General features: G+C 45.6%; 1 protein-coding gene across 2 annotated transcripts; it reads right to left on the bottom strand.

The window, feature by feature from the left end:
* Positions 1 to 27,975: 27,975 nt before the first annotated feature.
* On the bottom strand, positions 27,976 to 98,963 carry LOC144828579 (syntabulin-like). Of its 2 annotated transcripts, none has more exons than XM_078686871.1 (5): positions 98,520 to 98,963; positions 76,695 to 76,818; positions 65,689 to 65,895; positions 53,967 to 54,116; positions 27,976 to 29,942 (listed from the first exon to the last, which is right to left on the bottom strand). In XM_078686871.1, the coding sequence occupies exons 2-5, from the start codon at positions 76,754 to 76,756 to the stop codon at positions 28,784 to 28,786; spliced, it is 1,578 nt and encodes a 525-aa protein (XP_078542997.1). In that variant the 5' UTR covers positions 76,757 to 76,818; positions 98,520 to 98,963; the 3' UTR covers positions 27,976 to 28,783. The 2 variants fall into 2 exon arrangements, with proteins under 2 accessions (XP_078542997.1, XP_078542998.1); XM_078686872.1 differs by having other exon boundaries at positions 27,976 to 29,924; positions 98,520 to 98,962.
* Positions 98,964 to 144,179: the final 45,216 nt, after the last annotated feature.

Genomic DNA, 144,179 nt, shown 5'->3' with positions numbered 1-144,179 from the left:
GTTAGCGGCCGTCTCTGTTTCAAGGGCGCTATTTTACACGCGGCTCGCGTTAGCGGCCGTTTCTGTTGTTTGTGCTTGCTGGTGCTCACCTGGCTTGGGTTGGCCTGCTCCAGCGGCCGTTCCTGGGCATTCTCCGGTCCGTTTTTCGCCCTGCTCTAGCGGGCAAAGGCTTTTTTGAGGAGTTTGGTGTCCTGCATCCTTTAGGGGGCGATTTTGGCGGCTGGCTGGGCTTTTTATACTGGCCCAGTTTTTTTCTCCTCCCACAGGTGTTCGGGTCCTCGGCTATATCTGGGGTCCTTGTTGGGATGTTTTTTGTCCTTGTTTATGCCTTTTGGGAGTGTTGTTTGGACTTTTTGCTTCCGCAGTGGATTCGGTTGCTTCTTCTTCTGCGGTCCCTCTGGATGCCCTGCGCCTCCTTATTAATGAGGCTGTGGCTGCTGCTTTCCTGGCTAGGGACGCGGCTGGGCCTCCTCCCAAGGTGCCTCGTGTTTCTTTGGATGCGCAGGCTGATCCTGTGGAAGACTTTGGTCCTGATGAGGATGAGGGGGTCCGTGGTCGTTTTGTTCAGGGTGCTGAGCTCTCTGAACTGTTTGCCTATGTGAGGTCTCCTCCTGCGGATGCTGTTGTTGAGGATGACTTTTTTACGCAGTATGTCCAGCCTGCTCCGGATTCTTTGCCTTTGCATAGTGCAGTGCGCAATGTGCTGTCTCACGAGTGGAAGGAGGTGGACAAGTCTTCTTTTCCTCGTTTCCTGTCCAGACGTTACCCTCTTGAGGGTTTTGCTGAGGAGTTCCCTCAGGCTGTGAAAGTGGACAATTTGATGGCTGGCCTTTCCTCTCAGGGTTTGGTTGTTTCTGAGGACGCCCTTCCTGCGGACGCTGTGGATAAGCGTGTTGAAGGGGCGGTGAAGCGTTCCTATGCTGCTTGTAATTTCTCTGTCCGGGCGACTGCGTATTCCAACTATATGGTTCAGTCGCTCCTTAAGGACTTCCAGTCTCTGTCTGTTCTGCTGAATGACGGCGAGGATGCCACGTCTCTTCTGTCTTTGATGGAGTTGCAGGTGCGTTACCTGTCGGACATTGCCTTCGACAATTTGGGGGCGGCGGCCGCTGCTTCTGGTGCGTCCATTGCTGCCCGTCGTCATCTTTGGATGCGTTCCTGGAAGGCGGACTCTTCCCAGAAGTCGGTTCTCCTTAAGTTGCCTTTTGAGGGTTCAAAGGTGTTCGGTCCTCAGCTGGAGGGCATGGTCAAGCAGTCGGTGGAGAACCGCAAGCTGGTGGCCCCGGTCCGTCCTCCTTCTCGGGGAAGTGGATTTGGTTATCGTCGCGCTTTTGGGCCTCCTGCTCGTGGTGCTTCTCAGCCCTTTCGAGGCAGGGGTCGTGGCCGGGGGCCCCTGGAAGTGCCAAGCCCCGGGCCGCTGCCGGTGTTGCCGCCACCACTTCCTCCTCTTCTCAATGACTGTCTGCCTTTGCCCGATGGTGGTCGCCTCCAGTGCTTCTGCGCCCAGTGGTTGTCGGTCCCGGATGCCTGGGCGGTTCAGACTGTTTCGGAAGGTTGCCGAATCGAGTTTTCCTCTCCTCCGGGTTTTGTTCAGACTCCCCTGCCGCATCTTCCTCTGCGCAGGGATGCTTTGTTGGCAGGCGTGCGACTCCTGTTGGAGAAGAGGGCTATTGTGGAGGTTCCTCCTCTGGAGAGGGGCAAGGGTTGCTATTCTATCCTCTTTCTGGTCTCGAAGAAGGACACTTCGGATCTTCGTCCTGTTTTGGATCTGAAGCGGGTCAATCGATTCGTTGTCCATCGTCCGTTCAAGATGGTGACGCTCCAGTCCATCCTGCCTCTGGTCCTGCAGGGGGGTTTCCTGGCGTCCCTGGATCTCATGGATGCCTGTCTGCACGTTCCTGTACATCCGGAAGACCAGCGTTTTCTCCGATTTGCTGTGGGGTCCCTTCACTATCAGTTCCGGGTGCTCCCTTTCGGCCTTTCCTCGGCGCCCAGGGTGTTCACCAAGCTCTTGGCCCCTCTGGTGGGTATCCTTCATTCCAGGGGTCTTCTGGTTTTTCCATACCTGGATGACTGGTTGATTGTCTCTCCTTCTTTTTCACAGGCTCTGTCGGATGTGGACCAGGTGTGTCTTGTGCTGGGGTCCTTTGGGTTCCTTATCAACCACAGGAAGTCCTCCCTGGTGCCCTCCCAGTCCCTGAAGTTCCTGGGAGCTCTCTTCCGCATGGACTTGGACATGGTTTTTCTCTCGCAGGAGCGCCAGTTGACTTTGTTTCAGCACCTTTCCTGGCTTCTGTCCCAGTCCCGGGTGTCTGCCTGTCTCTGGCTGTGGAGTCAGGGGGAGATGGCTTCCACTCTGCATCTCCTTCCTTGGTCCAGGCTCCATCTGTACCCCCTGTTGCATCATGTCCTGTCGCACTGGGATCCTGCCTCCTTGGACTACGAGACTCTGATCCCTGTCACTCCGGGGATTCGGGCGGATCTCCAGTGGTGGTTGTCCCCGCTCTCTCTTTCCCGGGGGTTCGATCTCCTTCCTCCTCAGTCTTTGGTCGTTTTGTCCACAGATGCCAGTGCTCTGGGGTGGGGTGCCGTTCTGGGTGCCTCCACGGCACAAGGTCGGTGATCCAGCTTCGAGTCCCTCCAGTCGTCAAACTGGAAGGAGTTGAGGGTGGTTTGGTTGGCTCTTCTTTGGTTCGCTCCTCTCCTTCGGGGTCAGGCGGTCTCTGTGCAGACCGACAATCAGGTGGTTCGTGCTTATGTGAATCACCAGGGGGGCATGTCTCGTGCCCTGTTTCTCCTTTCCCGGAAGATCGGCCTGTGGGCCGAGTCGAATCTCTTGTCTCCGACGGCGGTCTATCTTCCGGGGAAGGAGAATGGGCCTGCGGACTCTTTGAGCCGGGTGTTCCCTTCCTCAGTGTCCATCTGTCTGTCCCCGGATCTGTTCGATCTGATTGTCCTCCGGTTCGGCCTTCCTTGGCTGGATCTTTTTGCCTCGGAGGAATCCGCCCTTCTTCCTCGGTTTTGCAGCATCGTCCCCTCTCCACTGGCGTGGGCCACCGATGCTTTCTCGATTCCTTGGTCGAGGGGTCTGCTGTTTGCCTTCCCTCCGTTTGCCTTAATTCCGAGGGTCCTCAGGAAGATTCGTTGGGATCGGGCGGAGGTTCTCCTGGTTGTTCCGGAGTGGTCTCGGCGGTCTTGGTACCCCCTTCTGCTGACCTTTTCTGTTCGCCCTCATTGGCGGTTTCCCCTGTGTCCCTCCCCTCTGAGGGTTCCTCTTCTCGGCCTTGCCTCCCTGCGTCGCCTCCGGCTGGGGGTTTGGCACTTGAGAGGTTGAGTTTGCTGGATTTGGGTTGCTCGTTGGAGGTTGCCCAGTGTCTTCAACTTTCCAGGCGTCCTTCCACCTTGCGTTCTTATGCCCGTCACTGGAAGGGTTTTTCCACTTGGTGTCTGGGGAAGGGTCTCTCTCCTCACTCCTGTGTGGCCGTGAAGGTGCTGGACTTCTTACGGGATGGTTTCGTCCTGGGGCTTGCGGTTTCTTCCCTGCGGGCGCAGTGGCCTGCCATTCTTGCCTTTCGGGGTTCCTCTGTCTCCCCGTTGGTGGCTCGCCTTCTGCGGAGTTTCTTGCTGCAGCGTCCTGTTTCCCATTCGCCTGTGCCTCCTTGGGATCTTCCCTTGGTTCTGCGGGCTTTGACGGGGCCTCCTTTCGAGCCGTTGGACTCCGTGGCCCTGAAGTTCCTTTCTGCAAAGGTTATTTTCCTGGTGGCCATTACTTCTGGGCGGAGGGTTGGTGAGATTGGTGCGCTGATGGCTTCTCCCCCCTTCTTGCGCTTCTGCGCTGCCAAGGTCATTCTCCGTCCGAGTCAGTTCTTTCTTCCTAAGGGGGTTTCTTCCTTTCACTGTCAGGAGGATATTGTTCTCCCGGTGTTTTTTCCGGTTCCTTATTCTCCTGAGGAGGTGCTCCTCCATTCGTTGGATGTGCTGAGGGCTCTCACCATCTACTTGGAGCGTACGGCTGGGTTTCGTAAAGTGGATTCCCTGTTCGTCACCTATGGCCTGTCTGGTATGGGGCTTCGCCCTTCTCTGTCCACCTTGTCTCGTTGGGTCAAGGGCGCTGTGGTTTCTGCTTACGATTCTGCCCACTGTCCCCTGCCTTCTTCTGTTCTGGGTCGGTCGACTCGGAGTGTTTCTTCCTCCTGGGCCATGTTCAAAGGGGCCTCGTTGAGGGACATTTGCAATGCTGCCACATGGGCTTCTCCCCACACTTTTGTTGCCCATAATCGTCTGGAGTTGGGGATGGTGGCCTCTGCTGCTTTTGGGGCTTCTGTCCTGTAAGCTGTACATGATTTGTGATCTGTACTTGTTTTTGTAGATTAAAATGGACCTGTTTCTTGCATTGTTCTGGTCTGTTTGTTTCTTACAATCACCATGTGCTTGGGTATGGGCTCACTTCATCAGGAATGGGACGGGGAGACAGGACGAGGGGGAATGCCCGGTTACTCACCGGTAATAACCATTACTCCGAGTCCTGGTCTCCCCGTCCCATTCCTGAGCCCTTCCCTCCCTCCCTCCCTCCCTGGTTTGGGGGTGTCTGTGGGCGATTGTATGTATTTCGTTCTGTTGTCTTTGGTATTTCAGGATGTTTCTTCCAGCACTTTCCCCTTTTGTAGTCACGTGATGGTGAAGTCATCCTAGGGGGAAGTGCCAACAGCTCAGCTAGGTAGGGGTTCTGTAGAGCAGACTAGCTGCTCACTTCATCAGGAATGGGACGGGGAGACCAGGACTCGGAGTAATGGTTATTATCGGTGAGTAACCGGGCATTCACACTTTGGATGCACATGAGGAATAGGAGCATGCCCGTTGTGCACATCCGCAGGAAAGGTACTTCAACAACATTTTCCTCATGTTCAGCAAACCACTGAATTCTCCACTGTCTGAACTGGCACACTCAGCAGAGCGTCCTCTCCACCAGGAAAGCACACCCTGCTAAGCCATCCTGTCCTGCTTCCACCTTGACGACCTCTCATCCCATCGATGCCGTTCTGGCTGCACCAATCCAGAATGGGACTAAATTGGATAATTCATCATGACTACACTCAGACCAGCACGTGCTTATGTATAATTGTTTAACTGGTTCTTCTCCATCTGTACATTTCCTTTTCAGATGTCTTAAGTTTCCAAGGCTCATTTGTTGTTTTTTTGCATCCTGTTGCTCCTATTAAAAAATCAGAACTAGATGCAAAAAAAGGAAACCTGGACGGGAGGAGCTACTCACCCATGGAACCTGGAAACTTGACAGAACTGTATACGTCTTTCCTTTAAAATGGGGCCCAATAATTTCGTTCTGGGCTATGCTCGAGACACACTCCGATTAATTTTTTTGACAGCATGAAAGTGTAAAGGGGAGAACATCAGCAATGCACAATGTATTTAATAGCATCACTTCTTGGTACATAATAACCAAGGACATCTGAGTAAGGTTAGTTATTGGATTACAAAGCCAATAATAACTGAAAATTGAGACATCTCAACATGAGGGTATAAAAATACAAAAGGAATTAGCATGAAGACACATCTACGTACCCAGTTCAAACAAGTATGTTATTCTTGAACTATTAGTTCAAGAAGTAAAATACAGATGATCAAGAAGCATGAGTCCAAATTTCCCTGCATCGAGGGGCGATGAATGAAGAGCATTAAATCTATTGCTAAAGTGACATCCCTAAATAAGCATTTCAAGTGAAGGAGGAAAGGTGTCAGTACATGGAGTCTTCGTAAGAAGGCTCTATACCATCAGATGGGTCAAGCAGAAGAAAGCCACTATTGCAAGTGAAAGAGCTTGCTCTGAGATGCTCCCTCTCTGAAGGAAAGAAATAAGTGTCTCCTTTACGTAATTCCAACAATCCGTTATCCACAGGTAGCTTCCCCATGATGCACAGCGTTCATGTATTCCACAATGGGTACAGTCATGAGCGTACTTTTCCACGGAATTCTCCATGTATATCCTTTGCAAAAATGTGCCCTTGATCCCCATGCCTTCTCCCCTGTGAAGCCAGTCTTGTTCTTTATCACATTCAAGCCATGTAACTGTAACGTCTTCTCTTCTTAGCCTAGCTGCCAAAACAAGGACATTACTTTTGTACAAGAATGCTTCTCCACCTGCAATGCAAACCGTGAGAAATAACAGCTTCTGTCATGTATTCCTATAGGTTCTGAATCGATCCCCTTATTCCTGACCCTATTCTAGTTAAGACAAACCGACAAGTTAACTAGCAGTCAGCCCATGAGGCAGAAAAACCCCCATGATGCAGATACCGTTATCTGACGCAGTCACACTACGGCACAGGACCGTGTTATCTGATTAGGTCATAACGCTTGCGATCTAATTAAACAAGCGATATTCCTCCAGCCCCTGATAAGGCATACGGAGTTCTCATAACAAATCAAACCTATGACAACCTGGAAAAACCGTGCGGCCATTGTTTTGATTTCACAGAGAACTTCAGTAAAAGAATGTGCTAATGAGCAAGTCGTATGACATCCTTATTGACGTATCTATGTCCATCCTTACGTCAATCTCGGCACCTTAAAGGTATAAATATTACCGATCTTGCCCTATGCAAACACACGCGTGGTGACGAGACGGAGCAGCCATACTTGCCGAAGCCCAGAGCAGAGCAGACCCCGCTGGCAGCAGCCCCGCCTTTCTGACGCGCTGAGAGAAGCTGCTTTCTCCTGCCGAGAGACCCAGCACCGGCGCTTCCGGGTAGCCCTCGCAGGCAGCCTGGAATATCAAGAGCAGAGAAAGAGATACCATTCCTCATTCATCCCAACTTCCAGGTACAGAACTGAATAACCCCTCGCAGAGAATTCTTAAGTTAGTCACTTGGCAAAAACAAACTTAACTTAAACTGTAACTTTCTATTCCCGCCCACGTATTAGACTTAGGTCAGGTACACGGGGTAGGCGTATCTAGAAACACCAGTTGAGTACGTTTAGTCAAATGTATATGTGTATGTAAATATATTTTATTCATTTTAAACATCATATGGCTTAGAAACCATATCAATGTTTTTACAGTATTACTTTATACTATTGCTTTTAATGTATGCACTTTACTTAACTATAAGTATTGCAATAATATCGATCCATTTCTCTTGTATGAGAAAAGAGACTGATCAATAAATAACACCTTTTTATTGAACACACCCGTCTCTTCCTTTTCTCTACATTCTGATGAGACTAAGAATGCACGTACTGACTGAGTAAAATAAATTGCCTTTTGTTCACACGACTCTCGAGATTTACTCTTGATTAGGGGAGAGCAAAGTTGTCATGTTCTATGGTTGTCAGAAACTAAATCCCTTCTTGTCTAATCAGGGAAGTTAAGTCCTCCTTGAACATTCGAGAAAGTTTCCAGTGAACTCTGAGCTACGCTGGCAAACCCAAAACTTAAGTCTAGTATCGACAGTAGTAGACCTAGTTAACGTCTGGCCTAGGCCTTTACTGCTGTAGGTATTATTCCAATGCGCAGAGCCTATTGGGATGATAGGAGCTACACTACATGGCGCCCAACGCGTTTGGAAAGGGCGATAAAACTAACGTAAGACATTTAGAGTAACTCAGTCGTGCTTTCTCACTCAGACCCCTTTTCCCCATAATACTCCAAAGACGTCTGGAGTGGGTGAAAGGTAAATATCCGCCAGACCTCACAGGAGGGAACTCCTATGTATGGTTCTTGGTATAGTCAACGTTGAAGAATACACTGTTCCAAAATATTGTGCATCTAATCTTTGTTTCCATAAGAAACCTGATCTGCAAACAAACATAATAACCTTCAGGACAGTAAAATGTCAGACAATGAAGAAGAAAGAGAGGCAGTTAGATTAGCAGCTGAACTCGCAGCGGCTGATGCTGCAGCACTAGATGCAGACCAGGATATAATACTCATCCCGGTCATCAAAAGGAGATCTATAACCCTGAAACTTATAGAAAATGGACTGACACCTAGAGGTGGCACAGTCATATTCGTAATTGAGGCACACGAATATCGGCAGACAGAGGTATACTATTCATGGATACATTTTCCAGCAGCAAATGCTGTAACAAAGTACTTCCACTATTACAAAATAGAGGAACCTCCTAATGAGTACACTCCTTTCGAGGAGGTGGAAGTACCACTCAAATTCCAAGAGCATTTGCTCTTATTTGATGGCGCCCTAAAACATAATAATCACATCACCAGGCTCGGTCCTTTAGGTAGACCAGGAGCAGCGTGGCCGGTCCTAGCCGGATACACACCACATCCAGACATCAATGGGATGTCTGTAGCAGAGCTGTTAACACAGCTAAAACAATTAATAAAAATTCATAGACAATTAGTACAGTATGTGATGCGGACTTCAACAATTCAGCCAGCGATTAAACTTCCACAGCTGACCCCTCACCAGGGGAATACAAATAAAATTACACCACAGAACATCCAGTCTTGCCTAGGTAAAGTACCGGCTAAACGGGAACAAATACCATTCTGGTTGGCACAGAAAATTACCCAAATAGAGGCGGTGTTTCCTGACACCACCCCGTTAGAAAAACACAGGATTCTGACTATCTGTCTTCCAATGGGAATCGCACCACACATTGAGGACTGTGACACTTGGGGTAAAGTCTTTGCTTCTATCTACACAAAAACGCACGGTGTTCCATCCATTTCGGTGATACCAGATGTGCTAAAACAAATTCAAGACGAATATGGTCCTGAATCTGCTTTAACTCTTGGTATGAAATTACTAAAAGACTTCAAGCAGGTCTCGGCTATATTATTAGCCAACATAAAGGGAGAAGCAGCAAACGTAGCGATCCGCCAGAGGTTAAAAGAAACAGATATAGCAGACCAACCAGCTGAAATTGCCAGAATCATAGAAAAATCCTATGAGGAACTAGGTAGAGATAGTTTAGGTGGAATACCAGTAAAACCGCAACTGACTGAAAGTCCAGAAAAAATATTTTTTAATAATAATTCACCAAAAAAGAACTAGGATGGAAACAAACAATCCAATCCTAAAGAAAAGAAATTCCAGTCCAGAGGAAGGTCTCCTATGCGAAGAGAAAAATCTCCGAACCAAAGACACAGGTCACCCCAGAGTGACCCCTCTGGGAAAAGATATAACCTTAGAAATAGGGATAATATAAAAAAACTTGATAGATATCAAGACATTGATACACGTCCCTCTCAATCTTTTCAGAATTCCTCGCAGAAATCGGAAAGAAGAGGACGATCAGAACAGAGAGAAGAGCACGCCAAGTCCAAAGACAAGGAACCTGCTCAGCTTAAAAAGAAATTACAATTTCCAAAAAAGAAGGTAGCCAGTATCAAGGTAGTTAACAATGCCGAGAATACTGAGGACACAACTGAAAAACGGGGAATGGGCTCAGACAATGCTAGACAGCGCAGCAGAAGTGAGCATAGCTCGCAAAGTCCTTATGAATCATCTGGAGACAGTGGACACGAATGAATATCTTCAAGTGGAAACTGCAGACACCAGGGTTAGCAAACCTCACAAGATATACGAAATAACATTACGTATAGAGGGAGATAAGACTAGAAAAATAAGGGGACTATTTTGGGATAACCTCTCCGAAGGCTATGACATCCTTCTAGCTGAAAAAGACTGGCCACCAGAGTTTGTTAGGGAGTGCCCTCATGGCGAAGAAATAATTATGCCTGCCTTCTCGAATCATATCCCGATTCATAAAAAATACACACTTGCCAGAAAATGGGCAGTGGCTTTAGCTCCTGCCTTATATAAAAATCATGTAGGATGGGATGAGGACTCCCCTCCTCACAAAATCCAGTTAAAATCACAACCTACTGCACAAAGGCAGTACCCAATTAAGCAAGAAGCTAAAAAACAGGTAAATGAAATACTAGATCAGTTAGATTACCAGGGGGTGATTGAAACTTGCACCTCACAAATGAACAACCCTTTGTTTCCGGTCTCCAAACCAGACAATTCATATCGTCTAGTTTTGGATTACCGACACCTTAACACATGTTGCAAAACTTTTGCAGTGCAAAACTCACACAGTGCTGCACTAATGAATAACATAGTGCGCAAAAAATACAAAGCAACATTAGACATCTCTAATGGATTCTTTTGTCAAAACATAGCACCAGAGAGCAGATATTTACCTGCATTCTCAATAAATGGCACGCAAAAACAATTCTGTCGGTTAGCCCAGGGGTACAAGAACAGCCCGGGGGTATTCTCAGCGAGAGTAACAGAATTACTACAAATATATGATGATGAAGCATTATCTTATGTCGATGACATTTACTTAACAGATGATGACTTGGATACTCACTTGAAGAGAGTGAACACCATAATACTTGGGTTCGCTGCAGAGGGTTACAAATTCAACTTTAAAAAATCCAGAATTGCCCATCTGACAGTCCTGTTCTTAGGATATGAGTTATCAAGTGAAGGCAAAAGCCTGGCTGACAATTTCCTAGAGAAATGTGCCGTAATCCAAGCTCCTAGAACACTAAAAAACCTACAGTCGATTCTAGGCTTCCTAAATTTCGGAAGAACATACATTGCAAATTACGCAGAAAGGGTCAAACCCCTTTATGATCTGATAAAACCAGATTTTAAAAGATCCAATTGGACTCAAATACACACAGAAATTTTGAGATCCTTACAAACAGACATGCTAATTAAAACAAAATTAGAAACACGTGATAACACACGCAATCTTGTGATTCGAGTCATCCCAGGGAGATGCGGATTCACATACCTGACCTCTAATGAGGGAGAAAAGGTACCAATTGCATTCAAATCACACTTGTACACTAAGGCTGAAATGAAATTCAGCCCTACGGAAAAAATTCTAACTGCAACACAGCTATAGCAAAAGAACGAGCCCTGGCACAAGGTTAACGAATAATAATCGTGACACCAATACCAGCCTTAGAGGCTGTAACAAAAGCAAGCATTCCGAATGCTAAAGCACTCCATCCAAGATGGATACAATGGGCTAACTCTCTTGCTGCAACAGACGTAGCATACGAATTTGATCCCAACTTAAAAACACAAGAATTTCTCCAATATGAATTTGAAGGTCCTCTGCCGACCGAAATTCTGCCTCTAGAACAATACGGCTGTATAATATATACAGACGGATCAGCACAACCCGCAGTAGGGGGTAAACAAGCTTACAGTGCTGCGTGCGCGATTGTCAAAGGTCGCTGGCACGAAGGAAAATTTAAACCAACCCTCACTAAAACACAATCTCTAGGAGATTGTACAGCTCAGCGAGCTGAACTACTGGCATTCAAGATGGCGCTTGAAAATACCGATCGAGAATTCCCCACACTCATAGTGTGTGATTCGTATTATTGCGTTCAGTCTTATAATGAATACTTGCAGATCTGGCTTCAGAATGGCTTCAAGGATGCGAAAGGTGGCACAATCAAGCATAAAATGCTCTGGGAACAAGTAGTTCTTTTGCAAAAAGAACTACCAAAGACTCACGTGATACACACACTGAGTCATCAACGTGATGGCGTTCACGTTGCAGGGAATTCATTGGCTGACGAGGCCGCGAAGGCAGCTGTGCAAACGGCTTCCGTAGCTGCCGTCACCCGGTCAAAAACAAAAATAGACAGCGAAATATTACAAGCTGTCAGCGCTTCAGAAAAGGATTCGATAGAACCACTCCCTAAAGGCTTTCCAGTAAAATACTCATACATAACTGATGCAAACAATGTTCCTTTTGCTCGAATCCCTGGAGTGGGGGATAGGGCAATTCCAAACATGGAACATAGGTTAGGACTAATAATAGCGGCACACGAAGGGCTTGCTTCTATACATGCTGGCGTCTCAGCCACAGTATCATTATTAAAACAGAGATACTGGTGGCCACAAATGAGAAGACAAACAAGGAACTATGTTCTAGGATGTGAAATATGTCAAAGAATGAAAGTATCAACGGTGAGACGTCCAGCTCAGACGCCCCTTCTAATCTCGGATAAACCATTAGCCTGTGTTTATCTACACCACTGCGGTCCCTTACAAAGGGATGGTAACTATAAATATATCTTGGTCGCAGTAGATTCATGCACGAGGTTCATATGGATGTGGCCCCAGCGAACGGCTGACGCCAGAACTGTTATAAAAGATTTGCGAGTCTTTATCGGCACATACGCAATTGGCATGCTGCATTCGGACAATGGTCCTGCTTTTAGCTCTAGAGCTTATAAGGAGGCCATGGTCGGAATGGGCGTGAATTTGCGGTACTCTTGTCCATTTCACCCTGAGGGGAACGGAATTGTTGAAAGAAAAAACCGTGACATAAAGCAATCTATAACGGCAAAGGTATTAGGTTCGGGAGCTGGGTGGGTCAAACATCTAATAAGTGTCCAACGTAGTCTAAATAACTTGCCAAGAAATTCTCTGAAGGGATTCAGTCCGTGCGAATTATTATTCGGAACTAGGATGATTATCTCTGACCTTGACAGTCAGACTTCAGTGGTGAAAGAAAAAAGCTTTGATATCAAAGACCGTTTGGCTATTTTGCAGGACTTAAACAAAACAAGAAAAGACCTGAGCAACATAAAGTTGAAACAACAGCCAACAACCACTGAAGAACCACCACCTGTCCCAGCAAGACCTGTCTGGATTCCAAAAGTCGGGGATCTAGTCAGAGAAAAGATCGCGGTAAAGAAGGAATGTGGGCCTTCTTACAGAAAAGCAGTTCCTATCTTGTCTGTCAACGGGACAAGATCAGTTGTACTACCGCCACTTGCTGGTAAAAAGGAGAACCGAGTTGTATCCATCGACCTGGTAAAACCACAACATGTGGCCGATAACAAACAGTAGGCCAAGTGGACTCCCAATAAGTAGCAGAACACCAAGGTTTGCTACCAGTACAGAGGTCCTAACAAAGAGGCTCATCACATTCGAAACGCCTACAGAAGAACAACAAGGACTATGCAACAATGCAATAGAACTCAGACCTCTGAAAACCCAAATAAAAACATTTAGCAGAGACACACCAATCTATAATGAAGTACCAAGTGAAAGTGCAAGAAACAGAAATCCTGAACCAATTGGGACAATTGACAGAACTGCATCCGGCTACTTCATAAACTTCGATGATTCCTCTGAAGGCTTCAGTGAATCAAAGACACAGCCATCATCAAAAACCTTTAAAGAAAAAGCTAAAGAACTTTTGAAACAACTGAAAGAAACATATCTGATTTCTCCATGGATTGAATTTTGGGTGGGTTTTGGTGCATTTATCCTCATACTTTGGCTCATCATGGTACTTACTTTGGGACGCTTCATTGAGGGAAAATATGCTAAAATGGACACAGCAAGTCAGAAAATCAACTTGATCCACAAACCACACACATCTTCACACATCGAGAAAAGAGAACTTTCTTCAGCCAACTTCACAGCCAATCCGATACCTGGTGGGGTAGCCTGGGACAACACTGACTATGAAATTTATGGTCCGGTCGAGATCCTGAAATATCCACACCAAATTAAGATCTCCTTGAGTGACTTTGTAAAACCAAACTCATTTGCTGATGATTGGGACTTCGAAAGCATTAATAATATGATGTCTGACTTAGTAATGTCTGCTAAATTTACCAAACATGATTATTTGCAGGGTTCTACCAATTATGATAGTATGTATTGCTATAACCACTATGGTAACCATTTTCTACATAAATCAGCACAACCTAGAAATGTTTTAAATTATAATCAATGGGAACATTGTGCAACACCTCCAAAAGGGAGCTCAAGAACCGTCTATGACAAATATTCATATTTTTCTGGTTTTAACACAAGTAATGCTGAAACATTTTATTTTAAATTGTCAAACAAAACAGGGACCAAGACCATGATAACCAACACAAAATTGATTTATTCAGACTCATTTTTTGAACAAATGAATACTTTTGGATTTGATTATTGGGACAAAAATGTTGAATTGAAAAGTGTTTGGGGTACAAAAGAATGGCAAGTACAGGGTATAGAAGCTTTGTTTAGAGCCTGCATGATCCCAGAACAAATGATATTTTTAAATGACACTGTTCAACAAACCACCTGTCTTGGCCTAGCCAAAATCAAAGATTTAAATAAACCGTCTATTCCAAAGCCAGCAATAACTCTTCTACAGATGAAGAGATAGACGTAAACCATATATTAAACCAAAACAGAACACATCCTGATTGGAAACAATGGTTGATCTGGCCAACTGATACTAATAACTGTCAAGACAGATTCCTGAACAAAACACAGGGGTTCAAAATGACCAGGCCAGACCCTAGATATCCTCAAAGACATCACCCAGGGATCATAACAACCTACAGTGTGGGCAAATTATGCCTTCAATGGCTACAAACTTCCACACTGACAAAAATTAAGCAACACCTAACTTTACTTACTGATGGTGCTGACTTGCGTGATTTCATAATGGGACCACGCAAACAGCGTCAAAAGCGTTTCATAGCAGACTCTGTATATGCAGCATACAATGAGGCCTGGAAGGTTACTCAAATTGAAACAGCAGAGAGAATTCGGGAAATTGACCGTATTAATTTGGAAAAATCACTTTCTGTAGTGGACAATGGGTTAATGACTCTGTCCTCCAGAATTTTTTCTTTGGACAGCATTGTGTCTTCAGCAATCGACATATTATCGCAAGACTTACTGTTATTACAACACGGTCAGTCACAATTGCGTTCTATTGTACAGCTTGGCTGGACGTTACAAAATCTGCGTTCAGGCTATGTGCCTTGGCGTTTAATCAACACAACGTCACTATTCCAAATCTTTAACCTTACTGATAGACAAATCAGTATGGCACAAAAGGGTGCTGATTATACAATCTTGAGCATTGAAAAACTCGAAAGATTACCAGTGATAATGTCAGAACGACCTGTCAGTGAATGGATAATACATGGGATAATAAATATTCCAATCTCAACCTTCAGGTTTCAATACGGCCAAAAATATATACAGGCTGGCATGTACGAGAAATTGGGAAAGGGGTACCTTAAAACAACTTGGAACCTGCCCTATTCACATGCATGTGTCAGTAATAAAGGACAGAAAGTGTTTCTTAGTGGCAACAATTGTGCGATGTCACTAAGTGGCACACTTCTGTGTAACGGAATTAGTTTGCATGGAGCCTGTGAAGGGAATTCATACAATCTTTCATGTCACCAGCAAGGCGCACCTGCAACAGAAATAGAACCATTCTTTCAAAGACTCTATAATGGGAGTTACATTCTTATTGTAGACCGCAGATGTTGTAGTCTTATGCCCGGGACTCCTTATCTAGTAACTACGACTGCGAAGGTCAAGTGCTGTGGACGCTCATTGTTCCCCAGCTCCTTTCCAGACAGGGAGGCAAGGGCATGGCCCGATTTGAAAATTACTTCTATTCGAATAGATACTTTAAGCAGAATGAAAACAGTGCTTCTTCAGACGCCTACCAGGCTCTCGTCATCAAAAGAAACGTATGATCTACAAGTCGCAAGGACGACTGCAGAGATACATACATTATTATCAACTAATTCCCCCGTACATTTCGCGGAAATCCTGAATGAAATCTTAAATATTTCTGATACCAATGGGGTCTCAAAGGTATTTAAGACAGTATTTTCGATGGCATTAACACCATTCAAAGCCATACTGGGTATTTTTCCAGATTTCGTCCATTCGATTTTTGGCGGACTTCCCCTGATCTTGGGACTAATTGCAGGAATCCTATTCTTAGTCCTTATTTTTCGTTATGGCAACCCATGTCACAGACCAAACTCTGGCGACAATGGAAGAAACAATCCTAGCCATTGGATACCGGGACCGGATAACAAAAATCCTGGGACTCTCCCGGCTTATAGACCTGAACATGACTTGGTTTCTATCATTTCGACCAATGTGGCAAAGATGTGTTTTACCTGTATTAAGGTGTCTGCTATGCGGAGAAGAATGCGTGTTAGACACTTGTCTGACGCTACAATCGGATGCGCCAATGGATGCAGAAACATTGTTGAGCCCGATCAAGGTTCAAGCTTTGTGCTGCCCTCAAAGGCTACCAATCCTGATGACGGCATTCGTGGAAGCTTCACCACTACGATTGACGGGTAGTGAAGTTCAAGATGAAAGCAGCATCGATCAGGTACGACCTTCTGTCAGCAATGCGAATCAGAATGTCAATGGAGACAATCATGCGCATGAATGCATGATTACACCTATTTCTGAGTTAGTGGAACTTTCCCAGGAAGCTGTTGACAGTTTTTTCGAAAGCCTAAATGATATGATGTTCTCACCCGAACAGAAATAGAGACTTTTGAGCAAGCTCGCACACGGCGTTCCCTGAATTCGGCCTTCAACTTTAAAAAATAAAGTCACATGAACTATTTTCACTCCAGTTCACGGACAGCAACTCTTTCAGAAGCCCCAAATTATTGTTTCGGTTTTTCGGGACACTTATCTTCTGCTTAAAGTAAGAAACTATTCCTAAAGAACTAAGATTTCTATTTTTAGATACTTTATAGACTTTAGCTGCCCGCTGGTATGTTCACAAATATTTTATTCTGTGATGGAATGGTCTCGAAACTTTTTTCTGTATTTAAGAAACCATTTCATGTGTAATTCTCATATACAAAATAAGCAATAATGTATACAAATGCGTGATTACTTTAGCATTATTCTACAGCTTGAGTGCATACAATATATATGTCTGCAATTTTTCTGTATATTTGAAAAATTTCGAAATGCATTTATGTATTTTGGGGTGGTAAGGTATACACACTACTCTATAGTATGTTGTACTATGTTATACTATGCCTAGATTAGTAAATATGACCATAGTTAGCGTGGAGTGGGTGTCATGTATTCCTATAGGTTCTGACTCGATCCCCCTATTCCTGACCCTATTCTAGTTAAGACAAACCGACAAGTTAACTAGCAGTCAGCCCATGAGGCAGAAAAACCCCCATGATGCAGATACCGTTATCTGACGCAGTCACACTACGGCACAGGAACGTGTTATCTGATTAGGTCATAACGCTTGCGATCTAATTAAACAAGCGATATTCCTCCAGCCCCTGATAAGGCATACGGAGTTCTCATAACAAATCAAACCTATGACAACCTGGAAAAACCGTGCGGCCATTGTTTTGATTTCACAGAGAACTTCAGTAAAAGAATCTGCTAACGAGCAAGTCGTATGACATCCTTATTGACGTATCTATGTCCATCCTTACGTCAATCTCGGCACCTTAAAGGTATAAATATTACCGATCTTGCCCTATGCAAACACACGCGTGGTGACGAGACGGAGCAGCCATACTTGCCGAAGCCCAGAGCAGAGCAGACCCCGCTGGCAGCAGCCCCGCCTTTCTGACGCGCTGAGAGAAGCTGCTTTCTCCTGCCGAGAGACCCAGCACCGGCGCTTCCGGGTAGCCCTCGCAGGCAGCCTGGAATATCGAGAGCAGAGAAAGAGATACCATTCCTCATTCATCCCAACTTCCAGGTACAGAACTGAATAACCCCTCGCAGAGAATTCTTAAGTTAGTCACTTGGCAAAAACAAACTTAACTTAAACTGTAACTTTCTATTCCCACCCACGTATTAGACTTAGGTCAGGTACACGGGGTAGGCGTATCTAGAAACACCAGTTGAGTACGTTTAGTCAAATGTATATGTGTATGTAAATATATTTTATTCATTTTAAACATCATATGGCTTAGAAACCATATCAATGTTTTTACAGTATTACTTTATACTATTGCTTTTAATGTATGCACTTTACTTAACTATAAGTATTGCAATAATATCGATCCATTTCTCTTGTATGAGAAAAGAGACTGATCAATAAATAACACCTTTTTATTGAACACGCCCGTCTCTTCCTTTTCTCTACATTCTGATGAGACTAAGAATGCACGTACTGACTGAGTAAAATAAATTGCCTTTTGTTCACATGACTCTCGAGATTTACTCTTGATTAGGGGAGAGCAAAGTTGTCATGTTCTATGGTTGTCAGAAACTAAATCCCTTCTGTCTAATCAGGGAAGTTAAGTCCTCCTTGAACATTCGAGAAAGTTTCTAGTGAACTCTGAGCTACGCTGGCAAACCCAAAACTTTAAGTCTAGTATCGACAGTAGTAGACCTAGTTAACGTCTGGCCTAGGCCTTTACTGCTGTAGGTATTATTCCAATGCGCAGAGCCTATTGGGATGATAGGAGCTATACTACACTTCGACAGTGCATATGAAATTCAGAACATGAATCCTAAAGCAAGAGTTTTCAGGGCCTACGGTTCCGGCTAACATAAGATCATCACTTAAGCATTACGAATTTCTCATAACTATGTTGCATTTCAACTAATACATTTACCCAATTATGAAAAGCATTATCATTAATAAACACATTTAGTACGAGTAGCTCAAGACTTCACAACACGAGTTCTTCATGTTTCAGTTTTCTGTTTGTTACATTCAATTCCTACGTTAATTCTCCATGCTACTTGTCAGTAACCTAAAATATGTCATGTTAAAACATTTCACAAGTCTAACACCTCACACACAATACAAGATTATATGCGGGTGAACTATATATGTGATTATGATGCACCCCTACGAGTGAAATGAGACTTCTGCTCCATCAGTTCCTCCCTCCTATGAGGTTGAGTCTTCACAAAAATCTCCAACAACCCGATCTAAACAGGTGTCGTAGCCAACCTTCTCTGCCTGAATTTCTCCATTTGCTTCAAATTCCCATAGTAACTGTCCTACCTATCCTTCTCTCTCTTGTAAGTTCTCCAACTGTATTGCACCAATTATATATCCCTTACCATCCCAACCAAGATTATAACACTCATTACTGGTTTCTGGATGTATCCAAAGATTCCACTTCCCAGATTTGCAAACCACTTTCCAACCACGCCAAATCCTTTACCAATCTTATCCCAAACACCTTCTGCTGCCACATCTTGCACTTCATGATGTATAGCAGTGATATTGCAAATATGTCCCTTCAGATCTTTACTTCTATCAGGGATATAAGTACAACAATGTTGGACCTTCTGCATCCGACAGACTCCTCCCTCCTTTGCAAGTAGCACATATTTGCAAGAGGGTTCTGCACCACCATCTCCCCATGAAAGAGTAGCAAAGACTGAGCCATGTTAACAGCTAACTTATCCACTATGGTAGACAGCCTTCTAATCTTGATATCATTAAACGCTACTCCCAAACTAAGTTTTATCTCTTCAAATATATCTGCAACTACCTCTCCAGCAGTAAGTCCACATTTTTCACTGCTGTTCGATCTTCCTTCAGCGCTCTACAAATCATCCACATGGTATATTTTCAGAAACTCAACTGCCAAATAACAAGTAGCATGCCATTTGCTTGGTAACAGAGCATACGCATTCTTCCCACACACAAAATATATGCTCCCAGTACCATTCAAACTGACTCTTGCAAAACGTTTTCCGAGGACCAGACCACGAATATATGATCACATACCATACACTCTGCCCCACAAATAGTGAATTTTAACTACTCTCAGCTTGTCGTATGCAAAGGCTACGTCGTAGTTGCCAATTCAGAGTTATAGGACCAAAACTTCCCTTAGTCTTATGAGCTAACTCCTCCTTGGTCCAATCAAAATCCTTGTCCATATTATTGATATTGTTAACTAATCCCCTATGGCTATCTTCTGCCTGGTCTATACATTTCTATTCTATATTGGTTAGCATGCATGTTAAGTTATGTTTATGAGTGTAAGCAGTGTCTAATGTTGCAATTGGTGCAAAATAATTTTCAATTTTTTCTATTCTCCTTTCGGCATCATACTTATTCAGATGTTTTTATACAGGTATTTCTGAAAGTGCCACGTCATAATTTGAGAAGTAGTACTCATAATGACCCTTTCCATAAAACATACTAAGGAGTAAACTACAACTTGTTCCGTTATTCAAGGGAAAGTGATGGTACATTATTCCCTCTTCTACTGATGCGGGTAATTGCATGCACACATAACAATCTCTAACTTCCATAGTGTCTACATATTCATACAACAATTTAGCATAAGCGTTTAGTGTATAATCTCCCTTGGACAGGTCAACATGAAGAAAGAGACTAGCTTGCTCTATTAAGCCTTTCTCAGATCCTAGAGTACATTCCTTTGAAGCGGCAGTAATAGGTGTGGATTTCCCGTGCAACCCCACCCCACCGCATGACTGTCGCTATCAGGTGAACCTAAAATTGATTCTATAATGACTACCGCTATTGCTGCATTCACCCCTACAAGGAATGCACCTACAATACATTTGTGCCTGTGATTCGAATTTCCAGACTCCATTTTAGAGTAGCTCGGATCACAGTTCAAACAGAGGAATAGCACACAAGTCTCTTTTCTCCTCCTCTCCACACATGACGTTTTTGAGCAACTTTTGAAATCTTGTAAACTTCCTCTCAACAGTCTCTGTTTTTACAATATTTAAACAGCTCAGAAGACCTCCCTAGCCCGCTTTCTTTTCTTCTTCTAGATAGAATCCCTAAATGTATTCTTCTTCCACTTGGGCCTAGGTTATTTTCTTTAACCAATTATTTACAGTTTAAAGTTCAACTCACAGGAATATCTCTGACAAGGCACCAGAGTCCTTCTGGATTTTCTCGCACTTTCTGTATTCTGCTCGGTCTCGCTTAGTTCGGACTCAGAAGATTCACTTATTGCTGCAAGTACTCTTTCAGATGCAAGTATCAGGTTCTTTCTTATCAGTCTCACAGGCAAGGTCTCACCTGCAGCATCTTTCTTCCTTAACTGCACACAACCACTTGTCACACCAGTATCTTCCACAGAGTCAAACTCTCTGTCACTTGGAACTGTACCATCTCCCTCAGAGTCTATACCAGGGTCTTGTATAGCTTGGCCCCCTCAGATTGACCTGGTGTGTATCCTGCCTCTTCAGGTATCTCTACAACTTGGATTGTCCCCTACTGTAACTTCTCAGCCATGGCTGGAAACTCTTTCGGGAGAGGAGCGGTTTCATCAGAGGGACCTAAAACTCATCGCATGTGAGAGGCATGGATATGATTCGGCACTCCACGGCAGTTGTAGTCACCAGTATTGCTTGGTGTGGGCCACGCCAAAGAGAATCAGGATAATTTTTTTCACACATACTTTCTGATGAGAACCCAATCTCCTGGGTTCAGGTTGCGTCAGAGATCCTTTGATGTCTGTGCAGATACTGCTTCAACCTGATGAGACACACAACAAACCACATCAGCCAATCCTTTACAGTAGTCAAGGGCCAAATCATCGGAGATGTTCAGTAGCGTGTTAGCAGGCCTGGCAGGTAAACGCATCGCTCTTCCCATGAGTATTTTGTGGGGGTGACAACCCAGTGCTCCTGTCAGGGATTCTGCACAGACTCAGTAACAGTAGTGGTAAAGCATCAGGCCACTTCAAAGATGTCAAAGCACACATTGTAGCCAACCTGGATTTCAAGGTACCATGCATTTGTGCCACCATTACGGGTGCCTCTGGCCTGTGGCTACAATGTAGTTTCTGATCCACATTCAGAGCTCTGCACAGTAATTTCTTGATTGTGGAAATGTGTGCCTCTATCTGACTCCAATGTAGTCGGAAATCCAAATCTATGAACGAGTTCCCTCAACAACAACTTATCTGCCATGAGACTACCACACCTCATAGTCGAGTAAGCCTAAACCCATCGAGAAAAGATGCACATGACAACCAGAAAGAATCTCAAACCATTACACACAGGCATCTCAACAAAATCCATTTGGGTCCGATTAAAGAGACTACCTCTTCCACCAATGTGGCTCAAGGCAACAACTGTCTTCTTCCCATCATTACTTTGTTGACATGTGACACACCAATGACACACAGCTTCTGCAATCACTCGAAACTTCGGATTGAACCAAATCTGCCTGAACAATCTCACCATTGCATCCCTTCCTATGTGAGCTGCTCCATGAATTAGCCTCGCCTTTGGATGTAACAAACAATCTGGTAATACTGCCCTGCCATCAGCTGAAACCCAAATGTCGTCCTTCCCTCTCAAACAGCCTGCTCTGATCCACCCTGGTTGTTTCTCCTGTGTAACCTCCATTTGCAAATGCCTCACTTCATCCCCTGTGTCAGCAACTGCTAGCTTCATATTAAGTTTGGTCCTCTCGTAACTCTCACTAGTATATTCTCTGTTGAAAACACATGCATGAAAAGCACAATAGTACGCAACTTCACCAGCATACCGATTTCCAGTAGTTACAAAATCATTCCCCTTTCCATGCGCTGCACACTTGACTGCCACTTCCCTTGGCAATTATAATGCTTCTAACAGTTGTCTCACAAAATCCCTGTTTCTTATAAGAGACCCAGATGACATTAGGAACCCTCTCTGTGACCATAACTGTTCAAAATCCTAAACCACACCAAAGCCATATTAGCTATTGGTATAGAAAGTCACTCCGATTTGATCAGACACGCAACATGCACCTGTCAAGTCAATGATTTCAGCCTCAGTGTACTCCTTGTAACCAAGCAGCTTCCACCACTCCAGAAACTGTTCAAACCGCAAATGCTGCTCTCAGATTTCCTTCATGGTCTCTTAAGCATGAACCATCAACAAAGATGACTTGATCAGGATCAGTTAATTGCTTATCAACAATGTCAGGTCTCGATTTCATGTAAAGCTCAGTGACATCCAGACAGTCGTGGTCTTCACATTCTTCCCCATCAGCACTTGGAATGAGTAACAAGGTAGCAGGATTTAACACCCAACACCGCTTCACGTTTACACTTTAAGCAGCAAGAAGCACCTGCTTATACCTCGTCAACCTGTTATTTGTCAAATGCTGAGTTTTGGTTCTAGTCATCAAAAGCACAACTGAGTGTGGTACATACACTGTAAGAGGATGGCCCATCACAATGCACTCACATCGTTCAATATTGACACCTGTTACAGCAATAAATTTGAGACATCCGGGCAACACTGAAGCTACAGGATCTAGAGTAGATGAGAAATAAGCCACTGGTCTACAGGCACCTCCAACTGTCTGTGTTAGTTCTGATAGGTCACAACCTTCCCTTTCATGACAGAATAGTGAAAACACTTTGTTGTAATCAGGCATTCCTAAAGCCGGAGAGTGACACAGGCACTCTCTCAAATCCAGGAATGCAAGTAGGCAATTGTTAACACAAGGTGCCGGATTACACACATCCTTGTGGGTCAGCGTATGCAAAGGTTTCACCATCAGGGAAAAGTTGGGAATCCACTGTCGACAATAGCCATTCCCAGAAACATTCTTACCTCTTTTGGAGTACTAAGTGGATTCACTTTCATGATCGCCTCCACTCTTTCTACTGCCCCCTTCCTTTTTCCCTTCTCTATTCGATGGCCCAATTACTGTACTTCATTCAGGCAGTACTGAAGCTCACTCAGAGACACCTTATCCCCATTGTCAGCCAGATGGTTCAGTAAGGCAATGGTATGGTCTCTGCAAGCAGATCGTGTTTCGGATGCAATGAGAAGGTCGTCAATGTATTGGACCAGCACCGAGTTCAAGGGAAAAATCAACTCTGAAGGTTCTTTTTCAAGATCTGGTGGAATAGGATTGACTTTCAGTATACCCTTAAGAGATACACCACCATTTTAAAACACAGTTTTCCAGTTGGAAAGCAAAAAAAAATGGCTTTCCTCATGTAATGGAATAGAAAAGAAAGTGATGCAGCGAGTGCAAGGTAAATAGTTTTTTCTTCCTGGCCTTCTTACGTCCGACTCGACTACCCCCACCCTGCCCCTCCCCACCACACTCCCTCTGCAAGCCGCTACTGTGACTGCAGATGATTCAAAATGCGGCTATCCATTCCATATTGGTCTAGAAGAAATACAGCCGTCCCTCTTTCCACCTTAGTATTTCTTCACTGACCAGTGGCAAAACGCAAATTGAGGGGGGCCCCCTGCCATGTACATGGAGGTGCCCCGCTACGGATTTAATCCGGATCTCTCCGACAGAGTACTGTCCTGGGCCCCCCCCCTCACCACAGGGGCTGCGGGGCCTGTGTTACGCCCTTGTCACGGACTAAACATTGAAAAACACTTTTTCAAAGTCTCTTTGTCTCATGTGTTTTCCAAGAAACGGACTCACTTCTTTTTGCAGAATTCACTCCCCGTCAGTCAATTAAAAATGTTCGCTCATGTCTTCTGTTACACATCCCTAAATTCAAATGTGCTAGGCTGGGCTGCAGACTTTTCGCACACCTCACAGACATAACCTGGATCTCTGTTCCCATCTTTCTTTGCAGCTCCGCTACCTTACTACATTTTGCATGCTGCTCAAACCCCACCTTTTCAGGCACCAGTCATGCCTGCTGTGTTGCAGTTTTCCTAGCCCCAGGGTAGGTTGACAATCAATGAAGCACTTTCAGCACAACATTTTGTTTTTCATATTTGTGCAGCAGCGTAGTTAGGACAGGAGCTGCTAAAAGGAAGGCAAGCAAGGGTTCCTCACCTGTAGCAATTCTAATTCAATGAGTTCATAATGCCCTCTTCAATTACGTAATGTATCTTTTGCTCAATTTAAAAAAAAATTATGTTTGGCAACTACACAGAGGAAGATTTTTAGGAGTGTGCAGCTAGTAGTGCCCTAGTGCAGTGCTTCCTAAACCTTTTCCACTTTTAAGAATGAAAACTTCAACAAACCAACTAGCTTTAGTAGACTTGAGGTGGTCGATGCAATTGAAACACTGTGTTGGAAGGCATTGTCATTTGCAGACTGCACATTTTCTATTTAAATGGTGAGAGCTTTACTGATAAAACTAGATTGCACACAAATGATGTGTGGAAATCGGGTTTCCGTAAATATGTATAATGTGTGCATCACCAAGTAAAAATCTTGATTTGTTTTGATCCCATTAAAATCTTCCCTTCTATCACACTTCAGAATTACAAAACTATGTACTTCAATTTTGATTTCTTAACTGCAGAATGTTTACAGTGAACAGGTATATAAATTTGGTTGCGTGTTACGAAAAATAACATCCTACAACCTTCCCTTTCTCACACACACTGTACCCCAGCAAGAATATCACATCATTGACTTAGCTTATTTTTCTCTGGCCACGAAGTGAGAGGAGTTTGCAAACACCAATCCCCATGTTAAAAAAAAAAACAAGCAGTAATTTGTCAGAAAAAAAGCCTGACATTCGACCCCAGCCTTTGAAGTGTACTGAATGTAAAGACATCTTTATGTATTGCTTGGACTTTCACGAGCCATTCTCCTTTAACCAATCAATGCATTCTGGGAGTTCCAATAAGTCATTCAAGCGCACAAAAGAAAAGCAGTATATTCCAAAGAGTGTTCTTTATTTTCCATCTTTCTTCAAAGCTTCTAGACAAGGCTCGTTTCGTCAGGCTTCATTGCCTAGACTTCCTCAGGACTTGGATTAAAGGAAGGCAATAGCTGTCAAATTGTAAACTTTCTTCAATAGAATGTAAGCTCAAGGAAATGCCTGACTGATATATGAACTCTAAGCTACTGTATATCGTGATATAGTTATTTAAAACTGATCAGTTTACGAGTAAATAATGATTATTCTCCAACAGTCAGATTCCCATTTAAGAGACATCTATTGTAGAGAAGTGTGAGATTGGCTTTGGAGTGAGTCAAAATTTGTGACGCTTGTCAAGTAATGAAGCTGCCATTTACTGTATCTCGAACCGAAGAGTTTTAACTCTGAATCTGGAATTGTACGAACACATTATATATTGATTTGCAAAACTTAAGCTTTGGAACGTATAAATGTTGTGCACTGTACATGGAAAGACCACACTAACTGAAATGCTCCATTGATGTTATTCACAGAGAGGAGGAAGTGCTAAAGTGCACAGTTGCCAGAGTAGGACTGACCCAGAGGACTCAAGGATGGAAAGGGCAGTGCGCATGTCATATTCCTACATACAGGTGTTCACTGCATAAAACAAAGGTTGGATTGGCATGGAAAGCTTGTTGATGCCAAAAAATTAATAGAAATCTCCTTAACAGGCATAAACCTAGAATCAAATGGGAATGGACACTTCACTACCTTCGCCACCTTACATATGATGTGGTATACACTCTAAATAGGGTGGAAAGAAAACCTACCACATTTTGGTGTTCATGGGTGACCATGGAGCCTGCAAATCACCACCACACATTGAGCATTCATTCCCTGTCCATTGGTCTATCTCTCCATCCATCCATCCATCTGACTCCAGTTGATGATTGTCCGCTTGTTTGCAGGCGAACTCGGCTTTGTTGGACTGTAGCTGTAGGAGGGTTGTTTTTTCTGAGCCTCTACATATGTGCTACATTTGTGCTTGGATACTTGTATATCATTCAGTCTGTGTTGACTATGGGTCAACTGATCTGGTGCCATACAAGAGAGATGTGGAGGTATGTACACCTGGGTGTCGATCGATGTGTTGCTCTTCATATGCACACGTAGGTGTGGTCTATGGTCATAAATGTTGCGTCCACATTGATAAAACATTGATTTTGCCAGTGCTTGTCTTTCATATAATAAATGCAATCAATTGTTCTAGTCAATGAAAGAGTAGGTCACCAACAAATAATTGAAATGGACAGCTGCACGGCCCTCCCTTCACAATTTGGCTCTTTGTGTTTGCTGCATGCTTCAATTGTGTGTACATTTAGAACTCTAAAAGAAGACTGGAGTTCACAATTTACGTAGGACTGGTTACTGGAACCAAAAAAAAACTCAGCTTCAGGGGGTAACCATTTTATTTGTAAGAATATTCTTGTTAGAGAATTTAAGAGTACTGCAAATGCACTTTTGCTTTCAACTGTTATAGAAAGAAAAAATAAAACAATGTGTTCGAGAAGCTCGTGAGGTTTCTATATGGCATTAACTGAAAGTCATGTTGCTTTTGTAGGTTCATTTCACCAGCATTTGTCTTCTGCAAACAAAGTTACTGTCACACAAGGTATGCCTGATCCTTGCATGGGAGAATGGGCTTAGGGTTCTCATGAGTGTGAGAATTGAGTAAGGAAAATAATTTCATAAACCGGGATATTAAAAGGAGGGATCAACCACCCATCCATGGCCCTCTACAGTAATCCATCCACACCAATTCATTCAATCCAGTAACCCAAACCCTTTCACTCACACCTAAATCCATCTAGCCATCTTCATTTATTCAACCTCCAAATCAGGTAGCCACACAAGAGCCTATCCAACCCACACACATGCATTCAACCCATCCACCATCAGCAATCCACTATGCACTATGGAATTCATAGGATTAACTCGACCATTCATATGGGCATCTACGCCCACCCACAGCCATTCATCCACCTGGAAGTAATTTTCATGCAAAATATGTAGACAACTGATCTTTCATTTTCCAACATGCTGGCTCGACTATGTGGCAGAGTGTGCACGTTGTCCCGGCGAGTCAAGTGGTTTTTGTGCACTTGTATGCATGATCTTTGTAGGTACTTTATTTTTTATATGTGTTGTTGAACATTAAATATAAGAAAGACAAACCAATTGCCTTGGTAAGTGCATGTTTATACTCCAGATCAAGATTATCTCGTTCTGAAAAGTGACTGAGGTTCCAAGAGAACTGTCACCATAAACGTAATACAATATAGGTATTAATAAAGACAATGTTGCATAATTTTCAATATTATTATCGTATCCAAAGAAATCCATATGATTATATTTATTACTAAAATGATGTGGCAAACAAAATATACTGGCAACAGGATTACTCTTGGATTTCATAAACTGAAATTCAGAACATGCAGTCCAGGCAAGGAGCAAAACAGGTAGAGTACCACATTAACAAACATCAGGTATTGATGAATATACAAATCCACCCACGTTACAAACTATAGGAAAATAAAACAACAAAGTGAATCAGACTGGGATTTTTATTTTCATTTAGTAAAGCTTTATAAATCACTTCGGGCAAATCCAAAAGCCATGACAAATCAGGGTGTCAACATGCTTTAACAAAGTTTATACACTTAAATAAAATAAGTTAATAAATGGAAATTAATAATTTAAATTACTTTTACAAATACACTGACATCGATGGAATGTACACCCATTGTTCATCACTGACCCCTCCCTCGTACAATAAATTACTGTCCAGCAACAAAAACATTGAATCCTTAAAACTACATCACTTTATGCACAACAGTATTTAAGTACACATTATTTAAAATATTCCAGAATCAAACTAAATCAAAAATATTACATAGACACACAACACTCCCTAAACTACAATAATACATCCTTGGTTACTATGCCATGGCTTGCCAAGGGAAAGGGAAATTGTACATTGAAACTCACAATAAGCAAAGCATTTGCACATTAAACGTGCTGTACATACAGCTAGCCGCTTCAGGAACATTTGAACATTGCAAATAGTCTAGGTGTGCTTAACAGATATTCCAATATGCACCATTCAGACTACCATGCGTTTATACATATTTTATATTGGGTGCATTTGGTTTATGCAAGTTCATATTATTACTTAGTAATATCTGATTATGGTTCTAGAGTGCAGAGTGCTGGTCAACAAAACATCCTGTAGTGCAAATAAATTATTTTGGTGCAAAGAATACAAAATTAACTTGATTGTTTACAATAGCTCTAAGTGCTCTTTAGTCTCCATCATGAAAGGAACATTTGGAAAAAAGTAGGGTGTCCCACCCACTAAGGGAAATGTGGGGTTCTAATCCCAAGATTAAATGGTGTGCGCCGAAGGGAATGCAAACCCACCAGACAGCAGCCACGGAGCAAAGTGCCCATATTATATAGGGGATCAGTTGCTCCCCTCTGTGTACTGTAAGCCCACATTACTGTAGGTATGATGGGTACAGCTAAGGCCAACACATCCACCCAAAATCTATCGCTCCAATATTTTTTCATCACACTCCCTGTTGGGGAACTCAGTTCGCTCTCAGTTTCACTTTCTGGGGGGACCTCAAAGTCAAGTTCCTTCATAGCACGGTTGGCATTATATACTGAACTCATTTTATTAGAAGGGGACTCAATGGGGGATAAAAGAATGGCAGAGTTTGGATCATTTGGAGTTAAATCTAGCATTAATGCGGGTGTGGATTCAGTGACGCATTCAACATGAAAGCCACCGGATACCCACAAAGCAGATGACGCACTAATAGGGTTGCTATAATGAGATTTGAAGATTTTGAGCACAAGCTTTTCCACATCGAGGCTATATGGTACCACATCAGTTTGGATGGCTTGTTCCATCAATATGGGGTTCTCCGCCACCACACAGGACATTTGGTCATTGGTAACCTTCACAAGACGCTTACGTGCTGATCTGGCATGCGCAGTACTGGAATCTAGTACAGTGTACTTCTCGAGCTCACTTGATGGTGCTATCAAAACATCATCAAGTAAATCAGTTTTGTTTGCCATATCATCATTGAGCAGGAGCCCGCTGTCCGCCATTTCCTCTACTGCTTGGTCTTCTTCATCAGCCATTTTCCCATACATTGTGCTTTCGGTTATTGACTTGCCTGGTGAGTCACATAAATACTCAAGACCTTGCTCCTCTCCCACAGACCCGTTCTGGGCCAACTCCATGTTGTGCAACAAAGACTCCAGCTTCTTGTTCTGAATGTTGATGTCTATGAAATACTTTTGAATGCCTTTATCCTTCTCTTCCAAGCTGTTTTTCATCGTTTCGATAAACTGCTTTAGCTGTTTGATCTCCTTCCTAGCTTCCTTTAAAGCAAGCTGTGCTTCCACTCTGTGGCATTCTTCCTCAATCCAGTCTTCTCTCATCCGAGCCAATTGGGATTTCAGATCTTCTATTTCAGTCTCCCTGTGGTAAGAACAGACACTGTAAAAACATGGTCTTTTATTAGTCAACGATCTCTATTCAGACAATTACACTGATCTGGTTTACTGGAATATATGGTGGTTTCTAAATTTAGTTTCAGTAACATAAATATACATTATTCAGAATTTTTAAAGACAAATAGCAACATTTAGATGAAACACAAATAGCGTCTTTACAAACGAGTCTTAAGTGTCCCATTAGATCTATCAAATATGAAACATTTCATTTTTTTTCAAATTCAAAATAAAGCGCATATGTTGAGGTTAATTTCTATGATTATAATAAATAAAATCACTTAAAGATACCAAAGCCATAACTTTCTATTGTAACAAATATTGCAAATGTTAACAGTGTTCCTGAGTTACTCTTCTGTGGTTCAAAGTCTTAGAAGGTATATTAAAAAATAAAAATAAAAAAAATAGAAAGACAGTGCATTTTTGATGGCCATCCATGTAATATTTATATATGTTGTTGAGGGAAAGTGTCACCTTGTTGGACTACAATTTTGTAATGCTATGGTAGCATCCTATTACAGTATTTTAAGTTTTAAAACGTCTTACCAACCTTAGTGCCAAGAAAGGAGTAAAAATTATTCTATAATAAAAAGATATATCTACATAATGAAGTTCGTTTTCTAGTAAAAGGTGCAGTCGCCAAGTTCGCAAACAGTTTGAAAATAATTATTCATTCTATTTTAACAGTGATGTAAGTAACTTACTTTATATCACTGGATAACATAAAAGGCCACAGTGACGGACCACTAAACTATTGTTGTAGTTTGCCATCATTCATTCTTTCAGACCGTAGTCGATGAATACACAATAGACAATGGTACATTAGAAGACACATGCTCTGTTCTTCACTGCGAAAAACCGGATTATTGACTAGGAAGAACACAATGCCCGCGATCCCACCATCAGGTAATTGGCACTCTGAGAAGTAAAAAGCTAGTGTGGCTTTAAGAAACATACTTTCCATAACCAACTCACCCATGCCCCATGTATGGAAATCCTCCTAGCATCACCTACTCAATCTTTCAGAATGATCATTATATAATCCAGCTCAGCCAAAGCGTTCTCTATGTGACGCCATTGGATACAATGAAATGGCTTGATCAATTGGACCCAACAAACTAGAGCCTAATTGCAAACAGACTCTCACTGAAAAGGCAGCGTTCATCCAAATCTCCAATTTCCTTGAATAAAACAAACGTTTTTCTGACAGACAGCTGGGTTTCAATCCCTAAAGAGGCACCAAATTCATGCCAATGGCAATCTACGTAGATGAACCGCAGGGTAGCCCTTCTACTGCACCTCCATCTTTCAATGCGGTTCACAATCAACTACTGCTCAAAGGGTTAAAACTAGATTCCAAGGCATCGATCTTGGTTGGAACAAGGCCAGCCTAGCAGAAAACCTAAAACGATCTGCACACCACAATTGACCAATAGGCTAGGCGTTCCACAAGTCTCAACCACCTCGCTTGCTTGATTATAATGTTGACATGGGTTTACTCACAAAGCGCATCCACTCATTCAAAAGTACATGCTACAGCTGCAACGATTAAACACCGGTGGAAAAATAATTAGATCTTGGCATGTCGGGACTCACCCAATCTCTAGCCACAGAGAATATTGTAGTGGATAAAACAGTTATCCTAATTGGAAAATGTCACTGTCCTAAAGGATCAAAAACAAGGATTTTGAACGGAAAAGCCTCACCACATTTTATATGCATTATGTTAATATATTAACACCACAATGGTCTCGACCTCAGAGACGGAGGTCAGAATAAATTACACTGGATATATGAGGGTCCAGAATATGCCTTAAAAGTACTTCTGTGCCTACTCAAAGGAGTTTGCTTTACTTCGAGGATACACTGGGGAGAGATCAAAACTCGCTAGGATGTGAGTTACAAGATTAGGTCTTAGTCACCCTTTTCTAAAACGTGATGCCAAAAGGTTTTTGTCACTCTACTAGCCCAGAACAGGGATCAGGCCTTAGCCAGGGCAATAAAGGACCCCCTATAGTATGTGCTCGGTCTTTATACATGCAGAAAGCAAGACGTTTTTACCTTTAGGGAATGTTCGAAAAAATACGACAGTGGACATAAAAGCAAAATCATGTAATGTATGGTACGCCCATCATATACCCGGGAAGGCGGACTGTCCTCATTTTTTTCTTTTTACAAGTGCTGTCCATGTATTACTCTGTAAACAGTGAAACGTTTGTGTTGCACACATGAATGCACACAACACATGTGCGGAAACAAAGTGAAAATACAGTGGTATATTCATTCAACCTACTTTTTAGGGGTTACAAACCCACTCATTTCATCAGAGGGGTGGCCTTTTCTGTAGTTACGTAGGAGAAGTTTGCCTTACATCTCCTATACCAGTCACAGATAAAAGGAACAATGCTCCTACCGTCTGTCACCAAATGGTCTGTCCATTCTTTACACTGTCCTAGCTTCTAAACAGCGTTTATGTAGAATCCGTTACTTATACAATTGCATCAGGTGTACCAACTCCACTTATGTGCCATTATGATATAGACAAAGTGCAATTAATGCTGCTGCACAAGGTACTTTACAATTATCAGGCTATTGAACTGCCTGAATACCAACGGTGACAGTAGGAAGAACACTCCTCAGAATCCACTCTTTGGGTACTTCTGATTCTAAACACTTGTGACTGTAATTGACATAGATTTTCATACACACAAGTGTTTGGGGAAGCACTTACGGCAGAAAGTGATGACCTCTGCACTACTGTGGCACGTAGGACTTAACAAATCCCTATGGGCTATTGACACTTGGATACTACACAACCAACGGAAGCTCAGCTGATTAACAAATTTTCACTTGTGCAGCGTGGAAAAAAAAAAAAAAAAAAGAAGGATAGGACCCTGACAACAGCCAGTCCTGAATAAACTGAACCGGCCCTCACCACCTCTTCCAAAGTAAAGACCCTAGGTGTGATAAAGGACCCCAACCTCACACTTCACCCACAGGTTAATCAAGTGACTAAAAAGTGACCATCATGAGAATCCCACACAGGACATACACCTACATTGGACTCTACCACGGGGACCTTACATCAAGACCCTAATCTTTCCAAGCCTCTACTGTGCCAGTGGCTTTTAAATTTGGCTTAAAAGCCACATACTTCGCAAAGTACATCAGATCCAGTAAGCTGTAGCTAGACCAGTGCTAAACTGAAGCAGGCACTCCGGTCTGTCAGATGTATGGTCACCCCCTCCCCTTTAAAACAAATGATAGGAAGTGAAATCACTCTTAATAGGCTTGCATACTTGTGAACACCCTGCCAAAGAAAATAAATATAATCCGTGTTGGACGTGCCACCACATGAAGTGCTTTTTACCTCTTTTAGTTTGGAGCCAATACAGGGAAGTCAGGATGCATGGGGATTACAAAGTAAAACCTCTAGAAGCTTCATTTAATTCAAAAGCCTAACCGAGTATTGGACCTCAGACACCAGCTCTTCAGTACATTTATGGACCTGTGGATACTCTGCCAGGAAAGACTGCTGTGCTGCTGAAAGGACTGCCACTATGCTGGACTGCTGGCCTGCTGCTCTTCTGCCTGTGTGAGAAGGACTAGACCTGCATCTGTTGAACTCAGTATCCTAGAGTCACCCCAAGGGCTAGTTGGGCTAATCTCCTGACTTGAGCCTTAGGGACAGAAGGCTCCAACAACCTCGATACCAGCACCTGGAATCTGCCATCTGTGAGTCTATCCTGCCAAGTGATGCCACCCCCAGTCTTGGACCCTTGGACATGGTCTCGAGGTGCTCTGCCAGTCTCTGTTGCATGAAACATCCATGAGCAGAACTGATGCCTCTACTGTTGTGTGGATCGACCTTGTCGCAAAGACCCACATTACCCTTGTTGCCCCCAAACACCTCTAAGCCACTCATCCTCGTGGCAGGCCCTCGTATCCCTCATCAATAGACCCTGCATAGCAGGTTCTTGGAACCAATGCATTGCCCGAACTGCGCGGCGCATCTTCAACACCAGACTTGGCCTCACAAGCCCTCATCTACAGGATCCTCAACAATGACACAGGACCTCGCCTAGCAGCCTCGCCTCAGCTGCACAACATCTTAGATTCGGACCTTCGCAATACTCCTCAAACCAGGATTTAAGGTACTTTGTGCAGTGGGCCCAACTGAGTCCATGTAGCTAGCCCCTCCTCCATCGCGGTGAGCCTACACTTGTGACCTTGCCCATATCCGGCACAACCAGATATCAATAGTTGGCGCTTTGTACTTTTTGCCACTATTTTTAAATTTCTTTTTTACAATTGCATATCTCGGATTCTACTCATTGTCTGTTGAGTTTTGGTCTTGTTTAATTTACTAAAAGTCACTATTTTTGCCAACTTGGTACGGGATCCTTTTTGTATGGTGTTTCCACTTTATTACTGTTTGAAGTGTTGCACAATCACTTTATATACTGCTGCCAGGTTAAGCTGGACTGCTCTGTGCCAAGCTACTAAAGGGTTGAGCACAGGTTGATTTGGAGTTGGCGTGTTCCTCACCCCGACAATCATTGTGGTTGTTGCTTGACCAAGGCTCACACCACAGTCAACCAACAATACAATTTCTTACAGTCAGCATCTGCAATTTAGTAGGGAAATAAAAACCTGGTCGTTTCTTGCAAGAAGAGAAACTAGGTGCATTACAAAAGTACTACTGGTTTGTATCTGCAAACTGCAATCTTATCTGGGACACTATTCTGCTACTGCTAGTTTCCTAATGCAATGTTGCACTGCGACCTGCCGCTACAACAAGATTGGTGCACACAAATTGTCCCGATAGACAGACATTTTTCCACACACATCACTGCAATTAAACCTCAGGCAAACCATATGAATAAATACAATTGCACTGCCTTTTTAACTGAAATCCAATCTAAATAATGTCACAGGTAAGGGATGTAGGGGACCCATTTGAGTCCAAGCTCTCAGTCACTTCCCAAGTTAATGAACATGTCTAGTGCGTCAGCCTCCATATCTCCTTGCATCATAAAATCCTCAAACCACCACAATCTTAACATATTGGGCCAACAAGAATCCTGCTGATGGAACATCTAAAAGATTATAGCATTATTTGTACTACACAATTGTGTGAAGGGTTGTGGGAGGGGGAGGGGTATGTGCCTTAGTTGTCATTTTAGTGGTCTCTGGACCGTCATCCAGGGCTCTTCATTAAGGTACCTTCTTAGCAGCGAACTAACTCCTTACAAATTCGCCACATTAGCAAAGATTAGCACTAAGTTTTACCCATAGTATGTATCCAACACTCATTTCCTCCAACTAAGATCTGCTTATATTTTAGTTATATCAGAGGATAAAGAAAAACCTGCACTCTTTGGATGTGGTCTACTTAAGAGGGGATGAAGAACTGGCAACTTCTAGGTGGATTTGTGTCCCCCGATAAACTATGCTTCATGCAGAAATCTGCTTGGATTTTGCGGCTAGTACCTCATCACTGCATCTCAAATTTGCCTGTCCTGGATCTCCAATAAAACTTGCTCAGTAAGACTTCTTGATTAATTTACAAAGTCAAATAAGAGGATCTTCCATCGCACTGGGGAATTGTGGCTCACTGGTTAGAAGCGGCACCGTGCAAAGCAGATTATGGCCCCTAAACCGGAAAAGGTGGTGAAAGGGGCGCAAAAAGATCCAATGAACATCTCTGTGGGCTCAGGGGGGGGCACGAGGAGAACCTGACACCGCCACCGAACCTGTGCGTGGATCAAATCCAGGTCGCAGGGGCAGCTTAGCGAAGAAGATGGATGGTGCTTCAAAGGATATGGGCGCAGCAGGAGGGACTCGGCTCCAGACGGCAGTGGCGGTCACCGAGGGGTCGCTGCGGCAGTCTGTGGTGGCAGTCAGTGGTGGAGGCTGTCTCCATGTCGCCGGCCGCCCCTGCCGCTTTGAATAAAAAAAATTATAAAAGAGAATTTGGCTGGATCGGTTAGTGCAAGAGCTGTAGAGAAAGGAGAGCTTGCTCACTCTGGCTTGGGAACACATCTGCCGGTACATCCTGGACCGGAGCAGGGTCCACAGGTGGATCCGGACCAGCCTTCAGTTCAGCAGACTGAAACACTCTTGGTAGACTCTGCAGGTCCAAAAGACAAAAAAAGATGCAGCAAACTCAGCAGAGCTACCTTTATCTTTGCAATCGTAACACCCTCTACTGAAACGTAATGAATTTATAGTTACCATTTCTATACATCCGAGACGGCGGCTTAACTGTTCCGTTACAGTTAAAGGGGGACCAAGATAAGAACTGGGCTGAGATTGAAGTAATAAATAGCAATGGGGAAATTAACCCTGCCGTTTCTGAGGCTGGTCATCATGCCCCACCAGCTGATAACACTCTTGACAGCGATTTTAGTCGTATGTCGCAGCTTTCGGTGATGACTATGCACGGCTCTCCTGAGGCTGATACATTTTTTTCACCTAATGAGGACTGATTCACCAGTTCTCAGTGATCTCAGTATATCAGACTATACGGACTTGGGAGAATCTTCTACTGTGCAAAAAGCACTTCACAATAAGCTAACCTCCTAGAGGCGTAGAATAAGATCCAAGACAAGTCCAGCAAAAAGCGATTCTACCACAGTGCGTATTTTGGAATGGGACTATTCGGCCACAAGTCTGAATGGCGGGCAGGTGGCCGAAGGGGGCTCAATAGCACTCCCTGGTAACACCGCTCCTCCTTCACTGGATTTGGTATACCAAACCTTAAAACAAATGCAGAGTGAGGCCAGATCGGAAAGCAGGAAGTCGCTTCAAGCAACAAAGAAGCTCCAGGCCTCCATTCGTAAAACAAACCAGCTTTGTACCAAAATAGCCGAAAGGGCTACCCATGTGGAGGACAGAACAGTTGCCTTGTAGGAGGCGGTGGATAAATTACAGGAGTCCAAAGTGCAGCAGGAAAAGCAGGCAATGGATAGGTGCTAGAAACGTGAGGATTTCGAGAATCGCCAACAGAGAAACAACGTTTGTTTACTTGGGACTCCCGAAAATGTAGAAGGGGGAAATATCATGTCCTTTGTTTTATCCTTGCTAAAAGGATCATTCCCGGAACTTGCACACTGGAACTGGGACATGGAGGTCCAACAGGCCCATAATTTTCCGATGGTACAGAAGAAGAGGAATTACTCAGCTAGGCAAGAAGAGCGTCCCAGGGCAATTCTGATCTTCATCAGGAACTTCCTGCTTTGACAGGCCATAATAGATATGGCAAGACCAGATGTTAAACGGTCTTGTGAAGGGCATACTTTTTTCGCATGGCCAGACTTTTGCCACGCCACTGTGGAGCGTAGGTGGAGGCTTCGACAACTGATTTCTGTTTTTCAGGGGTTGGGTGGCGAGGCTTATTTGCTTTATCCTGCCCACCTTAAGGTCATAGTTAAGGGTCAGGTTCACATATTTTTTTCAGAAATCAAAGCTCAAGTATTTATATCAGAGCTGAAAGGATCTTAAAGGGAGGAGGGAAGTCGTATGATGTTATCTGATGTTATCTGACGTTGCCTGTTGTTGCTGGGTGAACCCCAAATGTTAATGTCAGAGGTTTTGGGCGGGGCGATGAGTAATTGATCTCTAATCAATATTGTTTTTGTATTGCTTTACATGGTTATGCGTTTTCTATGGTGGGTCCCCTACTGGTGTTTTTATTGGTGACGGTATACATGGGCATGGAGGGTGGGGAGCACGCAGTAGCTCAAGTTGTGTGAACGGCTGCCACACATAGATCATGACTGACCTATTTGCCTATGAGAGATGCGGGGGTGGGGGAGAGGGGGGAGAGGTGGTGGCGGGGGTTTGGCTCAGGGGAGGGCTTGGGGTGTGGGGGAAGCACGGTTACAGCACAGTACCACATGAGGATTCTTGGTATTAAAGGACTTGGGAAATATATAAAGGAACGTTCTATTTTGAAAGGAAGAGGTGTTCAGGGTGGCATCAAGGGAGAGTAAACGCAGGAAAATTCACATCTAAGGAAAGCTACCCAAAATCAGTTCATGAATCCTATTAATCTTAGAATTGTAACACTTAACAATTGCGGGCTTAATGACCAGGCTAAGCATCAAAGGGCGGCTATCATTTTGAAATCCATGAGAGTTGATATTCTATGTGTCCGAGAGACCCATATATAGGGCAGCAGAGGAGGGGTCATAGAACAACTTGGGTTTCATTTGTTGGGGGCCACTAAACAAGGGACTAAGACAAGAGGGGTTGCTATTCTTACTCAAAGAAATGATATAATCGTAAAAAAGAAGCTCTCAGACAGATGGGGCAGGTGGGTAGTATTGCATTGCGTATTTGCCGGGGAGTCTTTCACTCTGTGCTCTCTGTATGGCTCCACTGCTGATGATCCAGAGGCCTTGGAGTATCTAGATAAGGAGTTAGTTAACTGGCCCACCCCATTACTAATATGTGGCGATTTCAATATTAATGGGCTTGGTGGGTTGTGAGGTAGCACTGGAGACTGATGCTGGTCGTAAAAAGAAGGTTTTGAAGTCTCTTACAAATATAGTTCGAAATCATGGACTTTTAGATCTATGGCATCATGTAAATGGTCAGGACCCTGGCAGTACCTTTTTTCTGCCCCACATAAGGACGTCTATAGACTGGACTACTTTTTTGAGGCACAATCTCTAGTGCATCAGGCTAAAATAGAGAAACACCCTAGGATATTATCTGATCATAATCCCATTGCCCTCACTTTGGTATTTACAAATGGTGTGCGGGTCGAGCGGACTTGGACTTTTGAAAGCGGGCTGCTAGTAGATTCTGACTAGGTCTCCCATATGAAGGGATGGATTAAGACCTATTGGGATATAGATGGATACAGTGCCAGCGCCGGGGTGGTATGGGATGCTTTTAAAGCTGGGCTCAGAGGGGAGAAACTTAGTTTCAGCCTGTCCCGACAGAAGAGGGAGGCGCATCAGGTGGAAGCGCTATATAAAAATTTAGCTAGAATCGAGATGGAGCTGGCAGCAGCTGTAAATTCAGGTTCAGCAACGGAAGAGGTCTTGCTTAGGCGTGCCTGGGCTAAGGCAGGAATTGGAGATCGTTCTGCCAAAAAAGCCGCTGAGCTTTTCTTAGCTAAAAGGGAACACTGCCATGAATTCAGCAAATGGGCGGGTCACATGTTGGCAGCTAGACTCAGGCAAAGATGCGCCGTGAGCAAGATAAACGAGATTAGAGATGAATGCGGAAAGATAGTAACGGACCCTTGTGGGATCCAGGAAGTGTTTTGACACTTAACACCTATATGATGCGGGACCCCAGGGGCAGCAGAACTTAATCCATGGTTATCTTAATAGTATACCATTGCAAGGCATCGAGCAGGAGTATGAAACTTGAGGCTATCTTGCCTCAAGACTAGATTTATTGTGCTCTGAAAAACCTTACCTCAGGCAAGACCGCTGGACCCGACCAGATCCCACTTGAATTTTATTAAATCTTTTTGGAAGAAGTAGAGCCATATCTGGTAGAAATAATATGCTTTGCACAATCTCGGGACTTGATCCCCGACTCCCGGTCAGGAGCAGACATATAATAATCTTAAAAAAGGGTAAACCATCTCAGGAACCCGGATCGTACTGGCCAACCATCCTCATAAATGCGGATGTAAAAATGATGTCCAAAGCTCTCGCAACTAGATTAAATACTATCATTGGGAAAGTAATTCATCTGTATCAACATGGGTTTATCCCGGGGAGAGGGACCACTCAGCATATCCGCAGGGTAATATTATTTGATGCAGCAGAAGTCTCAGGAGACCCTATGGCCATGCTGCTTCTGAACGCAGCAAAAGAACTACCCATGGGAGGCAATGAGATGGTTCGGTCTCAGGCAGGGGTTTATTAAAGCCATCAGTAGTTTGTATAAAGCACCAACTGCTCGTCTTAGAATTAATGGGAACTACACTGCACCTTTTGGGATTAAACGGGGCACTAGGCAGGGGTGTCCTTGTTCACCCCTCCTATCTGCGATTTATATAGATCCCTAATAAGGCAATTAGAGTCCTGCTGGGAAATTGAGCCTATTGTTATCACGGGGTAGGTACAAAGGTCCTCGCATATGCGGAAGACGTTGCTTTGGTTACCCCTAACCCCTTAGCTGCAATAAGGGCAGTCGATAAGATAGCCTCGGCTTTCGGTGAATTTTCTGGATATGCTTTGAATAAACACAAGACCCAGATGGTAGTGAATGGGGAGGTTAGTCGATCTGACCCGCAAATGATAGCCTCAGCGGTATATCTTGGGATTACTATAACCCCATATCTGAATAATTTAGTGGATGTAAATATTGACCGTGTGATTCGGAAGACCAAAATAGATTGACAAATTTCATAATCTGCATTTGTCGGTGGTTGGCCGTTGCAACGTGATCAAAATGGTATTTCTACCAAAAATATTGTGTTTGTTCAGGGCAATACCTTTAGAACTTGAGAAGACGTGGTTTTCCGTTGTGGACAACATGGTTAACCGATGTATCTGGTCACACGGCAAAACAAGGAGGGCTTTACGATTCATGACTTTTCCTCCGTACAGATTTTATTATTGGGCCGCGGCTTTCCATTATATGTGCGGGATGCTCGGTGGCAAATATGAAGGCCCTGCTACTGAAGTTAAGATTCCAGATGTATATAGGTTACTGGTGGGGGTAGATGCAGAACATTGTTTCTTGAAATTTAGCGAGCCCTGCTACTTTAAGAGAACTAAAAATAACACTATGCAGGCAGCTTTTAAAATCTGGGCCGCCTTTAAGAAGACAGGCCTCGAGCGGATTAATTTTTATACTCAGTTGTTTGGTAACCCTACGCTGCCAGAAATTTTTGGGAATCAAATTATGGCTGATTGGGCTGAGCGGGGCCTCACGAAAGTCGGGGATTTATTGAGCTCAGATGGTTTTTACCAATTTAAGGATATTCAGGATAAATTTAGCATCGACACTAGGAATTTTTTAAAATATCTCCAGCTTAGAAGCTTTTTGAGCAAAAAGGTGGTTGGTTTTAACGGATTTGGTAATGTGAAAGCCATTGATGTAATAAGCGGGAATGGCTGCACTATTAAATGAATTTATAGTGAATTAATAGCAACTAAATTGGAGGACTTAAAAAAGCATGGTAAAAAGTGGGAAGCCAGGCTGGGCATCGATTCGGATAACTTTATCCAGTCTTTAGAACTGGGTCAGACAGTTTTATACTCTGCGGGGTTTCAGGCCCAGCACTACAGAACAGTTTTTTCATTATATTATGCCAAAGATCTCACAAGGGGGGGGGGCAGGAAGGTATTCGGTGCCCACAATGCAATTCTTTAAACGCAGATCTAGCCCATATGTTTTTCACTTGCCCTCGCCTTGATACGTTGAAGTCTTCCATCACGATATTTTTAGAGTCTACTTTGGGTCTTAAGTTAAGTTAACCCCAGCTTTGATACTTCTTGGGGTGCAAAATAGCCAGGCGCAAACTTCGTCTTTCTCTTCCTTGCCATGGCAGTGTTACGAATCTGTGTTGCCTCAGGCTGGCTTGACCAAGCTGCCCCAACATTCCATCTTTGGCATGCTCGGCTCCTCTCAGTATTCAATCTTGAGAGGGGAATATATGAAAGGAAGGGCAAGAAAGCAAGAATACTCTGCAGACAGATATGGGGCCCTAATTTACAACTGGAAGGAAGCGTTGTCTCACACAGGGCCATAGCTTTATGCATTAGAAATACCGCTATTTGTAGTGGAGTCATAAATGTGTTAATTAATCTGTCCAATTGAATTATCTGCCTTATTGGTTATATGATGGAAAATTGGACATTCATTCTTTTTTGTCTTTTCTTTTCCTTGGCGTTTCCACTCCCTTATTAAAGGAAACTTTGTTTTTATGGTTTACCTTCGTTAAATATTCCTAAATGTAATATTGTTTAGTAAAATGTAGTTTGATTTTTTTCCTCATTTGTAATTGTAAGTAATTGACATTAGCTGTGCTGTATTTTGAAAATGCAGTACATTTTCTTTTTTTTTAATTTAATTTTTTTAAATCAAATGGTCCCTGGAGACTTACCTTTTTTTATTTTTATGCTTTAGTAGTTTGTCAATCTATTTTTATTAAGCCCTTTGTCTCGTTTCACCCTCCCCAATTATTTTGCTAAATGATTCTACTTCCAATGATGCCTGTACATGGTGGAGCTAATTTGACCTTCCAGTCCTCTTCTTAATCTAGGATGCAGCGCCTCCACAGTCCAAGATCCCATGACCCTGCCAATTTATGTTTGACCATAATTCAATCTTGGAGCTTCATACAGTCCTACAATTCACCATCATGCTTGAGGAGTTGCTCTACTGTGGATACGAAATGTGGCTAGTTAGTTGCTTTATCTACTACTGCAAGCGTCTCATGTTGGACGCAGATTTACACCCCCCTCAATCAAGTAACACCAACCATTATGTAAATGATTGTTCCATCAGTGTGCATGCAACGGAACTGGACCAATTAATCTGTGATAATTTGAAAACAGTACACTAATAACCATTGAAACCTAGCCAAACACGTTTCCACCCCTGCAAATATAGAAGCCATCCCTCTAGGCATTAATTTTGATTTTTTGCACCCAGCCAGATTGCAATGCTCCAATTGTCAAATCCATGTAGTTACCCCTTGATGAGGCAAAAATTGCCAGACATTACTATTGGCCAGAGTTGAATTTTCTTACACATCTATTGTGACTATTAAATCATCTTATTGTTCAGATTCAGGCTCTTCTCGCTCCCTCTGAGCATTTTCTTTACTACTGGTGGGTGATATTTTTTTTGAATGTATAGTTATTTGGTCAACAATGCACACGTTATGATTCTTCATTTACATTCGCTTGAGCTTCAAGAACATGTGCCCGGGGTCACTCATTTCACTGGCCACATGCAGCATCTGTGTTTTGCTCACAGCGAACACCTGTGCTCCATGGTGTGCTTGCCACGTGTGTAGTCTATTTTTGCATTTACTTGTCATAGTTCCTGCATTCCAACATCCTGTTGACATCAATAAAGCATTTTTTCAAGAAGTACAGAACAATGGACTCTGCCTCTTGATGATCCATCATATGCCAACTGAGCCATTAGCTGCGATTTATTTTGCAGCTTGGATTTCTTCCAATTAAATGTAAACTCAAAAGGCCACCAGATACTGCATCTCCATTGTTTAAGTTCCCTTTCTCTGATCTGGAAGTTGAAGTTAAAAGCTGCTGAAAGATGGTAGCCTGCATTGTGTCCTTTTGATTTTGTGAACAATCTGCATTATTTTTTTTAAAACTTAAAGATCGGATACATGAAAACCCCCATTTTTCACCAAGCATTAATGAGACTTGTAAAAATAAATCTTTGTATTATTTCAATGGCTTTCAGCTCGTTAACCCCTTGTATCCATAGTCTAAAGAGAATCTCTAAATTTTGAAACAGTATGAAGCAAGAAGCCTTAGGATTTAGTTACGTTTTTTCTCAGAAGGTTACTAGCTTCCTCTGGACCAGCTCACTAATCACTCCTACTTGCTTTTGATCTGGTTTACCCTGAAACCCCCAGTCCTCCATGGGTAGCTGGCAGACTGCCCTATAAATCAACACTCTTATCTTGGTTTGGCAATAGCCCTTAAAGCGGTTAAACAAAGTGCTCTCATCTAATGTAAAGGTAAAAAATAATATTCATAAACAGAAGTACACTAGGGCAAGACTGAGGAAATAGTCCAAAGAACAGGGCAGCTAAAATAAGGCACATTTCCTCCTAGAACAAAAAAGAGGAAAATAAACAAAACCTCCCTAGAAAACCACAAGAGCTGAAGAAAACCTGCTCACAAAACCGTGAAGATAATACCAGGAAGGAAATATGTACCTGGGTAAGAATATAGAGGTTCCTGTGGGTGGCACTCTATAATAAAGAAGGGATGGAGATTTGATCGGCCCCATTAGATATATTCAATAGCCCACATTACTGGTGTCCTAAAAGTAAACTGCTGACACCCCAGCCTAGCGATAAAAACGTAGGCTTGTTATGTCCTCCCTCTTACTAAGATGGGGTAAATTAGTATAACTGGGGACTGTGGGAACAGATTCAGATCACAAGGTTGCATGGGTTACCAAATAGGATATTAGTAACAATGTTAATGAAGCATATTAGTAACAATGTTAATGAAGCAATGTGCAATTGAATATCGGACCTAATTAAATGTATTGTGACATGTCTTTTGTAGATATGAGTTAAATGAACAAGTCCTGAAGAAGGTGCGAGAGTATTTGAGGCACCGAAATGCCGCGTCGACAGTTTGTTCCTCATGTTTAATAAATATGATGTATATATAGATTGATGTATTTGTGCCTTACGGCATTTTTTATAAAAAAAATCAGAGTTTGTTTTAATTGAGCTGGCTTACAGCAAAGACGTATATGCATAAAATTGTTTTCAATGTAATTATGTGTCATTACAGCTTTTAAAATATTTTAATAAATGAAACTTTTAATACTTTGTGGTTGCAATATTTTCATGCTAATATTTGGTCCGATACATATTAAGGTGTAAATTTGGTAACCTACGCAATACTTTAGTCCCCTCCACAAATATAAATGCCCTCAAGGGAATTTAGCAATACTTAGCAATTATCATACTCAGGAGAAGGAGTTTTTTGTTTGTATTACATTGTTGACCCAATCCTTTTCCTGTTAAAAGGGTAGCTCCCTCGCTTATATTGATAGAGTGAGGGACCACATCTTGGTCACCAACTGGACACCCCTCGCGAGATGTCAAACCACTGCGTGATGATTTCTCAGCATGACAGGACCCTCAGTGTCAGCGAAGTACCTCCTCTCCTAATCGATTGGGATGCTTATCTTTTGTATTAGAAAGCACCCTTGTGGTGTATGCATAGATTAGTGAGGTTATCGATATGTAGATAGCCCAGTCAACCTCGGATGAAGATAGTGATGACATTCGTACGTAATGTGAAACGAGTCCTTGTACATGATGCTCAGGGCATGTGATTAACATTGCGCAAAGCTAGATGTAAAAACAAGTTTCCTTTCAGACAAACTAATCAAACGTTGTGCGTGCAAATGCGAGAAATAATCTGCTTCGCTACATGAGCCCAGCTCAGGAATATAACACCACATTATAAATGTACACACTTTTATAGGGTTTTAGATAATAGGTTCATATATTCACTGCATTAGTATATGGTTCACTGGCTCCTAACCAATGTGAATCAAGAAAAGAGAAACATTCGAGAAAGAATACAGATTATTTTCTCACTAGTCTACTACATTTGTTTCTATGCTCACATCATCTGGTAAACGGGACACAAATGTTACTTAGTATGTTATTCAGTTTGGGACAGATAAACTCTGCCTTGAGAGAAATACATTTTGCTTGCAACATTCAGTAAATTCCTTGCCTTGCTCCATGGAGCCTAGAAATTATTTTTTAATGCGAGGAATGAAACAGCACATTTATTCAGGTTATGGAGCACGTCGTCATGCTGAAGATGGATGACAGCGACTACTTTACTTGCTGATTCACTTACTCCATGATTTCTGAGGTTCCCTGCTTTTAAAGCTCTACAAATGGCATATATGCTTCCTTTTTGAGATAGAACGCTACCCTGCAAGTGGTCACCTTTCTGGAGAACAGCATCTTTTGGCAAGGCCCTTCTTTTGTAGCCTGTGTCGCGAGAGGGTTTCCAAATCTGGTTTACAAATTGTGAGACAATCTTCATTTCCTTAGTATTCCCATTCTCCTGTCGTTTCAGAAAGCACTGAAAATATTCCTCTTCTTGAGATCTTCTGCGTAAAGTAGAGCATGCCAGCTTCCTTGCTCTCTTGGTAAGCACCGAGAGGCATACTGAAGTGATCGAGCTCGCTCTAAAGTCGGATTGCATCTACCACAATACTCTGCATGTCGGAGCAACTTGTATCGCCTGTACTCTCCATAATGAAAAGTTTTCTATATTTGGACACTCCAACTCATGAAACAAGTGCTTCCTTAATCCTTAATTTGCGCCCCCTAGAATATGAAACTCCCTCCAGTTAGACTTATGCCTTGCCCTGGACCTCTAAAGTTCAGAAAGTAATCAAAAAGGAAAGGGCGGGCCCGCTCGGCCCCCTCGCACGTATGGCTGGGCCCGGCTTTTTGGTGCCGCGTCCTGATGACGCGGCCGGGGGCGCCTCACCACAGATCGGTGGAGGCTCACCGTTGACCCGGAAGCAGTAAAGTGCTTCCGGGTCAGGGGGAGGCGGGTCAGCGTGAGCTGGTCAGCCCCCAATTTTGCGATGGGATAAAAGGCCTGGAGAGCACGGGAGGCCCTCTCCTGTCCCCACGGTCGCTATGTGCCCCTCAGCGAGGGGCTGAATAATTTGTTTTCCTTTATTTTACAGGTCTGCGCTTCGTGAGTTGAGGACTAGGAGCGGCCCAGATCGACGGCACCCTCGCGGTGGTGGACGTTTTTCCCCGTTGGACTGGGGGTACTCGGTAACAGACACGCGCTCGGCTGGCGGCGGAAATCATAGTATGACATCAGGAGCTGGTGGGGGAGAGGCCCGCGCTGAGGCTTGAGGCTGTAATAGCGGGGGCAAGTGCGGTGGGGCGTGGATACGTATTAGCGGTAATCGGATAGTTGGCCCAGCGTGCGCTGTTTGTTGTGGTGCGGGGAGCTGAGTCATACACAATTCGAAGGATTTTAGATGAACGCCCAGTATAAGGCGCTCGTTTTTTGTGCGACGCCCAGTATAAAGCGCTCGTTTGTGTGTGGGGGAGACTGGAGCTAAAAACATCCCGTTTTTCACTGGTTTTAGGGGGCGCATAGCTTTTGTGACAATAGTAAAGGCTTCAGCACTCAGAGAAGGGTGTTAGTACACGGAAGGGAGACCAGTTTTAACGCTCCCTGTTAGTTTGATCTGCACAGAGCTAGGGGATAACATTCTACGCTCCGCTAAGGTTTATTGCAATACTTTAATTCTCAGGGCGCTAGTGGAATAGGACAGGGCAAGTGAATGGTATTTTAATATTGCACTGGCCTTGTAACAGTGTGCAGGACAAAGGCGTAGGGTTCGCAACTACAAGGTCCACTGTCTCGAGGAGCCATTACTGTGTTGTAACTTTCCTTTCATCGTAGGCCTGCATTCGGGGGGGCACTGCGGACGGAGCTGCCAGAGAAGGACACGGGCGACATCGTGATCCAAGGACTCGGGCAGGCCTGCATTTCACTGCTTCTGTTGGGCCGTTGGGCAAGTGCGCTCACCCAAGCACCCAGGCTAGCTGGTGTGTTGCGGTCACAGTTGCGTGGTGCTTACGGCCAGCTGGAGAGCCTCCTACTTTGATACAGGTACAAGGCACATCATGCCCATAGGTGTGACAGTGGTTTTCGGTGTAGGTTGTTTGCCAATCACAAAAGAAAAAAGGTCTAGTGAGCGCAACGCTAAGCGCTCCCGCATGGAGCTCATGTTTCAGGGCATGATGCGCAGAATGTCAGCTATGGACAGGAAATTGGGGAAAGTGGATCAGTTGGGGAGGAACGTGGCGGAGATAAATCAGAGGTTAGATAGCCAAGCAGGGCCATCAGGGAGACCCAAGCGGGTAATAGTGCCTCCTCAACCCAGGGGGGGAACTTGATGCGGTGCCCAAAAGGGTCAGAGCCAAGAGGAGTTATGGTCGGGCCCCCAAGCCACCGGTGGTAGGGGGGTCACCTGTGACAGTCCCCGACAGAGTGCCCACACCTCCTACAGCGCCCATACTTACTCCGCCAACCCCGACAAGTGTGCCTGTGGCAACGGCTCCGGCCACACCACTGACACCCCCTAACTTGGCGCCACTAGCGGTGATTATAGGGGTACCAGTGGGGAACCCAGTTGGGCAGGTGCACCATGAGCTGGCGGCACAGATAGCGGGAGTACTCCCCTGGCAGGGAATTGGGGGATATTATCCTCCTCGGGGGATCCCTCTGCAGAAGCACAAAAAATAGTCTAAAAAATCTTGGTTGCCAGAAGTGGCGGTGGGGTGCCAAACGTACCGATTTCTCCTCAAATAGGTGCGGGCAGCGATACAGGGAAAGACTAGAGTGTTGAACCAACGCGAGTTGCAGAAAATGGTAAGGAGGTTGCTTTGCCGGTGCTAGGGGAAAAGACAATACCCTCCAGGAGGGAAAGCCTAGCCCAACATGTTTCACAAGGGGTGAAGGAGTTGATTTGGGTGGAAAAATATGTGAATATATTTTCATTGCTGGTTAATAACAGGGAAATGGAGTATGCCAAGTCATAGAAGGAATGGATGTTGCCTAGCGAATGGCAGGCACAATTGACTAAGTTCCGGGTGGAGGAGACACTAATTAATTGGGTTAGGTCCTTTTCTGTATTTATGGCAATCACGGCTGAACGTTCCCCAAACTTGCAGGCAGAAATGGCTTGTCACCAGAGTAGAATTACAATGTTCAGTGACAAGCATGGAGGAGATGGCTGGAAGGAGTATGACATAGCTTTCAGGAAAGCTAAAAAGAGTTTGACCACTCATTATCCTGGGATTATTTTGATTCTATTTCTTGGTATGGCCAGTTCTCAGGCGGGCAGACAGTGGGTGCAGGCACAAGCTGGGGCAAAGTTTATCCCCCAAACCCCAGCAGCCCTTTAGGCCAGCGCAGGGGGGGTGAAGCGGGTGGGAGGGCAAGAGGTGGTGGGGATCGAAAAGGCGTGTGTTGGGATTTTAACAGACGTACATGCACCAGGGCAGCGGGCACTTGTAAGTTCAAACACGCATGTTACATATGTGGCCACTGTTCCCACCCAGAAACAGCATGCCGCTCAAAAGGTAACACCTCTGGAAACAGGGGAAGAAGGAAACAGGAAGAGCGGGGTAGGCTTGAGGGTACCTCACTCACCCATTGACGTGCTGGCTATGATTCCTTGGCTGAACAGGTACCCAGACCATGCCGCGGCAAGACTGCTGCAAGAAGGTTTCTCTCATGGCTTCCAGATCCCAGCGGTGGGATATACCGGGACGCCCAACTGTAGGAACCAATTATCAGTGAGGCACAACCCAGTTGTGGTGTCTACAAAAATTGAGAAGGAGCTGCGCTTAGGTAGGATAGCGGGCCCCTTTCATGAGATGCCGGTACCTAATTTTGTTTGCTCACCCCTCGGGGTGGTCCCAAAGAAAGAGAAGGGCGAGTACAGACACATCCACAACCTCTCAGCACCTAGGGGCACATCATTGAATGACACTATTGACGAAGGCATTTGTAGTGTGAAGTATGCGTCTTTTGACCAGGCAGTGGATATGTTGAGATCACTTGGCCCTGGAGCATTGATGGCTAAATCAGACATCAAATCCACTTTTCGGCTGCTGCCAGTACACCCCCTAGATCAACACTTGCTAGGTTTTTCCTTTCAAGGCAAATTCTATATGGATATGTGCATGCCCATGGGTTGCTCGGTTTCATGTGCGTACTTTGAGACATTCAGTTCTTTCCTGGAATGGGTTCGGAGGGACACAACGGGGCACCATCAGGTCATGCACTATCTGGATGACTTTCTTTTTCGGGGTGCAGCGGGCTCACAGGAGTGTGCATGGGCAATGCTGAAATTTTGCGTGCTCATGCAGGCTTTTGGGGTCGCACTGGCACCTGGAAAAACAGTGGGGCCAGCAACATGCTTGGAATTTTTAGGTATTGAACTGGACTCAGTAGAGGGTTGCTTCAGGTTGCCCAAGGAAAAGATCACTAGATTTAGAGCAGCCCTTCAACAAGGTTTGGCTAAAGAGAAAGTGACGCTACAGCAGCTGCAGCAGGTAGTAGGGCAGTTGAATTTTGCACTGAGGGTGATACCTATGGCACGCCCTTTTTCCCGCTCAATCGCGAAGGCCATGAAGGGCCTGCGAGAAAAGCACCATCGCACTAGACTGTCAGTCGAGGTTCGCCAGGACATGCGGATATGGATGGCATTCCTGGAGGATTTCAACGGTGGAGAAGTGTGGGGCAGCCCCCCCCACTTCCTCGGCAGAGTTAGGTCTTTGGACCGACGCTGCAGGCAGTGTGGGGTTTGGTGCCATACTTGGAAACAAGTGGGTGGCGCAACGGTGGCCGGCTTGGTGGGAAGAGTGTGGCTTGACAGCAAACATCAGATTTTTGGAACGGTTTCCGATATGGGTTGCATTAAGTGTCTCGCCTGGCAACCTGTGCAATCAATCTGTGATCTTCTGGTCAGACAACATGACTGTGGTTGAATGTATCAATCAACAGGCAGCCCGGTGTAAGTTTATACTCCGCCTCATGAAGGAGATTGGGTTGAGATGCTTGAAATTGAATGTACAGTTTAGGGCCAATCACGTCCCTGGGGTTTTGAATAATGCAGTGGACGCACTCTCTCGCTTTAAGATGCAGGTATTCAGGGAACATCTACCATCTGCAGAGGCTACACCGGCACACTTCCCAACAACACTTTGGCAAATTGTTGCCCCCAATTACAGGACCTCGTGGCAGCCAGCTTAGCGCCCAGGACGGCATACGAAGGGGCGTTTATGTCTTATTGTTGTTTTTTGGGGCAGGACTGGGAGGATAAATGGGATCAAGAGGGGAATTTTACCTGGTACATGGACTCTTTGCACAAAGAGGGGCGCTCAGCGGCGGCGACAGCTAGGAGACACAAGGCGGCCATCTCTTTCTTTGCACAGCTAAAGGGTGCCAGAGATCCCACAAACAACTTCATAGTGCGGAAGGCATTGAGGGGGTGGCGGCGCCTACAAGCGAGCACCGCTGACTGCAGACAACCAATAGGTTTGGAGCGGCTGGCAACATTATTGGATGCCTTGTCTGACACCTGTAGCTCCCCAGGGGAGGTACTCATATTCAAAGCCGCGTTTTCGTTGGCCTTTTATGGGGCACTACGGGTAAGCGAACTGGTGGCTAACAACAAATTGGACACGCTAGGTGGTCTCCGGTTCAACAACACAAAGATAAGGGGCGAGACAATGTGTGTAACCATACTGAAATCAAAAACTAATCAGGAGGCCCGGGGGTATAGCCTGGTACTACACCGGGCACAGACTAATCCTTGCTCCTCGGTGTCTCATGTAGAGGCATTCATCAGGCAACGAGCAAGCGTGGCAGTAGGAACATTGTTGATTCACGCAGACCGTACCCCATTGACCAGGTTTCAGTTCAAAAGAGTTCTGGCAATGGCAATCAGCAAGGCGGGTTTAAATCCCAAGGATTTTGGCACACACTCATTCAGAACAGGCGCAGCCACTGAAGCAACAGTCAGAGGGTTGCATGCCAACAGTTTGATGAGGATTGGGAGATGGTCCTCCAACTGCTATAAACGTTACGTGCTGCTGCACATGTTGTAGGGTACAACTAAATCACCCTGACACCTGCCTTGTTGTTCGGTTTATGTTTCAGTTTCTTGAGCCTGTGACGCAGGGCGGAAACTGATAACGGGTCATCAACAGCATCCTTCATCAGCACGGCGACCGCAAGAAGACAGAAAGAGGACACATGTAGTATGGGTTGTTGGTCATTCATATGTTAAACGTGCTAAACCAGTTTTCCTTTCAGGCGAATGTAGATGAAGGGCGGAGCAGAGGGGTTTCAAGGTTTCCTTTCATGGTAGGGGGGGGGGCTCTGCCTTAATCAGCTTAGGGGGATTCTTTTCAGAATTACTTGACAAACACACCCCGCTCTCCTCAGTGGTTATCTTACACCTGGGTGGAAACGATTTGGTAAAACAGGGCAGGAGGGTCTTGTTGGAAGAGATTATCTCAGTAGCAGGTTGCCTGGTGAAGTTGTGCCCGGGTGCACCATAGTATGGTCTCAGTTGATACCTAGGCTGCAGTGGCAGGTGGGCGGGTGGGGGACTGTTAGGGCTTTGAATCACTCGGTAAAGAGGATCAACAAAAAGATAGAGAAATTGTTCCGAACACCTCAATTGCAGAGTATTCCACATGGGTGCATCTGGGGGGAACAATTTTACTTGCAGGATGGGTTCCACTTGACTGAGGCAGGCAATGAGTTACTAACAAAGAATATTTTAGAATGGTTAGAGGGTTTCGCAAGGTAAGTATGACCTTTCTGAGTAGGACTTTCTTGGGGGGGCAAGATTGTCGGTCAACTATGCTGGCCTGTGGCGGTAAGGTCATGATCGGTGAGCAGCAATTTAAGGTCCTTAGGGGGCGTCACCATTCTCGAATGGGGTTGCCCAGGGGTAGGGGCCAATGGTCTTTCCTAGTACTTCAGGGGCAGGATATCCGCTTGGTTGGAACAGTGCGGGGGAGGGAGTCACGCTTTCCTTGGGTTGTTAGCCACCCTGCACGTACACTGACGTCAAACGGCACAGAGTGAAAGGGCCCTTCTTTTGGTTTAATGGAGTTCACAGAGCGTACGGGGTAACCAGGAGAGGGACGTACTCTCCCGGTAACCGGGTCCTGTTGCGCATGCGCACTCAGACATGAGGGCGTAGCTGGATAATAAGGATCAGACACCGGTTAGCGACCTTGCCGTAGGCCCAAAAATGTTATGATGCAAAATTCATACGTAGGATGTTCGATTAGGTTAGGAAACACGCTGTATTAGACATTTGTTAAGGTTAGCCCTTTCATACCAGTCTACATTGCTGTAAATCTAATGTCAGAATTTTGCATATCAATGATTGTGTAAATAATGTTTTATTTCAAATCATTTTAATTTGTTTTCATATTCTAATAAAATATCACGGGGGTCGTGAGACCCCCTGCCTTCCAAAGAAAGCTCCTCGCATGTCTAATTACTGTAAGGATTGATGTGGTGGTGCACAGGACAGGGAGGGGGTGGCCGGTAGTCCCAGACCATACAGCTGTGTTGATGTAGTACCATACTCAAGAGAACTTCGCTATCCTAATATTCTATTATTTAAAGGACTGTATTTTTTTCTCCTAAAAACAAGGGTGCCTACTTAAATGCACAATGTTTACTGCATCTACTCACCTCTGCATATCAATCATTTCAGCTTGTAAGGCCTACATTACCCAGACATCAGTGACTTGGAATGTAATGTAACAGTAGAAGCTGCTACTGGGCAGTAGTGGTGTGACGGGAAGGGGGGGGCTAAAAAAAGAAAAGAAATCGAAGAAAAAATAACTTACCTGCTGAACTCTGTCCGCTTCGGTCGATGCAGGATACAGGAAGTGCACAGGCTCCCAGACTCCCCTAGCCAATCACAACACTGCGGTCACCAGCATGACGCAGCGTTATGATTGCACTCAGGCAGGGAGTGGGAGGCTGTGCATGTTCTCCACCCGGACTGTGCAATACAGCCGGGTGGAGAAAAGCCAAGGACGAATGACTGTTTGGTTGGCCCAAGACAGCCAGCCAGCCAAACATTCATGCTCACTTAGAAAGTGACCACCACTCCGCCCCCTGCTCTGTGGGCAGCCCAGCCTTGTCCAGTCTCTCCAGAGCCAGTAGTGAAAAATAAATAACATGGTGTTCTTTTATTTTTACTGTGGGGTGGTGCTCCTCCGCCTTAGCTGTAATATAGGCACTTTCACCTGAACCCCAACGCGTTTGTATGGTCACCTCAATATGCATGATAGAGTCATTTCAGATTAAATGTATAGTGCCTGTATTATGCCATACTAAGTGCTTTGACTCAGTTGTCAATGCTCCTTTGCAACAGAATGACTACAGAGGCAGACTTGATGACCAGTGACAGGGGTAGCATTTCATTTCTGGACATAGTCCAAATTTTACCACAGCCCTACTCAAGGAACTCCAGTTTTAAAAAAAAAAACAGGAAAGCATGAAAGACAAGTGCTTAAACACAGTGATACCAACCAATGACACCAACCACTGACTTGACTGTAGATTTGATGGGCTAGTCGTGGACACCATGTTGGCATATTAAATAAAACAATGAGAAATACACTTGACATGGAAACATTTGCTAGAACACCAATAGTGGTCATCCCTCTGTAGGATGGATGGTAAATGCCTACCTTTCGTGAAGCCTGCTCTCAGACTCCTTCAGTTTTGTCTTCAGATGCCGTATCGCCACCTCTTTCTGCTGCAGTGGTGTCAAATACTGCTCGGGGTTGGGTGGTTTAATGCCGTGGTTGTCGCCGCACGAGTTGTACCTGGCGGTGCGTCTGTAATGAGAAAACATCAGATGGCTAGACTTCTTAGAAAGATGCATTCATTTACTGTTGAGCGATGCATACTCTGAGACGCGTGACAGGTCAAGATCAGACTAATCTAACCAATGAGAGCGACCAATTTCCACACTCGACGGTATATTGCAAGCATTTTGGCACGTGAACCAAGGCCAAAGTTAAGCCTCCGTCTACACACCGCATCCAACAGCAATTTGTATTCTAAATCATTAATACGTGCAAGCTCCCTGCATGCAAGGCATGATATGTGAATAGTACCCAGAGTTGCTGAACCTGAAACCAGAGACCGGAGGACGATTGCTCCCGTCCAAACGGCTGAGAGTAGTTTGTGGTGGTGTTTCACACGTTTCTGTTTAGCAGAAAGTGGTGCTGGCACTTGAGGCCCATTCAGCAATACACTGCTCACGCGCCAGTGTTTTTTTTATTTACAAATCCGCAGCCGGTGAATGAGCCTGGACTGCTGTAGGTGCACCGGCTCAATCCAGGACCATAAATCTAATTTGCTAAACCAGGTCCTGGATTTTTTTTATCCCAGTTTTGACACTTGACCTAAAATGCGGTCTATCGGAACAAACGTCTTTAATGGACTGCATCAGACTGTTAGAAAGTCAGCCTTTTGCTCTGTTCATCCCAATGTTTTGCTGAATGACACTAGTGGTACCTAACTCTGGATGTACCCTGGGCTCTGCTAAGCAGGCCCAGTGCAATATTTAAAAAGATGCATGAAATAGAGCACACTTACAGACCTTAAAAGTCCCCAGTAAATAATAGGGCCAGGGGGTGCAATCTACCTAGAAGTCCCTAGTATGTAAGAGCATGGAGGTTTAGAGGCCCAGTAAGATTCCCTACACTAGCTTGTGTGTGCTGCTGCGTGCTGGATATCATTGTAAAGGCAGCCTGGGTTTGCAGACTGTCTTTAAAAGTAAATTGGGTGCAAACTCTACTTTTGTGGTATGGGCAAAAGGAATTATTTACCTTATTTTTACATATTTGGTACCCCCCCCCCCAGGTGTACCAGGGTGGGGGGGGGGGGGGGGCATGTGACCTGATAAATTGTTTTATATGCCCTGATGAAGAAACGGCACATTTCATTGTCACCCCATTGTGGATACTTCGCTCCATAGGCTAACATTGCAATATTTTATTTAGGTAGAACCATTGCTAGGAAAGGAGTTCTATATTAACCCCTTCGATGCTTGTGAAGGAACCATTCCGTCATGCCTCACGGTTGAGCTGTGCGGATGACGGAATGGTTCCGTCACCCAATTATGGAATGTCCAGCACTCGGGGGGAATCTGTGCCGCACGCAAGGTGTTAAAGGACTCAAAAGATTGGTGTTGATAAATGCACCAATTTGCCACTGTTGAATTTATCCTAACTAATACAGAAGAGAAGTTATAGATCTTTCGGTTAGCCAAAATCTAGCCTTCTGGTGGTCTCTGCTAATTGGTCAGTCTTAACAGGCTTAGCCACTCTGCTTTGATTTGGTGATAAGTGACCTGGCACTAATGGCTAGAGCTCTGCAGCTGTGGAGGTTACGTCCTAGAGAGGGGGCTGGGTAAATCAAACTGAGGTCAAAGAGAGCAGATCAGTAAGGAATGCCATACATACCTACCCCCACATCCTCTGCCCCAGCCCAATGGCAGACTTAAGACAGGAGTTTACAGAAGTCATGGGGAGGAGATCTAATGGAAATGAGCCACACCGTGGGTTGGTTTAGCCAGCTCTTACTCCTCTGAAGAGAAATCATTCAGGTTTGATTTTGGAAGTACAGTGCTTTGTGGGGCACCCAGCATTCCATTGGACATAGGTGACCGATGCTTGTCGCATCAGAACACTGAATAAGTTTGAGAGCTGCATAGTTTCTCAGAGCTGCTGCCTGAAACTACAAGGAAAAGAAGGACTGCCCTGCTGGAATCTGGATTTGCACCCAAAGACCAGCACTCTGAATGACTGCACCTACAGCACAATCTCGTACTACAGCTCTGGGGACTGTGCCTTTCTTCAAGAAGGATTAAGGAGTGGACTCTCTGTCTGCTAGAGATTAACATAGCCCACCTGCATCATCTCCAAGAGTACCCATCCAGTGGATTATTAAGGATTTGGCCAGATGCACTGTGGGAATTGCAGCCCAGACATCTCAGACCATCTAGGAGATTCCAGTCTTTTGGATTGGTGATCTGGACACTTTTGAACCTACAAGGAGAACTTTAGGAAGAACCACCGGACGTTTGGAGAAATTATGTGAAAAATCTCCATGAGATGACCGACCGAATGTCCAAAGTCAAGCAGACTACCTTCAGCCGCGATCCGGCCAGGATTTCTGGTTCGTCCCGCTAAAAGCTCCGGATCTCCAGATCACCAGGATTTGACCTGGGCCTAGCAGAAAGTTGAGCCGGAGAACCCTCTAAGAATCCAGCATGCTGGAGAATTGAGCGACGTCGGAAAAAAAAGCTCCAGAAAAGTTTAAGCGTGAAGGTAACTTTGTCCCTGTCAAACGCGACCAAATTTCCCAGAGTGACGATATATGTGTTTAAGCAACATAAAGTGGGTAATCTTTAAAAATTCATAACTCTGGTTCCCTACACTGGATTTTTGTCTTTTTGGTGTCTGTTCATAAAAATATTTCCTATTTTTAGGTCAACTTAAAAATTGCATGGCAGTCTGCAAGATATGCTGTATTCAGTATAAGGGCTTTAAACACGCCCGCCACATTTGGTTGGTTATTTGGCCTGCCTTTCAAAATTCCTTTGCTCTGGTTAGTCAGTAGTGTACATCTGTCCCGCCCTTGAGTGCCTCGTTCTCTCCAAGAGGACTTCACTGATTGTTCCTCTTTGCCCGACATCTGCTGCCTCCTGGCTCCCACCTCCTCCTGGCATTGCTTTTGTCCTTCCTGCGCTGCCGCTTCTTGTTCCTTTTTGTTGGCCATCCCTGCCCATCTGTTGCTTCCTCTCTAGCATCCCCGCCCGTCATTGCAGTGCACCGTTGAGATTGTTTTTTTTTAATGAAATAGCAGCCACAGTAAATGACTCTGTTCCTTTCCTGAAAAAAAAACCACCAAACCCCAAGGGCAGCAAGGAATTTACATGTATGACTGTACAAGTCCGTTATAATTGGGTTTTCTCTGACAGAATGAGACTGCCCACAAGGAAATCAGTAGACCATCTAAGTCCTCTAGACAGTGCTGTTAGCTGCCTCCCCAGTCCCAGTGGTACTTCTCATTCAATGTCCTTTAGGCAGTGCTGCTAGTTGCTACTCTGGTCTAGTCTGTAATTCCTCATTCTAAGTCTTCTAGACAGTGCTGCTAGCTGCTTCTTTAGGCCCGTTGGTAATTCCCTCATTTTAAGTCCTATAGGCAGTGCTGCAGCTGTGTGTGTGTGCTCACAGTGGTAATTCCTCATTGCTAGTCCTCTAGGCTGTGCTGCTAGCTGCTACTCTGGTCCCACCAGTAATTCCTCACTGTATATCCACTAGGCAGTGCCGCTAGCTGCTACTCTGGTCCCAAGGGTACATTTTCATTGCAAGTATTCCAAACAGTGCTGCAAGCTGCTACTCTTGTCCCGCTGGTAATTCCCACTTAGAAGAGCGGCGAGTCAGGCTGCTGGAAACTTACTTGCGCTAGCCTCCTCCCTGTGTATGGTCGCTGTACTTGCGCTATGGTGTGAATTGCTACACTTGTGCTTATTTTTAAAACTGTTTTTAATCCACTTACTCACTGCTTCCTTTGTTCTTGACCCCGGTCCGCCGCGGTTGTGTGCCAATCGAGCGGAGGGTCATTTTAGAGCAACACGCCCTATATCACTTCCTGCTTGCCATGTTGACGACGCAGGTCAGCGCGCTAGCTGTTCCCTTCCCTGGCCTATTTAGAATGGTGACGTGGCGGAAGCGCAGCGGACGAGCGCAGCGGGCCCGCCGACTTCGCGCCGAAGTCGCGCCAAAGTCAAGCCTGTCTGCACCCGTCCTCAGCCGGCCGCGTCCAGCGGCCGTCCACTATGCCCACCGCACCAACTATTCGTCCAGGGACCTCCTCTCCCTTCAACGCCCTGGCCCTCTCGATCCCTGTGCCATCGGCGCCGCTCGAGACTGTGGCATCTTGAAACCTCGCGGCTCCCACTCAGGTACATTTGATGTATGCACCCCTATTACTTGCAATGATTCTCCCATCACGCCACTTGCTGTTGGGTCGTCAGCACCTCACTCCATGTCAATAGTCTACCTCAACACCCGCTCGCTGGCTAAACACCAGCTTGAAATATTTCAGTTGCTGGACAAAAGTAATAGACATTCTTCTCCTTTCGGAGACTTGGCTAACTGATGACTCCACCCCCGACATTCTCGCCGCGGTCCCTACGGGCTATTACATCTTACAGTCCAATCGGGCAGCGGGCAGAGCCTGGGGGGGGGGGGTAGCTGCTATCATTCGTTCCCAATATAATTTTACCACCTTAGAAACTACCACTGTCCCCAAAATTGACACTTACTCTGAAATTTATTTCTCCAAAATTCTCTTTCATTTGTGTTCTTGTCTATCGACCCCCCGACAATATGCCTCTCTTCTCTCAATTTGGCGACCTTATTTCCCGGCTAGTTATTAACTCCGCCAAAATCCTCATCATTGGCGATTTTAATTACTGGCCGCTAGACCCCTGCAAAACTAGTCTTTCTAAAGAATTTACGGATCTCCTACTTGGCCTGAACTGTAAACAGCATATTTCAGTGGCTACTCATAATAAAGGTCACATTCTCGACCAAGTGTGGATGACCAATCTTGACATCTCTCCTCCCTTAGTATATCCCTGCATTTGGTCGGATCACTTTTTCATTTCTTTCTCACAGAAACTCACTTTGCCCTACCGCCCCTCACCCACCTCCAACTTTACTGTGCAGAATTGGAAGAGAGCTGTCATCTCAGATTTCCACTCTATTCTACTCACTACAGCCCCCAGCGACATGACAATGACATGAAATCTGCCCAGACCGATGTCCTTGACCAGTGGCTGAAACATGCAAGCGATGTGGTGGCCCCGCTGAGAACTATTAAAACCAAACGTCCTCATGACGCTCAGTGGTGGTTCACAGCTCAATTAAAACTGGACAAACTGGCCCTTAGACAGGCTGCGCGCCGTTGGAGGCGTAATTATGATCCACTGTTAAAAAGTGCATATGTTGATTTATTAAAACTGTATAAAAAATCCATCCTATTGGCCAAAACTTTCTACTTCTCTCAGAAAATCCTTAGTTCTGCCTCTAAAACTAAGGATATTTTTTCAATCGTAGAGGAACTCTCCCTGCCTGACCGTGTTACTGTTCAACCCCTACCCTCACAAGTCCTTTGCGATTCCCTTAATTCTTTTTTCACTAATAAAATTATCTCCATCAAAAACAATATCCCTCCCCCTTCTTCATCCACCGCCTGCTCTTTACCCCCCATGAATCCTCGTTGTTTTAACGAGTTTTCTCCCATTTCCCAGACAGAGTTCATCTCTTTGTTAAATGCGGTCAGCTCAGGTTCCCCCAACGACTGTTGTCCCCCTCAAATCATGAAAGCCGCCTTTTTGGCATGTCCCGGTCCCCCGTTGGCACTTCTCAACAACTCGCTTGCCACAGGCTCTGTCCCTGATGCTTTCAAATGGGCGGTTGTTGTCCCCATACTTAAAAAGCATGGTGCCGATCCTTCTGTCCTGAGCAATTATCGGCCGACCTCCCTTCTCCCCTATCTGGGGAAGATTCTGGAGACTTATGTCACCCGCTGCCTCAGCGCATTCATTGAAGGGTCTTCCTTTTTAGATGATCAGCAAGCCGGTTTCAGACCGGCCCACTCCACTGAAGCGGTCATCGTGGCTGTAATGGACGTGCTGAGGCAGGGTGCCGATAAGAACTTGGCCCAAGCCCTTGTTCTATTAGATCTGTCGGCTGCTTTTGACACGGTCGATCATGCCATCTTGATCGACCGTGTCAAGAACGCGGGCATACAGGGCACCACTCTAACATGGATCGGCTCCTTCCTGCACCAGCGCTCCCAGTCAGTTCATCTGTCCACCTTTTCTGCCCCTTATTCCTCACTTTCCTGTGGTGTCCCTCAAGGTTCTGCTCTTTCACCCCTTTTATTTAATCTCTACATGCAACCCCTTATAGCTTCTCTCCGTCAAACCCCGGTCACTATCATCAACTATGCAGATGATTCACAGCTTATTTTTCCTATTGATCCCTCCCCTTCCTCCTGTGTTAATTTCCAATCCACCATGCTTGCCATCTGAGTGGATGCATTTTAGCCAGCTGAAGCTCAATCCCAGCAAGCCTGAGCTGGTGTTGACAGGAGGGGTCGGCCAATCCTTGGAGCTCTAGCTTTTGGTCCCCTTCCCTTGGTCCCCCACCCTGTCCTGTCAATTCGGTGAAGAGCCTTGGTGTAATCATATCTAGTGATTTATCTATGAGGCCTCAAATTAATGCGGTCACCTCTTCCTGCTTTTTCCATCTGCGCAGGATATGCAAAATTCGTAGGTTTCTTACTACTGAGGCTCTCACACTTGTCATCTTGGCCCTTGTCACTTCCCGTATTGACTATGCCAACTCTTTGTACGCTGGGATTCCTGCCTACCATCTCCATTGGCTTCAGCTGGTACAAAATCAGGCGGCCAGACTGGTCTTCCAACATCCTAAGCACTAACACGTCTCGCCCCTGTTGAGGAGATTACACTGGCTCCCAGTTGCCTCTCGATGCACTTTTAAATTGGGTTAAACTGTCTTTAAAGCACTTCTTGCTCTTGCCCCAGATTTCACTTCCCTCAGCCTCAAACGTTATATTCCCTCTAGAAATCTACGGTCCTCTGCACTTAATCTCCTCACTGTCCCCAGGTATAAACGTAAAAAGCACGGAGGCTCGTTTTTCTTTTCTTGCCCCTGCACTGTGGAATTCCCTTCCAACTACAATGCGCGCCTGTCCTAATTATACCAGTTTTTGTAAACTACTAAAAACGCATCTCTTCCAGCTAGCCTATGAGTAACCCTGCTGTTTGACCCCTCTGCTTTTGTCTACGAGTGCCATGAAACCATTTGGTGACCGTGCGCGGAAAAAAAACTTTTAACATAACATCAAGTCCTCTAGGCAGTGCTACTAGCCACTTCTCTGATCCATTCGGTAATTCCCACATTTTAAGTCTTCTAGGCAGTGCTGCAACTGTCTCTGTTCCCAGTGATAATTCCCCATTTTTAGTCCTTTAGACAGTGCTGCTAGCTGCTTCTCTGGTCTCATCAGTAAGTCCCCCATTCTAAGTCCTCTAGGCAGTGCTGCTGCTGTGTCATTTCAGAGTGTTAATTCCCCCATTCTTAGACCGCTAGACAGTGCTGCAGCGGCTTCTCCGTTTATAAATCCACTATTCTTCGAACTAAAACACATAGGTAAAAGACTGACATTTACAACATTAATAGGTCTAACTCTAAAAAACTAGAGACCTGTTGAATTGCAAATGCTTGTTCTAAATTGGTGTAGGATTGTTATTTTGTGTTGCGTTTTACTTATGTGATGTATTTGTGTTTTAAATGCTTTACACTCCTGTCTCTTATGTTAGGCCTGACTGTTAGTGGTCAGCTACCAAGGGTTGAGCAAGGGGCTAATGTACTGAGACCTTTACTGGACCCTATACAATGCTAGTGGCCTTATTACTATTTGTAGGTGCATACGTACCCATACCAGTAATCAACTTTCCAACACAGACTTTCCAACCTGAAAATAATTTTCCTATGCAGGGGGAGGGGTGTGGAGAGCTTAAATGGGGTGGGGTCTGGAGTGGGGCACGGTCTTTGAGCCCACCACCACCTGGTCAACTACGGAAGGGGCAGAGTTTAGAGGTTGCAACTGCTCGAGCCCACCCTCCCACAAAAACAAATTAAGGCTTTTTCAACTGTTGCACATGTCCTGGGGAGGTTGCAAAACTCCTGATAGATGGGGCTGCTCCAAACACGAGCTGGAAACCTGCTCTCTGCAGGGGTTTCCAGTTCATTTCTTCTCTTCACCAGGAGACCAGCTGAAGAGAGCAGGTAGGACTTCATTATGGCACTGTGTCAGTTGGTAGTATACTCCATTTCAAAATGTAAATGACAGCAACATAAATATGCAAACAAACACTGGACTATGTTCGGTATAGTTCTACCCCAACTACATGCTTCCACTACCATCACCATCTTAACCTATTTTTCTAATTGGTCTGATTTCAACCTCATTTTGTACACACCATGTTGGGACGGAAACGTCCCCTGCATGGTAACGGACATGCTCCCCTGCCGGGAGTGCCAGAGATGCATGAGCATCTGGATACCTTGCACTGATTTTTGTTCATGGGCAAGCATGGACCATGCGTGTGTGCTATGACCTAGTCCGGTCGAAAAGTAATGCAGTCTTGGGGTGCCCCTAGTTCTACTCCCATTGTGGCAGAAGGCTATAGCCCTGACAAGGAGTTAAGTGACACGAGCATGGTGATGTCAGCCTACCAGTTTGGTGTTTAGTAGGAATCAGGAGTGTGAACAGGCCATTTTAGCCCTGGTCACGGGCACGGTGTCCATCAGCCTAGTCATGTAAAGTTCTGTTGCTGTGTACTTAAGTCACCCTTGAACAACATAGTGACTGTGTGTAGCACTGGGCAGCATGTGATAGTTGCGTGTGGTGCTGTGATATTTGTGTGGTTGTGCATGGTACATAACATGGAGCCCAGCGGGTTCCATTTTGGAACATGAGTCTACAAAGGCTAGTAGGAGGAGAGGACTTAACTCCAGACAGGAGATATATAATGTTAATATTCCTAAGGGCTGAGGAGGAAACATGCACTGGAGGAAGGGGAGCAGAACATACGCTGCGTACATCAAGGGTCTCTGATTTCAGGAAGGGTTAATGGTCATTGAGGCCTAGGCTCATTGTAAGGTGAGATAGTGGGTCTGATTAGGATGGCAATTTGGGACCCGGGAATCATGATAGAGGGGATGTTTTACACCTCTGAACCGTCGGAAGTCATATTTCCATGAAGGCCGACACCTAGGTGTGATCCCCAGTTATTCCTGTGTTGTAAGTTAATCAAAACTGGAGCCACTCCAGCTGTGGCAGACTGTCCCTTTGACAGAGGATAGGACACGGTAGATGACAAAAAAGGAGTCAACACTCAACATGAATTCCAAAGAACCAGACACTAAATGAAATCTATGTCTGGATATGGACTATAAAAGTGGGAGCATGAATCCCACAAGCTGTTTATCAGTATAGTCAAGATCACCATGAGTTAGAGCTGCTGTAACCAGGAGTGACGATTAAAGTCCTAGCTGAGGGACTGGCCATAACCCACGAAGCCAACAACACTTGCCCTAATTGTTAGACTGGATGCAGAGAATTCTTCCAGCAATGCTTCTGTGCGCCAGTAGGTTGTGTTATATGCTCTGTGGTGACCCAAAAGTGAGAGAACAAAATCATATATAAGATCCACCCCTGCACATTGATGTCAGATCCTTTGTTCTTTGACGTCCTTTGTTCTTTGACGTGGTCTGGAGCTCTACGCTAAATTTTGTCTGCCTTATGAGGACACAAAAAACTTTTGACAGTGTCTATACAACAATATCCCATAAAAAACAACGGGATTGAAGACATGCGGAGACAGGAGGAAACAGATGTCAGTCTCTGGCCGTGACACATTTTTTTGAAAGATTTGACACAAAAATAATGTTTTTCCTCAGTGAAACCTGAAGCTGGTATTGGCACTTTTAATGTATTGGCCCTCAGAGCTGATGCGCAGCTGTTCATGCCTCTTGATCATTAAAACAGTCTTCCTCATTGTGATTAATCCAGCACTTTGCTTTAGTAAACTACCCGCGCTCTCTATAGAATGCCTGAAACCTCCTTTTTCTGGAGTAGGGCAGCCTTCTTACTGAAGGTCATGACCCCCTTCGACACTGATTCAAAAGGGGGTGGTGATGGACAGAGTATCTGAATTAAGCCGAACACTCCTACCCAGTCAAAAGATCAGGGCTTGATCCATCACCGTTTTTTAGCTCACTGCACCATCCCAGTTCAGAACCTGGCTACATGCAAATTAGTCTGACCCTGGCCCAGTGCATCATGGGAACAGGGCAGACCAAACCACCAAGCCAATTCTTTACTGGAAAGGAAACAAGCTTCCAGGGACCGGTTTCTGGCATTACAGCCGTCTTCAGCCCGGCTTGCTTGAATCCTGATGGTGCAGTGAGCAAGGGACTCACATCTGAGCATACCCTTCCACACTTGTGGTGGCCAAAACGATTCAAAAGGGGGTGGTGATGGACAGAGTATCTGAATTAAGCAGAACACTCCTACCCAGTCAAAAGATCAGGGCTTGATCCATCACCGTTTTTTAGCTCACTGCACCATCCCAGCTCAGAACCTGGCTATATGCAAATGGTGCAGTGAGCTAAAAAACCACCCCCTTTTCTGAATCGTTTTGGCCACTATAGGTGTGGAAGGGTATGCTCAGACATGAGTCCCTTGCTCACTGCACCATCAGGATTCAAGCAAGCCGGGCCGAAGACGGCTGTAATGCCAGAAACTGGTCCCCGGAAGCTTGTTTCCTTTCCAGTAAAGAATTGGCTTGGTAGTTTGGTCTGCCCTGTTCCCATGATGCACTGGGCCAGGGACAGACTAGTTTGCATATAGCCAGGTTCTGAGCTGGGATGGTGCAGTGAGCTAAAAAACGGTGATGATCAAGCCCTGATCTTTTGACTGGGTAGGAGTGTTCTGCTTAATTCAGATACTCTGTCCATCACCACCCCCTTTTCTGAACCCCTTCCACACTGGCCAATCGATTACACCCTGGTGTGGATGATCAGCGCTTTGTGGATTTCACAAGTGCAAAGAAAGGGAAGCCTGTGCTCAAAGAGGGCACAGTTAAGCCGGGAGATCCTCTGTACACCTCCAGAAGAAATGTAATGCACAAAGCAGCCATGAATTGCTCAAAATATAAGCAAAGTCGTTAAAATAATGCATTTTCCCCTTTTGAAATATAAACTTACACCTACTAATAGTAGCCAAAAAAAGAAAAACACAAAACAAAACCCAGCTATCTAGGCCATTCCGGGTTGTAGAGCAAATAGAGTCAGGATAGCAGTGTTAAAGTAAGTACTAGAGATTTTACACAAATTATTCTACTGCTAGCTGTTGGAACTGTAATTCCAAAATGCATGCAGATGTCTGGTTGATCTCCAAAAGGAGGCAATCCTATGAAGGGGGGGCAGGTCTCCGAAAATTAGGACTTTCACTCTTGTCCATACATACATACATACATACATACATACATGCATCAGGCCTGTAGGGCAGTAGCAATCAAACACTTCTTTCTGCACAGCTTTGACGGTGTTCCTCCCAATGACCATTAGCTCTAATTTGAGCATAGCGGTAGCCCTACTACTGCAGAGTGGACACTTGTCTCAAAGTCCACTACCAACCACTGGTACGAACAGGCATCCAATCCACTCTCCAGAAAGTCAAAACATTAGCTGCTGCCTCTGCACAACTGAGGAAGCGTGAAGACCAACTCACCTCAAAGTTGGGCTGGTTTCGCTTCCTTTGTAGGAGCCGGAATTGCTGCTGCTCGCCGATGACGCTCCGTAGCCTTCATTATTGTTGACGGGGCTGACGGGATTCCTTCCCAGCATGGACATAAGATCCTTATCACGTGACACAGGTGGACTGGTTCCTGCCTTGTGAGCTGAACAACTCGCTGTGCCCCTTCCATGACAACTGCGGCTACGAGAGACAAACGAAAACAAGTCATTAACAGCAACTCAATGAACACTAATGCGGTTCCATTCTTGTGTAAAAATGGGTGCATGACAAAGCACTGGAGACATCACGTTCTAAAGCATCAAATAAATGCGTTTTAAAAAAAATATCGCTTCTATAGATAGTGGCTGCAATGTTCAGAAATACAATATTTAGAAAATATACTACAGTCGATGGGAAAAGGGTCTGAAACACTGTACATTTTTATGCTGTTGAATTAAAACGCAAATCTGCTAAATTCCTAGAGGGCAAATGCAATATTTATTTTATTTGTATTCAAGTCCTGGGGCCGCTTTCAAATATGTCAAAGTTTCGTTAATGCAATATTCGAATGGCCTATCGTTTGCAGAGTGAAACAGCCAGCTTTGCTATTTGCTGAGAAGCCGACTCATGCTTCAGAAAGGTTTTTAGGTTTTTTTTCGCTATTTTTTGCTAGTTTTCTTATTTGAAGCTGGTGAAAATTTATCTAATATTCGCAGGAATGTTTCTAGTCGTGCCTGGCATCAACAAGTTTATTCAGCGATCTTTCACATGTCCCTTTCTGTCCAGAGTGCAAACGTTTCAGGGAGCACTGTAAAAGTAAACATTTAGAAAATGTGGCTTAGCAGACTTTTTCCTTAATGGAGGCCATACAAAGAGAACCCTCGAAAGGGCAACTGAAACAAATCAAATTGTCATAAAAATGAAAGTCGTGTTTTTATATCCACCCATGCCGGATTCGGATTTGCAGCCATTTTACCCATATAATGTGACGCTCTTTGAGGGATTATAGACCTACAAATCCCATCACAATGCTGCAGACTAACCACCACCTGGGACTGATCAAGGAGTGATATACGCCACTTGGCACATTAACATTAGCCCATGTCATGTCAGCAAAACAATGCGGACAACAAGAACAAGGGCAATCCGCACACTGATTGTTGTAAGCAATTGTGTATGGCATGCTTTTTTTTCCGATTCATTCAGGTTCTTGAGTGAGGCTACATTTGTTTTGTCAACCACGGTCTGCAATGGATTTGTGAACCTGGCTATCGAAACAACTTCTCAAAAAGGACACAAAGTGGTTCACTTTCATCTAAACATAGTCCTGAGGAAGGACTCATTTATTACACAGGAGACAGAAACATGGACGTGTTTTCACTACCTGCAACCTGTTAAGTTTTAAATGCACCTGGCCTCAATCAATAACTGTGCTGTAAGAACTTTAGGGGGAGGGGAAGGGGGGGCGGTCATTTGAGTGTTGTATGCCAGACAATATAATCCCCTTTAGCCATCCAGGTTTTAACAATTCTTTTTAAATCGAGGTTATTTGTTGTTTTCTTGTCATAATAAAAACATTTATTCACATGTTCGCCTCAGGATATATTTTCTCTCAGGCAATTGAGTGATTATATGACGATAGCAAATAAATGAATACTTTTTTCTTGTTTAAATTGATTGCAACATGTGATTATATGCTGTTCTAAATTAACCATTTGTTTGCCTAGGTTAGAAATTGGGATTCTGGTTGGCAGAAATTTGAACCCTGTCCAAGCAGGAAGCATAATTCTTGTCAGGGTAAGTGTAGGACACACTAAAAGTTTGCCTGTGCTAACACTCTGGTAGCTTGTACAGACCATTCAGGCTAAACTAAAGAGCAAATGTGTAAAGTATTTATGCGCACACATGCAGTAGCAGTGAAAATACCACAAAAAGTACTCCACACCAGGTTAGAAAAATTGGAAATATTTATCTGAGCAAAACAAGACCAAAACAACAAAAATCCAATATTCACAATTCAAGATATGAATTTCACAAGATTAAATCAGAACAGTGCTTAAAAGTCAATAGCTCCAACTGGGGATATCTGGTTGCGCTTCATAGGGGTAAATCCAAAAGTTCAATCCAACCAGTATGGAGCACAGACACGATACAGGAATCATGCAGACCAGTTGACAGTACTTTGGATGCGTCGATGCTCGGGGACGTTGTGCTGAAATTCGAAGGTGATGTAGTGCTATTGTAGGCAATGAGTCTGTTCTATAAATCAGTCAAAGCCAATGATGTGTTGCGGTCAAGAGCTTGGTGTTTCGGTTCCGCGGCATTGATGTCGAACTGTTGGGCTGAAGGAGATGCATGGGTTGGAAGCATGCTTCGGAGTCGGGACTGTGCAACACAGACAAGAGTGATGCGGTGTCCGAGACTCAAACAGCAGGGGTTCCTTGGAGGCGTTCCATCGGCAAAGTCATTGCTGCACAGCTTCGATAGCTCATGACTACACCTTTAGCTATTCACCAGTGAAGTCATTATCCACATCAGCGTATTTAGGAAGACAATTGATTCTTTGATGATTGCCAATAGCCCCGGGCCACACCAATTACTACGAATTGGTGTGGCCAGGAGCAATCGCAATCACAAAAGAATCAATTATCTTCCTAAAAACAGTGACATGAATAATGACTTCACTGGGGAATAGCTAAAGATCTCCGACCACCAAAGGAAAGGGCCAACCAGTACCATCTGGACTATACAACAGAGCGTTAGAATAGGTACTTCACTTCAGGAAACAGCGTTTACTTCAGCCACACATCCCAACCGCCTTGGACCGACCACCACTGCATGCACTTCGCCTTTGACAAACCCAAGGCACCCAAATCAGCTCCAAATCAGCTCCACGCACACGAAGGAATTGGAGCAAAGTTACAGACGAGCAAATTAACTCAACCCTCACCAGCGACAGCCACACCTGGGCATCCAACGCTAACATTGCAGCCGGAGGACTCCACACTATCTACAGCTGCGCCGACGAGCTCGCCCTGCTGTGCAACCCCGACAAACAGCGCCCCAGAAAAGCAGCCTGGTTCACCACGGATATCCAAGAAACCAGATGCACCTGAAGACGCCTAGAGAAGAACTGGAGAAACATCATCAAGACAACCGAAAACCACGTCACTTACAAGGAAGCCATGACGAACTACCACAACCAAATCAGAACCACCAAGAGGATCATAATCCACAACAAAATCTTCACCAACTCCAAGGAACTTTTCAGTGTCATTCAGGAATTCACCAACCCACGCAGTGAAGCCACAGATATGACCTCATCCCAGGACCTCTGTGACAAGCTCGGAACCTACTTCCACCTCAAGATCAAAAACCTCTATGACAACTTTGTCGGCCATCCACCAGACGCCACGGCCAGTCCACCACCCCCCGGAGACACCAGCCAGCCCACCATCTCCAACTGGACGCCAATCACAACCGAAAACACCACCTCAACCATGAAAGGCATCCACTCGGGGGGGGGGGGGGCCCACCGACCCCTGCCCCCTTACAACTACCATAGAGGCACGGACGTCAAATTCACCTGAACTACAACGCATCATCAACACCACCTTCAGAACAGGCACCTTCCCAGATGACTGGAAGCACGCACAAGTCATGCCTCTGCTTAAGAAGCCCATAGCTGACCCCACCAACCTCAAGAACTATCGGCACATCTAGCTCCTCCCCTTTGCAGCCAAAGTAGCAGAGAAAACAGGGAATTGACCAGATTCAGCGAAGAGACAGCCATCCTCGACCAGTCCCAATCCGGAATCCGAAGTAACCACAGCACCAAGACTGCCCTCCTCGCCACCACAGACAACATCCGCACCCTCCTGGACCAAGGCCACTCCACGGCCCTCATCCTAATCGACCTATCAGCGGCTTTCAACACAATATCCCACTGCACACTAGTCACCAGACTACATGACGCTGGCATACAAGGAACATCCCTGGACTGGATCCAATCATTCCTCACCGGAAGAAGGGAAAGGATCAGACTGCCACACTTCCACTCCGATCCCACGAATATCACCTGTGGAGTCCCACAGTGGTCATCACTGAGCCAGACCCTCTTCAACATCTACATGACTCTTCCCCCCCCCCTCGCAGTCATCGTCCGACAACAGGGCCTCAACATCGTATCCTACGCCGAAGACACCCAGCTCGTCTCCCTCACCAAAGACCCCACCACCGTCAAACTCAATTTTCAGAAAGGAATGTAAGACGTCGCAGTCTGGAAGACAGAAGTCCTCGTCCTCGGAACCCCCCTCCGCATGCGGACAACACCTGGTGGCCGAACGCCCTTGGGAGCCTACCTACCCCCTCAGACCACGCCAAAACATCAGCATCATACTAGACTATTCCCTCACAATGAACCGACAAGTCAACCCCATCACCTCCAGCTGCTTCAACACACTCCGCATCCTCCGAAAAACCTTCAAATGGATCCCCCCTGAGTCAAGGAAGACAGTCTCCCACGCACTCATCACCAGCAGACTGGACTACGGAAACGCGCTCTACGCCTGCATCAACAAGTCCCTACTCCGCAAACTCCAGACAATACAAAACACCGCCGCCAGACTCGTCCTGGGCATCCCCAGACACGAACACATCAGCCAACACCTATGAAGACTCCACTGGCACCCCGTGGAGAAAAGAGTTACATTCAAAATCCTAACTCGCTCCTACAAATGACTACACTACAACGGACCCAAATACCTCAACGACAGAATGAACTACCATGTACCCAAAAGAAACCTCCTATCCGCCAACCTCGCTCTAGCCAAAGCCCCACTCAACCACTGAGCCAGAGCAGGCAGAAGAGCCTTCTCTCACATCGCAGCCAAGACCTGGAATGAGCTACTGGTAGACATCAGACTCGCCCCCTCCCTGAACACCTTCAGGAAGAGCCTCAACCTGGCTCTTCCGCTAAAACAGACCTACAGACCAGGTTCCCCCCCTCCAGCACCTTGAAACCTTCATGGGTGAGTAGCACGCTTACTATCCCCAGATTGATTAATTGGTACCCCTCCTTTACTAACAGCACAGGCCACCAGCCTTAATTTTTTCATGTACTTTTGACACACAAGGTCATTAATGTTTGTTATTTTAAGTGATCCATAACAATGTATGTACAGGTCTATGTGATTGACGATGTTATGTGTATATAATGGTCTCAATTATATACATAATGTTTCTTTGATTATGTTTATATATTTGTCTCAACTATATGAAACTGATCTTTTGTAAACTAATGAAGAAAAACAATATTAGACTACACAATACCTTGTTCTCTTATTCTGGGGACTACAGTGTCATATAAGAGATTCTGACACATGGCAAAATCAGTGCTCAGCTTCTAAGTTTCACAAAATCCACCAGTAGTCATTGATTGATGATCAAAGAAACAATGACAACACATTTTTTCTGTTGAAAACATCCCTTTGGATCGATAGTATAGGGGTTACACTGAGACACAGAGCAGACCCACTGGTGGCATTTGATCTACAGGCCCTGGGCAAGCGTAGTGCACTGTGCTAGGACTTTAGTAAAACAAGTGTGCGAATCATGGAGAAACTATATACCATTACATTTTAGACAGAGCACATGCACTTTGGGCACTTTTCTGTACTCTAGCACTGGTCAGCAGTGAAAACCAAAATAAAGATCAGAAAAATAGCCGGAGGAAGGCAAAACGTTTGGGGATAACCCTGCAAAAAGTGCCAGGTCCAGCATTACTTTACTGTTGCTGTATCAACAAGGAAATAAGCATTTACCAGCATGTGGATGATACTCCGGTACTGGAGAGGTCTTGATGGCTATGCTATATCCCACTGAAAAATTGATTTAACCCTGGATGTCCAAAACCCATCTCAATCTGAACATAAACAAGGAGTGGATCCTTATTGCCAATGTTAGCAAGCATAATTTGGACCATGACTGGTTCAACAAGCTGAATCTGCATGGCTTTGCCCTGCAACTCATCAACTGTGCCAAAATCCCTTAAAATCTTCAACTGATACAAACCTCACATACAACTTTGGTATAAGACTAAGTCTGTATGGAATGTACTGTCCTTGTGTTGCAGTGTAAAGCCATCCCTACCAGAATTGGTGTGGACGCATGCCTCCAATTTCTTCCTTGCTCTACTGGCTGCACCCAGACACCTATTCGACACCCCTGGAATGTGTTCTTCATGTACCCCACCTCAGGGAGCTAAGGAAATTTGACAAGATTGACCTTCAATAATCTATCCTTGCACTCTCTGGCTGCCCTTCTACATTTAAACAACCAGATGAAACACCCTTAAATTGAAAAATACCTTCGTAAAAGATATAAACAACCAGAATGCTTTGCAAGTCAACAAATGGATTTAGGGAACTGCAAAAGTTCAATTCAAATACATGAATCATTTAGCCGCCCTTCAACTTGTAGGCTGGGGTGATTTCCCCAAGACTTGTGTTCAGATTTTTTCTAAAGAATGTTTATTTTGGGGAATAAGGAACTCTTTTTTTGTTCTCCCTTCCTGAAGGAGGTAGTCCAGCAAGGAGCTCATCTGATCTATATAATATTTCAAAATATTCCTTCAATTAAATAATTTCAGACGCCATGCGGCTGTTGACATTCCGCATCAATGCTTTGACTTTATATTGCATTTAATGCCTGCATATTTCATGGAATTAAATTCTGGTTTCTCTAAATCATATTGGAGCTCTAAGTGGTGAATGCTTTTTCCGTTGTATGTGCGTTTTAAAAAAGTACTATAATAACCATTTCTTGAGTATACTGTATTACTGACCCGGGTCGGGTAGGTTTTCATGGGTTTACCCCGTTAAAACAACACTCAGAGCAAGTGCATACTTGCGAGGGTTTTCTTTTCATTGTTGTTTACAAATCGAGTGTCTAATCATGACCGAGCGGGACACTCTCTCTTACACAGAGGAATAGATCAGGAGTCTGATAGAATGAGAATCTGGGTCGACATTCCGATCATCTAAAACTCCCAATATTGATTTTTCACTCAAGTTGGAACGCTTAGAGAAGAAACGTATTCACACTCGGTTGCACGGACATCTACTGACGAAATATCTCCAAGCAAACATCATACCGACAGGCCTACAAGTCCGCAACGAACCGGCGATATTTGTAGATAACCCCAAATTCAAAGAAGTATTCAGCTTTGTGGCAAACAACTGTTCACATCACTGGATGGTGTTGGGGGTGGAAACAGCGTTGGAACAAGTCGAGAAGCTGATGAAAGAAATCCGTGACCTCAAACAAGAAATAAGTGGCGATTCCGCACTAGCTAATACGAAGGAAGCCTTAGAAAGATTGGGGAAAACGCTAAAGGATTTTGACGTCAATACACAAGCAAAGAAATTAGACAAATTGGCGAAAGACGTACGCTACTACGACAAAAATAAGACATACCAGTACCTACAAGAAGACTACTTCAAGCAGGATAACCAGGGCCACTTCTTCAACAGGGGAAGGGGAGGATACAGTGATGGAAGGAGGTTTACTAATTTCTCGGATTCTTCCTACAGCACAGGAAGTGACAGTGATCAAGCGGGTTCCAGTAGTGGCAACCAAAACCAAGACTCATGGTACCAACTGCCTCAGGATCAACATACTGGGCCCCAACCTTTTTTAGAGGATACCCACTGGAGACCGCCAAGAGGACGGTGCGGCAACTGGAACAGACCATCGCACAGAGGACAGAACCAACAGAACTGGGACACAGGGCGTCAACAGGGGAAGAACCCCAAACAAGTGCGATTCTAAACCGAGAATCACAGGGAGATCAGCACCCGGGAGAAGGACCTAAAGATGGTAAATCATCTTAAAAAAAATGATCATTAATCTATCTACCTACAGGCTTTCCACTGAAGAGACCAGCATCCTCAACAAGGGCCTGTCATTTGTGCCTACTTCCCATGCGAACCGTTTCAACATAAAGGCAGAGCTGTATCATTTCTTTCGCAAGATTCACCCAAGACATTTCTTTAAACATTCACTACCGATATCATCCTCATCATATATTGAGATGCGTCCACCATCGACATTCATGCCTCCAGCGCATACAGTATCCCTTAAAATCCTGACCTATGAAAGTGTGGTACTATATGACGTTATGAAAGCCTGCGCCAACAAAACATATGTGAAACACAACATCACGAAAGGAGAACGTGAAGCACTGGATACTCTGAAGAATAACAAAACCATTGTTATCAAACCCGCAGACAAAGGGGGAGCCATTGTCGTGCAGAACGTCCAAGACTATAAAGCGGAGATATACTCTCAACTACGTGATGGGATCAGATACACCCCAGTGAGCGGCGATCCAACCAAAGAAAGCCGTATGAAAATCAGAAGTATCACAGAAAGGGAAAATAGGTACTCTTGCGCCTAGTAAATCACCCTCCCTAGATGGGAACTATGTTTTATAAACTAAAGAAGGTCTCTTAGGCTTGTTTGGTGGACCCCCATACCTCTAAGATCAGCAGGGATGAATCACATCAGGATCTGCAAAAGCGCTCTCTCTCTGGAAACGGAAATCTTCCAAGTGCCTGAAATCATGCCTACAGTGTGATATTAAAGGCGCCAGGATTGCGTTGGCTTGCAGCTGCATATAGGTTATGGCTAGAACGTTAGCCGATCAGCCCGGACAACAGCTACCTTGTTATGATAACCTTGGAGGCTTTAGCACTCAGTGTGCAGTCACGATGTAAGTCTAGGGATGCTGAAAACAAGCCAGTCTCATGCGAAGCATTTTACGCAGCCTAACTTACAACAACAGTTATATGCAGTGTTGTGTGCAAAAGCAGAAAAAAGGAAAAATGGCGTTTAAACTTCTAATAAGCCTATGCTAACTTAACAGTGGGAATAACAAGTGCATGTCTCATCCCGAACCACATGTTTCTGAATTCGACTATTTCACAAACCACCTGCTTTGGATTGGCTACTTGTAAAATCGATTTACTGTATAACAATTGGATCAAGTATTTTTATGCTTAGCTACACACTGGATTCATCTGTACTTAGGAATCACTTAGTCACAGAACAAATGAAGAAAGGCGGTCTTTTTCGGACTGTGGTTACAATGTGAATTGACATGTTCCCATTGTAAGATACAAATCGACTTTGGTGTTATGAGCCAACATGCAGTTACAGTTCTAGATCACGTGGCACATGATATGTACATGATAATAGCCCGTCATTTAGTGTACAACCATTCGATCGAGTAGGTCTATGCATTGTTTTTTTAAATTATTTTTTTTAATGATTTTAAAAGCGATAACACAGAAGGCTACGTTTACCCAATAGTAATTTTGCCACCTCACACCAGCCTCTACACAAAGAGTTAAGTGGGCCATATGAAGATCCACATTACGCGGGGCTCTGCCCCCTCACTTCCCCATTGACCACCCTCCAGACGAGCCCCCGGGAACCATCCAGCGGCTGCACCACACGGTGCACGCGCGCCGGGCATCTGACTAAATCTAGCATATGTTTTTGACAGAAGAGGATTAAACCTGCTGTATGAGCACTGAGAAGAGCCTAGAGATTGAAGTTGCTCTCATTCTTGTATCCAGGACAAAGAAGTGGAATCCAAGGGTCATAAGGCAGACCTCCTGTTAAAGCTTCAGGGACACAACAGGGTTGCAAGAGACCTGCTGACCAGTGGCAACTTGACCTGGACTGGAACCTGCTGTTGGTCTCTGTCTGACACCCTGAGAGTATCTAAGTAACTCCCCTGAGGTCCTGGGGACTTTAGAAATGTAATCATGTGGTGGATTGGGACTTAAAGGACTATAGTAAGAAAAGAAAATTATTGACCAGGATGAACCTGGTTAGTGTACCTGACCTGCACGCCCTCACAGCCAGCGTCACATTGTGCCTTGGTCCTGTTCTGCAGTGACTATTGACTATCATTGGCACTTTGTGCTTCTTGGCGCTATTTCATGTTAAAAATTCACATATCTAGTTCCCCTTAGTAGATTTTTTATCATTTTGGTGGCATTTTGCTTAGTCAATTCTACTGCGTTTTTCTAACCAGTTTTTTTTTGTATTATGTATCCTTTTCACTTTATTACTGTTTTAGTACTGCATAATTACTTTGCACATTGCCTCTAATTTAAGCCTGTTGCCTCTATGACATAGCTACCATGGGCTTGAGCGCACGTTAATTTAGTGAGTCACCCGGACAAAGACTGTCATTACAACTGGAGGTGGATCCTTACCCCCTTAATTAAAATTCCTAATTTCTTACACACCCCATTAAAAAAAAATTATAATAATAAAAAAAACACACAACATACACTACCCAAAATACAACAACAATGTAACAGCAATCTAATATAGTCACCTTTTTATCTCAGTAACAAGTTAGTAATTAAATAATATAGTTTAGAATTAGTCTGAAATTAGGCACCATAATAGTAAGAAAGCTCTTGTCATGGTTGAGAGCATGCACATCCTTCTTGACCTTTAAAAAAGCATCTTTTTTATACATACACAAAGCGAGCCATGGTGTATGGATGCAGCCACCTATCAGCCACATAAGTGAATCAGCATGGATTTAAAAAAAATATTTTAATCACACACCAAAATAAAGTCGTGAAGCTGCATGTCGCGGTTAGCACTTTAGATGTGCAATTACTACAATTGTGTCAAACACTACTCCGAATCGTACAATCTATATTAAAAAAATACTTGAGTCTTTTGAGCCAGAGCGGAAGCATGGTTATCATGCACGTATAACAAGGCATAAGTGGCTGCAAATTGAAATATAACGTTTTTGCAAAATCCAATAGGAGTTGAAGCTCAAACCAACTTCCCTTTAGTTAGAAGAAAACACATGCTTTCCTAAAAGCATAAAATAAATCTCTTGTAAACCTCCAGTGCACAAACCAGCTGTAAAGCATGATCATTCCAGAAGGTTCCATGCTTACATGCGAGAAAATGAGGACCTTTTGTTTCCAGTGGCAACCACGGTGGCAGTAGTGGCAGACATATGAACTTCTGGAGCCGAAATACTCCCGGTGCTGCTCGACGAGCTGAAATCGGCCTCACTCCCTGAGAAGAAAGAGGAAAATATACATTGCTCTTAGGTTGCTGAAAAAAGTACCTAATATGATAAAGGCAGTCACGAGGACATTGATTGCACGCACAAAAACAGGCATTTAATGCTTACGTTCGACAGGAGTCACTGTTTCACAGTAGGACTCCAAAGAGGACGCTACATCTGCAGTTTTTTATAAATGTTTTGTGAAATATATACACAGAAGGAGAAACACTTGACTAAAAGGTTAGGTGCCATTTTGTTTTGTAGTTGCAGGTGACGATTGCTCATATTAGAATAACAGTGAAACAGAAAAGACGTGGGTGCAAGGATTCTTGTTAACTAATGAATAAAAAAAAAGAGAATAGTATCTGTAGGACCAGGGTTGACCATCACAGGTTCAGGAAGAATAAATCATGTACATTTTTTACTCTTTAGGTCAAGCCTAGTCAGCGCTTGCGCAGTCTCTTCGAGGCATGCTGTATGTAGTTTGTAGGCTTAGAGTCTGCCCACTGCTTTTCACTGGCTTGTTTCAGTGCCCTTTAAACATCCTTGCTTTCAAGTGGGTATTTGATCCCATTTCTCCCTCCTTTTCGTTGTTTGTTCCCGCCCATAGAGCAGGCCCCCAGGGCTTATAGGCTTCCACTTGAGTGCATTTAGGCCGGTTCCTTTGCAGGATTTTCTTCTTTTGTTTCTACAGGGCTCATGGGAAGGCTAACTTTTTGCACAGCTGCTCCCCCTGCCTTTCAATTGAGAGCTTGATAGCTGGCTCCCACTTTCATGTTTCACCATTGTGCACCTTTTAGTTCTCAGCACAGGGCCCAACAGTTTATTCATTTTGGATGGCACACACCTTTTATTTGATCCCAATGGTGCCCGCTGCACGGCCGTCACGCTTCATGTTTTAGCATGGCCGCCGCGCAGCTAACTTTACTTTTATTTCTACAGTGCACAGTTTCAGACCATGTTTTTATAGGGTTAAAACAGCACACCACGATTGTTGAGTCCTTAAGGCAGCAGGCAGGGTTTGGTGCAAATTTTCTGCAACAGTCCTCGGGTCGGCAGCTTTTCTTGGTCCTTACCTTGTTTGTGCCCATCGAATTTAAAGTTCAGGGACCAGAGATGCCACTTAAATGCTAAATGTATATGGGCTACAGGGGGGTGACATGTAGGAGCCAATGGGCTACCTACCTTTAGGGCATCTACACACTCTATGTGACCACGTCCTGTTGGAAGGGGCACTACCGTGACCCTGATTGGCTAATTCCTTGTCAAACGAAGATGGAGGGAAATTAAAAGTGGGCTCCACATCACCGGCCCCACATCAAGGGTATGCTTAAGGTATACAATGAAAGCCAACTTTTTCAAAGGTATTCACAAAGAGGTCACTTTCAAAACTGCGAGACTTCACTTCTATCCAAACGTATAGTCCACTTCACGGCAAATTTAGGACAGCTTTAATGTCTAGTTCCATAATATTTTGTGGACTTGTCCATTACATTGTACTAGCCTTCCTCTTCCCATAACGTACACTGAGATTTTGCCTTATGACGCAAACAGATTTTGCGCATCCTAACCGTAACAAAACTTTTAAATCTGGAAAATTGTTCCAATCCCCAACTCAGACTTTTCCTACTATGATCGAGATATGCTGCATACCAGATAGTTTTGATAAAAGCCAGTATTTTCATTGCATCTTTACAAAAGGTTATGTGCATGCAGTGCTTAAATTTGAGCTGGTGGTTTCTGGTGCTCAGCACGGGCACTTGATTTTCAACACCAGCAACCTGCCACATAGTTGCGCTGTCTATCTAATTTAGAGAAGAGGACAACATCATTGTTTATTCATTAATTATACATTAAAAATGACTAATACCTGTTGACCAAGCCATTCGTACAGCATTGGGGTCTGGAATAATCTGAATGGTCAGTTGTAGAAGGGTACGAGTTATCTTGGTACTGTCATTGGGATCACTGGCAGGGGCAATCGGTGGCGCAAGCTGCAGTGGCCTCTTGGCACAGGCCCTGACACTTATGTTTTTACAAATTAAGCACTACGTGCGTGCCTATTTTGTGAATATAAACAGCCGTAAACCCAAGAACATGTTATCAAGACAGCAAAGTAAAACAAATGAATACACAAAGGTGATTAGTGAATAGCACCGGGTCCTAACGGGAAAGCTGAAGGGATCCAAACGGCATAAACTTCCTAACTTTTTTTTTTTTTTAAATCCTGAATTGGAAATTAAAATAGGTTGTCAGGAAAGTAAATACTGCCAAGTATATAGACTGCCCCTGAGTTACAAACTAGATGTCGTGTTGGTGCATCTGCGTTTAATAAACGGACTACTTGGAAGCCCCTTCTTCAAAATCCAATGGGAACACACATGGGCATTGTAACGATCCTCGAAATGCCATGGGCTCCCTGGACTGCTCATATAAGCAAAGAAAGCATGAAAAAACACACGTGAAAGCCAGTGGATGGAGTGAGTGGTCCAGAGCCCACTCTCGTATTTTTCAAAGAATTGATGACACGAGGCATTTCCAAATGCTGGAGCCATTTGTACCCAATTACATAAAGTGTAATTGGTGGCGAGTCCGTGTTTGGGAGGATTACCTATTATGTAGAACAAATCTACCTGTAGCTGCAACCAATGATGTGATACAGCATAAAGAGCGAGGACTAAGCAGGTCATTTAAGCAAAATGTATATTCCATCTCAGGCATGCTTTTATAAAGCGGGTAAACACCTGATGTTCAAGATCTCAGTGAATCTGCCAGGGTCGTCTAGAGGTCTAATTTAGGACTTGAAAGACACATTTGCCACCACAGATACTCCCAAAAAGGATAGACAGAGCATCAAGGCCATTTTAACAACTGTTCAAGTTTTGTGTTAAAAAGGCATGTTTGAACCGTATCGGAAACCATGGCTCCCCCCATCACTGCCTCTCTGAAAGAAGAAAAGGCTTTGAACATAATCGAAAACCGGCTTAAGAGGATCAGAAGGCATTACTTTCTTTTAATCTGGCGCGTGATTAGAAGGCAACTCTAAACGGCTCAAACTTAGCTGCAATGAAGCCAGGATGTGTGCAGCTTCTGTTCGGTTGACAAAAAAAAAATCCAATTATTGCTATACAGGGCTTATTTTATCTCCACTGCAAACTGTAAACGTCCTTTAGAGGATCAGCATTTAAAACTGGACTCAAGCACAGGAGAGCAGGGGAGGTGGTGTGATCCCAGAAGCAAGAGCATGTTAGATCTCATGTAGCGAGTCGGTACACGAAGGCAGAGCCCTAAGATGTTGAATTTATAGATATCTTCTACATTTGAGTGCCGCTAACCACGCCCCCTTTTCTTTCTGTGCCCTCCCCGCTCCCGCCTCCCAGCTGCTCCGCCCTCCCTCGCACTTCGCCATATATGGCGACCGTGCGAACGCGCAGCGGGCACGCCGATTGTGCGCCGAAGGCGCGCCAAAGGTAAGCCCGTCTGCGACCGGACCGCGCCCAGCGCCAGGACCCCTGGCCCCCGCAGACCCCAGCCCACCCGCCGGACCTACGACGCCGCCACCCTCAACGCACTCAACACCGGCCGAATCCAGGACTGCTACCGAGCCACCCCGAAACTTACCCACGGACCCTTCAGCTGCCACGCCTGCAAGTTCACCTGCACCCGGACCTGCCCCGCTCCAGCACCCAAGCCGAACACCAGCAGCAACCACCTCAAGTGCATCCTGCTCAACACCCGCTCCGTCCACAGACACGCCATCTAACTCTGGAACCTCCTCGACACCACAGCTCCTGACGTCGCCTTCCTCACGGAAACCTGGATGAACGCCTCCTCAGCGCCCGACATCGCCATCCCAGAGGGCTACAAGATCACCCGAAGAGACCGCGTCAAACAGACGGGAGGAGGCATCGCCATCATCCACAGAGACACCATCCGCATCACGACCAACACCGACGATACCCTGACAACCGCCTAACACCTGCACTTTCAGATACACACCGACCCCAAGACCACCCTCAGAGGCACCCTGATCTACCGACCCCCGGGACCACGCGCTCAATTCAGCGAAGACATCGCCGACTTCATCAGCCCGCACGCCCTGCCCTCTGCCGACTACATCCTCCTCGGGGACCTCAACTTCCACCTGGAGAACAACAGCGACCGCAACACCACCACCCTGCTTGACAGCCTCGCCATCCTCGGACTCAAGCAGCTGGTGACCACCCCCACCCACCCAGCCGGACACACACTCGACGCTGTCTTTTCATCCAGTAAGGACATAGTCTTCAGCCACGCCACCGGACTCCACTGGACGGACCACAGCTGCGTCCACTTCAGCTTCAGAAGATCCACGATCCACCACCACCAGCAACAGGCTGCCCGAAGAAACTGGAACAAGATCACAGCAGACCAGCTCGCCGCGTCCCTGAGCCAGCACCCTCCCGCCAGCTCAGCAAACCCCAGCCAGGCCGCCGACAACCTCACGAAGTGGATCAGCAACTGCGCAGACTACCTCGCCCCACAGAGGACCCCGCCTAGCAGACCCGGCAGCAAGAAGGCCCCATGGTTCACCGACGAACTCAAGAGCTCCAAGAAGAACTGCCGAGCCCTCGAGAAAGCCTGGAGAAGGGAGCCAACAGCGGACAACATGACCACCCTCAAGACCGCCACCCTGAAGCACCACCAACTGATCCACGCCACCAAGAAGACAGCATTCAAGGACCGGCTGGACAACAACGCACACAACTGCAAGGAACTCTTCAACATCGTGAAAGAGCTCTCCAACCCCAACGCCGGAAACAACGACATCACCCCGTCGCAAGACCTCTGCAACTCCCTCGCCTCTTACTTCCACAACAAGATCGCTGACATACACAACAGCTTCAGCCCACAATCAACGCTCCCCACGACCGCACCAACGCCCCCCACCACCACCCTCAGCGCCTGGACCCGGATCAACACAGAAGACACCATCCGCACGATGAACTCTATCGACTCCGGATCTCCGACCGACCCCTGCCCCCACCACGTCTTCAACAAGGCCGACGCTGTCATCGCACCCCACCTGCGGGACATCATCAACACCTCCTTCGACACCGCCACCTTCCCTGAGAGCTGGAAGCACGCCGAACTCAGCGCCCTGCTAAAGAAACCAACAGCGGACCCCACCGAACTCAAGAATTACCGCCCCATCTCGCTCCTCCCGTTTCCAGCCAAGGTCATTGAGAAGACCGTCAACAAGCAGCTTGCCGCCTTCCTCGAGACGAATGGATCCCTCGACCCCTCACAGTCTGGCTTCCGAGCCAACCACAGCACCGAGACAGCCCTCATCGCTGCCACCGATGACATCCGAGCCCTGCTGGACAACGGAGAAACAGCGGCCCTCATCCTCCTAGACCTCTCCGCGGCGTTCGACACTGTCTGCCACCACACCCTAGTGCAGCGTCTCAGCAACATCAGAATCCAGGAGAAGGCACTGGAGTGGATCATCTCCTTCCTCGCCGGAAGGACACAGAGAGTCCGCCTCCCTCCGTTCAGATCTGCAGCCACGAAAGTCATCTGCGGCGTTCCTCAGGGCTCCTCGCTCAGCCCCACCCTCTTCAACGTCTACATGAGCCCCCTTGCGGCCATCGCACGCCAACACAACCTCAACATCATCTCCTACGCCGACGACACCCAGCTGATCCTCTCTCTGACCAACGATCCCGCCGCCGCCAGAACCAACCTCCACGAAGGGATGAAAGCCGTAGCCGAATGGATGACGACCAGCCGCCTGAAACTGAACTCAGACAAGACGGAAGTCCTCATCCTGGGCTCCTCACCATCCGCCTGGGACAACTCCTGGTGGCCCCCCGCCCTGGGCACCGCACCCAAACCGACAGACCATGCACGCAACCTGGGCTTCATCCTGGACTCCTCCCTCTCCATGACCAGACAAGTCAACGCCGTCTCCTCGTCCTGTTTCAACATCCTGCGCATGCTACGGAAGATCTTCCGGTGGATCCCCACCGAGACCAGGAAGACTGTCACCCAGGCCCTCGTCACCAGCCGACTGGACTACGGCAGCGCCCTCTACGCCGGAACCACCGCCAAGCTCCAGAAGAGACTCCAGCGAATCCAGAACGCCTCAGCCAGACTCATCCTCGACGTCCCCAGACGCAGCCACATCTCCGGGCATCTGAGAGACCTGCACTGGCTCCCCGTCAACAAGAGAATCACCTTCCGTCTCCTCACCCACGCACACAAAGCCCTACACGACCAAGGCCCGAGCTACCTCAACAACCGCCTCAACTTCTACGCCCCCAAACGCCACCTCCGATCGACCACTCACGCCCTCGCCGCCATCCCCCGCATCCGAAGAGCGACAACAGGAGGTAGGTCCTTCTCCTACCTGGCCGCCAAGACCTGGAACACCCTCCCTGCCGACCTTCGCCTGACCCAAGACCTCCTCTCCTTCAGGAAGAAGCTCAAGACCTGGCTGTTCGAGCAGTAGCGGCACCCCCCCCCCCCCAAGCGCCTTCCTTGAGACCCTCCGGGTGAGTAGTGTGCTCTATAAATGCCTTGATTGATTGAGTGTGTGTGTGTGCATAACTGGCACAGAGATGACTGATGCTTTAGTTCCTCTCTGAGGTACTGCTTTATTAAATGTGTTAACTGTTGCATCTTTTGCTCTCTGTAAGGGTAATTTGGGGGACAGCCGAGCCGCGAGGCCTGCCCCCGGGCAGTTTTGCGAGGGGGAAGGAGGCTGCCACGGACGCGGCCATTTTAGGTATTGGGCTGCCTGGGAATAGCCCAAAAGCAGCCCAATTTCACGTTTCCCAGCCCAAATATATAAGGGGCTTACGCTGTTCCCCAACCACCATTTTAGGTATTGAAACCTGGTGGCTGGGAACAGTGTTAGGTATTTTTGTCGGGCGTGTGTCTAGGGTCGTTGTCGGGCGTGTGTCTAGGGTCGTTGTGCAGTTACCTTAATGGCTGCCCAGGGAGATTACCGTGTGTTGGAGGCCATCCGCCTGCTGAGCGAAGCGGGGCGGATGGACCTCCTTGTGGACCCGGTGGCGACGACGCGCCCGTCGCAGCGCGCCGCGGCCGGGGTGGCTGCGGCGATGCTCGCCCCCGAGGAAGACGGCAAAGTTGCAGGTGGGTTCTGGGGGCCGCGCCGATGCCAGGAGCGCGGCCCACGAAGTGTCGGAAAAGGAAGGGGGGGCGGGGCGGTCTCCGCAGCTGCGGCGCGTGGCAAAGGGCGCCGCGCGAGCGCAGCGGGGCAAAGAGGCGGCGGACAGCGGAGGCCTGTCCCGCGTGTGGAGCGGGCCTCCGAGGAGGAGCCCGGGCAGAGGGCAAGTGATAAGGATCTCCCCAGCGCGCCTACTGACGGCAGGGAGATCCGGGGAAAGGCGGCGAAAGTTCTTAAGAAGGCCGGGCATAAGGGAGCGGGGGGGGAAGCGAAGGGAGGAGAGACGTGCAGTGAGGTGCGGGGGGGGGGCAAGCAGGTCCAAAGAAGTGTAGGGCTTTCGGAGGAGGGGCAGGTCGGGACCCCACAGCGGGGGGGTAGACAGGGGAGCCCATCCCCGGCCAGGCAGGGGGGCGGCGGCGAGGGGTGGCGGGGCAGGAAGGAGGCCAGGCAGTGGGGCGGTGGGGGCGACAAAGGGGGAGCGGGGCAGGGGGGGCTTGGGGGGCGGCTGGGGTACAGATGGGGGGCGAGAGGCAGGGGCACGGAGGGGGGAGGGACGCCCAGGGCGGGCCAGGCTGGGTATTCCCCCTTAATGTTTGAGCCGGAAGAGGGCGAACAGGACTGGGGGGGTTTAGAGATTTTCAAGTCCTGGGTGGAAGGGTTGAGGGAGGCCCAGGTTTCGCCTGGAGGCAGGGGGGAGCTGCGGCCCCGGGGTCCGAGCGGGTGAGGCGTTCCCTGGAGTTAGGGGGGCCTGGTGTGGGGGAGCTCGTGTGGAGTGAGGAGGACGATGTAGTTGGGGCGAAGGGGGCGGGGGGAAGGTAGGGGGGGGGTGCAGTGGCAGGGACCCAGCACATCAGCAGTACCGTTTGCCTTGCAGGGGGACGCCCGGCGCGGGGTTGCTGACTTGGCCCGGCTGGGTGCGGCGGAACAGCGCTAAGGTGAAGGGAGGGCCGTGCCTCTCGCGGCAGGCCCGGAGTCGGCGAGGGACCTCAACATGGTTGGCACAAGAAGGCCCCTGGTGGGCTCACCAGCCCATCCCGCCACACGGCCCCAGCGGCTTGGGGACCAGCAGAGGATGTGGAACAGCACGGAGGAGGACTGTTTTGTATGGGGGGGTGGTCGAGAGGGGCCGCGGGCCTCTGGTAGGGTGCAGTCGGCACCTCCGCTGGCTAGGCAGGTGTATAGGTGGGGTGGTGTGGATTTGCGGGAAGGTGATGAGGATAGCCTGGAGGAAGGGGAGTTGAGGGATGGTGAGAGGGGTGGCCGGTGATGGGGTTTCTTCTTTTTTGCAGGCGGCACGGGGCCTGGGGGTTGCGGCGGCCCGGACACAAGCCAACAGGTCGGAGTTGGATTGGAGGAGCGTGAAGCCACGTGGGGATGTGCTGGTGCCAGGTAAATGCAGAGCGGCGCGCCTGGTGTCAGTAGGTGTGGGGGAGGGGGGGGGAGGATCGGTTGTGCAAGGGCAAGTATGTGGCGGATAAGAGTGTGGGGGCAGAGGAGTTGTTGCTGGCACCGGAAGGCGGGGGTGCTCAAGGGGGATTGGCGCCGGCGGCCGGGTCGACGCCTGGGAATCTGGTTGGCGCGGCGGCGGGGGATGACGGGGCGGCAAAGGTTGAGAGCAAGGAGTTGAAAATCAAGCGGCTCCCTTACATGGGGGTCATGAAGCCGCTGGGGGCCCATTTAATAGCATCCACCAAAGAAAAGATTTGGAAGGGGGAGTATGTGGAGCTATTGAAACTACTTCACCGCGAGGTACGGTCAAAGGAGAAGGAATACGAGCTGCAGAAGCGGCCGCGGGTGCCCTGGACGATCGAGAATTGGACGGCGGCATTTTTGATTTTCGCAAGTGTGTACTGTGAGAAATTCCCAGAGTGCTCGGTGGCCATGTTCAAATACATGGACGTAGTGCGGAAGGCGCAGATCACTGGGGGCGGATATGCGTGGGCACAATACGACGAGGAGTTTCCTGCTCGGATGGCGTGGGATCCGGAGGCCAAGTGGGGGGAGCTGGATTGCGATCTTTGGCAGCAGACGATGGGGCTGGCGGGCTCAGGCAAGGCTGTTTTTACTGCCAGTGGTTTGCCGATAGTGTATCAGCCCTTTCAGGGGCGCCCCACCCGCAGGGGGGGGGGGCAGGGGCCAGAAGCCAGCCCGGAGTGGCGGGCGCCTGCATGCCTGGGTAGGGCGCTGGTGGGCAACAGGCCCCCGCACCACCATGTGCGTTTGTCGGCGGGTGTGTGGGAAGATTTGAGGATGTGGAGGTTTTTCCTGGACCAGTTCAACAGTGTTCCCTTACAGCGGGACGTGGACATGGTTTGGGAGGTGCAGATTTTCTCGGATGAGGCGGGCTGCGACGGTTTTGGTTTGTACTGGAACGGGAAGTGGTGTGCGGAGAGTTGGCCCCCGGAGTGGAGCGGGGGAGGCAGGAGCATTGCTTTCCTGGAGCTTTTCCCTTTGGTGGTGGCAGTGTGGCTGTGGGGAGAGGTGCTGGCACACAGGAGGGTGACTTTCCATGTGGACAACATGGCCGTAGTTAAGGTGGTCAATCGGCCAGGGATGAGCAGGTGCTGAAGCTGCTGCGGGTGTTTGTGCTGGGGTGCTTGCGGCATGACATTGCTTTTCGCGCGGTGCACGTACCGGGCATCGACAATGACATTGCGGATGCCTTGTCTTGTTCGCAGTGAGGGAGATTAAGTGGGTTAGCCAAGGACGCGGAACAGGACCAGACGCCCATGCCGACGCAGCTGTGGCACATGGGCAACACTGTATGTTACAACTGGTTCTAGGATCTTTGGCGGACTCGACCAGGACAATGTATGTGGCTGCATGGGGAGAGTTTGTGGCGTCCGGGGCGCGTTGGAGGCCCCCGGGAGCGGACAGGCGAGATGATGTGGTGCGTTTTATGCTCTCTTTGATTGACACGGGTCTCAGGAAGGTGACCATAGCGGGCAAGCTGGCAGGGATAGCCTTCATGGGTAAGCTGTGCTGGGGGTATGCCCCTTCTGCGGGGGAGCTCGGGTCGCGAATGCTGGAGGGCTGGGCCCGGGAATGCAGGCAGGCAGGGGCAAGGCGGCGGCCTCTGTCAGAGGACCTGTTGGTGAGAGTCGTAGAGGTGTTGCATTCGGTATGTATGGACGGGCGGGAGGCTTGCTTGTTTGAGACTCCTATGGTATGGATGTTTGCGGGGGCCTTTCCGGTGTCTGAAATGGTGGGGGGGGGGAGGGGGGAGAGAGAATTCCAGGGCCTGGGATGGTCTGATGTGCGACTGGGGCGGCGGGAGGTGAGCATTTGGCTGCGTCAATCTAAAACGGACCAGCGCTGTGTGGGGGCCTGGGTGACTTTGCGGGTGGCGGAGGGAGTGCGTGCCCGGTGCGTTGGGGGTGGACTTGGAACGGCTTTCGGCAGATGGATGGCGTGGTGTTTCGGCATGTGGATGGTAAAGGAGCGACGGGGCCACAACTGTTAGGGGTGCTGCGCAAGGCGCTGGGTAGGTTGGGGGTGGAGGCCAAGCAGTATGGCATGCACTCGTTCCGCATTGGGGCGGCGTCAGAGGCCCATCGCCGGGGTTGTGGTCGCGGGGCCATTATGCGGTTGGTGAGGTAGTTCCTCGGCATGCTACTGGCGTTATGTGCGCAGCGCAGAGTTGGTGTGAAGTGCGGAAAGGCGTTGTGGGACTTGTCACTTAGTTGTTTTTCGTTTCAGGTTCAGTGGCGGGGCCTATGGAGAAGGGAATGTTGATCTGGATCGTAGGCCATTCATTTGTGAAGAGAGTGAAATTGCAGGCACAAGATAGCTATTTTGGGGAGAATTTGGGATGTATTCCTTCTTTGTATCAAGTGGTATGGAGGGGGGGGCATGCACTGGAAGGAGTTACTGTCCACGTTGAATGGCATTGTTCAGGGCGGGCGTTGCCCGGACGTGTTGGTTCTCCGTTTGGGGGAGAACAATATGGTGCGGGAGACGGGTCTTGATGAGGGCGATGCGGGGGGACTTGGCGGAATTGCGGAGAGGTTGGGCAGGTTGTTCAGTGGTATGGACGGTGCTGGTGCCGCGTAGGGTCTGGCGTGGGGCAAGTTGTCCGCAGGCGGTAGACAAGGCAAGGAGGAAAATAAACGTGGAGATGGTGCGTTTCTGCTGGCACCTAGGTTTTGAGAGGATTTGGCACCGGGAAATTCATTATGATGCGCCAGAACTGTTCAGGGGGATGGGGTCCACCTCTCGCGGATCGGTATGGATTTATACCTTCTAGAGCTTCGTGAAGTGTTGGCCCGGCTGTTGGGCGTGGGCCGAGAGTAGGACACTGGTACTTTGTTCCTTTTAGAGGCACGGAAGGGGCAGGGGGGCAGGGGGGCAGGAAAAGTGGGAGGCGGTGTATTCACCTACACTGCACCTTTTCCTGGGTGGCGGAATTTGTTTTGGATGTTGGCCAAGTTTGGCTGGAGTTCGGTATTTTGTCGTTATGTTTGGGGACTTGGGGAACGGGAGCGGGGAAAGTGTAACCAGTTTGGGGGGTCACATTAGAGGGTAGTTTGGTTACAGTTGGATAAGGACAGATAGGAATGTAGGTATTGGAGGTTTTGAATTTAAGAGGTAGGGGACAAAATTGGTTATTAATAGGATATAATGCAGTTATATTGTTATGTTGTGGGGTGGGGGGATTTTATCATGTGGGATCGTAGGGGTGGGGGGAGAAAAACAAAAGGGGGTCAGGTAAATCGATGTTTAGAGAGGATTTAGTTTTGTAAGGCGGTTAGCCAGTTGGTAAAATTGTGATGTGCACCTGTTTCAATAAAGCGGCCTTTTACTCACACAAAACGGTAGTCGGTCGTGCTTGCCTCCCTTTCTCCCTCCCAATATCGTTTGGAGCAGTGATACTCAAAGTACGGCCCGGGGGCGCTTGCGGCTCTCCTGACATCTCAATACAGCCCCTTGGTGAACAGCAGCACTATTATGCTGTTTACCTTGAATCAGCGCTAACATTCAGAATGGAAGTCCTGCACCACTTAACTTTAGAAACCCCTTCATTTTTTAAAAGACATTTCACAACAAACGTGTATAAATAGGATAAAAGTCTCTTAAAAATTCAAACTGTATTTCGTTAACATGCAGAACATTTTAACTTTATACAGCCGATGATATCACTGCATTAATCGGTATTTTATTATTTAAATGACAGCTTTCAAACATGAATTTTGAAACAATCATGGTTCCAGCAACCCGGACAACACTGCCAATAGTGAACCAAGAGGCAAGTCGGTTGTCATATGTGCCCTCAGGGTGATTTCCGTCGCTATTACAAATGGCCAACATCCTAGTTGATTAAATCTAACACAAGAGAGGGAAAAGGAGGCAAAGTGGAAAAAGCAATTGCCTAGGATCACACAATTTGGTCAAGTGGGAGAGCCGGGAATTATCCCAGGTTGTCTGGTTTCGCATTGTGCAATTCAGCCACTACTTGTATGTTTCGCATTGTGCAATTCAGCCACTACTTGTATGTTATGTTATGTTATAGCATTTATTGAGCGCACGGTTACCAGAGGGTGTCCCGGTTCTATGTGAAAACTTCCCAAGTATTGAAACCAGGGTCATGCTAGTCAGCAAACAACCACGTTTTTAAGGCTTTTTAGAAAGCCAGAAGGTTCGACATACCTCTAAAATACAGAGGAAGCTGATTCCAAGCTCTGGCTGCATTAACTACAAAGCTTTTACCACCACATGTGACTTTTTTTTACAAACGGCACATAGACCAGTTTGGCGTCAGATGAGCGTAATGGTCTATTTGGAGTGTACCAGTACAGCCGCTCTTTTAGATAGTCCGGTTCTGCTCCGTAAAGTGCCTTATGAACCAGACAACGCCTTGAACCGGGTACACTTCCTAACTGGCAGCCAGTGCAATTTCCGTATCTCTTTCGCTATTGGGGCGTATTTTGAAATGCCCAACACCAGCCTGGCAGTAGCATTCTGCAGGAGCTGCAGCCTCTGCATTAAGCCTTCCTGAATGTTAAAATACAGACTATTGCAGTAGTCCAGCCTCGACTTGGAGAGGGAAGTAATCACTGTTTTTCGGCATTCTGTGGGTAATAATGACAGAATTTAATTGCAAGACGTAAGCACAAAAGATGTGGCCGGGGTCACCGCATTTATTCGGTCTTTAAAATTAAGCTTCTGGTCCATCCACACACCTAGGTTTTTATCCTTCCTGTTAGGGGCGGGGAGGGTGCCCAGGGTATCTGGCCACCGTTCAGAAATTAGGATCGTTGCCAAAAATACCACCTCCGTCTTGCTGGAGTTTAATTTAAGGCAGTTTTGGGCCATCCAAAACCCTACGGCATTCATACACTCTTTAAAACGAAGAGCTGTGCTCTTTACCTCAGATGGAAAAAGAGACACCACAATTTGCGCATCATCCACATAAGTAGTCAGACTAAACCCAAATGACCGAATAAGAGGCGCCAGAGAGGATACATATAAGAGGATACATATATATTAAATAATGTCGGACTCAGTGAGGACACCTGCGAGACACCACATGGCAATGAAAAAGGGTTTGATACAAATTGCCCCAGGGCCACCTGCCGACTCCGTTTCGACAGGAACAATCCTAAGAGTCTCCCTGCTGCACCCCGTATACCAATCTACTGCAGCCGGTCCATCAACAAATCGTGATGGACTGTGTCCAATGCTGCAGAGAGATCTAGCATAATCAGAGCTGCCTTGCCACCCTGATCTAAAATAGTCTGAATCTCTTGGGTGGAATTCAAAAGTGCCACTTCAGTGCTGTGGCCCCCTCAAAAGCCATACTGAGTTTGGTCCAGAGCTTGTGTGAGTTCCAGATATTGGCTGACCTGCATATTTAAATGTCTCTCGACAATTTTAGCCAATATCGGAAGTCTGGATATTGGCCTGAAATTATTAGGATCTTTGGTGTCAAGGTTCGGTTTCTTTAATAAGGGCAGAATGGAATTTTTTTCCCCAGTCCAACAGGTAATAGCCTTCACTATACATCGAATTAAAAATGTGTGTCAGGACACAAGCGACAGGCTCTACTGATAACTTTAGGATCGCAATCGGACAGGGATCCAAGGGGACCCAGATTTCACCTGCATCAGGAGGTTAGCCGTTTCTGGGGTAGTAAGCTGAGCAAAATTGTCCAATGACCCTTTCTTATCAAGATGCAGGTTATCTGCTTGACCCACCATGGTTTTCGGGGTTACATTAGTGAAAGCGGAAAAAATGGTATTCACTTTTGCATAAAAGAAACTGGCCAAAGTTTTACAGAGCGCCTGACTAGGTGTACATGTAATAGCCACTGGATTGGCCAAACTGGCGACTGTATTAAATAGTTCCCTAGTCGAGTTAGTAGCTCTATTGATTTTCATGGAGAAAAATAGAAGCTTTGCCTGATGAATCTGCTGTTTGTATATGGCAAGACCTGTTTATACTCCTCCTTATCGCTATCCTTGTACTCCGCTCTCCATCTTCTCTACAGTTGTTTACAACTCAAATCCCCCCCCCCCCCCCCGAGTTCCTGTGTGTACCAAGGAGCAGAAGGTTGCCTTCTAGTGGGATAGAACTTTTTTATAGGAGCAAGCTTGTTCCCTGCTGTTTCTAGCCAGGAAATGTAGGAACGTGTTGCCTTTTCTAGATTTGCGGGTGGGGTAACTATGGTTTTATTAAGTATGTGGCACAAATCCACGGCCACTACTTTATTCCATGCTCTTTTCTCCAGTATTTTTCTTTTTTAAACTGGTTTCTGAGGGTGGCACTCGGGAATATTATGCTTAAATACCACAGCTTTAGGGTCCTACCATGGTAGCGGAATAATATCAGTTATTCATAAAGAAGAATTGTTGGAAAAAATGCCATCAAGTATGTGTCCTGCCTGATGAGTCGCCTCTGTCACCAGTTGCTCTAAGTTACTACACTTCATCAAGTCTAGCAATTTTGCTGTGTCTGGATCGGATATAGTTTCCAAATGGAAATTAAAACCCCCTAGGATAGTATAGGAGCAAGCCATAATACCCGATTCCATAATGTTGCCCACCTTCTCAATGAAGTGGGCTCTGAGGACTGGTGGACTATAGACAAGTGAGCCTTGGATGGTATACTGGGGAGATAAACGGAAGGAGAAGTCTAGCGCCTCACAGCCTTCCCCCTCTCCGGGCTAAAGGAGGAGATAATGGAAGAGTGGTAGATCACAGCAAGTCCGCCCCCTCCTCCCTTTGGCCTGTTCAAGGTGTAGCAAACAAAATAAGGAGTCGCCGCCTTGACCAGGTCCGGACCAGCGACATATTCCGTCCAGGATTCGGTAATAAAAGCTATCTTAATGTCTTCATCTTCTATGTATAAGGCACTCTCATTGCTATGTTTAATCAGTGACCTGACATTCATCAGGGCACATTTACAAGTTGCAGCACCAGTGTCATTCCCCAACTTTGCAGATTAGTTTCTAGCCATTTCTAAGGTGTGAAAAAGAAGCTTTGGGATTATGCTCCCACACCCTGGACAAACTTTTTGGAGCACCTGGTCCTGAGAATCAGGGCTGATACAAAGTCATGAATGTGTATTGGTGTTTAGATTGAGATGCTTTGGAAAAAGACCATCGTAACACATTTTTAGCTGATTACCTGTGCTCCCCAGACCATGAGGGCTGGCACCGAGAGAGGTCCGATCGTGGACGGTCACAGAAGGGTTTGCATTTGGTGCGCCGTTGGCGCATCAGATTGGGTTTATATGCCTTCAGAGAGCCAAAGCATAGCCCGCTGACCTCTCGCCACACTCAAGATGGCGGACCCGTGTTCCCACCGCCGGACTACCTGTGCCGGTAAACGGGATTGCGCGAAGTTAAAAAGAGGTGCAAGTATAAAAGAAGAGATGTTGGCGGGAAACCAACAGTCTTCACCAATTTTAAAATAACTGTGCAACATTCGCTAAATTAGCAGCTAACACAACTCCCAGCTGAGCCTCAGGAGAATCACATAAGGCACGCTCGTGCCAGACACTGTTTATATGCCCTCAGGGAGTCAAAGGATAGCCCACTGACCTCTTGCCACATTCAAGATGGCGAACCCGTGTTCCCACTGCTGGACTACCTGTGCCGGTAAACGGGATTGCACGAAGTTAAAAAGAGGTGCAATGTTAAAAGAAAAGTTGTTAGCGGGAAACCAACAGTCTTCAGCAATTTTAAAATAACAGCAAAATTCGCTAAATTAGCAGCTAACACAACTCCCGGCTGAGCCTCAGGAGAATCTCAAGCTTTGCTTCACCTACACCCACCTTAAAAACCCCATACCTCCTGACCACCATCCTGCTGCTATCAGTACGGCCCTCGGTCACACCCCAGACCATACTTTTTGGCCCCTGGGAAAACGTTTGAGAGTACCCATGAATTAGAGGGACTGACTTTCACCCTCTCACTCTAGCTTCCATAAGCTAGTACCATTTTATTATACTTTTTACATTTACGGTTAGCTAGGACTGTCTAAAGAGCACCTTACTGGTTTTTGCCTTCCTTACTGGCTTATTTTATGTGGGTTGTGACCTGACGCAACCTCACTCATCTTAGCCGAGGCAGCCAGAGCCTCTTCAAGACTATATATGTATTAAATAATTCAGAACCACTCAAATCCACATGAACCATCTAAAAGAGCACCGCGTCACAATGCAGTAACAGTACACTCCCAGAAAACCATCCCTTTCTCTCCAATCATTACCATTTGGCTAGGTCCACACTCTACAAAGGAGATAGAAGAAAGAATTATTCTCATTTGAAGTGCGGACCAGCAGTGGAGGTATGCACATTTATAGTGGAAGTCTGTCTGCCTGTAGAAGAAGTCTACACAAACTTGGGGAAACCCCATGACAAATGTGTCTTGCCTGCTCAGGCCTAGCCCTGGGCATCTTGAATGACAGACTCCTATCAATGTTGGCAGCGGTCCATACCTAGATGCATCCATAGCTCCTCTTTTCTGCTGGTCTACTTCCTGCAAGAGTTCAACATAGCCAATACAAAAGCACTCCTGAAAAAACAAGGACTAGAGCCTTTACATTTGATGAACCTAAAAATTCCCTGATAGGACAATTTATAGAGCACCCTTCTAACAACTATAAACATTTTTTTAAACGCAACAAAATCCCTTAGAATGCTCAAATAAGTACCCATTCCAGTTGCAGAGCCAAATCCTCTCCGATTACCACCACACACTACCACAAATCAGAAATTGGCCAGAATTGCGATTCAACGTTTTTGCTACATGATCTCTCAGCAGCATTTAACAGTCAACCACCCTACCTTATTGGGCAAAGTATAGGAACTTTGATTCCTAGGAACAACAGTGTAATGGGTACCTCTTTTCCTTGCACAGAAACTACATATATAATTATCTTACGTTTACAGTCATCTCTGTACAAAATTTAAGCATGTGTACATCAAAGCTCAAATATTGCAATCACACTTTTAAGCTATCGGAGACCTCTACTGGGTATCGTCAAAAGTGCCACTTTCTCCTGCCACTACTACAGTGATGACAACCAGGTTCCACTGGTGATGGAAAAATCTGTAGACAGCTACCCTCTTTGATCCTCCTAGCTAGCATCCTACAACTGAATGACTTACACCCGCTTAAAATCTGGCCACATCGCAAAACGAAATTGTAACATGTTGAAAAAGGTGTACCACCCAACATGTGCATGGTGGCCCAAGATAATTGTGTGCCCCCTCACTTCGAAAAAAGGAATAGGAGCACTGAGTTATCAAGACTGAGCCCTAGGTAACACTGCAGGTAGATGAAGTCATTAAATCCACTTTACACACTCTGGACATGGAAGTATTTTCCCATTCCTGGGGTTTCTCCGCAGGTCCACATTACCATTGTCTGATACTTTACTGGGTAATATAGGGGGTCTGGTCCTCTTTCTATGCATGTTAGAGCGGATACAGAATACCACAGCCAGATTCCTACTGCTCAAATGAACATGCAACTTCTTCCGATCAGTCGTTCAGGCCCATCACTGGCTCCCAGTGGCCAGATGCATCTCATGCAATGCCGTCTGCATCTGGGTATACAGGGTGCAGCTCCTGCCTTCTAACACAAGGTTCAAACCTATCTTAAGAAGAACCTAGAGCTCAGATATAGCACCTCCAATTATCATTAAAGTTAGCAAAAGACTTGGATGGATCAGGAAGCCTTTTGGTACAACCCGCCTAACTTAGGGGCACCCTACAGATCCAAATAAGAACCCTCAATTTTAATGAGAAATAAGGAAATGGCTATTTGTCCTCTTCTGTTGGCTGCTGGCGAGCCACCAGACAACCAGGTCCAAGAGATGGCTCTCGGAAGAATCAGCCTCATGAAGCACAAAGATGATAATTATTAAGTATGTGTAGAAGAAAGTCCTAATTAATATTCAAGGACCTGTCCAATGGGAAGTATCTATCTCGCTATAGGAAACACACAGGCCTCTACGACATAAGCACTTCGATGGACAGCACCACCTTTGTTGCAACAAAGCTGCAACTCCCCCGAGGTCCTCTGGTACCACACCAAACACTCACCCCGTAGGTCACTCAGCAACCACACACCCTACGACGCATGGATGCTAGCCCTGCAACAAATCAAACATGGACTGCATAAAACTTCAGGGACAGAGGGATCAGCAACATGCTATACAAGTGCCAACTACAACACATTGAGAATTTAAGGGATGAGGCCATGCATGCACAACATACAGTTTTGAGTCGATGTGGCAGCCCGTACAACCATCAATGAAAGATACACCGGTGCACTGAACAGGAATATGAAACAAGTGGCTTGGTGGCATGGTTCTGCAATACTGGGACTTCTTGGTCTCAACTCTGCTGCTCTGCGATGCAACCAGTTCTGTGAACACAGAAGGCCAGCGCTCTCACAGGTCATTACAGTAGTAGGAAGGCGATGAATATAGGGTATGAAAAGGTGTGAACCCCAGGTGTATGGCTGCAACAGTCCGCCAGGGGCGGTAGTACATTGTGTAAGTAGTGAGGGAGTGCAGTAAGAACCCCCTGGTTAGACATTAGATGATCACCCAAGATAAGACCTTGAACAGAAGACATCCTCAGTCCAGAGGAAGGAGGGGATGGAGGCCTTGCTCATTACCTCTCGGTATCGCACCCTTGTCGCGGTCCTAATAACAGGAGTCTCGCCACCTCTCAGGTGACAAGCCATCCTCTGCCAATAACTACATTAAAGCAGATGATCTCTCTCAAATGTGTGAACTATCTCTAGAAAGATTGACATCAGTCGGGTAGGGCTCAAACCCGTGACCCTTGGTTTCATACGAAACAGAAAAAATTTCAAACTGGAGTCTGCATTAGTACTGTATTTCCTCTTCTCTTGCTCAGTTGCAGCAGCAGTTCATAAACTCCATATCACAAGACCAACATGTTCTCGCCCACAACTACACGCAGGTCATACGTGAAAGCTTTGCGGAGTCAAAGCGCGCCTCATCATGCCGAAAAGTACTGAGAATTACAGCAGTTTTCCGGGTATGTTTTCACTGTACAGTGTAGACAAGAGGTTATTCCGACGCCATCTGCCACAAGTGCCTCTGCTGGACTGTACATACCAGCGGGACCCGGAGTGTGGGCAACACTTCCAAACTGGGCAGCCCCCGTCGACAATGTGTGTCAGCGTGGTTGACATCCCAATCAACCAAACTGAGGCCCATTTACCTTTGAGAGTGGACGCTGAGCAGCAGGCTTGAGCGGCTCCCAGAATGCATTGCTGCGAGGGTGCTGGAGGGGGTTCATGACTCCATGACACCAGGTAGGAAAGGAGTCCTGCTCTGCTGGGAATCCCGGGCGTCCTCTTGGGAAAGGACACAGGGGAAAAGTTGGGGGTGGCGCATTTCATTTCTCGGTGGGCAGCTGAAGAATGTTTGAGCGCATCTATTAGTAACCCTCACAGGGGCAACAATATGTGCAACAATCCAAATTCACATCAAATGTGAAGGTTATGGACCTGTGGCAACCGTTTGCCACAGAACTTGACATTCAATGTGTGTAGTCAACCCGGGGCACAGGCACTGCGCCCCAAAACTATGAAATATCACTACCTTGCCGACCAATACAGACTGAGAATCCCATTCTATTGGCTCCAAAATGTAGGGCACACGGTGTTCCTGTGGAATACTAATTTGCGTTTCACGGGTGGGTGTCTTCATTAATAGCTGCGCCTCACACTGAGCAGGACTGACCCCGAAGTTCTTCCACGTAGGTAGTAGCAGAGGGAACAAAGGCACACAATAGGCTGCAGTACAGCCCAGTGTAACTACCAGCGGGTGAGATTAATTCAAGGACTTCTAACGTCACAGTTTGTTTGTTTTGTCCTTTAAATTGAGCCTTGAGCGGAAACGGATGCGGATTACTCTGGACAAAAATAAAATGTTTGGGAGTCGGGGTTTTAAGAGGGATGCAAAAAAGTCTGTGTGGGTGGGGGGAGGCTCTAAAAGAGGCGCCGCCTATGTAATTAGGGGCGTCGCTTAAACACACTACTTTTTCTGATCCCTATAATGTGCCAGCCGAACGGTAATTTGGTGTAAGAGTAAGTAAAATATGAACAAAAACTTAATGGTTTTTAGACTTTGTTCAGAAAATTCTCAGTTTTATTTCCCCCTGTACAGTTAAGGACATTAATATAGGGCCCCATAGATAACCGTGTTAATCTGTGTTTTTGTTTTTTATTACGAACGGGTCCGAGACCAGGGTGGACCCGGCACACTAAAAGCCCTGCTGGAAATAGAATGTTCATAGGTAACTCAGGTTTTAGTGTACGGACATTCAAGACCCCATAACTCTTTTCTTTCTACCCAATATATGCACCAAACCACCACCAAAAGCCAGCAACCAAAAATGAGCTAGCATCTTTGAAAAATCACATTCTGTGTTTTTTTTTTAAAGAAGGGAAAAATACATAACTAGCTTGGGGGCACGGGTGAATAACAAAACAAGCTATCGTGTTTTGCTGATCATCCTTCAGTTCAACACCCAATGCAGAGCCAGTGAAATACACGAACGAAATAATTGAGAAAAAAATAGAGCTACATTCCAATATATACGCCTGACCACGTCGTCTTGAGATGGACTGGAATGTATGTAAACACATGCACCGAAAGAAAGTAATTAATAGTCACATACCCTGTAGATCTGCATACACAATACATAAGACCTCAGTATTTGTAGGCCGCCCACCCACAACCCCTGCATAGAATCACCCCGGGTTTCTTTCGGCCGTGCTGTACAGGGCATATTATTTTCAAAAAGATAATACATTCTAAAACAATTGAATTTGAAGAATGTGTGTTTTTTTCAGTGCAGAGAAACGCAGCATGTGCGTGATCACATCTGCTTAAAAATAAAAATAGAAACGGTTTCTAAGAAAACAGAGCGCTTCTCTGGCAAACATTTCTAGCAATGCGCGGCGCTGTGGGAGTTTAAAAACATTCGCAGCAAGCAGCAGTGGGAAAGAAAAAAGGCGCAGCGCCATGAGCGTGAATACTTACTAAACGGGTAACACTTAGGTGCGTTGTAGAGAAATATATGCACGTGTGGATTCAGAAGCCTGCAGCCGTAGAGCCCACCTTCACCAAAAAACTGGTCTCTCTAGACCGGCCTCCATTTAAAGCCCTCGAGGGACGCGAACAGCACACACGTTATTAATTAGAAGTGCCCGACGGCGGCACGTACAACTAGCAGATCCGCTCAGGGTCGATTTGTTTTAGGAACGTTTACATGTATCTATAAATATGTAAATTTCCACTGGGTACAGATAATAAACATTAATTGCAAAATATATCTACCAAGTTGAAACTAATTAGGTTGGCAGACAGTATAAATATTCCATGTAATAAAAAAAAAAACGGTAAATGCTCAGCTTGAAGGAACAGCGGTTTCGGCTGGGATCTGGCAGTCAGAAAAAGTGAAATACGACCAGAAACGACCTCTCCATTCACCTGGTTCCAACAGCGGGAAGGTAAACTACTTCCGGTGCTAAAGAACACACGCGGACGGTGCATTCTGGTATAGTTAGTCTGACAAGTGTTAGCCAGGTTTGTTAAACCACATAATGCAAGAAAGGCAGACTGAAGACCAGGCCTGAACACCAATCCAGGTGCGTGGTACAGACGGGCCCTGTTGATTTCTTCCAGCCATAAACAGACAAGGTACCTTCATCTCCACTGTTTTACTTGCACAAACGAAAGGCAGCAGCCTACGGCGTTTGTCGTGTCTAAGATTTAATTCAGAAACAACAGAAAGAACAAAGGATGAAAAGGACAGGCCAGCAGGTACACTAGGGGTGGGGCAGTGCTCCATTTTTTTTAACGAGGGATATGTTCACTTCTTTTCAGCATGGCTACCAGGGGGCTTCTAATCTTGTCCTGTTCAACATCTTCTGACAGTTCTGTCTCTTTAGCTAATACCGATTTGCATTTTGGGACTTGTAGTACAGCACAAGCTAATCCCAGCATGAAAATTGGTGCGGAGTCAAAACTGGGGGTTGTCTTAAAGTAACAAGTAGCATGAGACCAGCTGGCAGCTATGTGACGGGATGCTTGGGTTTTTTAAAGCACTGATGCCAGGGAGATATCGGAGAGATCTGATGCACCCTGCTCGAATCCCCGTGCGTCGGCAGGAGAGGGTGCTTTCAGTGGATGTACAATAGGACAGGTGACCGTGTTTGGGCAGGTGTCTTGTGGGTGAGACCGCAGGATCAAGCAAGTGTGTTGGCAACATGGTGACAACTAAACTGAGGATGCAAATCAACTCTTATACAGGGATTCCGCAGCACAATCCTGGGGCAGGCAGGTCTTGATTATCGAACTATGTTAAATTTAACTGCTGCTTCTATAGCGCATAATCACTATCAGGTCTCTTAGCGCTTTAAGAGAGGGAGTTAATACCCAAAACCCACTGCAGTCCCCAGGAGCATGCGTGACAGATGATTAGATGGAATCTAACGCCTCCCTGAACAGAAGCGTTTTGAGGCGTTTCTTGAAAGGGAGGAGAGTGCCTTCCTTACGGAGGATATCGGGTAGTGTGCTCCAGAGTTGCGGGAGCAGGACAGAGAGGGCTCTGCCTCCCTTGGATTTTGTAATAAACCAGGGAACTGCAATCTGGCAGCTCTCGGCGGACCGGAGTTTACGGCCTGGCACATAGTTTTCGAGATGCTCTTTAAATACAAAGGCCCTTGTATTTGTCCCTCTGCTTGATGCAATGAAGCTTGCGCAAGAGAGGGGTCACACGTGCCCTTCTGGGGAGCCTGAAGATCAGCCTAGCTGCATCATTCATTGTCACCTGTAATTTGTTGGTTAGTTTTTCCGGTAGGCCGATGTAGAGGGCGTTCCTGTAATCTAATCTGGACAAGATGGTGGCTGATACTATCATCTGTAGAGCTGCCATCGAGAGGAGGGGGGCAAGTCTCCACATCTGTCTCCGCAGGCCAGTGCATGTACCAGTCACTGACGCAACTTGGTTGGACATAGAGAGGTCCGCGTCTATCTTGATGCCCAAGGTTTTTACGGTCGTGACTGGCGTAGGGGTTGTGCCCAGCTCTTGGGGCCAGAAACGGTCACTCCAGGGGGTTTCCTTCCCGGGGATGACTAGGACTTCGGTTTTGTCTGGGTTGACCTGCAGAGAGTTTGTCGTCATCCAGTTCACGGTGTATCTGAGAATATTTTGAACCAATGAGGGGGCCTGCTGGGGGTTGTCGATCTGGAGGATGAGCTGCATGTCATCCGCATAGTTAAAGACTTGGCAGTCCATGCGCACCAGGGCAGCTATTAGCGGCTGGAGGTAAATGTTAAAGAGGAGCGGGGGCAGTGCTGAACCCTGGAGGACGCCACACGTGAGGTCCCCTCTTTCAGACACCTGATCCCCAAGCTGGACGCGCTGCGACCGCCCTGAGAGGAAGGATTCGAGCCACTGGTAGGCCACCCCGCGGATGCTCAGCTCGGCAATGCGGGCTAGAAGCTGTGCATGATTGACCATAGCAAATTCTGCTGACAAGTCTAACAGCACCAGTGCGCATGGTTTCTTTATGTCGGCCATGACTCTAAGCAAGTCAAGCACTGATAGCATTACCAGCTCTGTGCTGTAATGGGGGCTGAATCCGGCCTGCCGCCCTTGGAGTAACAGGTGTTACTCAAGGAAGACCACAAGTGTTTTTAGGATGTGCTGTTCTAAAATTTTCGCCAGGAAGGGAAGCTTGGAAATTGGTCTGTAGTTTTTAAGAGTGGCAGCATCAGCCCTGGGTTTTTTCAACAGGGGGATGACCCTGGCTTCCTTCAGGCCAGAGGGAAGGTAGCCTGTCTCAGGGAGTGATTAAGTAGGGTGAGGATCTGTCTCTCAAGACCTGGGAGGGCTATGCGAAAGACCCTTGGAGGACAGGGATCTGCTGGTAAGCCTGATTTAATATGGCTCATCAGGCCTGACAGAGAGGCTAGGTCTAAGTTGGGGAAAGAGGGGAGCTGGTTAGTCAGCGTGAGGGGCATGGGGTGCTGTTCTGATGGGGCCTGATTGGTCGGGGTGCTCTCAATCTCAGCTAGGATGTCTGTGACATTATGCAAAAAATAGGTCTGGAAGGTGTTGCAGTCTACTGGTGAGGCCGTGGAACCTAGTGTTGACTTCTGGCTGAGTTCTTTTAATAATTTAATGGTCTCTTTCTGTTTATTTGAAGCAGATGTGATTCTTGCCGTGTAGTATTCAGCCTTCCTAGTCATAATGGCCTTTTTATATGAGGTAAGCAAGAGTTTGTTGGCAGCAAGGTCCGCTTGGCTATCTGATTTCCGCCACCTCCTCTCAGCTTGCCGGAGGGTTTGCTTCCTGCCCCTTAGTTCTTCATTGAACCAGGGGGTGCCTTTCCCTTTATCTCTCACTTTCTTCCTCCTTGCCGTTGCTACCTGATCAATGGCTTTCTTAAGCGTGTCGGTAAGGGCAGTGCGCTCATAGTCTAGGTTGCCTGAAGATGGTGCTTTCATAGATAGTCTGAGTAGGATCCTCACCAGATTATCTTTCTCAATTCTATTCCAGCTGCGCACGGTTTTCCAACCCAGTGCTGGCTGCAGTGGGGGCTATCCAGCGGGACCCAGCACCTAATCAGCGAGTTAATACTGTTAGTTCTTGGCATATTGTAGGCATTCTTCTCATGATGGTGGCCACCCTGGTAAATGGCAGCCCTTAAATAATCATGGTTATTTTTGTCATATTGTGGATATTTATTGAATGATAGTATCCAGCATTGAAAACATGCTAGCCCTGATTTAATCATGATAATTATGTGTATATTATGGGCATTTGTGATATGATGGTGGCAACCCATTGTAAAATGGTGGTCCTTGCATGATGGTGGGTATTATGGCATATTGATGCCTGCTCCTGTAAAAATTCAGGACTTGCCAAAAATGGTGGGCATTTTTGCATAATGCAGGTATCCATGACTTGTGGTGCCCCACTTAGTACTCTTGGCCCCTGCCTATTAGTGCTAGTAATTCTTGGCATGTTGTGGGTACACATTGCATGACAGTGCCCACTGATATGCTATCCCTAGCATAATAGTAGTAGTTCTTGGCATGTAGAGGGATTTATGTCATGATGGCACCCATCGTCTACCCCCAATATAATTTATACCTTGAAATTGTGAAAGTCATTCGTGGCCTATTGTAGAAATCCATGGTCTCATGAGGTCCACCATTAACATAATAATGTTGGTGATTTTTGCCATATTGTGGGCATCCATGGCATAAAATGGTAACATGGGCACGTAGTGCATATTTGATCAGCGTGTGGTAGTATTGTATGTGAATATATCATGAATATGACACCTTAAGATTGGTAATGATGTATATATATATATGGTGGCGTCGTAGAGCATTGCCTGTCACCCACTATGGTATACAAGCCCTGAGTAGGTGAAAGAAGGCGTGTGGTGAAGCTGGACCGGAGTACAGGCAGTCTGGATGGTCCCGTAAGAAAACAAATTGAAAAGCCAGGTCTTCAGCTTCTTGTGGAGTTCAAGAAGTGAGGAGGAGTAGGCCCTAATGTGTTGGGGGCAGTTGTTCCAGGATTTGGTGGCTTGATAGATGAATGATCGACATCCTGTTCTGCTTCTGTGAACGAGGAAGGGCGTGTGAGTGATGCTGAGCGAAACTGTCTGGTCGGTTGGTGAAAGTTAAGCCAGTGATTGAGGTATGCAGGCCCGTGATGTCTGTTGACTTAAATGCGTGTGTGAGAAGTTTAACTGGCAGTGGAGCTCTCCGAGGAGTGGTCTGGTGTGGAATTAGCACAGAAGGTCATGGACAAGTCTGGCAGCGACGTTTTGGATACTTTGAAGTCCATGAAAAGGGTGGGTTGGAATGCTGGCATAGAGTGTGTTGCAGTAGTCTAATCTGTTTGTGTTTGTTTGTGATTAGGGCCTGCATGATGGTACATCTGGTGTCCAATGGGAGCCACTTGGAGATTTTACATAACATGCTTAGGATTATGAAGCATACAGCAGTGGCGGTGTTGACCTGAGGCTTTATGGTGATGTTGGTGTCCAGGATGAGGCATAGATTCCTGGTGTGGTTGGTTGGGGTGGGTGGGTGTGGGTCAGAGTTTGGTGGACCACCAGGTGGTGTCACAAGGTGAGCTCTTATTCCCTAAGATCAGCACTTCAGTTTTGTTGGTGCTGAGCTTGAGGCAGTTCTCTTTCATCCAACTGGCCATGCTGGTCATGCATTATTTGAAGTTTGTCTTGGTGGTGACAGTGTCGTCTAAGAATATAAAAAATTAGCCACGTGTTGTCAGTGTAGGAGATGATGTTGATTCCGCAGGTTCTGATAAAGATAGCCAGAGGGGTCATGTACATGTTGAAAAGTCTGGAGTTGATTGATGATCCATGTGGGTCTCCGTAGATGAGGTACTTGGGTTCTGATGTGAACGGCGTGAGCCTAACTCATTGTGTTCTTCCCGAGACAAAGGAAGCTATCCATTTGAGTGTTGGTCCTTGTATTTGCATTGTGTGTAGTCTGGAGATGAGTGTGTGGTGGTAGACGGTGTCAAAAACGGAGAAGAGGTCGAGAACGATGAGGGCGGCAGTCTGTCCACAGTCAAGGATGGTGGGTATGTCTTCTGTGACTGTGTTGAGAGCTGTTTCTGTGATCTTATTTTGAAATCCTGATTGCGAGTCATCCAGGAGTTTGTGGCATTCTAGGTGGCCAGAGAGTTGCCTGCTGATGGTTTTCTTAATGGCTTTGGCTGGGAAGGGGAGCAGCGAGATGGGTCCGTAGTTGCTGAGTACTTCAGGGTCAGCTGAGTGTTTTTGGAGGAGGGAAATGACTTCAGCATGTTTCCAGCTATCTAAGAAGATGGCTTACTTGACGGAGGTGTTGATGATGGAAATGAATGCAGCACTTATCGTGGCTCTTCCCAGTTTGTAAATATTGTGGGGACATGGATCTGTGGGCACCCCTGAGTGGACTGTCTTCATTATTGTGTAGTGTCCTTAATGGGATAGAGGGTTCCATGCTGTCAAGTGGTCGTTTTCTTTTATGTGGTCAGCACACTGGGATGGTTGATGGGGTGTGGCTAGGGTTCACATTTTTTTTTTGTTTAAATCTTTTTATTAAGGTTTTGCATTTCAAAGCCCCTGGTGGAGGCATTACATCAATCATATACCAGTTGTTTCACACATTGAAGCGTTACATAAAATCCACTAATATAACTCAACTTCAACATATAGATGCCACTCCGCCCGATGGGATTGTACATACTCGCTCGCGGGCTTGCAGGTAAGTAAACTGGTTGTACAGTAGTATGTCTCATTGTGTCTTGTCACTTGGGCTACGTACTGGTGGAGACAGGTGTGAATGTCATCCCCGTGTATGTCTATGCGATCCTTTACTAGACAGGCAGTTGCTATCATTCAATGTGCATGTCGGTATCCAAACTGCCGACTGAAACTGAACTTAGAACTGTGGGGAAAACTTTTTCCTAGACCCCTAGGAGGGGGGAGAGTGCGGCGGGCTGGCGAGGGCAAGTGGACGTGGTGGGCGGAGGGTGTAAGGGCCAGTGGTCCTAGGGGCAGGGATCGCAAGGGCCCCGGGGGGGGAGGGAGCATTCTATTGAGGGTAGCGGGCAATGTCCCCAGGAGGGGTAGGCGCTCGGCTTATCACGTCCAGCTTGTCAGGGAGCTTAGTTTCCTATCATCTGACTAGGTGGGTTGGGGTGCTGTGAGGAACCGCGGGATTGAGGTGGAGATGGCCTAGGTGTAGCGTCTAGTGTTGTCTCTTGTTTAAATGGGATGAGCAGCTGTGCCCTTTCTAGGGAGATGGGATGTTTGCGTGTACCCTTCATTTCTTCTTCCCGCAGAATATCCTCCTCTCCCGCCCCTACTTGCCTACCACTCCTATCCAGGCTGCTTCCGGGGGGCCCGAGGGGGCTCTCCAGTGCATAGCGATAGCTCGCTTCGCAAGGACCAGGGCGAGGGATGCAAATTTTTCGGATTTTTTTCTTTTGTAGGTTCCCAATGCACAGACCTCTCATGTATCAATGTGTGGCAGGTTAACCAATGTGAGGAGTGTTTGGTGTATCTTGGTCCAGTATTGTTGCAGGGATCGGCAGTCCCAGAACATATGCCTGAAGTTCGCCTCCATCGCTTGACAGCGGGGGCAGCTAAGTTGTGTGTCCGGATAGTACTGGTGCAGTTTGTCTGGTGTGAGGTAGGCCTGATGGAGTATGTTAATCTGTATGTTTTTGAACCGCGCGTTCCTGGACACTTTCTTCGTATATTCCAGATCGCGCGTCCACTCTGTGTCATGAAATACCCTGCCAACATCGTCTTCCCAGGATTGCCGTAGGCTATCAAGGGAGACATTAGTCAATTCTCTGATGGCCTTGTAGTGCCATGTGACTAAGTGTCTGCCAGCTCCCATACGGAGTATCGTGTGGAGTACCGGGTGCGTGGGTGGTTCTCTGTCCCGTAAATTCCAGAACGGGCGAGTACTATCCAAAAGCTGCCTATGCGTTAAAAATTGTCCGCGCGGGAGATCATACCAGTCGACCAGCTGCTCGTAGGTTCTCAAGGTGGCTAGGGTTCAAAGTTAATGTAGAAATTGGTCATTTTGTTGTGAACTCGGAAAGGTTGTTGCAAAGTTCTTGTGTAGGGGAGATGGTGTTGGTTGCGGCTGTTGGGTTGTTAAATTCCTTGACATTGGTGAAAAATCATTGTAGTTGTTGGAGCTAGATTTGATTCTCAGGGTCAGGACCTTTTTCTTGGTCTCTTTCACTTGATGGTGCGGCCCTGTAGGTGTTTTTTGCCATGATTCCTCGAGTGGTTCTCTATTTCCTTTCATATTGTTTGCAAACTCTCTTGGGCTCTCTGAGGTCAGCGTTTTACCAGCTGGCTAGTTAGTTGGATCTTTTGCGTTGAGTTCTTTTCAGGGGCACCAGCATATTGGTGCATGTGGTGACTGTTGTTGAAATTGTTTGTGTCATCGATGAGGTTATTGGTGGGCTCTGGGCAGTGTATTTGGGGAACTTTGAGCCATTCTGTTTCTTTCTTCCAGCAGAGGCTTAGGGTATTTCTAGACTCTGTAGGGGTGGTTGTTGGCTCTGTTACGTGGAAGTGGATGATGAACTGGTCCGTCCATGTGAATAGAATGATGTGGCTGACTTTAACCTTGATGCTGGAGGAGAAGATGGGGTCCAGGGTGTGTCCAGTGATGTGGGTAGGACCTTGTATTTGCTTGGTGATGCTGATGTTCTGTAGACTTTCAAGGAAGTCCATGGAGTTGGAGTCCCTGGGGTCGTTGAGATGAAAGTTGAGATCTCATAGGAGTATGACATCTTTGGTGCCCATGGTGAGGGATGCAGTGAGGTTGGTAAGAGGTTGCTGAAGTGGGTGTGAGGTCCTGGGGGCCAGTAGGCGAGGGTGACTTTGATAGTGGTTTTACTGTCTGTCTGAAGCTTGAAGTGCATGTGTTCCATAAAAGTAGATTCTGGGTCAGTGCAAGAGATACACTTGATTGTGTCTCTGTGGATGACAGCTTGTCCTCTTCCCGGTTTAAGGTGTCGGTCCTGGTGCAGGATTTTGTATCCAGTAGAGATCGCTGTGGCAATGTCTGGTGCTGATGTGGTGTTAAGTCAGGTTTCGGTGAGGAAGAGGAGGTCCGGTGCATTGGAGTCAATGAGCAGAAACAGGAGCAAAAGATGCAAAAAGGGGAAGTTGAGCGCAAGAAAGGATGCAAAAATGAGCAGTTAAACAGAGACGGGGGACGATAGAATAGACAGCACAAAGAAAGAAAGGAAGAGTAGTTACCAAGTCTGGGGCATAACGAGCAGCTAACAGGTAAAATGTCAGGAAACAGACACCAGCATGAGTCAGAAGGGCAAGGGAAGGCCATGGTCACACGGAAGCAGAAGAGAGATGTCTGGGCACCTATTGTGTTTACCAAAAACTTTATTGGAGGACAAAAGTGTTTTTTTTTTCTCTTGAAAATGACAAGCTTTTGTTTATGGGAACTGACCTTATGTTTCAAAATGAAAAGCTTTAATTTCACAACAAAATCTGTGTGTTATTAATGTTTAGGGACAAAAGCTTTTTATTCCCCAAAATACATATAAAGCTAATATTTGAGTGCTAATAATCACTACTGTTTGACACATTGTCAAATGTGTGTAGCCTATCTGAAATTGTTTGGTCTGTGTAATATGAGCGATGCCACTACTGTATGAGGATACAGAATGTGCTTGGCTCTACTATGTACTTCCTGATATGATTAGATTTTGTAATATTTATTTTTTCACCCTGTCCTTTCCAATGAGATTGTCAGTCTTATAGTCTACTTAAAGAGAGCAGGATGTCAAAATGAGCAGATCTGAAATGCAGAGGTGTCAGTAGTTTGAAGGAAAAATGATAACCCATGTGAAATTGCCTTTTGACCCCTATTTCACCTAAAGATTAGAGTAACTGAGCTAAAATTATGCTGGGAAATACACAATATTGCCACTACTTTATAAAAAATTATTTAGAGTGGGTAGACGTTCATCACACCCAGGGAGGCTTGCCTAGCATTCCATGAAATACTGGAATCTTTTACCTTTCGTTGTCTGTGTTATTTGAGACCGTCTTGAAGAAGTTTCTACTGTAATTACGTTATCTGGGCCAATTTTTGTTAATTTTCTAAGGGGGAGAAACCTCTACCACAAGCTCTCTAGAGAAAGCTGTGTTTCCTCATCTCTCCCTGCAATTTGGGCCAGGTATTTATGCCCTACCAATTTTAAGATGAACGACTGTCACAAACTGCTCGAACTCAGGGCCTGACATACTAAATTTCCTTTTGCAAAAAGTGGTCACAAATTACGCCCCAATTTTTGTGAATGAAATGAATTTTTTGCTCACTGACCCATGTACTAATATGTTGGTTCATAAAATTCTGAATCGTAGTGGGTCGCAATCTGACCTACTTTATCAATATTCAGGAAGGTTGCAAATTGCAACGCGCCACAATTAGGTGCCATCACAGGGATGGTGGTCTGCTGATGCTGTGGTAGTTTTTTAAATCAAGTCACTTTTTTAATGTACTTTTGCTAAAAGGGAACAGAACTGCTTTTAAAAAGAGCAGATTACTTCTGTTTGTTTGAGATGGCAGTGGTCCCACGGGCCACTGCCTACTCCCCAACAAGCTTTTTTTTAACATTCACAAAGGGAAATGGTCCCAGAGGGAAACTTTTCCATTTTTGGATGGGTTACCATCTACTTTGAGGGGTCGTTCAACTTAATTTTGGTCATAAGACAATGATCCACAACTTAACAAATCGATATTTATAAGAGACACCCTAACCACACTCCTTCCAAATAGTGATCTTTTTAATGGGTTTCTAGACCCATTTTGCAATTCAGTAGCCTGTAACCAAATCATGAAATGGGTTTACTGCATAAGAAAGAGCCATTTTGTGGTTACACACCCTGTGATTTTGCATAGCACAGGCTTTGTGGATGTAAAATGGCTTGTTACATCATGTCACAGGTTTGTTTTGGAATGAAAGGCGTGCTCCTTGGCAATAATTTTGGGTTTTCTTCACCTTTAACAAAAGTTTAGCTCCATCAGTAAAGAAGCACAACCGTCTGGCCCACAGGCCGAGGGCATTCAGTAAATAGAATTTCCCAGAAATAGTACTTGGCCGCTGCTCAAGGATTCCCATGGCAGTCAAGTGATGTGGACTTAGCAGCTCAGACCCATGTCATGCATGACGCCCTTTGAGTAAGTTGCAGAAAACACAGTTGATGGACAGAATGTAGAACAATGTCATACATTCACCCCAGTACAAGGATCTGGGCCTAAATCCATCGTTTTTTTGCACTCCACACCACCCTGGGTTAGACACTGGCTATATGCAAATCAGCTCTGACCCTGTGCCTCATGGGAACAGTCCAGTCCGAACTACCAAGCCATGTCTTTCCCAGACCGGAATCAAGAATCCAAGGACCGGTTTCTGGCTATCAGCCTTCATCAGCCTGGATAGCTTGACTCCAGTGGTGTGGAGAGCCTGGGACTCACGTCTGAGCATACCCAGCCCACCCTTTGAGTAAGGGCCTTACAGCCTCACAGCCTTACAGCCTCAGCGACAAAGTGCAAAGCATTTTTGGCACTGCAGTTTCACCGTGGTTCCTTTAGTTAACACTATTTGACTCTGCACATTGAAGATTCAGGAGCTGTTAGTTGTTCAATAAATATGTTAACAATCAAGTGAATGTTGTGCTTGGACATTTGCGAAGCTAATTCATTAAAGACAATTATTGAAGTATTTCTCACTTGGCAGAGCTTTTGCCAGCAACATTCTACAGATTAGTAACAAGTATCTAATCTTTCAACAGTCTATTCCTGACCTGTCTGACAATCATGGAGTTGGTAGAAGATGTCGATCACATCTTTTGTTCGAGGGTTCTTCCTAGTGATGGCCCATCTCTGGGTTTTGATGTGGCTGTGGTTTAAAAGTATCTGCAGCATGCAACAGAGGTGGAGGCAACTATTTTGTACTGACTATTACTTGAGTGGAAAAAATGGGCACCAGTGCTGGAAATAATGTTATATTATTTGTAGTATCAAGAAGAAGCAAAGAAGAACACGTGTGTCAAGTAAACATTTTATGTGATTTTACGTTGGCTACACTTCTGCAAATAATTATACACAAATCAAAGATTTTTTTTTTAAATAATTAAATGGCAAATATAGTTGTTTGTGTGACTTTATAAGTTTACTAGGGAACAGAACAAGCCCAGGTTCGGACTGGCAGAATACGAACTGAGAACGTGGAGGGCTCCAACTACTTTAGTGATTTATACGCTGTTGTGGTGCATTGTTAACGACATTGGTGACTTGTGTCCAGTGATTCAAAAGTTATGTGGAGTATCTGAACTTCCGTCTGGAAGTGTATGATATTGATGTGCAATGTGTCCGTCCTGATGATGGTCCCAAGGATTGTATAGACCAACGGGGGACCGAAACGTCGACAGTTTAACACTGTTTCGCAAATATAAAGATCATTGTCCTGACTTCAAACTAATGTATTGATGCTCAAAATTGAATGAGATATATGGTCTTTTGTTTGGTCCATATGAAGGAGCGAAAAGTGTTGTTATACTACCAAGAATGAAACGTGAATATTGGAGTAGTATATATGTTGCCATTTTTCATTTTTAAAGAATTGTGAATAAATAATATGATAAACTGTATTTCCTGCATTTTGGTTTATTGAAGATCACTGTTTGGTGACTGAATCATCATGATCTAAGCATATTTTAATAATAATACAGTACTAAAGTTATCAATGCCCCAGAAGATTCTATGACAATGCATTATTTCGGAAGGTATGGGCGCAGACAAATTGGCTGCCTACCATATAGTATCAAGGCGTAGCCTCCCACTCAGGACTGGCTCGTTTTAATCGACGCACGTCTTTGCCTTAATCGTTATCGTTATGAATATCAATCACATTTTTTGGAGAGAACTACTGTTCCTCAAAATTAACATCTTATTCCCCTCAACTTATTGGTTCACCAACGAGGCGGAACGGGGATTCGAACCGCATTACCTGTAGGGTGACCAAAGGGGCTTTGTCCCTTTAAGGCTTCTCCGCCTCGCCCTGTGTGACGCCCCGTGTCACGCCCCCCTTTTTCATGTCCGGGCACGCCAGTCATGTGGCCGGAACAACTATGTTATTTAAAAGAGCTCACATGGGTTTCTCTACTACCTCCGGGCAGACGGCAGTCCTGTAGCATAGGTTTTGGACGGGGAGTCGCGAGTGGAAAAGTAAGTTTTTAACTGCTTGTCTACCGTGCAGCTGCTTTCTGCCTCAAAGACTGTCGAACTACGGAGGGTTTGGTAACATCTTGTTTTCCTCCTTACACGCTAGATTTTACACCGCGTGAACAATTCCCGTGCTGTCTTGACCCATGAAGAGAATTTCCCTCCTTCTAGCTGTAAGTGCTTTGAGCTCCTTGCTGACACGCTATTGAACCTTGCAGATTAATGCATGTTGTCGCTCTGGTTTCCACATTGTGAGGCCCCCCCTTTTGCCGTTTTATGAGTCTCCAAAATAATATATTTTGTCTGCTTTAATTATTGATTATATACCCGGCTTAAGTATAAACTATGGAGGGGTAAGAAATCCTTAGCCTTTCTAAAACTTTAGCCCAAAATACGCTGATTTAAATAAATCTACTGCGTTTCAGGAACCTCCCTCTTTGGTTCCACTATTCTAATATGAATAATTTTTGTTTAGAAGTCTGTAACTAGACATCCCTCTATATCGAATTCATGATTATGAGGGTACTTTATCCTACCACTCTAATAGGGTGTTAAGGAAACAGAGGTGATGTGATAATTCTCACGTTACCTTGCTACATGTTGTAAAAATGGATAACATGTTGATTTGTGTGTCTATGTGTTAGTGTGTCCCTCTCCTTTCTCTACAGGTAACTCGGGCTGCTGTGAATCACAGTGTGCCGACACGGGCAATATCCGTGAGTAATTACATCATACTCTTTCAATTTTTTACATCAAGTGCCTCACGGGAGGGTGTACCTTAGTGTGTACATACCACCGGAGTGCTATTGGTCTATGGTCCTGACGAATGCTGTGCGATCCTGCATTTTTACAGCAGAAACATGTTGACCTTATATCTCACTCAAGGACACAGGTCTCCAAATTCAGAACCTATTTTGTCCGCCTTTTTAATCTGGATACAGGTTGGCCCACATTGAAGATTTTGTTTGGGTTTCAACCTAGTAATTTTTAAATTCTGCACTCACTTATTTTGCAACAATTTCTTTTGAGTTAAACCACTGTCACACTCAACACCAACCCGCTCCGCTGTAAATCAGGCGTTGTAGCACGCTGGGGGGGCATTCGGCCACCCCAGCGGGGACCCTATGATGAAGCATGTCACCAACTAGTGGTGAGTGAGGGTCCTTTTAACAAAGAGGTTTACTTGTCCTTTCCAGTTATGTGTAGTTATACTACTTTTCTGGGTTGCGACCTCCTGATTGTTAGGATTGGATTTTTCCAACCTTACAGTTATGCCAACCGGGTAGGGACCATTGCATAACCTAACACACCTTGTTTTGTCTTATTTTGTTTTCATTAAGTCACTCCTTCGTTGTTTAAAATAGACTGAATTACACTAACCGAAGTATGTGAAGGCATATTTTGTTTCTGTAACAGGCTCGGACTGGGACAGAAAATCGTCCCGGGCACTAAAACAGAAGTGGCCCCTAAAGTTAATAAGATAGCTAAAAAAAGTGGCCCATGTTTACAAATAGGGACATTTTTGAATTTGTATAGGCAAGGTATAAGTGTTTTGCAAGGTATGGAAGACTGCATGTATATGAGCAGGGGCGTAACACAGGCCCCCGCAGCCCACGCGGTGTGGGGGGGCCCTAGCTCCAAGGGGCCCCCTCGGCACTGAACTCTGGCCGGGAGAGTTCCTGATTGAGCCCGGAGGGGGCCCCCCTAAGTACTGTGCAGGGAGGCCCCCGCACTTTTCGTTACGCCAGTGTATATGAGCTTTCTGCAGGCGATGTTTGTTGAAAAATCAGGGAAATCAACAGTAAAAACTGGCCCACCAGACCATAAAACAGGCCCCCAAACAGCCAAAAATCTGGCTCACACACTGACTGGCCTGTCAGACCAGCTCATCAGGCACTGCCTGAAACTGCCTGGAGACAACCTACTGTATCCACATGTAATGAGTGGCAGATAGAACTCCATAGAGAGGCTAATCATGAGTACTTTACATACAAACTGAACAATAAACTGGATGCATTTTGCGCAACCTTCTTGTCAATGGATGAACTTGTACCGCCCTGTGGCTGTGCCTGTCCCACTTACCCACCCGGTGACTTAAGCAGGTTCGCCTATCTCACTGCTCTCATTCCTTTTGGTGTTTTCACCAAATTCTCTGGAAGTGTCTCCACTCTATCCCTAGCTGTGTCTGCATACATGGACCCTACCAGGTTTAGACTGCCTTCCCCCCTCTTGCCCCTACCTGTTTTTTCCCCTTTCATTCCCACTCCACCTCTCTCCATGCGGTACCCCACTGTCTCCTTTACTCCTCGTCGCCCAGTGTGATCTGTGGTACCATATTGAGTCTCAAGCCCTCATGTTTACTATGGTGTCGCTTATATTCTACATAAGCTCTGGTGTCAGCGGCAAATGTTTGTATTCTTCTTGTATGCACTAGGCTTATCAACTTTACTGTAACCTGCAAGCCCATATTCCTGTGAAGTGCTGTGAAGTGCCTTCCAACGGTGCAAGGATTGTCACAAGCGGGCGGTTTCTGCTACACAAGCTCCTATGGAGAAATGGGAGTTTGCGACCGCACCACGTGCAATCACATCGTAATGAGGTGTTTGGGACCACCGATCTATGGTCGGTCGGTTCTCACACAGAAACGGTGTCAGTCAGAGGCTATTCTGACTGACATCGTAATGGGGCCCTATGTGTTTAGTTGAAGAGGAGAATACAATACCAAAACAAAGAACAGCATTGGGACCCTAAATTATTTGTGCCATAAACCGTCATTCTTTAATGGTTCCCAACTATAAAATCAACAATAAATGTATTAATAGGTGATGGAGAGAGGCAAACAAAGATTTTAAAAAGAAATAAGGCAAAAGTAAAGAGATTTAATAAACAATAGTAATGTCCCCCTGTATTAATTCTTATGGACCATACATTGAATATAAAAAATGATATTGTCTTAAATTATTCCTTATTGTTAGCACATTTTGGCCCTGATGCTAACACCTGTTTGCACAGGGGTCAGAGTTTTGAATTATGCAAGAGTTTACTGCTCCCGGTAATTACCAGGAGTAATAAAGTCTGCATCCTTTGTTACATTTTGGCAGGTTCAACAGCTGGATTTTTGCATTGGGAAAGAGTATGGTGTCTCCCAATACATTAATTTTGGTGCATTAATCTCAACATTTCAGTCAGTGAAACAGCTAAATTTTAATCTGTACAACCTAAATAGTAGTTACAGGTTTCTATTTTACAGAGTACTTACACTACATACACAATATACATTGAATTAGGTGTAAATTACTGCACCCAGAAAATAACAAATCCCTGAGAGTCAGATTCTATTGGGTGCTATAAATCACACCTTTCTTCTGGAGAATGTGCAATTAAGCCTTAGATTTCTATTAATTTATAAGGCATTATCAGTCTTGTGAAGCACATAGATGAAGGTTTTATTCAAAGCAACCGTGGCCTGTGATGGTAACAGCGGTGGGGCCGGGTTGGGGGTTGGAGGGGGGGGATTCGACAGACGACCAAAGAGAAAATTAAATAAGTGATCAATTTTCCCTTGTCGTCGTCTGTCGAAATCTTTCCCTGCTCGGCCCACCACCCCACAGTTCTTACCTGCATGGGCCATGGCTGATTCAAAGGCATAATCTTTCATGTATTCACACTCAGGAACACTAGCAACAGCTGATTTAAAAAGTATTTCATTAATAAAATAATAATAATAATAATCAGAACAGTGTGCTCTGTTGAATTAGGTTAACGTATCGGTCTCGGGGAAGCTGAAACAAGCAGTGACAATGCAAATAAGTCTGGATTTAAAGAAGTGTTGCACAGTAATGTAAAGCATTATAAGTAAATAACATGGGAATAGATAAGAATTTGTGGGACAGCAAAGAATTGTATAACATTGGTATATGTTGAAAGGTCAGGTGACTGTTACAGGGTTATGCCAGACCTAAAAATTCTTGTAGGTTAATGACTGCCCTCCTCCCGTCTGTGCTGCTGTCAGAAAAAAAAACATAAATTATCTAGGGCCACATGTTCAACAGGCTTTAGTGGTTGCAAAAGGAGAATTGGGCCCTTTGCGACCGCTAAAGAGCCTTTTGGCACGTACTAACACTATTTTGCGAGTCAGTAATATAATACCTACTCTCAAAATAGGGTTAGGAAGTCAATAATAGGAAGAGGCGTGTGAAGGGCGTCCCTTCCTAATAATGAGTCACAGGGGGATGTATGGATGTTTTGCAACCAGAATGCAATCGCAAAACATTTACCATTTACCACCTACTTTCAGAAGGTGGTAAGCCAGTCGCAAATGGGAAGAGGTCCTTAGGGGACCCTTTCCCCTATGTGAATGGTAGCAAAAAGGTTTTTTAAGAGCCAGCAGTGATCCCAGAGACCACTGCCTACTCATTTAAAATTAAACTGAAACGTTTCCATTTCTTTTTGAAATGCATCCCTGTTGGACTTGGCCCTTTTTGCAGGGTCATCCCTGAACTTTTTGCCTTCCCCCTATTCTTTTTTCTGATCTGGTGTTGGTGATTTTAAGACTCTGGGCACTTTAGCACTGCTGTCCAGTGTAAAGTGCTTGTGCTCTCTGTTGTAAAAAGGTAAGATTGGTCTACATCAATTTGGTGTATTTAATTTACTTGTCAGTCCCTTGTAAAGTGGTATCTCACCCAGGGCCAGTAAATTAAATGATACTGGTGTGCTTCTTGCAGCGCTGCTTGAGCCAACCAGCAAAGTAGCCTTTCATACCTGTCTCATGCCTCTGCCATTGCAGGGTCTGTGCGCGCGGTTAACTGCTGCTGTGATGTGACACATAAAGTGGGTGCCACGTCTGTGACCCCCCTTTTACTACATGTCAGTCACCCCTAAGGTAGGCCCTAGCTAGCCCAATGGGCAGAGTGCATTGTAGGTAAAAGGTAGGACATGTACCTTAAATGTGTGACATGTCCTGGTAGTGACAAACAGCCATTTTGGTTTCTCACTGCTGTGAGGCTGCCCTCTCATAGGAATGCATTGGGGATTCCCTGATATGTGTATCAGTGGTAATTCCTGAAATGAGAGGAGCAGCATGGTCAAGTTTGGTATGTTTAGAATAGTAATGAAAAATGCTGCGTAATGGTGTGCGCAGATTTAGTATCACTATTTTAGAAATGCCACTTTTAGAAGTAGGCATTTCTGTGTGCTATGTGTCTTTGTGCCTGCCTGATGTGTATTGCTTGTCTGGCTCTAGAGCATGGGTACTCACAAACTTTCTTTTGGGGCCAATATAACAGTGTGGTTTGTGGCCAAGGCCCGCACCGGTGGGGGCGGGGTCAGTGGAGGGGTGTCAGGGTTAGAGTAAAACAAATCAAACCCGTTTCAAAATCTGTGCTTAGCATAGTTTGCCACCCTACTGGTATTTTGCTGTTTGTCATTGTATCCAGATATATCATATACAACCAGTGACATACCTGCAACAAGTCCGGACTGTTGGCTTTGCCAATGGTTGTTAGTTGCATAAGATAAATAAGCAACAACTATGGCTTTGTTTTAAATATATTATAATATTGAAAATGCTTCAGGTATGAGACTATGAAAGAACTAAAACAAGTCTATTTGAATTACATCAAAATCTTTGAGAAGTGATGCTGGTATTGAGATGAGATATTGTTGGTTCACCCTGAGGGCAAAAATGGAGACCCCAATAGTTGTTAGTTGCATAAGATAAATAAGCAACAACTATGGCTTTGTTGTATATAAAATTGAAAATGCTTCAGTTCTGAAATGATGAAACTGTGAAAGAACTAAAACGGGCCTATTTGGAATTGCATCAAAGGCTTTGTGCTGCTGTTGAGTTGATATTTATCTAAGGGCGATAATGGAGACCCCAGTAGTTGTTAGTTGCATAAGATCAATAAGCAAAAACGATGGCTTTGTTGTATATAATAATGAGAATGCTTCAGGTTTGAAATGATGAGACTGAAAGAATGAAAACAGTTGATTTGAAAAGACAAAGGCTTTTTGAGCAGTAGTGCTGCTGCCGAGTTGATGTATATTTTTTTTCACCCAGAAGGCAAAAATGGAGCCCCAATAGTTACACATCTCAGCAGCCCTGCCTGCTAACTCGGGGAGAACAAACTCGCTTAAAAAGTACATTTCAGCCGATGATTAACTCACAATTGGTCACAGAATACAGCAACAGCGCCATCTACTGTCCCATGCACTTAAATTAATATGCAAAAACACTCATAATAAATCGAAAAGAAAAACATACATAACTCTTCTGCCCAAGATTTTAGGCGCCCTGGAAAACCCTAAACGATATCTTGACCTTTTGCCTGGTGCATGAACATGGTCTGGCAAGAGAAATCCATAAAGTATGGGGGCCCAACAATAACAATTATGGCATTGGCATATACTTACTGCTTTCAAAGGTGAGGAGACGCGGCAATTGGTGCCAGGGGGCAGTGAATTTTGGCTCGTTCCAGCTGGGCACACACTGCTTCCGTCGGCATTCGAAGTAGGTCCTGCTGCTACGCAAGCCTATGACGTCATAAGGGCAGATGAGGGGGGTGTGCAGGTGAGCATGGAGACACTAATTGTCTGTGCATGCCCTTTGACCTTTTCTCGCAAATGTGGCCCCCATGGAGACACCAAAACAGCAGTAATGGCGCTGAGTCCGTGACTGCTGTTGCGGCCGCAAGGAAAGGTCTGGCGGGCCGCAAATGGCCCACGGGCCGTACTTTGAGTACCGCCGCTCTAGAGTGACAGGGGCTGGTGAGGTATGTGTCTCCAGAGGGGCAGGATGAGTCAGCGCTAGGCTGAATGGGCAGATCTGCATTTGGAGTAGTGGGAGGAGTAGCCCCGGACCCTGAATTGGTCTGTGTCTGCCTTGTTCAATGCTGGCTCCGCCCCCCGTGTGGTGTGTCTGGGGTCAGAGCTCAACCTGACAAAGGAGGGTGTGAGCACTGTATAGAAAATGCTCCTATAACCCCCAGATCTAGTTGGGACTGGATCCCAAAGCCCTGTGCCAGGGCAAAACAAAGACAAAGCCTAGTAAAAATATTGGGGCTCTGACCCCATGAAAGGTGTGCGTGATTTTTAGGTGCTTGCTTGTACCTGTTCTGGAGCAAAGGACTGCTAGGCGACAGGAGGAACCGCTGTGGGACCGCTCTGCTCCTTCCTGGGGGGTCACTATGTGCTGACCTGCATGTGCCCAGCTCTGCCCCTGATGACTGTGGACCAAGTGTCCTGGAGAGCGCACTCGGCGAGAGGAGGGCACTGCCCAGACCTAAGGGGAGTGATTGGTGGCGAGCACAAGCTGAAGCGCTTTCCCTTCTTTTTCTTGGAGCCCTAGAAGTGGGCTCAACATTCCCCCCTGTTGTCCAGGAAAGAGCCATGCAGCAGTGAATCCTGGTCGAGCAAAGACGTGGGTGGAATTCAGGCAAGTGCCTGATTGTAGAAGGGGCCGGCGGGAGAAGCCAATCTGGCCCAACACAAAGCAGAAGCCATGCAGGAGGAGGCCTGGTTGTGGGTGTGGCCTGCATCCGATGGTGGGGATGTCGCCGAGCAGGAAATCCAGGCAGGAGCCTACCCCACGCTGTAGGGCACCAGAGGACAACAGAGACTTTGCTCTGTGGAAGAAGAGCCTGAGTCCAGGTGTGAGCCTACCCCACCTTTGTGTGTGTGAGCAGAGGGGACCGGGTGAAGTAAGAAGAGGTCCCATGAGCAGGGGCCTGCCAGGCACACTGTTGGTGCCTGAATTCTGCCCAAAGAGACCGGAGGAGTCCATGAAGAGCCCAGTGAGTGCGGCTCCCCGAGGTACGCTGTTAGTGCTGATTGCGAAGGAGAACAGCCCCGGTGAGTGTGGCTGAAATTGGGCATTGTTGGTGCCTCGGAGTGGCACTGGAATAGCCCCGGTGAAAGGGGCTCTCAAGGCACGGTTGGTGCCAGGGCTGATTTCCACCTCTGCATCGCAAGATAGAGGGCAGCTGCAACGGCTGGGCCATTCCTTTTTGGGCCGCATAGAAGCCCCAGTGAAGGGAGCTGAGAAAGCACAGTGGTGCCGGTGAGAGGGGTTCACAAGGCACTCTGTTGGTGCCTACTTATTTCACAGCTGCACCGCCAGACAGTGGGCAGCTGCAATGTTGAGGGGGGGCATTATTTTGAGGTCTATAGAGAGACCAGGGGAGATTACACCCTCACCCTAATTTCTGATGCTGTCCTGTTGGGCCTGCACCCTTCGCCCTGACTTTGGTGGACATAGGGCATGATGGAGAAGTCCCAGATGGGCCCCCGAGGAAAGGCCAGTGGCCTGTGAAGCACCTGATGTTTTTGGGAGGGTGTAAGGCCCTAATGTGATGCATAATGTGTTTTTGGCTGATGTGATGCATAATGTGTTTATGCCTAATGTGATGATGCGGAGTACCGTATTTTACCAGTAGTTGCTGGTTGTTTCATATTTACTACTTGTGCGTTCTAATGGCTCTGACAGTGGCCCAATTTATTTATTTATTTATTTAATTTCTTGTATCGCGCAGGACTCGACCCCGTAAGGGGTATCTCCGCGCTTTGTTCGCAGTGGATAACAGACTTCAGTGCTTCTGCGGGAAAGCTATAGAGGGATTATATTTCTTGAAACAGAAGTGTTTTTAAGGTTTTCCTAAAGGAGAGGTGGTTGGTGATTTGTCTGAGACTGATGGGAAGTTTGTTCCACAGAGTCGGTCCTATAAGTGATAGGGCACGACCTCCTTGTCTGGTCTTCTTAATTAATGGAGTTTCCAGTAGAAGTTGGTTGCTTGATCGTAGAAGACGATCCGGTCTTCTACGATCCCAGGAGATTATATACATGGCCCTGCCATGTATATAATCTCCTGTAAATAATTACCTAGTGCCAGTTGGCACAGTGTATATTGTGTGATTAGGATATAATGTATTTATGAAAATACAAAGGTTCTTTTTTTATATATAACCTTGTGTGGAGTCTCATTTGTGGTGTGCCTAGTGTGTTGCTGCTGTATGTGTGTGTTGCGCAATCGCTTTACACATTTCCTCTGGGATAAGCCTGACTGCTCGTGCCAAGCTACCAAGGGGGCGAGCAGGGGTTATCTTCAGCGTGTAATTCCCTTGCCTTGACTAGAGTGGTGGTTTCTGCCTGGCTTAGGTGCATGACCTAGCCAACCAGAAATCCCAGTTTAACAATACTGTTTTCCTTTAAGGAACACAGGCTGCATTAAACCCTTCGATGCTTCTGTCGGCCAACGGCCATCGTGAGCACTACCTCCGTAGTGCTGCGCACGTCCGTTGGCCGACGCGGCCCCGCCCACTCCGCTAAACTGCCGCACCGTGGCAGAATGGCCGCCGCTGTTAAGCGGTTAAAAAAAAGAAAAAAATATTTGCGTTATCTAAAATTAAACTCGGACATAGTGGTCTGCTGTTCCCAGTAAGACACCATCTCTGTGTTTTTAGCAATGGGTGGCAAATTTGCGACCTACCTTATGAATATTGATGAGGTAGGTAAATTGCGACCCCATTGGGAATCCCTAAATGTGTCTGAGACACACTTATACATCTCAGTTTGCACCTTCCTTATTGCGAGTGTCAAAAAGTCGCAATTAGGAACTTACAAAATGTTTCCATCATACATGTGGCCACTAGTTATCTAAGCCACTTGAAAAATATTACAATGCCATGTGTGTGGCCGTGAAAGTTCAAGCTTAGTCAGCTGGATAAATAAACAAAATGATCCCAGCTGCATGGCGGGCAAGCACGTATTTTGTGGAACCACAAACCTTTTTCCCAATCAAAACATGTAATCCTGTCTCCCAACATGAGGTTGGAGCAAAAGCCCCTCTCTAGTGATGCTCATATAATAGTTTGGCGAAAGCTCCGTTGTCAAGCCAGACCAAAAAAAGTAACGCTGTTTACTGGCTGCTCTCGCCACTGGTTTTGCCACCTCTGGTGCTAGGGGTTGCAAAGGCAATTCTAGATGTTGCAGGGGTCAAGGCAGGCGCGCAACACCCATTGGGCTCACGGGGCTTCAGCCCCCCCCCCCCGTCATGCCTGTCAGCCCGGGCTGACACAGCTTCGCGGGCTGGCGAGCATGTAATTGCAGCTGCACCCGAGTACTTAACAGGTCTTTAAAAGACCATTTAGTTGTAAATGAGACTTTTGTTGTGTGGTCACCCCTTCTCACAGCCACTTTTTCCGTGGTTGAAAGAATTAGCCCCCCCCCCCGAAATATTTTCAGCCCCCCCCCGTATTTGGCTCTAGTTGCCCGCCTAGGTCAAGGCATGGGTCGCAGCTGTGAGCCCTGGTGACCCCTAAATGACGTCCATGAGAGTTACCAAGGTACTACAAGTGACAGTCTTAGGTTCTCACAAGAGATCGATTATTTCTGGGGGAACCTAATTCCAGGCTTTATTCTCATGAGAATTCCCTGTTTCTAAACAGCTGAAAGTTGAAGGTGACAAAAAAACACATCTGAAGTGTTCCTGCCAAGTCACATAATTCTGCAGCCGCCTCGGACCGGGGGTGGATTACAAAACGAAATGATAATTAAAAAAGTAACGTACCTTTTCCTTCTCCGCCGCGCTGCCACACGTCTCTATTCTGTCCTCTTCCTCATGATCTACCGGAAGCACCCAGGCTTCTGGGCTCTCCCAGCCAATCCAGCGTTGTGATCGGTCTGAGCGTCCTGTTTGGACGCTCAGGCTCTGCCTGGGAGGCTGGGCATGTTCTCCACGGGGCTGCGCAACACAGCCCAATGGAGAACATGCCCAGTGCGCATGAAGGTTTGGCCGCCCCTAAAGGGCTGGCCAAACTGTCATGCGCACTAGAGGAGTGCAAACCACTGCTCACTCTGTTTGGCGTCACAGAGCACAGCAACCGCCACCTGGCGCCGAGCTCTGCAAAGAAAAAGAAAATGATAATAACGTTATGTTATTATCATTTTCTTTTCTTTTGTGCGCTGCTGGATTAGAAGTGGGCCGACGCTCCTCCGCCTTGGAGAAGGGGCAGCCACTGGGTCCACTACCTGCCATTAGGGCCTCAGTGAAAGGAATCTCGCACTCGCGCTGAACGGGAAAGTGCGCGAAACTAGACTCTCTGTACGATGCAAGTAGAATGGGAAATATAGGACCATGTTGTTGCTTATCAAATACTTATTTTATTAAATGAAATGCTCGTTTTGTGTCTGACATTTATTATGGGATGTAACTCCAAGAGCAAGCAACAGACCCTTTAATAAACCCCCTAAGGTGGAAGAGGTGTGGCGCCGCGGCCAGGGCGACTGACACTGGAATCTGGGGACCACGGTTCGATCCCCAGCACCATGTGACTCTGGGCAATAGCTCGCTTAATCTTCCCGACGGCCCCCAGCGCCTAGAGACCCTTACGGGTGATTGTGCGCTTTACAAATGTGGACTTTACTTTACTTTACCCTTTAATAAACCCCCTACGCACGTCTGACAGAGAAACTGCGACCATGAATGTTTGCATCAAAAGCTCGACTCACAAAAGGTGGAACAAACTCGTTCTGTCCCAAAGCTGCATTTACATAGACGGCATCGGAAATGCAGGCTGTCCTCAGAGTGCCGTTTCATCCTGCAGTATCCATGGAGACCGCTTTAAGAACTTCTCGTATTCACAGGTCAAGTAGGCACATTAGCAGGCACCATGGCAACAGATGCACGAGCTAGAAGGAGCCTATCAGGAGCCTGCGCGGCGGCTGCTCCCCGGGGCCTGCAGTCTGTTCTCGAAAAACACCGATTGGCTTCACGAAATAAGCATCATTCTCGTGGACATCTGAGAACACTAGAACAAGCACTCAAAAGTACAGCGCGTGCGGGATGCATTTCTTGTTTTCAATCCCCAGCCGCCCTTCAGTGGTTCGCCTTCCTTTCTTCCTTCCACTGTCTTTTGCAGCTAAATGTATACTGGCTGTGTCAAATGCAAGAATGGCCGAACGAGACATGGATTTTATCATTCACACACAACACGTTTCAAAGTGAAAGGACAATTGAACAGAGGTCCCTTGATTTATAAAGTATGCAAATTAATACGTCTCAATTTTCTGGCAATTCGAGAAATCACTCACTATAATGTGCTAATGAATAACAACGTTTCACATGCTCATTATAATGATTCCATCAGCTATGTTTGACACCCCTAAATCTTTAATCTGCGCATAAGGTGTATATACCTGCCTCAGACATTATGGCCTTCCGTTTAAAAGGCATGAACCACATTGGTAACAAAGCGAGGACACAAACACCTCATATCTATAGGAGAATACCTAATGACTTGTTAATAAAATTACATTCCTTTATGAAACTGGCGCATGTCACCCGTCTACGTCGTGTTTGATTTGTAATAGAATACGTTTTGGGGCTCACAGTTTTGCCCCGAATCTTGTGGCCAGGGCTACCGAAGGCCGGGGTGCTTAATGACAATATTGTCTACTCTTGACTCTATTTCATGCTCATTTCATCACCACCAGAGACTCCTTATCCGAGGTTCTGGTGGTTTTCCAATCCCTGGCCTTAACTTTCTGAGTTGAGTTATGAGTCAAACTAGTCAAACCGTGGGAGTGCTCGCGTTTTAAATATTCGGGGGTCATTCAGCTTGACTATCTTAACCATATTGACTCCCAGAAGATAGTAAGCATCAAGGAAAATTCTTAAGGACGAGAACTGCGCTCTGGTCGGCTGAAGAGCTGCAGAGTAACTTTCACAGCTGATCAGGAATCACTTTGCAGCAATGTTATTGGTGAATCTAAAACCCCCTTCACTGTGAGAAGCAGGAGGTATGGAAGAAGGACCAGTGATATTTCCTTGAACTACATTATGCTGTGGTGAGCGGACTGTCTGCATAGGCCATGTGGCTTGAATACATTTGAACATGTCCCACAGTCAAGCCAGGGTAGATGGTGGGGTGCCCCTATGGCTATATCCAAATATATAGTTTCTCTTCCATATTCACACACCTACAAGCTGTGGTAATAGTGGTCCAATAGGGACATCCCCTAGTAGAGCATGGTACTTTCAGTGTCCCTGCATTAAAACACCTTCCACTGTCCAGTATCTAGGAAGGATTTTTGTATTAGAGGTTTTTTACTTTGTTCAAAGGCATGACTTGAGAGTGTTTGCTGTAAATGGACCAGGTTCAAGTGCACCTCTGCAGGTATTGGTTGACAAAAGCAGAACCTGACAGGCATTTGTCTAACTAGGATAACACATGCCCCTCTTGTTCATGAGGATGGACTGATATTGCAAATGTATAGTTGGGGATCAAATGTGGTGCTGAATTCAGGTGTGGGTAGAGTATTTACTGCATCAAACCAACAGCAAAAGATATGTTGAGTTATATTGAGTATAGGAGGGAAATGTGTGGGAGAGTTTCATTATGTAAGGGCTCAGTGAGGTCACATTAACGGCTCTGGCCAGCAGAGTGTAGGTGTCCAGGGAATCGACTTTGAGAGCTGGAACTGTGGCTGTGCTAAGGATGGGATTTGGGAAGCGTGTTTGGAGAATTTGTGTGATATGAATGATGTAAATGCTGGCTGCGGTGACAAATTGCATGTTCTTAGTTTGGATGAGATGCAATTAAAACACTGTGTAATTAGAGCGCGATGCTGCAGTGGTTGTGTGCCTCCTTCAATTTCTGCTCTTTACTCTGTAAACTTGGCAGCTTCAAATATGTAAGTGTACACTCTATATTCTGCACTAATAGCAGATGCTTCTGGTTTCTGAAAGGAAAGGGAGCAGGAGGGATTCATACTCGGCAGTCGCTAGGAACCTAGAAATGGCTGCTCCTCTGCTTTACCAGCAGGTCGTATTTAGGACGAGGGCCTCCGATCGGGACCTTTCTAGCAGCATGCAGGTTCACCCTGGACATGGCAAACTGCTTGGAGGTCTTTGGAGCTGCATCAGTGTCGCACAGCCCTGGCCCTTTCCCAATCTCTCCACTTGATCCTGAAGAAGGCGCTTGTTATCCTCTCAAATGCGTCAGCCATCATTGTTACATGAGAGGCGGTGCATCTTGCCGAATCAAGGACATACAGGTGATAACCGAGCTTAAGACAATGCATGGATATTTATATGAATACATGTTGGATCAAATGGTGTACTATAATATGTCAAATATGAAGTGCGCATAAACACAACTTCGCGATCATTTGTTAATGTCGTGAGACATATTTTTTCCATTTGCTTTGAGTTTCATATACATCATTTTTGGACTGGAGTAGTGAAAAGGCGTAGACCCTGTTCCTTTTTGTGTAAAGATTCCATTTCTTCATATATATTCCATAAACAAAGAAGTGATTTATAGCAAGGCGGTCCTGTTTGAAATCACTCCCTCTTGTTTTGTGGAAGACTATCCCATGGTTGGTGGATCTTCCTAACAGGAGGCTTCACTAGGTGAGCATCTTTGACATGCCACAGGCCTCTGGTCACTCTATCTTCATGTCTGTGGTGAGCAATGATTTCTGGTGAAATATTGCGTTGCGTGCAGCTGTGCCCACTAGAAGGATGGCGTTGAATCTGAGTGATGTCTGCAATTGCTTCTGCCTGAAGGGCAAGGACTCACAACCTGCGGGTTGTGATTTCAATGCCTCCTGTAGAGCATGAAGCGCAAATCCGCAAGCTGGACGTAGCCATGGCAGGACCAAGCGCTGTGTGATCTTTGTTCACGAACTTTACACCAGGGATGGCAGAGGGAATTTCCAGCAATCACTGTGGAACATTAGATGCTTCCACTTTATTCTTAAAGTTGAAACAGGAACATCAGCTTTCAAACCAGAACATCAGCTATAAACTGAGAAACAACATGATTTTGTTTCAAATCCAGCCTTCCTTCCTTCTTACTCTGACTTTCTAATTTTAAAACAGGAGCACAAAGGAGAAGACATTTTTGTTGAAGCAAAAGATTCTGCCTTGCTGGAAGCGTAAGGCATTGATTTATTTGCCTGGTACCACAAAGAAGAGAATGCTGGCAGTAGAATGGAATTGAAGGTGGGTCCTGGGTGTAGACCTATTATTCTGGGTAGCTTGTTAATGAGTCGATACTGCACACAATATTTTATTTGTGTTATTTGTGCTTCAGTTTATCCCTTGAGTATCTGCAGAGGGGAGCATGTTGTGGCGGGACACCTGATAGACCAGTACCCGACAGATGCACTACCTCACGCTGCAGGGTAGGGGTTTTAGTTGCTCTCCCACACCGCGCACCAGTGTCGTTCCTTGACTCCTTGTTGTCCTTGCGCTCATCTGGACAAAAGATCAGCGTCTTCCATTTAAACCCAGGATTTAGAGTCCCGTCTTTATGTCTGAGCCCTTTATTGATTAAAATGGGGAAACTGAAGCACCCTGAATCCAACACCATGTCATCCTACTCTAGTAGACTATTTGTTCAAATGAGTGAGTGAGTAGAGGTATGATCACTGTACCTGCCACTGCATTTGAAAGACTGGAATTGGCCTTGCTCATTTTGCTGGTATCAGTGGGTCGTTCGCTGTCAGCCACGCCCTCAGTGCTGATCTTTTCTGGTGGTCAAGAATCTTGGTTGCAGTGGCTGTCGGGAGGTGGCATTGTAATGACAGACCAGCTTACTCCTGAGGAGTGGAGGGTGCTGATTGAAAGAGGGAAGATGGGTGACCTCAAGTACAACTTGAAGCACACCCGTGTATGTGTGTGCACTGACTGCTGCCAAACCCACTTACATGAGCATGCTACATCACAAGAGTGGCGCACAAGGATGGGGCTTTACCCAGAAATCACAGTGCATTTTGTGGATTGTGGTGACAGGTGATGCGACTGGTTAGACTTTGGCATGTCAAAAGGTACAGATGGAACTGAATGTGCTTTTATAACACACGTTTCGAAGCTGTGTTGTTCTTTGGTCATGGGATTCTTTGGCGTTTTCTAGAATAAGCTCTGAGCATAGGATATTCAGTTTGTGAGGGTCACTGCATACGCAGCGGTGTCTGCGGAGTGAAGGGGGAATCAGATATATGTTGGGGTAACTAGTTTAATAGCTGTGTGGTGGTTGTCGATTTTCACTTATTATGTTATGGAGGGTGAGGCAAATGTGGTGAGTGGAAATGGCTATAATGCTGTTGGTTTGACTTTAGCATGTTGAGTTATAACTGGTCGACTTGGACTCAGAAGACATATATGATTTAATTAAGAAAAGTTGATCTAGGTTCAGGATTTGCAGTTTTCACAGTGCCAGGGACACCCTTCCTCCCTATTATATGTAGGACAATAGAAGTGCTCATGTGACAATTTCCCCTTTCAGTGAAGAGGGTTCTGTGCAGAATTATCTGCGCTTGTTTGTGTCTGAACAGCAAACACAGATGCATTATGCTGGCACTGCTGATGTTTGAACTGCATTGATAGCAAGTGAATAAAGGGAGCCTGAATGCTGAATACATGACTCCTGTACTGCCGCTAGCAAACCAAGCACGCAGAAAGGGCTCCATCAAACATTCTGTACATCTGTGTCATGTGATGGCTATTGGGGATTCAAACACATTACCTTCACTAATCATTGCATCTTCTCATTTATGAGTTTAGGCAACGCCAGTTCAACCGAAATCATTTGGTAGATGTGCCTGACCGGGCGGTGACCGCTACCATAGCGCCTGAGCTTTGACTGTATTTCAACCGAAGGTGTTACAATACCCCTTTGTTGCCCTGAGGCTTACCAATTGTACTTGTAGAGTATGAGTGGAAATATATCGTATCAGGTACCATTGTGGCAGCATTCCGAAAGAAAAGGATGCCTCTAAAATAATACTAGCAGCTGTCTGACATAGTGGAAGAAGTTTATTAACCCAGGGTAGATCAGGAGGAAAAGTGAAGGCTCCACACTGGCATTAGGCCTACCAGGAGGTGAAACCAGGGTTAGGGTTCTAAATGGATATGCCAGGCAGCCGTCCGGGCACCAGAACTAGCCCCTGTTACTAAACTGAGACACCATGCTTCTCATGCCGATTGGAGACACTGGCCTTCCAATCCTGGTTGCATACAACGGATGTTCACTTTGTCTGCAGACAGCAGGATTCCATTGCTAGACAAAGATACAATAATTCTGTTTCTTTGCAGAACGTAAGCTTCAGCCATGGCTGCTGACTCCCGCCATTTAATCTACAGAAAACGTGGCTACCAGTTCTATCAGCATAACGCAAGTGACAATTTCTATCTAACTCGAATGCTTTCAAAGTAGATTTCTATCTCACTAAATTATCTGTTCCTCACATGACTTTCTCTCACAGAAGAACTCTTGTATGTGTTTGTTTTTATTTGGTCAACAATACTTGATCCTGTTGTACAGGGCCGGACTAGCCGTAGCGGGCACCAGGCAATCCCCCAGTGCGTCGCACGGGTGGGGGGGCCGGTTTCGGGCCCCATGGGTGCGTTTTTGTTACAGGGCCGTTTTTGCAGCATAGCTGTAAAATTGGCCCTGTAACAAAATCGGCCGAAAACCGGCCCGGGCAAAGAGCTCGGCGGCACCCACAACCCCCAGGGGGAGGGAGATGGGGGGCGAGCACTTTGCCAGGGCCAGTTTTGGTTCCCAGTCCGGCCCTGCTGTTGTACAGATAACTTGCAAGGCCGGCAGAGCTGTAGCATTTCTCAGGACAATTGACCACCTTTGAGAAAACATCTGCATCTCTAACAATCACCAACAATAGACATTAAAGAATGTTGCTTTGTTTGACGTCCGCTTGGGTTTTGAGATCTATTGTGACATCATTCAGTAGACGACCCCTTTAATACTATTCTTTGTGATGGGAACTGAACCACTCCCAGTCTACCGTTAGTTTCTTCCACTCCTCCCTGGATTGTCAGACTGAGGAAAGAGCAGGTAATTGGAGCTCTGAGGGAGTTAAAACTGATTGGGTGTGATGAATGGTGTCACTGCTGCACACACTACAGTGTTGTGGCAGAAGTGGAATGATGTGCACAACGGAGGAGGCAATCTGCATAAAGAAAAATCATGTTACTTTGTTTAAGTGGGATATTAATCAATGTGGATGTGAGTCAACCATAAGACATAATACCACAAGCTTGTCAAAGTAAAACACACTTCTAATAATTTAAACAAATGGTCCTGAGTCACACCGCATGTTTATATTTAGTAATGTCCTCTTTTGAATGGGTGCCAGTGCTGTCCGAGAGTGGTCAGCTGTGATTCAACTGAGCCAGTTGTGGTCGCTGCCGTCTTGGGTGATCTTGTATCCACAAATAAATTATTTTGTATCTTACCTGCTTCGAGAGTTTTGACTCATTACACAACCAAATAGTTAAAACTGAGAACAATGTAATGAGAAAAATCATACAGAAACAACAGAAATTCAATAAATATTAACAACAAGGGGATAAAGGATATTAAGTTTTAAAGATTTAAAGCAAAAACCACCAAGATAAAATAAAACACCAATCAGCTGTCACTGTTCGTTGTTGACCGGGGCCGAGGAGGAATTTAAGGTCAACCACGATGGAACATGGTTTGGATATATCGAGTGGGTTCATCCTTAACAAAGATTTTATACCTCTTGACTTATTCTCTGAAATAGAAGTTGAAATCGTCCGAGGCAAGGTTGCAGTCTGGATCCCACAAAGTCCTTTCAAAGTCAGAGAGTGGCTGGTTGAGGTAATGCTGAATCTGTTCATTTTGGCGGGAAAAGCTTCTAGCTGGAGAAATCCAATTTTTGCATCTGTTGAAGTCCTTGCATCCGACAGACACTTTTATCACATTCACCAAGACAAAATTTCTACCTTTGGACTTCGTATTTTTTATGGAACTCGAAATCCTCCAGCAGGGCAGTCCTGGAGCTGTGTCTGACAAATTCTTCTTGAACTTGGCTACTGTTGCTAATTCGCGCCACTGGAGTTCCTGAGGTCTTCGAATTCCCAAAAGTTTCTAAATTTGAACTTTGCTAAGATTCTTGAGAGTCTCTTCTTGGTACTTTTAAGGCTCCCAGGACCTCAGAGCCCGCAAAGGCCACCAGTAGGGCCCAGTCCAGTTGCTACTGGTCAACAGGGCACTTCAGGAAAAAGACCTCTTGCAGTTTTTTGTGTCTCTGTAGCCAACAGTAAGTAAACCAACTGTCCCTTGGAGTCCACTTCTTGGTACAAGTAGGAACAGGTTCAGCTCCTCGGGTCTACTCACAGGTCACAAACAGCAGGGCTATTCCTCGTCTGTTCTTCTGCATGTCCAGCACGATTTTTGATGAGCTTTGGGCGAGGTGCTACTTTTGTAGAATTCACTAGCCACTGGGCTAGGGGACGGTGACTCCTGGATACTCCCTAATCACTGAGGGAAAGGTTACCAAGGGCAAACCCTCCCACTTATGTTCCCCATCCTGTTTGCCTTACTGCAAACTTTCCCATACTACTATGAAGCAAATCCAGATGGCAGAATATTTCAGACCCTGAAGAGAGATTTGTACCAGTTTGCTTAGGAAAGTGAGCAACTCCTCCTCAGCTATTCCAAACTGGTTCTGGGGCCAGGTCTCTGTCCAATTGGGCTGGTGCCAAACTGGCTACAGAGGGCCTATGGAACAAAAGGCTTCTTTCCCCAAATCACTCATTACTCTTAGGAATGGTAGGGCAGGTCTCATCTGGGTTCCTTTGAAGTAAATAAATTACCTGGACCCTTCCCATTTGTCCTTTTTGGGCTGAGAGAAGTCACATTCCTAATCCCCAGATCTTCCTGTCAAAGGGGCTAATGCTTCATTCCTGTTCTGTCAGCACTTCATTAAAGAGAAGTACTTACAGGATGCAGCTGCTGGATAATGATAACTTGCTTCAAAATTAAAGAGTGAGGCCCCACTCTTCCAAGAGGCAGGATATCATACACAACATAAGCGTTAACAATAAAATCTATTGGAGGAATCTATTCTTTCACCTCATACGTACTGCACTTCATACAATCCATGCATTCCTTTGCACCCATCTTGAAAAGGATCCACAAGACAATTATTAACAATCAGTATTTCATGTATCAAACCATATAGAGAAATGTATACAGTTACATAAAGTCAGGGGGAAGGGGTGGGGCAAGATGTAGTGGCCTCCTGAGAAGGGCCCTGGCACTTGCCTTTTTATAAATTAAACACTGTGAAGGGACAGTGTGTTTTTTAACTCAGATTCTCCCAGAAAGTGAAGTAACTCTTCCCAGGATTAATTGGTATCTGTTTGACTTGCCCTCTCTGCAGGGTCATACACAATTTGATTGCCTTCATTTGTTTTATTGACTAGTTTTTGGTGTTTTAAAGGGCTCTGCACACGTTAGCACTGCTAACTAATGCTAAAGTGCTTGTGCTCTCTCCCTTAAACATGTTAAAATTAGCTTACACCCAATTGGCACATTTAATTCACTGGTAAGCCCCTAGTAAAGTGGTACTACGTGCACCCAGGTCCTCTAAATTACATGCTCCTAGTGAGCCTGTAGCGTTTATTGTGCCACCCATGTAAGTACCCTTTTGAACTTTTCTAAGGCCTGCCATTGCAGCCTATGTGTGCGGGTTTTAATCTGTGTAAGCTCTCCTTAGAGTAGGCCTTAAACATCCTTAGGGCAGGGTGTGGTGTATTAAAAAAGTTAGACATTTACTTTTAAGTTTTACGTGCCCTAGTAGTGAAAACATCTTTAATTCATTTTTCAGTACTGCAAGGCCTACCTCTCCCAAGTGATAACATTGGGTTGCCTTGTTGTTTTTAATATGTGATAACTTCCAATTGGTAGCAGTTAAGAATGTCAAAATTGTTGTCTAAACAATTGTAATTTAAAACCCTCTTTAATGATAAATTTGGAATGATTTTAAGTCATGGGTCTGACAATACTACTTTTAGAAAGTTGGCATTTTCTTGTCCCAAACATTTGGTGCCTGCAGTCTGTATTTTGGGTCACATGACTAGGTGTAGCTAACATTTGGTCTTTGTGTATTGCTCCCAGAAAGTGTGGCAAAGGGGAATATGTATTGGCAGGATGGACCATCTCTGACTAGATAAGGGTGAGGAGTTGTCACCTACCACACATACTCGTCTCAAAGGCTATACATCAACACTCTCACTTTAAGGGATTCACATTAGTCCTTTGTGCCCCCAGACAAGCTGGGGCCAGGGCAGGGAGGCCGGAAATTCCAAACATTTCTTGGGTGGAAACTTCCAGAACCTTTTCCAACTTCTAAGATAGCACAAAGTATAAATATTGGTCCCTCAGACCTAACTCTTCAGTATACATCTGTGCTTGTGGAAGACTCACAAGAAGGAGTGAGTTACATATCTGCTGGCAGACAGACTGCTACACTGCTCCCCTGCTACTTTGCTGGTTTGCTGCCTATTGTCTACTTGTTGAGAATGAGACTTGACCTTCATCTTTTATTTCAGGCTGAAGTGACTCAAAATGTCAGATGACTGACCTCCAGTTATGAGTTAAAGGGACATAACAAGCTTCAGAGGTCTCCCTGCATCTGCCCAGCAGACCTGATTCCTGTACCTGCCACTGGAACTCCCTGAGTCGTGCTGTTGGAGGGAGTTTGTAATCCCCAAGCGGTGCCCTCTAGGTCCTGGACCCTTGGTGTGGCATTGTTTGGACCTCCACTTCAAATAAAGGAGAAGTTCTGAAATGTGGGCTCTTCAGGACCATGAACTGGCCTGTTTACGCCATGATCTTGCTGCCCGTTAACAGGAAGCTCCAGGGTACCTGACTCTATGACACAGCGACTACCAGTGACGCTTGGCAACACAAAATGTGAACTTCATGCTACAGCATCAACATGCCACGGTGATAGTCATCGCGACTCTCCAGCATGAACGTCCACGACGCCTGACAGGATATTCCTGCTACAGTTATATCTGTCCACAATGCCCAGCCTGCTATTTGTGCTACATCGACAACCATCTGCGATGCTCTCACTGCTCCTTGCGAACAGTCCACAACAAATGAAAATCTTTGACCTGGAATTTTTAAGGTAACTATTTCAGAGGGACTAACCTGGTACCTGTATCCGGCCCACACTACATTGTGGTCAGCCTGAACTTGTGACTTTCACCCAGTCTGCCCGAAAAGATAACTGTGAGTGGTAGTTTGAACTTTTAGGCACTCTACTTACCTTAAATATTTGAAATTACAAATCTCCAGTTCTTTTGATGGGATTTCTTTGTTTTGGTCTTAAATAATTTATTAAATTTTCCCCTATTTTTTTACATTAGAGTGCAATTTTTCTTGCGTTGTGTTTTCACTTCATCACTGTTTGAAGTTCTGCTTAAATACTTTACACATTGCCTCTAAGTTAAGCCTGACAGCTTTTGTGCCAAGCTACCAGAGGGATAAGCACAGGTTGATTTGGGGTTTGCTTGTTTTTCATCCTGACAACAATTGTGGTTGGGCTTCAGCAGGGTTTCATCGCCCTCAACCATAACCCAGTTTCTATAATATCACAACTGCAACAACAGCGCTGTGAGCATTTTCCTGTTTCTGGATTATCAGAACCAATCAATCCAAAACTAAAGGAGTTTGAAACAAAACAAACTAAAAATCTGCCTCTTGAAACTTAAAGAATGAACTAATAGCGCAAATAAGTCAATTTTTTATACCAACCTTCAACTAGGAGTGCTTGCTAATCTGTCTTATTGTAGGTGACTTGTATTATACGGTATTGAGTTCTTTAATTGCTGTCTCTGTCCTCGCCCTTCATACAACAGCGTGTTAACAAATGCGGTCCGCATTTGATTTAGTACCAAGGGCCAAACTATGGGAAACACTGTTAAAGCTGGGGATGCCTGCCGCTTTGGTGAGGGTCTAGGTTAAATTACATGAACACACCTATGCACAGGTCCGCTGGGGCAAGCCAGGGGAGGTGACAGCTAGGTTTGAGGTGTCAAAGGGTGTTAGGCAGGGGTGTGTCTTGCCCCCACCTTCTTTTCCCTATTTATTAATGAGGTTATGAAATATTTTATAAACAAACCAACATATGCACCCACCCTAGCTAGAATGAAAATACCCCTCCTCATGTTCGCGGACGATACGCTTTTAACATCCAAAACCTGTCAGGGGCTGCAAAAGGCCCTGGCGCAGTTTGAGCTTTTTTGTCGCGAGCATGAGTTGGAGGTCAACGTGGGGAAGACAAAGCTCATGGTCCTTCGTGGGCCAAGACCAATCAAAACAAGCATATCTATGGGAGGCACCACCCTTGAACAGACACCCATTTTTACTTATCTGGGTGTCACCTTCAGTGAAACTTTGAGCTGGAAACCCCAAATTGACCTGCTCTCCTTAAAACATACGCAATTAGGAGGTGCCCTAATTAAAGAGCATAAAAGATCTTTTACGAAACCAATAGCTCCTCTTGTTAAAATCTACAGCTCTAAAATTCTACCGGCTGTCTTGTATGGAGCAGAGCTTTGGGGTTTCAGTAATGTTGACGCCCTTAAAACAGGTCAAAATACATTTTTAAGAACAGCAGTGGGTCTACCGCAATCCAGCCCTTGTATACCCCTGCTGTATGATTTGGGTTGCCAGCCTGTTGAAGACATAATCCGATACAGACCGCTGGCGTTTTGGCGACGCTTGTGGACTGTTCCTGAATTGTCCCTGTATGCAAAGGGTCTGTTAGAGATCTTAAACCTAAGGAGCTCCCACAGGATTGTGTGGCTTGCAGGAATCAAGTCGCTGTTATTGGACCTGGGGTTAGGTGAGTTGTGGTATAATCCTGAAACAGCAACATTCCCCTCTAAAAGTGCCTTGAAAGAATTATACTGGAATTGGGTAATTAGTAGACGCCACTCGATGGTGGCAGTCGGTTCTCTCACTGCAAACTTCCTCAATGCTAAAGATACATGTTTTCAAGAGGATTATTGGGGCATAATATCCAAGACTTCGGATCGCAAGCTCTTTCATCAATTTAGAGCTGGTACATTGCCCGTAAGGGGCTTAACTAAGTCTTGGGGAAGTGGGAACAGTAGTAACTGCTTGCTCTGTATGGATCAGGAGGAAACGTTAGATCATTTCCTCTTTGTTTGCCCCCAGTATCGTGCCCCGAGGCAGAAGTGGTTGCGCCCAGTTTGTAGACTGTTGGGCACAAGATCTAGCCAAACAGGAAGCAGAATTTTGAAAACTGATACTTCTAACCTAGTAGTGACTGGGGTAGCCAAATTTATTAGCTGGGCTTGGATTATTCGGGGTAGGAGTTCCCCGTGCCTGACCCCATTGCCCGCTGTATAGCTATGTGGAAGTGGGATGACCGTCACTCCCCAGTCTTTCGGGAGGAGTACATGCCCCTATTTAGTATTATTGTCTCCCATATTTTGTTTCTTTTTATACTGTATAAGCTGTCAAGTCTTTTCATTGTATTTAATATCTTTTTAAAGCGATGTGTATATATATTTATTAATTTTAGTAATATGTACATTCCTAGCATTGAATTTTTTATTGTATGGATTTTATGGTGATATTATGACTGTATTGATTCACTTGATGTCGGTTTTTTATGGCTGCTAGCATGTCTTTTATGATGTAAATCGAAATAAAGACTTTTTGACATTGACATTGTGTTAACAAATACCATTTGTACCACATTGATCTAATGTCCTATATACTAAAAAAACGCATCCTAATGACCAATATTTCCATCTAAATGGCATTTGCTACTAGCAAAACATAGGTCAATTCTATGTAGGATCTTTGGAGAGTAGTAAAGGATGCTACTTTGATAATGTGGTCTACTGAAATCTATCTTGGTTTAAAATTAGCCCGGTCTCTGTCCATAGTATTATTATTTCTGTTATTAGTCTTTGTAATGGAATTAGTTTAGCCATGGATGTGCGTGGTGGTTGCTTTGAGTTTTTAGCTTCTTCTTCTAGGAGCTAATAGTGTACATTACTTCTTACACCAAAGCCGCCATTACTTCTATGCCTTTACGTTCCGCACACGCTGGTGAAATCATTTTTCAGTGTCAGAGAGTGCACGAGGATGAGGAGGCGTCGGTGGGAAATGGAAAAAAATGAGAAAAGCCGGTGAATAAATAAAGAGTATACCTGTAGGTGACGAGAAAGAAGAAATGACGGAAACGAACATACACAAGGGATAAACCCAATTGAAAACCTACACGGAGTTAAAGTGTGAGTACAGGTAAAGAAGGTACACAAAACAGTAACTTGGCAGTTAGAGGTGTGTTACTGCATTTCCATTAATAGCCACTTTACAAGAATTTTGAATGTGCAATGCACTTAAATGGGCAATTAAACTTTTGTGAAGGGTTTTTTTCAGTGGAAAGACATGAAAAAGGGTACTGGGATGCGATTAATTTCAAGTCTGTTACGCTCATGTATTTCCTCTCCGATGTGTAATGCAAGGCACACTCATAATTGGGGCCTTGCTTACTGTCAAACATGTTGAGAAACCAAAAAAAAACATTAAAAAAGAAATCCGTGCTAGTTTTTTTTCTGCTAAGGGTAATAGCTTTAAATAGTACAATTTGATGTTTACAGGCCCATTTTGTATTAATTTGATACCCATTTCTCTTCTGCCTGGTCATGAAACCGGTGTTCTAAGCGTTAAATCCCCCATATTCTGGCCAGACAAGCCATCTACTCCACCGGGCATATCACCGATTGGCCCTTGGAGTCCGGTTTTGAAAGCCAGGACCCTCGTGGGGCCTCATTTATGAGGACTTGCGTGAGTTTTGCGCTTCCGATGCGTCACTTTTTGTGACACATCCGCGGCGTAAAACATGCCTCCTGATGCGCACTATTTACAAAGTGACGCATCTAAGCAAATGCATCACTTTGTAAACCCCTGCGCTACATTATACCTGCGTCAGGTATAATGTATGCAGAGGGGGCGTTCCCCCGCAAAAAGCCTCGTAATAGTGACGCAGTGAAATCTATGAGATTTCACTGCGTCACTTTTAGGATGCTGTTGCGTCAAAATCTTGCGCCTGCCTCACAGCAGGCGTAAGACTGACGCAAGCCCTTTCACCTTGGGCTTTCCCCATGTGAAAGGAAGCATTGCTGGAGTTGCGTCACTTTTGTGACACACTCCAGCAATGCGTCACTTTTGTGCCTACAGATACGTCAGAAATACTGACGTATCTGTAACTCCTTGCGACATGATGCGTCATATTATAAATATGACGCATCAATCATGTCGCAGGGAGAGCGCAGTGAAAAGTGCTGCATCGCTGTTTTCACGCAGCGATGCCTCGCTTTTCATAAATGAGGCCCCTGGTGCTTCTGTCACTTTCCGCAGTTCCACGGGATTACCTTCAGCAGGCAGATGTGATTCTAGAGAGCGGGAGGTTGGGGAGGCGAGAGAAAGCACCAGAGATGGAGAGAAAAGTGAAGGAGAGGGAGAGAGACCGCAGAGCGATGGGTGGACACATACATATACAGCAACGAGAGGAGGCGAGCCTGCTGGTTTAAGCAGTCTTTCAAGGCTGCTCTTTGCACACTGCACTTGCGGCTCTGGGAGACGCAGCCAGGCTTGGTGAACTATACATTGATTCCAAGAAGATGTCAGCATGCCACAGGCAGCATCAGCGATGCAGACGGATCCGCCCAGGGCGGGTATTCTGTGGTTTTCTGTTCTGGGCAGCACTCATTGGCCTGCTGTTCTGGCCTTCCACCACGAAGTATTGCTGAGAGAAGGAAAACATCCCTGATTCATTCGGTCTAAGTTATCATTTGAAAACCTTTTTTTCTGTAATGTGTGGCTCCTTTTGAACTGGAGTTTTTTAGATGTTTTTTCTTGGGGGCGGCAGTAAGGGGGTTGTGGGGAATCGTCGCTGCGGCCAGAAAGTTAAACGCTGCTTCACTCTGAACCGAGAATAGTTTCTAAAATTAAATATTATTGAAAGCAACAAGATTCTCTGCCGTGGTCCGCACCATTTCGCGGAACTGCGCTTTTTCGCGGACAGGAACCGAATGCCCGTGTTCCGCCGGCCCTCGGGCACTCCACAAGTTGCTGACGGGTACACACCGCGCTGCCGCGGCATCGCCTAGTCAAAAGCCCCGTTTGTAAAAACCGGGGGCATAAAAAGTCCGTGATTGTGGGTTCTACAAGCGGACACGATCCCATGTCAAGATATCCAAAGAAATCAGGAGATATGTTGATACGTTACTGATTTGTGTATTATTCAATAACCAGAACGCGCATCGCATATTTTCACATAGTTTTCCCCTCATTTTATAAGCACTGACACGTCACCTTGGCCAATTGGAGCATCATATCAAATAACGCATTACGGTCCGAATTGCGAGTGGCCCGTAATAATCCCCTTTATTTCCCTTCTCTGGAATTACCATTACTGGCTCCCGGTAATCCCGGAATGGAGAGAATAATGGAGATGACAAGTTGTTTTGGGAAAATTGCGCTGGAATAAAATTTGCAATGCTGATTCTTCCTTGCCTTCTCCCAGTATTTCACCCGGAGCCTTCACCTCCCAGCAGCAGATTACATTTCCGGCTCAAACTGACTGGGCTGCGGTAGTATTCCCAAATAATTTATAATTCTGATGGGTCTAGTAACTCAGGTTAGCAGCCCCATCGAAGTTATGGGCCACTGGCAATGAGGCCTAGTGAGGAGGACTTCCACTTGGATGTAAGGAATGGCCCACATCTGGCCATCATTGGCCACTCTTCCAGCATGGGTTTCTCTAGTTAAACACTACATGGAAAAGGTCATGTTGCAGCACTGGCTAAAACCAAGCTGTGAATCAACATTACCAGCATGCTGTCCAGATGAGTAAATAATATGGGTTCTGTGGGTGGGTACCTGGCTTGGCAAGGCTTGTCTTCTGTTCTTTCTTGTGCCGACCAGACTGCGTGCTTCCATCGCCAGAGCTTGCAGGGCTCAGCTTTTTCCTGGCATATTCTTCCTCGCTGACGGTGTGAAAACCGATGGGGCTGTTACCGGCTTCAGAAGGAGTCTTGACTGGGGACACAGACTGGCTGCTGGGACAGCCCGTGTCATCTGAAATAGCAAAAAGCAGACTTGGTTCAAATGATCATCATTCTTTTGAGAGGGGAACGGTACATTTCTTGCAATATTAATACATCACAGTCCTTTGCATAGTTTAAGAAAACAACATCAGATCTAGACAAGTAATTCACCACTTGAGTACATGGCTACACTTAATTTGTCTATATGGATTGTCCATATTAAGCAACAGGGCTGAAAGAAAAATACTTGAAAAAAGGCAAAGACGAACCCCAAATAATTATTGTAGATACGGTATTCTGGGTAGATCGAGATTCCAAAATGAAGTTGCATCATAGTTAAGAAGCATGATGCAATAGGGTTGTTCCAGTGATTAGGATACAGAAGTGAACAAGCATTTGCAATGCTTCGGAGAGTTTGAGCTAATGGCATTGTAAATCACAATGCCTTTTATTTATGTTGTTTTTAAAACAGGTAAATAAAAGACCTTGTTATTTACAATTCCAATAGATTAAACTCTTGCAAATGCGAGACCTATTGCATTGCAAAATCCGTGCTATAAAAATGGGAAAAAAGTGTTAACAGCAGGCAGGACAAAGCTATTTGAGAAAATATTCATCAGGGGCTGTAATTCAAGCCTACAGAGTAACAACACAAGTAACAGGGGGTGTCGCCATGGGAGGTTACAAAATGAGACAAGCAGGGCCGGACTGGGAACCAAAACCGGCCCTGTCAAAGTGTTTGGCCTGGCCGGCCCGCTGCCGAGCTCTTTGCCTGGCCCGGGTTTCGGCCGATTTTGTTACAGGGCCAATTCTGCAGCTATGCTGCAAAAAGGCCCTGTAACACAACCGGCCCCCAGGGGCCCCAAACCGGCCCCCCACCCATGCGGCACACCGGGGGATTGCCCGGCGCCCGCTACGGCCCGTTCGGCCCTGGAGACAAGGCAGTACTAAGGAGGGACTACTAAGCCTTTTAACCAATGAACAGCCACAGTTTACAGTGGAGAATGACACAAGCCAATGAAAAAATGTGGGCGGATCTTCAAGTCCCTACCTCAATATAGCATGCCTCGCAGAGCAGCACATGCGCTGCCCAGGCACGACCTAAAAAGGAACAGCTTTGTAACAATCATTCGGAAAACAAGCCCACAACAGGTTGCGGGGAGAGTAAGAATTGCTGGAAAGTAAGACTTTATTTATCATGGTGAGCCCAGGAATCTGAATAAATCAGTTTGTTTTTAGAACTTTGAAGACAGTATAGTGGCCTTAAACTGAAAATTCTGTTTGTTGGTTATAAATGATTTTTCCTTCATCAATGAGAAAACCCATAATTCAGGTCTAACAACACACAGTAAATGGTCGGCCTCGGAGTCATAAGGAAAATAATGACCTTTAAGTTCCTGCAAAAGTATAAGTGCAAAATTTCACATACTACAAGCTACAGTGGCATTATAGTTGTCAACGATCTTATGCAGCTACCCATAATAGGACCAAAGTAATTGATCTTCCTATAAATCTGGTGTCCAATGGCAGTGTTGCGGAGTCAGATCAAACTGGATTTTCAGAATAACCATGTGAAATGCATTTACATAAAGGAATCTAAATGCACCTCATTGACATAGCCTGTGGCTATCTTGAAATTCTAAAATGAGTCCGACCTTCTTGGACCTGCATAGTACCCCTCTGGTTCAAACTAATTGGAGCTTTCCAATATCACGAATTTGGTAACCTCAAGGGGAAGTGTATTCTTTTTTTTATGCACAACCAAACAACTCTAGTTTAGTAGACTCCATATTTTATTTGAACAAATGTATCTATAATCGCTCTGGCACTCTGGGTAGTTGGAATGGTATAAAAAGCTATAGGCTTAAAGATTAAACATTCTGAATTAAAGTTGGATATTGAGCACACTGGTTGAAATGAATGTATCTTGAAATTTATCATTAGTTACACAATTATGGCCTTCTGGCTCTAAAGGTACAAGGCACATTCCAACTCAGTTGAAGCATCAAGCATGCAAAGTGAGATCAAACTGAGACTGTGTTAGGTGATCTACATTAGATCTCTTACATATATCTCATTCATTGACCTGATGGTCAAACAGTATTCGTTTACACTTGCCACAAGATCGTGTGGTATGTAGTTTTGGTAAACTCCAAACATAAGTGAACTTTATGTCTTCTCTCACTTACTATGTGTCCGGTGTTTGCTTGCAAATGGATCTTCTTGTTCCACAACTGATAATTGAGCGGGATCTTCCCAAGTGATGGGAACAGATTGTGCAAGAAAGAGGATTACAATTTGGAGTGGGCAGGCACCCACCAGAAGGAATAATAAAACTAACTTGGCAGGATATACCCCAAAAAGTCACTAAGTTATCTTGAGCTCAACCCCTAGGTAGCTATGGCACAGAGTAGAAAGGCTTAACTTAGGGCAATGTGTAAAGTATTTATGCGGTACCAAAACATTATTAAAGTGAAAACACCAAACAGTAAAAAATCCCAAACCGAATTAGAAAAATAGAGTAAAATTTAATAAAGAAAAGGATATCAAAACAACAAAAATTCAATAAGAGGAACTGGAAATATAAGCTTTTAATAAAAAGATTTGTGAAAATAGCGCCATAAAGTGCCTATGTTAGTCTATGGAAGCAGTGAACTGGGACCTACGTGCGATTTCAGGCTGCCAGCAATAGAGAATAGGTAAAATATACCAAGCGGGTTTGTCCCAGTCAAAGATATTACCTTATTTTACTCTCTGTTAGAGTGCAAGCCTGAAGCTGTATCCAAAGAAGTTGCATTAAAATCGGACACCTTTGTTGTGAGGTCATACTAACGATTCAGAGCTCATAAATCCAAAAAGTTTCCTTAGTCCCACCCTTTCAGGGTTTCTGGAGCAGCTCTTCTGGGTCACTTTTAAGGTTTCCAGGAACCTCAGAGACAGCTCATAGGGTTCAGGACTCACTCCAGCAGAACCCAGTTGTAACGGCTCAACTGGTCACTTCAGGAAAAATGCCTGTTGCAGTTTGTTGTGTCCCTGTACCCACACAGGAGGTTGACCAAATGACCCTGGGAGTCCACTTCTCAGTCCTGAGTATAACTGGGATCAGGTCCAGCCCTTCAAGCCACCACACAGAACACAGACATCAGGTTCAGTCTTCTTCTGACTTTTTTATGGTTCAGAAAGTGTATCTGGGAGCTTTGGGTGAGATACCAGCTTTGAAGTTTTCACTAGTAGGTGGGGGTGACTCCTAGATACTCATTACCGGATGAGGAAAAACTTCCTGGGGGCAACCTCCCCACTTTTGCAGAAAATCCTGTTTGCCCTACTGTAGACTATCACACATTGCACCATTCTACGGGAAATACAAGGTGTCACAGGCCTTCTGCTCTTGGATGGAGTTTGTGTACCAGTCAGTTGTGCATTTAGGGAAATGAGTAGTGTCTTCCTCCTAAACTACACCACTCTGCTGGTTCTGGGGCTACCCCCACCCTCATAATGGGACTTAGCCAGACTGACTACTATGTTTTCCACATCTCAGGTTTCTCCCTCAACTAAGCTAAACATAGGCAGACTTATACTGTGTCCATTTCAAGTTAATGAAGTTTCCGGAACTCTGCCAATTAATGTTCTTGAGTGAATGGGGGATCATATGCCCTACACCCAGCCCATACTGTCATGTGGCTAAAGCCATTATTCTCCTCGGGAAGAAAGTCCACACCTCATTAAGATCAATAACTTTCTGCACAGCTGCAGACAGGCTAATGCAAAATAGCCTCTTTGAGCTTTAGGAAGGGAAAAAGCAACTTTGTAAAAGTTAGTTTCCTAAATATTTGGGAATAATCTAACTTCACCATTGCATTGAACTTGTAATAAATATTAAAAATAGAGTATGAATGAATATTCAAACTGATTCCTGTGAAAAGTTACAGATGAAAGTTTAGAATCTGCACTTCAACACTGTCCAGGATCCACCTATAGATCTGCTAGTAAAATGGCTTCTGGGGACTAATCACTGTAGGAAGATGCTAACTTTAATTTCGCAGATATTCCACTTTCAGATATCAGGTACACTACCTTGTGGGCAATAAGGTGTACTTAGGGGTGACTTATTAATATTTAAAAGCTGGGTTTCCGAGCTGCTGAATGGGGTTATTATGACTGGTTTAACAGCTGTTTTTTAGGCTGCTGCAGTCAATCTACACATAGTAGTTCTGAATCTGTGCTTAGAGGTCAATTCTGTGGATGTCACAATAGGTGCTGCAGTCCATAGGTAGCATTTAACTTCCTGGCCCTTGATCCATTTTTCGACAGCAACTACTAGGGCTTTCTGGGCAAGTCAAAGATGTCAATCCAAGGTAAGCCAATTTAACCATGTTTAAAGGGGAGCAGAGGCTCTTTATTCCTGTTTAGCAGGGGTAAAGTGCACAGAGTTTTATGTACAACAAAGAAGATAGGGCAAACATTTTGGGGAAAAGTACGCCAACAATGGTCTTTTCCTACAGATGGCAGGAAAGCTACAAAATGAGAGCATGAATATGTCGGCTCATTGTCCAGGAATCAGGGGATCTCAGAAGATCTTCATTTCTAACCAATGGATGATGCTGATTATGGACAGGGATCCTGGTAGGCTCCGGTGTGGAGTTTTTATTTGTCTGAGATAATAGCCAGGCGATTAGTGTTTTTATGCAGTGTTGGAGGAATCAATTCCACAAACCTGCAGCACCGATATGCATGCCTTTTTCCAATCTTCATTTATTTTGGGGTATTACATGCCTTTGAGAAAGAAAACTGTTGTTATAGAATGGAAGTGAAGGCGGTAGTAATCACAATTATTGAATTATTGAAAGATGTGGGAAAGTAGAGATCTCTGAAGTAGTGCAAAGGGCCTTGAAGTGTATGTTATAGCTAAAATGCAGTTGATGAAGGGCTTCTATTGATG

This window comes from Lissotriton helveticus, chromosome 4_1, assembly GCF_964261635.1.
Source record: "Lissotriton helveticus chromosome 4_1, aLisHel1.1, whole genome shotgun sequence".
In the NCBI taxonomy this organism is placed as follows: Eukaryota; Metazoa; Chordata; class Amphibia; order Caudata; family Salamandridae; genus Lissotriton; species Lissotriton helveticus.
The sequence above is the reverse complement of the archived record's forward strand: the minus strand, read 5'-3'. Positions and strand labels throughout refer to the sequence as shown.

Coding starts and splice junctions, on each gene's coding strand:
- LOC144828579 (XM_078686871.1), bottom strand. CDS start 76,756: ATGTCTGCCACTACTGCCACCGTGGTTGCCACTGGAAACAAAAGGTCC. Junction 65,896..76,694: donor AGGTCCTCATTTTCTCGCAT/GTAAGCATGGAA, acceptor TGTCTCTCGTAG/CCGCAGTTGTCATGGAAGGG. Junction 54,117..65,688: donor GAAACCAGCCCAACTTTGAG/GTGAGTTGGTCT, acceptor TTCTCATTACAG/ACGCACCGCCAGGTACAACT.